Source organism: Sciurus vulgaris (assembly GCF_902686455.1).
Source record: "Sciurus vulgaris genome assembly, chromosome: X".
Classification (NCBI taxonomy): Eukaryota; Metazoa; Chordata; class Mammalia; order Rodentia; family Sciuridae; genus Sciurus; species Sciurus vulgaris.
In genome coordinates this window covers 16,591,642-16,718,897 of record NC_136471.1, presented here as the reverse complement: position 1 = coordinate 16,718,897, position 127,256 = coordinate 16,591,642, and the positions used below count along the sequence as shown (strand labels likewise).

The 127,256-nt window shown below is 37.1% G+C and overlaps 2 protein-coding genes and 1 long non-coding RNA gene across 4 annotated transcripts in view; 1 reads left to right on the top strand and 2 right to left on the bottom strand.

Moving 5' to 3' along the window:
• Positions 1–5,940: 5,940 nt before the first annotated feature.
• Positions 5,941–96,581, top strand: LOC306651794. 2 transcript variants are annotated; one of them, XR_013761209.1, is made up of 4 exons: positions 5,941–6,434; positions 16,478–16,539; positions 68,300–68,427; positions 96,494–96,574. It is a non-coding gene; the product is annotated as an uncharacterized lncRNA (long non-coding RNA). The 2 variants fall into 2 exon arrangements; XR_013761208.1 differs by lacking the exon at positions 68,300–68,427 and having other exon boundaries at positions 5,943–6,434; positions 96,494–96,581.
• On the bottom strand, positions 94,703–95,456 carry LOC306652012 (peptidyl-prolyl cis-trans isomerase A-like). Its single transcript, XM_079125080.1, has one exon. The coding sequence runs from the start codon at positions 95,415–95,417 to the stop codon at positions 94,923–94,925; it is 495 nt and encodes a 164-aa protein (XP_078981206.1). The 5' UTR covers positions 95,418–95,456; the 3' UTR covers positions 94,703–94,922.
• A 30,345-nt stretch (positions 96,582–126,926) lies between the features above and the next one.
• Positions 126,927–127,256, bottom strand: part of GPR101 (G protein-coupled receptor 101) — a gene marked incomplete at its 3' end in the record, with an annotated part of 1,542 nt that continues 1,212 nt past the window's right edge. The window contains exon 1 of the mRNA XM_079122649.1: positions 126,927–127,256. This exon is cut by the window's right edge and continues 1,212 nt beyond it. Coding sequence (XP_078978775.1) covers positions 126,927–127,256 — 330 coding nt within the window.

The window sequence follows — 127,256 nt, the reverse complement described above, 5'->3', positions numbered from 1 at the left end:
ATTTTAAAATGTGTTATTGAAAAGCTCGACCCTGGTCCCTAATACCAAGTCATGCCAATTTAATAACGAGGACATGGTTTTGAGTAAAAGGAAAAAGAAGGTTTATTGCTATGCTAGCAAAGGAGAAGCATATGAGACTCCAGACCCAGACGCTGTGATTCTCCCCATAAGGGAGAACAGAGAGCTTTTAAAGAAGCCATTCAAAAGGCTGCCTTCCAGTGTGCCCTGACAGAGGATTGTGATTCACTTGTTAATTTGGGAGATAGCCATTCCTTAGATCTTCTGGCACCATCCCCCCAAGTCTGAATTACTTGGTTCCTGTGGTGGGTGTGTGCTGAAATACAGATAACTAGGTCTAGGATGGGTAAAAGGTAATCTTGTTCTCCACTGCCAGGTTAGGGAGGGGGAGAGGGAGTAGAGGAAAAGAAAAACATGTCCTTTTTAACATAGGCCACAAAGCAGAGAAGGCTATATTCAAAAGGTCAAGTGGATTGCTGTTACAGGAGGATATAAATTTTTGTACTTCTGTCATTAAGGATTAATGAAATAAAAAAGTTATCTATATTGACTACTTCCATTTGGTCACTTCTCACTCAATTTTCACCACTCCATTCCGGTTTTTATACTTTCAATTTCTTACTTTTCTTTTGTCAACAATGACATCCATGTCACCAAATCAAAAAGATATTTTCTGCTCTTGTACTTGGCCTTTGATGCTCTTGTTTACTTCCTCCTGAAAACACTTTGTTATGGTTTGGACTTGGAATGTCATCCAAAAGTTCACGTGTTGGATACTTACTTGGTCCTCAAGGCTGCAATGTTCATTCATGTGGAGCTTTGGGGAAGTGCTTGCATCATGAGGGCTCTAAGCTCATTGGTGGATTAATCCATTTGATGAATGAATAATCTGAATGGGCTACTGGGAGGAGTTGGAAACATAGCCAAGTGGGACATGGTTGGAAGAAGTAGGAAGTGGTGTCAGGGTACACTGGGAGAGTACTCTTGGGAACTGTATCTTCTCTCTGGCACCTTTCTTTCTCTGTATATGTCTATGCCCCCCAACCCCTTCTGTCTGTCTGTCTCTCTGTCTCTCTTCTTTGCTGCCATGAGCTGAACAGTCTTCCTTCACTATGATGTTCTGTTTCATCCCAGGACCAAAGCAATGGTTGTACTTCTGTAACCATAGACTGAACCTCTGTAAACTTGAGACAAAATAAAATAAGCATTTCCTCCTTTAAATTGTTTATGTCAGGTGTTTTGGTCACAGCAACCAAAAGCTAACACACACTTCCTTCCCTTGGCTCCCAAACTCTGCTTTTATATTTGACATCACATTCTTCTGGTTTTCCACCTACTTCTCTGCCTTCTCATCCTCTGACACTCTACCACTCATCCTCTGTTAGATAATAAATTGTTAACTTTTTTTTCAAAGCTTGATCCTAGATTTTGTTCTCTTCTTATTCTGTGCTCTCATAATGATTTCTTCTATCACCCATAAATAATCAACTCCCGAATTTCTATCTGCATTCCATAGCTATCTATTTAGCTTCATGCTTAAGATCTCTGTTTGTATCTTTCAGAGTATAACACATCCCAAAACTCCTGATCTTTTTCTATCAGCCCCTAAACCTGGTCCTGTTCCAATATATCATGCTCAGTTGTGCAAGCCAGAAACCAGTGAGTCAGCAATGAAATTTTTCTCTTCCTTACTACTTGTCATCAAATCCATTGATTACTAAATCATCTCAGTTTTTATCTCCTAAATAGCTCATTATGTGCATTGTTAGCACTCTAGTCAAGTAATTCTCAGAGTTGTGTTTGAGAGTCCTTGGGGGCCTCAGGGACTCATGTAATACATCCATAAAGTCAAACCAATTTTTATAATAATACCACAATATTATTTGCTTTTTCACTATCATTCTTTCATGAGTGTACAGTGTTCTAGAAGCTACATGACATTATATCATGATGAACTGAATGCAAAAGCAAATTGAGAATGGTAAATAATTTGCAAGAATGAAAATAACACCACTCTTCTCAGTACTTCTGATTTTTAAACTATAGGTATTTTTTCATGACATGTACTACTTATGTTATAGGTTTATATTTAAATATTATAGGTTTATAATTGTTATTTTGAATGAATTAACAAAGATCTTCATAATTTTCCCAGTTTTATTTGCCAATATGGTAAATACCCATGGATCTAAACCATAGAAACAAAAGTTCTCCGGAATTCTTGACTTATTCTCCTCGTCTCTCCCTCCCTACCCCCTCTTTTATTTTTTTATTTTTTTCAGCACTAGGGATGGAAACTAATGCCTCCTTCATACTCAAGTACTCCTCCACCGAGTCATATCCCCAACCCTTTAGCCCTTTCTACTTTTTATTTCAAGCTGAGGTCTTGCTAAGTTGCTTAGGCTGGTCTCAAACTTGCAATCCTCCTGCCTCAGCCTCCTGAGTAGCGGAGGTTACAGTCATGGGCCTCAGTGCCTGCTCCTCAATCATTTCTAGTTCATAAAAAGGTCCTGAGAGGACCTGGTGGTATAGGCTATAGAAGAAGCTGCATCCAGCTGAGGCAGGAAGATTCCTTGAGATACCATGCTTCAGCCGTTCTTAACAAAGGGACACAGTCTGGGTGCTTTGAACAACAGAAACTTACTTTCTCAGCCAGGCATAGGTGGCACACATCTGTAATTCCAGCAACTCAGAGGACTGAGGCAAGATGATTCTAAGTTCCAGGCCAGCCTCAGCAACTCAGTGAGACCCTGTCTCAAAATTTAAAAATAAAAGGAACTGAGATTGTAGCTCAGTGGTAAAATGACCCTGGGTTCAATCCCCATTATCCCTCTTTCAAATGGAGAGATCAATAACTAACCTGCTTCATTGGAAGGATCATATGAAATAATGGATGAGAGAACTTTGCAAACTCTATTATTACATAAAAAGTGGGTGGGCATTATCCTTGTAGTTTACATTTAGTTCAATCTTTTTTTTTTTTTTTGGGTGCTGGGGATTGAACCCAGGGCCTTGTGCTTACAAGGCAAGCACTCTACCAACTGAGCTATATCCCCATCCCCTAGTTCAATCTTTTGATCATATCTTCCTTCGATTTTTTTCTTCTTTCTTTTTTTGGTGGTACTTGGGATTGAATGCAGGGGTGCTCTACCACTGGGCAACACTGCCAGACCTTTTATTTTATTTTGAGATAGGAATTTGATAAGTGACCAAGGTTGGCTCAGCCTCTGGAGTAGCTGGGATCATGGGCATGCAACACTCTGTCTGGTTTTCCTTTGATTTCTAAATGAGGTAAATACATGAAAATGCTTATCACGGTGTAAGTTACATGGTATTCATTCATTTGTTCATCTTTAAAAATCCATTCTGAATATATGCATTGTGTTCTCAGGGGAGCTCCTGGGTCTTACAAGGAAGAGATGGACCCAGTGCTCAAGAAGCTTATTTCCAGTGGAGGAAGGGAGACAAGTAAACGAATAAAGTTTTCTATTCAAAATACCCCTCATGGCACGGGAGGGACAACTTATGTCTCCCTGGACTTTGGGATATAGTGTATGTTAATAAATGAATTAAAAATTATGTCTTTTTGATACCACATTGTTGCTCATTTGCTTTGTTGCATATATGTGGTGCTGGGGATTAAACCCAGGGCCTTGTGCTTGTAAGGCAAGCACTCTACCAACTGAACTATATCCCCAGCCCTGTTTTATTGTTTTTTTACACAACAACCAGCCAAGTGAAGTTTATTCTGGAAATGCAAGACTGATTCAATATTTGAAAAATCAATGTAATCCATCATGTCCTGTTTTAGGGAAAAAAACATGATTATATTAACAGATGCAAAAGAAAGTGGTAAAATTCAATACCTGGTTGTGATAAAAACTCTTAGCAATCTAGGAAGAGTACAAAATGTCCTTAAGTGATAAAGGTGCAGCTACAAAAAACCCACAGTTAATATGTCACTTAATTGTGGAAGAATTTTCCTTCTAATATTGTGGTGAATAAGGGAAGGAAGTTCACTCTCACTACTTTTATTCAACACTGCATTGGAAATCCTAGCCAGTGCAACTATGCAAGAAAAAGAAACTCAAGGCACATGAATTGGAAAAGAAATGAAACTGCTCTTATTTGCATGCAACATGAGAAGGTTTACAGGGCTGCTCAGAGGAAGGGAGGCCTGTACTTGTCCTAGCAGGTCTCACAGGCTAAGTGGATGATTTGTACAAGGCTGGTCTCGGGCTAAAGCATCTTGATGTGGGTTGAAGAGGCAGAACCTGAAGATGGTTTAGACAGGCGTGATTGACAAATGCCTAGAGACCCCACTACACATAGAATATGCTGTCATGGGTCACCTTGCTTTTAGAAGGTGGTTCTTATTTTCCACATCAGCTGAGTAGCCTATGGTGGTGGACAGCATTCATATGGATGGGGCACACAGTGCCAGTTCCATTTCCTGGCTCAATTTAGTGCTTGGTGGGTGGCTAGAGTTTGTGATAATCCAATAGTGATACAGGAGTGGCACTAGGAGGGCTTCCTTTTGTAAAACTGGTTGACAGACTGTAAAATGCAGCCCCTGCAGGAACCCTGAGCAGGTGTGGAGGGGGTCACACCTCCCCGGGTGTTGTCATCTGTAGGTCTGCTCACTTGGTCCCAGCAGCGGGAGAGCCAGGGTTGTGCCCACTGCCCAGGCCTGGGAGTCTGGCAGAGCCTTCCTTTTATTTTAATATATACACTTTTTCATTCAAAAGCAGAGCAGGGAGCAGGGGTTATGCAGCAGTGAAACACAAGATTGTTATTCAAGCTCTGGTTACTTCCAACCGTCACCCATCTCAAGCTTTCTATTCTCCCTTTTCCCGGTCCTCTTCACAAAGGCCGCGCCCTTCTAATCCTGCTATTCTGACCCTGAAACTTTACACAGGATAGTCCAATTCTCTTAGTCAAGTTCAATCTTTTCACTCTCACAACTCCCCTTTTTCTGATTGTTCGTACATTTTCTTTCATTTCTCCTACAACTATTCCTGTGCGGCTAGTCCAAGAGTTAACTCGCTAAATTTCTACACGCCTCTAAGGACCCGCTCGCTGCCTTTGTTCTGTCTTGAATCGCCTCCTGCCAATCACCAGAAGAAGCAGACTTCTTGAGAAAGGAACTTGGACAGAAAGGCACTTGGCGAGGCGCACACGTCTCAGCCTAAACAAATGACCTCTTGTTCTCCAGAGCTCTTGAGGCACAAGGAGGGACAATAATTAAGTTTTTCTACTATCTTTGTCCTATGATACCTCTTGGTCCAAGTGCAAGCACTTGGACTTAAAGAACACATAAAGAGCAGAAGGTAAGGATGACAAGGATTCTTACCGAGGTGGCAAAATATGATTCCCGCCGCTGAGAAAGACATTCCAATACCCGAGAACAGACCCCATTCTCCCCTCCCTTTTACGTCTACTTTCCTTCCTTCCCCAGGTCAGCGCTGTCTAATAGAAATATAATGTAAGCCATATGTGTAATTTAAAATTTTCTAGTAGCTACATTAAAAAATAGGTGATATTATTAATAATGTCTTATTTAACTTAAAATATTATCATTCCTATGCTATCCATGTATAAATTACTGAGAAGTTTCACATTTGTTTTTTGTCTTCCAAACCCAGTGTTCATTTGAACTTGCATAACATCAAATTCAGACTAGCTGCAACTGCTTAATAGCCCCCGGAATTGGACCGCTTGACCTTGGAATTCACTCCCCCAGCCCCCCAAGTCCTGTAGCCAGAAATGAAGATGTGGGTGGGCGCGGTAACACTGCTAGTTTGAGACTGAGTGGCAACCTTGAGAAAAGGCCAGACCGTGTGATGTTGAGACCTTTTAGACAGCGTACCCTCGCAACGTCCCCAGTCCCCTGAGCCCAGCAAGGCTGTGAGACCGATCGTGAAGGATTGCTAGAACCGCGGGAAAATGTCAGGCGTGGAGTCGGGGGATGGGGAGGCGGCGTCGGGCGCAGTCGGGATCCACACGCATGCGCACTGTGTGTGCTCACAAATCCTGGCCACACACCGTGGCAACCGGGTTCTAAACCAGTGTCCACTCTGTCTACTCTGTCTATGCGTTCTTCCCAGGAGTTGTCCCACCAGCCGGTCTTGGCTCTTCCCTGTCTACGGCACTTTCATGTCTTTTCTGCTCCTCCCTTCTGACTGGTTCTGATCTGGCTCAGGTACTTGACCCTGAGCAATTTGAGCCAGCCCCTGAAATCAATACTCGTGGTTCCGCATGGGAACTCACCCCTGGTTCGCCCTCTCCAGGCTGAGGTGGCTGCTGGGGCTACGGCTGTTCCTGGGGCTTCGAGCTGCCGCTGCATAGCTTTCTGCCCTGCTGGATTGCCCCCTATCAACTTCTGCGAGACTGACCTAGAGACCGCATCCTGCAAGGTGAGGCCAAGAGGGAAGGAGTGATATGTAAGGGGAAGGTTTCGGGTAGGGGAATGGAGCAGACCAGGGCAGACCAGGGTTGGGAGCTCGTGGCCGCGGAGCCGGAATGCCAGTGCCTCTCGGTGGGTGTGTCTCAGAGTATCTCAATCTTTGATCCTCGGACTTCGCGGATCTGGATCTCTTTTTCTTTGATCTTCTTTCCCTCCCTCTTGGCATCTCTGACTCCCTTACAGCTCCTCCCTTCTTGTTTTCTCTGGGTTAGCTTCCCTTCCTTTCAGCTCCTTCCCTTCCTCCTCCCTTAGGGATCCACCCCTCTAGGCTCCTCCCCTCCCGCTGAGCTCCGCCTCTTCCCTATCTTGGCTCTTGCCCTTCCACCCCACTCCTTCCTTTCCTTCAGCCAGCTCCCTCTCAGCTCCTCCCCTTCGTCTTGACTCCTCCCGCCCCGCCCCTAGCCGCTTCCCCTTATCCTCAGCTCCTTTTCTGCCTCCTTTTTGATTCCCTGTTTTCTTTTCAGTTCCCTCTAGGGTTCATCCTCTCCCACTTCCTTTCGCTTCTTTCACCCTCCCTTCCTCTGAGTTCTGTCTTTAGTCCCTTCCTTTCTGCTTCTCCATCTCCCTCTCAATGCCTCCTCCCCGCCCCGCTTTGCCATTGGCTGCTCCTTCATCTCCTTTTGGTCTCTCTTTTCCTTCAGGTAGCTCCCCCTTGCTGGGATCTTTCTTCTGCCTCTCAGCATCTGAAACCTTTCTCCTCCCTCTACCCCCTCCTTCTTGTCCCCTTATACCATCTCCCTTTGTGGACAGCACACTCATTGTGGTCTTTCTTGGATACATCCCCACTGTGCTTCTGTCACACCTCACTCCTATAGTTTCACACTTGTGTCTCCCTGATTCTTCCTGATCCACTTTGTGGTCAGCGAACACCAAGATAGTATTGTTTAACTCTAGAGACTGATGAGAATAAAATGAGACAATGTACAAAAGAACACTTACAATGATACGCAGTAAGCTTTCAATAAACGTTAACTGTTATCATTATTAGTTGTCTTTAGCCAGAGATTTCTGGCACAATTCCTCTTCTGTGACAACTTCAACTCCCAACAATTTCTTCTTTTTTTCTTTTCTTTTTTGTTTTTCTTTTCTTTTTCTATCAAGGATTGAATACAGAGGCGCCTAACCACTGAGCCACATCCCCAGCCCTTTTTATATTTTATTTAGAGACAGGGTCTCACTGAATTGCTTAGGACCTCACTAAGTTGCTGAGCCTGGCTTTGAACTTGTGATCCTCCTGCCTCAGCCTCCCCCACTCCCCAGCTGCTGGGATTACAGGCCTCCACCACCAGTAATTTCTTGCTTTCCATCCTTGTTAGCCTTGTTCTCTTAATTGTAAGCTGACTTGAAAAGACTTTTGGGAGGAGGGTGAGTATTGAAGTCAAAAGAATTATTTTCTGACCTTTCATTACCTAATGTACTGTCTGGGAGAGTGTTCTGGAAGAAGGTACAACAAATGCAGGACCAGGTGGAGAACTGTGCCAAGTTTGAAAACAGACTTAGTTGGTGCGTGATCGCAGTTGGGAGGATTGAACTTAGGAATACTCTACCTTTGACCTACATCTCCAGCCCTTTTTGAGACAGGGGCTCACTGAAGTGCCTGGCCTTAGATTTGTGATCTTCCTGCCTCAACTTCTCCTGTGTCTGAGATTACAGGCCTGCACCACAGCCTCCATCTCAGTTCCAGGGGATTTTAAAGGTCTAGGTGTTTGCTGTTGAAACCCAGATTTTGCCTTTTTCTTTGAGCAGTGTTGCCAGTAGTGTTTTGAGGCAACATCTTGCCAAATACATGTAAGAAATGGTATTCTCTTTACCGTTTGTATCTGTCTTTTCCCTGATGTTTGGTATCTAGTCCTGGCTTTTTATTCTTTATTTCAGTATATTTCCTAGCAAAGACACATAATGTTCAACCATAACAAATATCTGGAATTTCTTTTTCTGTAAGCCCTTTTCTTTTTAGGTAGTTACTCTCATCTGAATGTGTTCCATTTTTTTTTTTTGAGATTGCACTTTTGTCCTTTAGTGAGTCTTTCATTTGTATGTTTTACACACCACACTTTCCTAATTCAGTAGTATCTTATTCCTTGATTTGTTTCCTTTTTTTAAAAAAAAATTTACTGGTACAAAAGCAGTAATATTCATGGTAGAATTTTAGAAAATGTGGATTGGCAAGACAAAAATTTCTAATATCTAGAAAAATATCACTGCTATTATCTTAACATATATTCTAGGTTTTTTCTATACATGTTCATGCACATATGCATTTTTAGTAGATACTTTTTATTTTTAAAATTCATTTATTTTTATTTTCTTTTAATTATTATTTTTTAGGGGATTGAACCCAGGGCCTTGCACATGCTAGGCAAGTGCTTTACCATTGAACTGTGCCCTCAGCCCCTTTTTACTTTTATTTTGAGACAGAGTCTTGCTAAGTTGCCCAGGTTGGCTTCAAACTTTCAATCATTCTGCCTCAGCCTTCCAAGTCACAGGGACTATAGCATTCACCACTGCACCTGGTTTAGACTTTATTTTTTAAAGGAGTTTTAGGGTCACAGCAAAATTAAGCAGAAAGTACAGGGAGTTCTCAAGTATCATCCACCCCTCCCTCAACTTTATCCACTATTGACATCCTGTACCAGAGTGGTACTTTTTTTTTTTTTTTTTTTTTTTTTTTTGCGGTGCTGGGGAATTGAACCCAGGGCCTTGTGCTTGCGAGGCAAGCACTCTACCAGCTGAGCTATCTCCCCAGCCCCAGAGTGGTACATTTGTTACAATCATTGTATGTACATTGACACATCATTGTCACCCAAAGTCCAGAGTTTACATTAACGTTCTCTTTTGGTGTTGGACATTCTATGGGTTTGGAAAAGTGTATAATGATGTGTATCTACCATTATGGTATACAGAATAGTTTCAGGGCCACCAAAACCCTCTATGCCTCTCCTGTTCATCCTTCCTTCCCCAATAACACCTGGCAACACTGATCTTTTAACTATCTCCCTGGTTTTGCCTTTTCCAGAATATCATATAGTTGGTATCATACAGTATGAAAGAAGCCTTTCAGATTGGCTTCTTTCACTTAATAATGTGCATTTAAGTTTCCTCCATGTCTTTCCATGCTTAATAGCTCATTTCTTTTTAGTACCCAAAAGTAGTCCATTGTCTGGTGGTATCACAGTTTATCTGTTCACCCGCTGCAAGGCATCTTGATTACTTCCACGTTTTGGCAAATATGACTAAAGCTGCTATAAACAATCATGTGCAGGTTTTTGCATACACATGAGTTTCCAGCTCATTTGGGTAAATACCGGTGAACCCGATTGCTGAGTTGTATGATAAAATATGTTCAGTTTTGTAAGAAATTGCCAAATTGTCCTCCAAAGTGGCTCTACCATTTTGCGTTCCCATCAGCAATGAATGAGAGTCCACATACATTTTATCAAAATAAAATAATAGTATGATGTTATTTTGTAAGCAGAAGTTTTCTTTCAACAACTCCATCTTTCCATGTCAGTACATTTTTATCTCATGTATCACCCAGTTCATAGTCAGCATTCCTCAATCTAGGTCTACAGATTGCATGTGGTTGTTATTCTTACACTTCTTTTAATCAAACATGGTCCCTCTCCTCCTAATTATTTTCATGACACTGACTTATAAAAGGGGCCAGTCTGTTTTGTTCTGTGGAATGTCTGTCTGCTTCCTTCCTTGTGATGGCACTAAACTTGGTTTACTGGTTAAACTTCAACTTATTGAAAAGTAGTTTAAGTATGTATCAATGTCTTCAAAAATATTCATCAGTCTTATGATGATTCCATTTAGAAAAATATGCAAGGACACAGGCAGATGAAAGGTTTTCTTTCATCTACCTTGATCCTTTAGATACACAGTAGTGCTCCGTGGAAAATACCAATATTGTCAGTTTTTTTGGCATCCTTCTGGGAATTTTATGAATATACAGATGAATATGTATTTATATGCTTTTCTTCCTCCTTTTTTTACACAAATGGCAACACTCTTCTCATCTTAAGGGACCTTATTGTACTCGTTTAACAATGGAGGTTGAAGATTATTTTATATCATAGAAAAAATTCCTCATTTTTTTTTGGTGCTGTTGATTGGGGCACTTTACCTCTGAGTTACATCCCCAACTATTTTTATTTTTGATTTTGAGACAAAGCCTCTCTAAGTTGATTAGGGACTTGCTATGTTGCTGAGGCTAGCCTCAAACTTGTGATCCTCCTGCCTCAGCCTCTAGAGTCACGGGGATTACAGGTGTGTGATACTACCCACCGCTCATTCTCATTCTTTTTTTTTTAAATTTATTTTTATTGTAAACAAATGGGATACATGTTGTTTCTGTTTGTACATGGAGTAACAGCATACCATTTGCATATTCATAAATTTACATAGAGTAATGATGTTTGATTCAATCCATTATTTTTTTCCTTCCCCCCAACCCTCCCACCTCTCTTTTCCCTCTATACAGTCCCTCCTTCCTCCATTCTTGTCCCACTCCCACCCCCCATTAAGTGTTATCATCCGCTTATCAGTGAGATCATTTCTCTTTTGGATTTTTGAGATTGGCTTATCTCACTTACCATGATATTTTCCAATTTCATCCATTTGCCTGCAAATGCCATAATTTTATTATTCTTTATAGCTGAGTAATATTCCATTGTATATATATACCACAGTTTCTTTATCCACTCATCAATTGAAGGGCATCTAGGTTGGTTCCACAGTCTGGCTATTGTGAATTGAGCAGCTATGAACATTGATGTGGCTGTATCTCTGTAGTATGCTGATTTTAAGTCCTTTGGGTATAGGCCAAGGAGTGGGATAGCTGGGTCAAATGGTGGGTCCATTCCAAGTTTTCTAAGGAATCTCCACACTGCTTTCCAGAGTGGCTGCACTAATTTACAACCCCACCAGCAATGTATGAGTGTACCTTTTTCCCCACATCCTCACCAACACCTATTGTTGCTTATGTTCTTGATAATTGCCATTCTAATTGGGGTGAGATGGAATCTTAGGGTAGTTTTGATTTGCATTTCTCTTATTACTAGAGATGTTGAACATTTTTTCATATATCTGTTGATTGCTTGTACATCTTCTGTGAAGTGTCTGTTCATTTCCTTAGCCCATTTGTTGATTGGGTTATTTGTATTCTTGGTGTAGAGTTTTTTGAGTTCTTTATATATTCTGGAAATTAGTGCTCTATCTGAAGTATGAGAGGCAAAGAAATTCTCCCATTCTGTAGGCTCTCTCTTCGCATTGCTGATAGTTTCCTTTGCTGAGAGAAAGCTATTTCGTTTGAATCTATCCCAGTTGTTGATTCTTGCTTTTATTTCTTCTGCTATGGGAGTCCTGTTAAGGAAGTCTGATCCTAAGCCAACAAGGTGAAGATTTGGACCTACTTTTTCTTCTATAAGATGCAGGGTCTCTGGTCTGATTTCAAGGTCCTTGATCCATTGTGAGTTGAGTTTTGTGCAGGGTGAGAGATAGGGGTTTAGTTTCATTCTGTTGCATATGGATTTCCAGTTTTCCCAGCACCATTTGTTGAAGAGGCTATCTTTTCTCCATTGCATACTTTTGGCACCTTTGTCTAGTATTAGAAAATTGTTTTTATTTGGATTTGTGTCCATGTCCTCTATTCTGTACCATTGATCTACCTGTCTACTTTGGTGCCAATACCATGCTTTTTTTGTTACTATTGCTTTGTAGTAGAGTTGAAGATCTGGTATTGCAATACCCCCTGTTTCATTCTTCCTGCTAAGGATTGCTTTAGCTATTCTGGGTTTCTTATTCTTCTAGATGAATTTCATGATTGCTTGCTCTATTTCTGTGAGGTACGTCATTGGGATTTTAATTGGAATTGCATTGAATCTGTATAGCACTTTTGCCATCTTGACAATATTAATTCTGCCTATCCAAGAACATGGGAGATCTTTCCATCTTCTAAGGTCTTCCTTAATTTCTTTCTTCAGTGTTTTGTAGTTTTCATTGTAGAGATCTTTTACCTCTTTGGTTAGATTGATACCCAAGTATTTTATTTTTTTTGAGGCTATTGCAAATGGAGTTGATTTCCTCATTTCCCTTTCAGCTGTTTCATCACTTGCATATAAAAATGCTGTAGATTGATGCGTGTTCTCATTCTTTTTAATGGCTGCTTAGCACTATATTATATAGATGCACTATAATTAATTTACTGAAATCTATTATTTCATTATTTCTGATAATTTGATCTTATCAAACATTGCTGCATGTGAAATTATTTCTGTAGAATAAGTTCCTGGGAATGGAATTGCTGGGTCAAAGAATACATACATTTAACAATCTCAATGCCAAGTTGCTATCTAAGTACCTTGTACTAATTTATACTCCCACCAACAATGTGTGAGAGCACCTATTTCTCCACAGCTTGACAACAAAGGTTTATGAAACTTTTAGATCTTTGACAATTTAAGTGGTGAATAATTGTGCACTGTGGTTTTAATTTGCATTGCTTTATTAGGAATAAGTTTGAAAACCTTTTCATATGAAAAGATTGTAGGAACTCATAAGTCAGGAAATCAGGCCCTCATCTGTGACATGTGACAAATGCTTTTTTCAAGTTTGTCAGTTGTCTTTTGCTTTTGCATTTTTTTACCACTTAGAAAATCTGATTTTTATTTTTATCTATCAAGTTTCCTACAGCTTCTGAGTATTGTGTTCTATTGTTAAAACCTATCCCATGCTCTAAAGTAATTCTCATGTGGTATTTTCTAGTTTGAGTTTTTACTATTTAAGTAAGATTAATATTTCTTTGTGTAATGTATAAAGTAAGAATCAAACTTAACCTTTTTCAGAATGCCGACCAATCGTCATAACATCATTTATTGAATAATACATCTTTTGTGATTTGAGAAATCATCAAGGTTCTTTTAAGTATAGTAAGCACTGAATGCATGTTAAAATATCATTTAAATGATATGTTATTTTCTAGTAGTACTTTGTCAATTTTGGTACTCTAGATGAGAATTGCTATCCTTCTTAACTATCTACTCTTGTTTTTGAAACTATTTTTGTGGTACTGAAGATTGAATCCAGGTGTGTACTCTACCACTGAGCTACATCCCCAGTCTTTTTATTTATTTATTTATTTAATTTATTTATTTTTATTTTTTAAATTTATTTTTATTGTAAACAAATGGGATACATGTTGTTTCTCTGTTTGTACATGAAATGGAGGCATACCATTTGTGTAATCATACATTTACCTAGGGTGATAGTTTTGATTCATTCTGTTATTTTTTCCTTCCTCCCACCCCTCCCACCCCTCTTTTCCCTCTATACAGTCCCTCCTCCCTCCCTTCTTGCCCCCCTCCCACCCCCCATTATGTGTCATAATCCGCTTATCAGCGTGATCATTCATCCTTTGTTTTTTTGAGATTGGCTTATCTCACTTAGCATGATATTCTCCAATTTCATCCACTTGCCTGCAAATGCCATAATTTTATTATTCTTTATGGCTGACTAATATTCCATTGTATATATATACCACAGTTTCATTATCCATTCATCAATTGAAGGACATCTAGGTTGGTTCCACAATCTGGCTATTGTGAATTGAGCAGTTATGAACATTGATGTGGCTGTATCTCTGTAGTATGCTGATTTTAAGTCCTTTGGGTAAGGAGTGGGATAGCTGGGTCAAATGGTGGTTCCATTCCAAGTTTTCTAAGGAATCTCCACACTGCTTTCCATAGTGGCTGCACTAATTTGCAGTCCCACCAGCAATGTATGAGTGTACCTTTTTTCCCACATCCTCTCCAACACCTATTGTTGCTTGTATTCTTGATAACCACCATTCTAATTGGGATGAGATGGAATCTTAGGGTGGTTTTGATTTGCATTTCTCTTATTACTAGAGATGTTGAACATTTTTTCATATGTCTGTTGATAGCTTATAGATCTTCTTCTGTGAAGTGTCCCTTCATTTCCTTAGCCCATTTGTTGATTGGGTTATTTGTATTCTTGGTTATTTATTTTTTTTATGTGGAGACAAGGTCTTGCTATATTGATCCTGTCTGGCCTTGAACCTGCTACCCTTCTATCTCAGCTTCCCGAGTAGCTGGGATAACAGGTGTAAGCCATCATTCCTCGCTCCTTTAAAAACTTTTCCTTGTTCACATTTATAACACTATAACTGATTTTTGTGGGGGAAGGGATGACAGGGATTAACCACTGAGCCACATCCCCAGTCATTTATATATTTTTGTTTTGAGAGAGGGCCTTGCTAAGTTGCTGACACTGGCTTTAAACTTGCAATCCTCCTGCCTCAGCCTCGGGAATCACTGGGATTACAGGTGTGTGCCACCACATCTGTAATTGATCAGTGCTGTAACTGACTTATGTTGCTGTTGCAAATTTCTGATTAGATTACACTAAATGTAGAAAAAAATATCTTATTTTAGAGTCATAGTGACGCTATTTATATTTGTTCCCAAACTTGATATTTTTCTATACCCTCTTCTTTTAAAAAATCTAACCATTCATGTACAACCAGAGAAACAACAGTTGTACCCTATTTGTGTACAACGACTGAAAATAAATAAAGAAAGAAAGAAAGAAACTAGGTTGGACCTAAAAAGAAAAATAAATAAATAAAATAAAATAAAAACAAAAATCTAACCATATTGTAAATCTTATAGCAGATGCTTATTTTTTTAAGTTGCATAGGAAATTTTGAAAAAGGATAATGCATTTATCTAAGTTATGCTGTTTTAGTGGTTTAAAATTACTGATCTGGTAAATTATCAGGAATATAGTTGAGATCTACAGAAGAAATAAGCTAAAATATCCCATGAAGAGCCAGAATAGATGTCATAATGTTCATGCACTAAATCTCTTGGTATCAGATACTTTTTTAGGTTAGTAACAAATTTGGCTATTTATTCTACAAATGGAAGGCCTGTCTCAAACAGATTAGGGGTGGGGAAAGAGTGAGGAGAATGAGGAGGAGGAGAGAGTGATAACTTACAAACCAAAATGAAATAGACATAAGAAATTTACAAAGAGGTTTAAGCTCTTTGATGGGGATGAAGGAATGTGGGAAGTCATCTATGGTCATTTAATTTGGGGGCAAATAGCTCTTCTAACCTTATTTGATCCCAAGAATATCAAAGCAGGTGCAATGATTGATGTCCAAAATGACTCAAAGTCATCAAGGAAAGTCAAATTGTGATCATTACTCTTTGTTGAGGATGGGAAAGAATAAAGTATATTTTAGAAGGAATCTTAGGAAAATAGTTGAAGTGATACAAGGAAAGCACTTCATATGGATAGCTTTATTTATCTCAAGTCCTTAACGTGGGTTCCATGCACCTCAGGGACCCTATGGAGCCTCTTAAAAGTGAATAGAGCTGGGTGTGGTGGCACACGCCTGTAATCCCAGAAGCTCGGAGGCTGAGTCAGGAGGATCTTGAGTTCAAAGCCAGCCTCAGCAAAAGGGAGGCCCTAAGCAACTCAGTGAGACCCTGTCTCTAAATAAAATAGAAAACAGGGCTGGGGATGTGGTTCAGTGGCCAAGTGCCCCTGAGTTCAATACCCAGTACACCCCCCCAAAAAAAAGTGAACAGAGAATTTGTTCAATATGTGTATGTTTCTGGGGAGAGAAGGCCATAGCTTTTCATCATATTCTAAAAGGGTTTTATAATTTTAAAAAAAGGTTAAGAATGGCTGAGGTATCTGAAAAATTTATGTAGCCAGAGAACACAAAGATTTAATTTCATAAATGAAATGTTATGAATTTATAGCTATACTATTACAAATTTATAACTGTACCAAGTTATAACTTAAAAATTTATAACTACACTAAATTATAAAATTCATGTTAGTTATAAATTATTGTAGCCATAGGCTAATTACTTTTCAGTTGCTTCATTATATATTTTGCAATGCTACCTCATTTTACTTTGTGTTATTAATAAATGTTCTTTTTCCTTCTTGTAGTCATCAGTGGAACTATTTGTAAACAGACTGGGTTCAGTGAAATCTGCCTAAGAATATAATGGGTAAGTGTATCATGACAACTGTTCTAAAATATGCCTTAAGTTTTTAAAGATAATGAATGCAAGGCCTGGATATAAGAAGTGTAATTTATAATAAAAGAAGAAAAATGATGAAAAAAGTGCTTTCAAAATGAAACCAATGTTTAAGAATTAGAAAGTTGCTATACTTGATTATTATTAATAAGCAAAGCAACTTAGGGATTTACTGCACTTTAGACTTTTTAAAATCTTGGGGCTGGGGATATAGCTCAGTTGGTAGGGTGCTTGCTTAGGATGCACAGGGCCCTGGGTTCAATCCCCAACACCACCACCAAAAAGAAGATATATATATATCTTATTGGAATGATAACCTATTTTCTAACATGGAAAAGATAGGTTTATATAAAAGTTTTCAAAGAATGAAACCACTTTCTTTAGCACTGATCAGTTACTATATGATCAAGTATGCTCTATCATTTGAGAATAACAATATTATATACTTTTTAGACAAAAAAAGATTGTTGTTCCTTTGTCTTTATTTCTTCTAATAAAGCACAAATTTTGATCAGGTTTGATTTTCATTAAAATGCCAGATACATATGTGTTAGTATGACTATTTAAGTTAATGAACAAGACTACCATTTACTTTGTTTCTACTTAAGTCATTTTATATTTGAATTTATTAAAAAGTGATTATAATTTTTCACCTAGTTACCTTTTGTATGTGAGTAATACGTTTGGGGAGGACTCTGTTCTTAGTTTCCCTTTGATCAGAACTTATACTTCTAACTGTAAATTAGTTACATAAAATGTCTCATGTTACAAGTAGCACAGATTTTAAACTATTCTTTGCTGATTTTTATGTAAATTTGAAATTTAATTCATTAAAATATTGATTACATTTGAAGATTGTGATTACTTTTAAAAAGTCACAGCAGTAGCATGAGCATTTAAATAATGCATTTGGAGGTTAAACAATCTAAAGAGAACTATATAATGAGGTCTATAAATCATAGTTAGACATATTCTGTCATATTTTATAGAGCAATACCATTAACAACAGAGAAGCTGGATGAATTACTAAGATCCATTTTGTTACTGATGTTTTATCTTTCTTGAACCTCTTTTAGCTTTGATTTCTATTAAGACTGAAAAGACATTCTGAAAACCTTGGACATGTACTGTTTGGAGAATGAGTTACATCATTTGCTTATAAGTTTATTCAACTGATCCTATTATTAAATCTTATTTTAAAATGAATCTTCTTTAAGCTGACTACTTATAGCTCTAGTTATAGTGGAGTCAGTTTTTCAAAAGAGGGAGAAAAGAGAAAAGGAGGTAGAGTATGGTGTTGCCAGAAGAATGCATTAAAATACACATTCTCAGTTCTCTGCAGTAGTTAGTAGCTCTGTATAAAGATTTTATTTCAAGTTTTATTTTTGCTTTATAAAGAAAAAAGTTATTTTAATGTTCTGTGCATATTTTGGGTGGGTGATATAAGCAGATGTAATGGGACCTGGAGTGTCTATTGATTTTTGCCTTCAATAAATTCATATGTATGGGGACAAAGATGTTTACATAAGCAGTTATGATGTGAAGCATCTTCTTTATTCCAAACTTTATTGAAGTATAAGTGAAGTATACTAAACTGCACATATTTAAAGTGCATAATCTGTCTTAGTACATATACACACACACACACATACTTGAGGAATTGTAAGGCACTATCTTTTTAAAGAAAACTATTTATTTTGAAATAAATATAGATTGAAGTTGCAAAATCAAAATGAACAGGAAGGTCCAGTGTACCTTTCACCAGGTTTGCCCAGTGGTAACATCTTACATGACTATGGTACAGTATCAAAACCAGAAAACTGACATTGGTACAATTTGCAGAGCTTATTGAGATTTCACTTCCATGGAACTTGGATATGTGTGTGTGAGAAAGCAAAAGAGACAAAAAACAAAAAAACAAAAACAAGCAAAAAAAAAATGAGAGAGTTTCTTTGCAATTTTATCACCTGTGCAGATTTTGTGCAACCACCACCACAATCAAGATAATCGAGATAAAGAATAGTTACATTCCCATGAGACTTGCTTGTGATTTCCTTCTATAGCTGCCTCCACCTCTCTCCCACATTCCTTAACCCTGACAAACACTAATCCCTTCCTTTTTTACAATGTTGTTATTTTAAGACTGTTACATAAATGGATTCATACAGTATGTAACCTTTTGAGATTGGCTTTTTTTACTCAGCATAATCCCTTGAGACTCATCCAGGTTGTGGTGTTATGTCAACAGTTTGTTCCTGGGTTGGGGTCATAGCTCAGTGATAGAGCACTTGCCTAGGTTGCATGAGGCTCTGGGTTCTAGCCCTAGCACTGAAATAAAAATTTTGTTCCTTCTTATTGCTGAGTAGAATTCTATGGTGTGGATGTACCAGTTTGTTTAATTGTTCACTCCATTGAAGGACATTTGAATCTTTTTTACCTCTTGGCTATTATGAATAAAGCTGGTATGAACACTTTTATGTAGCTTTTCTCTGTGTGTGTAATGATTTTCATTTTTCTGGAATAAACACCCAAGAGAGCAATGGCTAGATCATATGACAGTTGCATGTTTAGTTTTGTAAGAAGTTGCCAAATTGTTTCCAGAGTGACTGTGTCATTTTTCATTCCCTCCAGCAATGTATGAGTGATCGGTTTCTCTACATCCTTGTCAGTTCTTAATGTTGTCACTATTTATTATTTTAACCATTCTGATACATGTGTATTTATATATCATTGAACATATTTTCATGTGCTTATTTGCAATCTGTATATCTTTTACCCATTTCTTAAATGGATTGTTTGGTCTTTTACTGTTGAGTTTACAGACTTTTGAATATATCCTAGATATGAATCTTTTGTTGCAACAGTGGTTTTGAATACTTCCTCCCATTCTGCGGGTTATGTTTTCATTCTCTTAACAGGGTCTTCACAAACAAAAGTTTTAATTTTTTTTCCTGTACTGAGGATTGAACCCAGGGGTGCTCTACCATACAGCTACATCCCCAGCACTTCTTATTTTTTATTTTGAGACAGGGTCTTACTAAGTTGACCAGGTTGACCTCAAACTTGTGATCCTCCTGCCTCAGCCTCCCATGCTGCTGGGATTACCAAGTATGTGCCACTACACCTGGATGAAGTTTTAAATTTTGACATGGTCCAGTTATAAAGTTTTCCTTTTATTTATTGCATTTTTGATGTCAAGACCAAGAGGATTTCATATGGCCTTAGGTCCATACTGGCCTTAGGTTACATACTATATGAATCCATTACGTTCTTCTATGCTTTAGTCTAAGTTTTATAATTTTTCTCTATACATGTCAATCTGCAATCTGTTTTGAGGTTTTCTGAATAAGATATGAAATTTAGGTTGAAAATAATTTCTCTCTTTTTGCCTATAGATATCTAATTGCTTCAGCACCATTTATTGAGATTCCCTTCCCTCATCAAAGTACTTTTGCACCTTTGTAAAAAAATTATGTAGGCATAGTTGCACGGTCTATTTCCGAGTTCTCTATTGATCTGTTACATTGATTTGTGTGTCAAACATTACCTTTTCGATGATTAAATTGCACACAATCCCCAGCACCCCCCCCCAAAAAAAATTGCACACAATACCCTTGTGGAGTGCTAAACAAAAAAAAAGTGTCCTTATCAAGAAATGTCCCACAGAAGAACAAAAAGCAAAAACAAAACAAGACAAAACAAAAAAGCAAAAAGGGAAAAAAGGAAATTCTCTCTCTTGGACTGAAAAAACTAGGCAGTATTCAACTTAACTGCCTGTAAGGAATTTTTTGGTTAATATTTGTATGATTTCAGGACATAAGGTGCTAAATATGACTTTTTCATTGTTTATTCTTGTTATTATTTTCTAATTAGTAACACTGGCATTTTACCTTAATAATACTCTATAGCTAGACTTTGTAAACAAGAGCTTTCATATTAAAGGTGCATCATATTTTATTGGTTTTCTCGATAGCAGCTTTACTGAGAAATAAATCAACATACTGTACCATTCTCCTACTTAAAGTGTCTATTCCATGGTTTTTAGTATATTTACGGAGTAGTACAACCATCATTATATTCAATTTTATTATCACTTTTTTTTTTTTTTTTTTTTTGGTACCAGAAATTGAACTCAGGGTCACTGAACCACTGAGCACTTTTTCGTATTTTATTTAGAGACAGGGTCTCACTGAGTTGCTTAGCACCTTGCTAAATTACTGAGGCTGGCTTTGAACTTAACGATCCTCATGCTTCAGCCTCTCAAGCTGCTGGGATTACAGGCATGCACCAGCACGCCGGGCTTTATTAGCACTTTTAAGGAAGGGTTTTATATCAGGGTAGTTTTTAGTAAGCTACAGTGGATTTTATATCCCACCTTGCATATTATAATCAATCAGCTGTACTATAATGGAATTCCTGATGTGGGCTATCTTATGAAGAAAAGAGGTTTATTTTGGCTCAAGTTCTGTAGTTACAGGGTCCAGACAACACTTGTGCTTCTTTGTGTGATGGCTCTTTGGTCCATATTGCATCATGGTAGGAGTGCATGTGTATCTCACTGGTCTTTCCTCCCTTCCTTGTAAAGCTACCAGAATTCAGTCATGAGGGCCCCAACCTAATGATCTAATATGATCACTTTCCAAATGTCTCATATCTGAACTACATAATTGGATTAAGTTTTCATTCTCTTAATGCCATTAACATATGACTTTGGGGAATGAAAAAATCATCTTTGCATGAGTTTGGGGGCACAAATCATATTCAAACCATAGCATGTATTATGGAAGAAGGAATTTTTTTGTTCAATGATGAAAGCATTTTGTGTGTGTTTCTAGTGTAATAATTTCAGTTAAAAATTAAGCTTAGAGAGTGTTGAAAATGATGGCGTACTGAAGTCTTCAAATGAAAGTTTTACCTGTAAAATAAATTGCTTATTTTGTAACATTTTACTCATAAAATTTAGCCAACTCTCTTAATATTTAAGATTCTTAACAGTTTTCTTTTAACAAGACAGACATGTATAAAAGTTTGTGTAAAATCTTATGATCCAGAAAATAAAGCACAAATGAGCAAGTGGCTTTTTTGAAGAGAAGAATAAAGTTGAATTGTTAACATCACTGATAGGTTTAGCATCTGACTTAATTTTTCTTTATTTTTTGATGGGTATGTTATATTTATTTATTGAAAAGCTCAATATTATTAAGATGTTAGTTTCCCCAAACTGGTTATCAATTAATTTCCAAATATACCAGAAGGATTTTTGCAGATATCACCAAAGCAAATTCAGAAACTCTTTAAGAAAAGCAAATCACTGACTTAATTTTTCAATTTCTTTCAAAAGTACTTTTAATAGATATGTAAAATTATATACTGCTTTTGACTTGAATTTGATTACTTTGAACTGAAACATGTAAGATGATATTTGTATTGTTTGATTTGAAATGCTTATTAAATTTTTTTATTCTTAAAATATTCATACCACAGGTTACTGATAGTATGCCAGTATGATGGTTTCATAACATAACAGCTCGAAAAATTACAGCATAGCAAGATTCCCAAAAGGATGTTTTATTACCAAAAATGGAATATTGAAAGCTGATTTATTTATTTATTTATTTATGGTAATGGGGATTGAACCCAGGAATGATTAACCACTGAGTCATATCCCTAGCTCTTTTATTTTTATTTTTTTCAATTTTGAGACAGGGTCTTTCTAAAGGATGCTTCTGTTATTAGTGTAAGTATTGAGAACTTACTATAGAAGTTCAAGGGTGTTGCTTTCCTACAATTCATTCTATTATAGTCATTTAGCAAATGTTAATAGTACATCTACCATCTTCTAGGCTTTGGGGTACGTTTTGGGGATACAAAGACAATATAAATATACATTATCTCTGTCCAATACAAGTTCACAGTCCTAAGTAGGTTAGATGGACATGTAAACAAATCAATGCAATAAAATATGAGACTAAGAGGCAAGGTGGATACAGTGGAGGAAGTGAAAAACTATTTATCAGGCAAAGGGGTGAGTGAACATTTCTTGAAGGGAAATTACTGTTATTATTAACTTGAAGAGTGAAACAGCATACCATGGGAGACAATGAGTGTCAAGCATGTCTGAGGCATAACTCTTGGGATTTAAGGGGTGTAGCTAGAGATGAAGCTGAAAGGGGTTAGGCAGAAGCCAGGTGCTAAAGAAAATGGCCCTGAATGCCTACTATGTGCCAGCAGCAACACTAAATGATGATATATACATTGACTGATTTAATCTTCTGAACAGCTGTGTTGCTAGAATGTACTACTGCTATTTTACAGATGAAGAAGATGAATCTCAGAGAGGGTTAGTGAATTGATTAGGGTAATACAGTTTCAACGTGGCAGAGGTCAAACTTTAATTAAGACCTTTTTATCTTGGAGGTTCCAATCACATTGTTTGAAATCTGCTTTGTTCTCAAACTGTCTTCTGATGGGTTCTAGGGTAATGGAAGTGTCTTGTGTCCACCACGGAGGCTAAAGGACAGGCTGAATGGTGTAGAAGAGGTGAACCATGGCAGCTCTGCTTTAAATCTGTTGTATATGTGGAAACTTTTGATCAATGATGGTAGTGAAGGGGAAGGACAAAAAAGTGTATAAGATGACACCCAGGTTTCTGGCTTGGTTGTCTGGCTGCTGGTAGTCTATTTCTTTTTTCTTTATTTTTTATTTTTTATTATTTTTTTTTTATATGGGAGATTGAACTCAGGGGGACTTAACCACTGAGCCACATCACCAGCCCCTGCCATGTATGTGTGCGTGTACATATTTAATTTAGAGATAGGGACTCACTGACTTGCTTAGGGCCTTGGTAGTTGCTGAGGGTGACTTTAAGCTTGTGATCTTCCTGCCTCAGCCTCCCAAGTCACTGGGATTACAAATGTGTGCCATTGCACCAGACTTGGTGGTACTCATAATTGTTTTTTTCCAGAATAAAAGGACAGTGTTTCTTAAATTTCAGATATTTGTGGATGACCATATATTTGAGGCACTTGCTGCATCATTATCATCATTATTATTATTATCGTCATTATTATTAGGTACTGGAGGCCTAACCCAGGGGACCTTTACCACTGAGCTGCATTCCCAGTGCTTTTTTATTTCTTATTTTGAGATAGGGTTTCGCTAAGTTGCCAAGGGCCTTGCTAAACTGCTGAGGTTGGTCTCAAACTGGTGATACTTCTGTCTCAGCTTCCAGAGTTGCTGGAATTGCAGACATATGCTACCATACCTAGTTCCATTATTTGTTTTTTAAAAAATCCCAATACTTAATTTAGATTTATTTGGAAAAATAGCCCAGAAATTACAGAATTAATGTACTAATATTTTTATTCATTTAATTTCAAGTAAATCTATAAAAAGTAATATACAAATTGTTTTTCTATCTGCTCACTAAAAATAACTCATATATCCCCGTGGTTTGTGTGGTTCACAATGGGATATAGCAATTTAGAGAATATGGGAGGGGAAGAACAACTTAATTGTTAGTGTTATGGTTTAAATATGAGGTATTCCCCAAAAGCTCATGTGTGAGACAATGCAAAAATATTTGGAGGAGAAATGATTGGGTTAGAGCCTTAACCTAATCAGTGACTTATTTCCCTGATAGGATTAACTGAGTGGTAACTGGAGGCAGGTGGGCTGTGGCTGGAGGAAGTGGGTCATTAGGGTGTGGCTATGGGTGTATATTTGTATCTGGAGAGTGGCGTCCCTCTGCTTCCTGATCATCATGTGAGCTGCTTCCTGTGCCACACTCTTCCACCATGATGTTCTGCCTCACCTCGAGCCCTGAGGAATGGAGCCAACCTTGTATGGACTAAGACCTCTGAAACTGTGAGCCCTCAAATAAACCTTTCCTCCTTTAAAATTATTCTGGTCCAATCTTTTAGTCACAGCAGCAAAAAAGCTGACTGAAACAGTTATTTTAAAGTGAGTATAAACTGGCAGAAGAGAGAAGTTAATGAACAGGAGAAATTTTCATAACTGTAATCTGTTTGAGACTATATATGAAAGGGGGTTCGTTGGGAACATTTAAAGACTAAGTTTTTTAGGTCAGATCTGGGAACAATAAAGGCACCAATAGGGTGAAAAAGCACCAGTTGGCAAGAGTAGCCACCTAAAATTACCAAGGTGAAGCAAAAGGCTAAGTAAAATCAACAGTAATCTTATTCCTTTTATACATAGAGGAACTTTTTCTTGTAAATTGTATTTATTTTATTTTAAACATTTTTAGGATAGATACTGATGTCCACTCCCTCCATGCCACTGCCCCCCATACACATAGATTCCATTTCAATGCAAAATTAAAGCCTCAGGCAAGAATTTCAAAAGTTAATTTTATGAGAATAATTCGAACAGCCATTCTCAAAGTGAGGTCTGGGGGGTCTCTGAGCTTTTCAGAGAGTTCTTAAGTTCAAATCTATTTTCATAATGACATTAAGCTGTTATTCAACTTCTTCATTCTCTTTCCTTTATGAGTGTACAGTGGAATTTTCCAGAGGCAACATGAAGTGTGATGATGTCATGACTCTGAGGGCTAATGGAATGTGTGCTTCTGTATTCTTGTTTTTCAAAAATATCACATTTTAAGTAGATTTAAATCATATAAACGAAAGTTCCTTAGGGTCCTTAATACTTTTTTAATACTTTTTTAAAGGTAAAGTTTCTGAGACAAAAACATTTGAGAACTGATGAATTAGATATTTAGAATCAAAGTGGTTAATATGGTTGTCTAAGAAAAAGGTTTTTTCACGGGGCATGGTGGTGCACACCTATAATCCCAATGACCTGGAAGGCTGAGGTAAGAGTATTGCAAACTTGAGACCAACCTCACTGACTTAGCAAGACCTTATCCCAAAATAAAATAACAAGGCTTGGCTGGGCGTGGTGGTGCATACCTATAATCCCAGCAGTATGGGAGGCTGAGGTGGGAGGATCACAAATTCCAGGTCATCCTCAGCAATTCAGCAAGGCCCTCAGCTACTTAGTGAGACCGTGTCTCAAAATTAAAAAATGAAAGGGCTGGAGATGGGGCTCAGTGATATAGCACCCTAGGGTTCAATCCCCAGTACTGTCTTCACCCCCTCCCAATAAAGAAAAAGGAAAAATAGTTTTTTCTCTGTTTTAAGTTTCATCTAATTTCTTTGAAGAATTACTAGAAAAAAGAATAGTAGAACAGAGCAGTGGCCTAGAATAGAGTCTAGAAAAAGTCCTATAAATATTCATGAGGATTTTATCAAGTCAGCAAAGATGGTTCAATAAATGATTTTGATACAAACCACTGAAAAGAATGAGCAGGTTCACTACCCAAATCCTTGTATTCAAATGAACTTCAATTGAATTAAAACTTGAAATGTTAAAAATGAGGAGAAAACAGAATGAAGAAGCAAGATACAAGCTTCAGAAATGATATATGATTGAGAATCTGACTCTGTCAAAGTAAATAGTAAAGTCAAATTCAACTGAAATGCCAAGAAAAACTATTTGCAAATGTAGTGATGAAGGGTTAGTTATTTCATTACTTTCATCCATATAACTGGTACCTGTCCAGTGGAGATTGGGTCTGTGTTCTCTGAAGTTGAAGAATGAACACCGAGAAAATGGCCAAGGTAAGTGTAGCAAGCACATTTTATTTAAGAAAGTGATAGATACAGACTTCTTCAAAGAGAAGGGGCCCCAGAGCTGGATTTGCACGGAAGGAAGTGCAACTTGCTTTCTTCTAACCCCCAGAACTTCTTTCTTTCATTAATTGTTGTCTTTCATTATCTTTCATCCCTTCCCCATATATACATGACTAGGGGCATGAGTTCAGAGCTTAATTGTTAGACACCCTTTGTTTTCCCTTTGATAACTAGTTGTCATTCTCTCTACCTCACTGTCTGCCTGACCTTTACCTCTCAAAGCCCTCATGTAAATCAATCACAAAAGGCACCCTTGCAATAGAAAAATGGACAAAACTGCTGTCTGTTTACAGAAAAATATGCAAATAGCTATGAAACGTGATACTACATTCATAATTAAAGAGATGCAAATGAAGACAATACTGAAAAGTGGTATTGTTCATCTGTCAGATCTACAAACATGTTAAAGGTGGGGGAAGCACACACTGTGTTACAGTAAACTAATACAGTTCTTACTGAATGATATTTGCCTTAGCTGGTAAAATAAAATTGACATGTAATATATATAGTAATATGCAAAATTTGCAAAATAACATACAACAATATACATAACAATCATAAAAAGATACATATCTTATGGCCTAATAATCCTACTGCTAGGAATTCATACTCCAGATAAAACTGTGGAAGGATTGTGAATATGCATGTTCCATGACTGTGTTCAGATTTGAAGGCTTGCGATGCAGTGTACTTAGCGGAGACTTCACTGTGAACCACAGTGGGTTATATTGTGCTAGTAGAATGGTGTGTTTATAAAAATAACTGTCATTAACTGAAATCTTTATTTGTTTATTTTGATCATTTATCACCTTAGTTTACAGAGTTGTGGAAACAAGGTCATTTTGCATATTTACTTTGACTTACTATTGTTCTTTTAGCAGAGTATTGGAGGTAGTTTTTGGTTTGGATGAGAGGTGTCCCACCCTAAAGCTCACATTAGACAATGCAGGAATGTTCAGAGGTGAAACAATTAGATTATGAGAGCTGTAACCTAATGAGTTAATAATTTGAAAGGATTACTGTATTGGGTGATAACTGTAGGCAGATAGGGTGTGACTGAATTAAATGGGTCACCAGAAAGTGTGCCTTTGGGGATTATGTATCTTTTTCTTGGGTCCTCTTTCTGCTTCCTGACTTCCATAATCTGCCTTGCTTTTCTTTGCCATGTCCTTCCACCATGATGTTCTGCCTCACCTCAGGCCCAGACCAATGGAACTGTTTGACCACAGATTGAATTTCTGAAGCTGTGAGCCCAAAATGAACTTTCTCTTCTAAGTTGTTTCTGTCAGGCATTTTGTTCACAGTGACACAAAGATGGCTAACACAGTAGGCTCTTTTTTTCAAAATTCAAAACGACATATATAGTTTCATCTTCAAGAGATGATCAATGCAAAATTTTGCATTAATTCTTGTCACGTGTGTGTTTGTGTGTGTGTGTGTGTGTGCTGGGGATTGAGCCCAGAGGTGCTTAACTACTGGGCTACTTTTTATTTTTTGAGACATGGTTTCACTAAGTTGCTTTAGGGCCTCTTTAAATTGCTGAGGCTGGTCTTTTTTTTTTTTATAAAGAGATTTAAATTTTAATTTACTTTGATAACTTTTTCAAAATTATGCTAAAACCAATGAGATAATTAAGACCATTCCAGGAGACGTTACACCATGATCTGGAATTCTTTTTTTTTTTGTTGTTGTTGTTTGATTCATTTTGTTATTTTTTTCCCTCCCCCCTCCCCTCCCACCCCTCTTTTCCCTCTATACATTCCTTTCTTCCTCCATTCTCACCACCCTCCTTATCCCTAACCCTAACCCTAACATTAACCCCTCCTACCCCCCCCCATATGTCCTCATCCGCTTATCAGCGAGATCATTCGTCCTTTAGTTTTTTGAGATTGGCTTATGTCACTTAGCATGATATCCTCCAATTTCATCCATTTGCCTGCAAATGCCATAATTTTGTCATTCCTCATGGTGGAGTAATATTCCATTGTATATATATGCAACAGTTTCTTTATCCATTCATCAACTGAAGGGCATCTGGGTTGGTTCCACAATCTGGCTATAGTGAATTGAGCAGCTATGAACATTGATGTGGCTGTATCTCTGTAGTATGCTGATTTTAAGTCCTTTGGGTATAGGCCAAGGAGTGGGATAGCTGGGTCAAATGGTGGTTCCATTCCAAGCTTTCTGAGGAATCTCCACACTGCTTTCCAGAGTGGCTGCACTAATTTGCAGTCCCACCAGCAATGTATGAGTGTACCTTTTTCCCCACATCCTCGCCAACACCTATTGTTGCTTATGATCTTGATAATCGCCATTCTAATTGGGGTGAGATGAAATCTTAGGGTAGTTTTGATTTGCATTTCTCTTATTACTAGAGATGTTGAACATTTTTTCATATATCTGTTGATTGCTTGTACATCTTCTTCTGTGAAGTGTCTATTCATTTCCTTAGCCCATTTGTTGATTGGGTTATTTGTATTCTTGGTGTAGAGTTTTTTGAGTTCTTTATAGATTCGGGATATTAGCGCTCTATCTGAAGTATGAGTGGCAAAGATATTCTCCCACTCTGTAGGCTCTCTCTTCACATTACTGATAGTTTCCTTTGCTGAGAGAAAGCTTTTTATTTTGAATCTATCCCAGTTGTTGATTCTTGCTTTTATTTCTTGTGCTATGGGAGTCCTGTTAAAGAAGTCTGCTCCTAAGCCAACAAGTTGAAGGTTTGGATACTTTTTCTTCTATAAGATGCAGGGTCTCTGGTCTGATTCCGAGGTGCTGAGGCTGATCTTGAACTTGCAATCCTCCTGCCTCAGCCTCCTCAGTCACTGGGATTAGAGGCATGTGCCACTGTGCTCAGTATCATTCCTGTCACTTGTTAAAATGTTACTTCTCATATCTCTCAGATAAGGACATGGAAGTGTTTCTGTGGATTTGAGATGCTAAAATGAGGATTTTTTGGCCTGTGACCATGAGACCTGCTTTTGTTCTATCATGACCTTCCACCCCACATTCCCTTACCATGGAAACATTATGGCTTTCATAATTCCAAAAGCAATGCATGTTTATGAAAATCCTGCACAATACAGAGGTATAAAAAGCATAAAAAGTATAAAGTGAGAGTCTTCTTGTAACATTTCCCTATTTTGGTAGATTGGTTTTATGTATATACAACACCCCCACTCCAGTACTGGGGTTTGAACCTAGAGGCCCTCTACCACTGAGATACACCTCCAGCCTTTTAAATTTTATTTTGAAACTGGGTCTTGCTAAGTCACCAAGGTTGGTCTCAAAGTTGAGATGCTCCTGCTTCAACCTTCAGAGTCACTGAGATTATGGGTGTGTACCATCATGTATAGTTAGACACGTAACTTTTAAATCTAAGTGATTTTGCACATGCGTATATACTTTTTGATATCTTACTTTTTTGTCTTTACTGAGAGGTTTATAATGGACTTTCCATGCTCATTATACATGTACTATGTAATAATACATGCACATATACTCTCTGTATCCATATTGAGAGAGAGAGAGAAACAGAACTGGAGTGAGAGAATGCTTATCCTTTTTAATAGTTTATTGCTTTCCATTGTATGGATGGATCATAATTTTTAACCATCCAATCATGATCAGGTGTTTTTAATTTTTGTTAGTAATAATGCTCAGTGAACATTGTTTTTGCCTCTCTGCATCTCATCTGTAAAATGGAGATAAGAATAGTGTATACTATATAGGGTTGTTATGATGATAAGTAGGGTAATTCTTGTAAAGTGCTAGGAACATCATCTAATACATAGTACAACTCAATAAATGATAACAGTTATTGCACAACTATGAGCTGTTTTGTCTATTACCTTAGATTGATTCATATAAGTGTAATTTCTAGGAAAGGGATATAGATTTTTTAAAGCAATCATTTTGTTGTAAAATACAAGGACAGAAAACCACACAGAACAGATATTATGCAGTGTTTAATGAACCATTACAAGGGGGACATCTTTGTACATGCGACCAGGTCAAGAAGTAGAATGTAGTCAGCTACATCAGAAAGTTTCTACCTATCCTTGCCCATTTACAACATTCTTCTTTCTCCCAAGGTAACTAAGAGCCTAATTTTTGTTTTGTTTTGTTTTTTACTATAGGAATTGAACCAAGGGATGCTTTATCACTGAACTACATCTCCATCTTTTTCTTTTTCTAGTTTATTTTGAGACAGGGGAGTCTTGCTTAGTTGTTGAGGCTGACCTCAAATTTGCCACCCTCCTGCCTTAGCCTCTTAAACTGCTGGGATTACAGGCATGTGCCATTGTGCCCCGCTATCCTAATTTTTATGCTACAGTCATGCTGGAGGATTTGTTTCAGTATTTTCTCTGCTCATGGGTACCCAAATCCACTGATGCTCAAATCCCTTACATAAAAATTTGCTGTATTTGCATTGAACCCTTGCACATTCTCCCAAATACTTTAAATTATCTCCAGATTACTTATAATACCTAATACAATATAAATTCTATGCAAATAGTTGTTATACTGCATTATTTAGAGACTAATCAATAGAAAAATATATGTACATGTTTAATACAGAAGAAATATATATATATATATATATATATATTTTTTTTTTTTTTGCTGTGCTGAGGATTGAACCCAGGGCCTTGTGCTTGCGAGGTGAGCACTCTACCAACTGAGCTATATCCCCAGCCCAAGAAAAAATATTTTAAAAAAATATTTTTCATTTGTGATATGATTCATTGATTCCATGGATATGGAGCATGCAGATAAGGAGGGTCAACTATAATCACTTCTTTCAATTTCTTTTATAGTTTTATCACCCAAGTATAGTTCCTTAGAACTATAGTTTAGACTTTACCATTTTATGTCTTTTTTATTGGTTCTTTTTAGTTACATGTGACAGTAGAATCCATTTTGACATAATTATATAAGCCTGGAATATATCTTATTCTAATTAGGACCTGGGAAGGGAAGAACAGAAGTTCAGTAGATTTTTTTGTCTTTTGACACCATTTTATCCTAAGCATTTTCAAACACAGAAAAGTTGAAAGAATTATATATAGTAGACACCCATATACCCAGCACCTAAATTCTAAAATTAGCATTTTGCTACATTTGATTTGTTACATATTTATCCATCTGTCCATCCCTGTGTCATTCAGTCTGATCCTTTGTAAATGTTTCTCTGCCCTTTTATTTCCTATAAATTGGCAGCTGGTTCTGGCAGCTTGATCTGATTTCAGATTTGGTTTCTTTGACAAGATAAGGTGGTGGTGTGTTCTTTCATCAAGAGGTACATGCTGTCTTTTCTTCTCCCTCTCTTTGTCGTTTCGATACCAGGATCCATTACTTTATTATGGGTTGCAGCATGCTGGGAAAACAAGCCTGTGGAGTGAAGCTTATCAACCAAGAAACAAAACCCTTTGGCTTTGCAAGTCTGTCCAGCGCCCTCTACTGACAAAGTGTGGTTCAGTACTAGTTTGTAGAAGAAAACTTAAGGGCCCAGCTTATTTTTGCCTAGGGCAAAAGCCATTAATTTGGAGAAGCAGTTTGTCAATAATGGGCACACTTTATATGTGCATGTACTGATCAGATAAAAGAGAACCCTATACTATCTCCAAAAATCTCTCTGGGTGAGGCACTCTTCGTTCTGATACTCTGCCTCATAAATTCTAGCTTCTTGGCCTCTCTGGACTTTGAACTTTGTTTTCTCAAGTCAGGGGGACCACAGGGCTCTACTTGGGTATCCATTCCCTACACCACAGCCTGGAAATTTTCTCTGCAAACTAAGCACTGGTAGGGGAGGATAGTAGGACTCTATTTGTTCCCTTTCTCTCTTGTACTCTTTGTTATCCCATATCTGAAAAATCATTGTTTTATTTATTTTACCCATTTTTTTTTGGTGGTACTGGGGATCGAACTCAGGGCCTTGTGCTCGCGAGGCAAGCACTCTACCAGCTGAGCTATCTCCCCAGCCCTATTTTTGCCCATTTTTAAGTTGTTTAAGGTGGGAGGGTAAATCTGGTCTTGTGTTATTTCATCAAGTTCAGTTTCCTTGCCTCCTCTTTGTATGCATTTGCGTGATATAGGTTTGCCTATCCTTCCATTTTTTTCATGTATTGTTATAGTTATGTTGCCTTTAATTCTTTTGTTTGGTTATTCTTGACACTTTTTTATTGGCACATTACTGTTATACATAATAGTGGTATGTATTTTTTTGGTATCAGGCATTGAACCCAGGGTTGCTTTACCACTGAGCCACATCCCCTGTCCTTTTTCATTTTTTATTTTTGAAAGCAAAAATAACTGAAATAGGGACAGATCTTGATGGATCAGTGACGCTTTATTAAACAATGGAGGGGCACATTTTCACGGGAGATAATGGTAGTGGGCTACAACAGGGATCTGAATTTTATAGGGTTCAGCAGAGCCAGATTATGGGATAAGTTGGTTTGACTGGCTCATTTAGGGTGGGACAGGAGGGCAGGTAGGGAAGTTCCTGGGGCCTATTGTACTGTGGTCAGCACATTCAGTCAGGTGGGGGTCAGGTGGAAGTTCCTTTTGTGTTCTCCTGGCTTTCCCTTTTTGACAAAAGCTCCAATTTACCACACACATCTCCCTGCAAAACATGACAGGAAGGTCAGTGGGGGAACAGATGCAGGTAGGGGAAATGCCCTGGGGCTTATTATCCATGTCCTTCAATTTTGAGATATGGTTTTGCTAAGTTACTTGGTACCTTGCTAAATTGCTGAAGCCGGCCTTGAAAATCAATGTGAGGGCTGGCCTAGGCACACCTTTTGAAGGGCAGCATTCTTTTCTCTTCTCCCCTTGTTCTGCATAGCATCATGGCCGTCTTCCTGTGGTCCTTTGGATGCATGGAGCAGATTTACTTCTGTCTTACCTTTATCCTGAGGGTGTTGCCTTTTGGTAGGGGTGGGTGGTCTCAGTTGCAAACCCTTCTCATCTGGGAAGGCCCTGGGTGAGGGTTAAATAGGATAATGTAGGTAAAGTACTTTAATAAATGCTGGCTAATATGCAACCCAGGCTTTTTAATCCATAGAAAATGAGTACAAATGTGTATGTTTCCTTATTCCATGAGGCCACCCAAACTGAAGCCTAAATTTGTCCCATCAGCAGGTGTCCTCAGGGCAGTGGGAATATCAGTGCTCCTTACTCAGCTGTTCTCTACGGCTTCTTGCTTTTCCTTAGAAATTGGCATGGTAATTACATAGTTTCTTGACAGCTCATGCTGCTTTTAAGGAGATGTGTGTTATGTTTTATTTAGCATTTGTAGTTTTTAGTAGTAGATTTGGTCTAAATAAGATTGGAATTGGAAATTTATTAAAGATTTTTTTGAGGTACTGAGTACTGACCTCAGAGTCTCATGAATGTTAGGCAAGTGCTGGACCACTGAGCTACGTTCCCAGCTCTTTTAAAAATTTCATTTTGAAGGAGTGGACAAATAGCTCATCTCCAGAGCGCTTGCCTAGCGTGAACATGGACCCAGATTTGAATCCCCAGCCCCTCAGAAAATAATGTGATGGCTTAAAAATTTTATTTTGAGACAGGATCTCACTAAATTGCTGAGGCTGGCCTTGAACTTGTGATTGAACTTGTGATCCTCCTGCCTCAGCCTCCTGAATCCCTGAGATTCCAGGCTTGTGCCATCACACCTGACTTGAAAATTTATTAGTCTTAAAATATAATTTTAACACCTAGTAGGAAGGAAATTCACATTTAATGGCCTATTTGTTCAGTGCCAGGTTATCTGTTACATATTTCCATTTCATACAGCTAAAAAAGTAAGTCCAAAAAGATTGACATTCAAAAGGTTGTGTATGATGCCAGCTGTGGTAGCACACACATGTAATCCCAGCAGCTTGGGAGGCCAAGGCAGGAGGATCTTGAGTTGGAACCCAGCCTCAGCAAAATTGAGGTGCTAAGCAACTCAGTGAGACTCTGTCTCTAAATAAAATACAAAATAGGGCTGGGAAAAAAAAAATAGGGCTGGGGATGTGGCTCAGTGGTTGAGTGTCCCTGAATTCAATCCCAGTATCAAAAAAAAAAAAAAAGAAAAGAAAAGAAAAAAGTTTGTGTATGACAAAAATCTCAATTCTAGCCTAGCATTTTTCAATCCAAATTCTGTTCTATATCAAACTATTGTAGAGCTGGGCCCATGGACAGGAAGTGACTGTGGGGGTCTGCAGTGACAGAGCCTTGAAATCCTGCAGGAAGAATTTCAAGCAAGTTGAACAGAATAACAGGCATTTTAGGCAGAAGATAGGATAGAAACACAGTGTGGAGACCGACTGGATAAAGAATGGCATATCTCTTACAGAATCTGGATTTTTAAGGGTTTTGGGTCCCTTTGTTCTTGTCTTATTCTCTCATATTCCCCTTTGTGATCCATATTCGAGGGTCGTGATGACCTGGTCACAAGACATAGCTGTGCCAATATGAGGGTTGTGATGAAATGGTCAAGAGATCCTTAAGGGGTGGTAATTAACTGCTTGGGAGAGGTTCAGCATGCCAATTCCTGCTTTGCAGATGTTTGCCTGCTTTGTTAATGTTTCCAGTGATTCCCAGTCCCGTGACTGTGGACTCCGTTTGATGTGTATATTTGCTATCCTCCCTGTAAGATATCTCCTGTTATGTCCTCCTTCAACCCACCTGCTCAGGGCTGACTACCTAACAAAACTATGTCTTGTGTTTTCGAGCATCTACAGGATCTCTACTCTGGAGATAAAGCTAAGAAGTGCCTGGCACATACAAGATGTTCAAAAATATTTGTTCAGTGAGTCAGTGAGTAAATGACTAAATGGGCTGAAGTTCCTAGCCTCATGATCTACTGGGAACACAATTTAGTAATTTAGGAGGCTAAAAGTAGAGGCTGTGGTGGGAGATAGGTCTGAAGAGATAGGTGGGATCCAGATCCTGAAGGGTCTTGTTAATTCTACCTATTATTTCAAGTACTTACTTTATGTCAAACACTGGTTGAAATACTTTTCACCAATTGATTTAATGATGTCTATATTATACATAAGAAAAGTGAGACACTAAGAGGTTATAACATGGCCAAGGTCTCATGTACTAGTATAGGATATAGCTGAGCTGAACTTTGAATCTAGTAGGTTTAACTGGGAAGTCCATACCCTTAACCACTATGCTATGCTGTGTTTATTTTGTTTTGTTTTGTTTTCGATACTGGGGATAGAACCCAGGGACACTCTTCTACTAAAATATATCCCAGGACCTTTTAATTTTTTGTTTTGAAACTGGAATATCACTAACTTGTTGAGGCTGGTCTCAAACTTGTGATCCTCCTGCCTCAGCCTCCCAAGTTGCTAGAAATATTGGTACATACCACCAATGATGTGCTTCTAAAACCTCTCTGATATATATCATGGACCTGTTTCTATACAAGTGCATGCAAATGTACTAGTTGTGTTTTACTTCGGTTTGGTAATACCATAATTAATTTTACTCAATTGATAGGTATTTTTGGCTGTTTCTATGTTTTTGCCATTACAGACAGTGCTTCAGTGAGCAGTATTTACTACAAACCCTAAGCTGATTCTGATACAGCCCCATAAGATTGCTCTTACCCCCTTCTTTACCATTGCTGTACTAAATGATCTCAAAAATTCTTTCAGAGTCACTACCCTCAATTCTTTTTTTTTGTATTTTATTGTAAACATATGGGATACATGTTGTTTCTCTGTACATGGCGTAAAGGCATACCATTTGTGTAATCATAAATTTACATAGAGTAATGTTGTTTGATTCATTCTGTTATTTTTCCCTTCCCCCCACCCCTCCAACCACTCTTTTCCCTCTATACAGTGCTTCCTTCCTCCATACTTGCCCCCCTCCCTAACCCTACCTCTAACCCTAACACTAACCCTTCCCTCCCCCCATTATGTGTCATCATCCACTTATTAGCGATATCATTCGTCCTTTGGCTTTTTGAGATTGGCTTATCTCACTTAGCATGATATCCTCCAATTTCATCCATTTGCCTGCAAATGCCATAATTTTATCATTCTTTATGGCTGAGTAATATTCCATTGTATATATATACCACAGTTTCTTTATCCACTCATCAATTGAAGGACATCTAGGTTGGTTCCACAGTCTGGCTATTGTGAATTGAGCAGCTATGAACATTGATGTGGCTGTATCTCTGTAGTATGCTGATTTTAAGTCCTTTGGGTATAGGCCAAGGAGTGGGAGAGCTGGGTCAAATGGAGGGTCCATTCCAAGTTTTCTAAGGAATCTCCACACTGCTTTCCAGAGTGGCTGCACTAATTTGCAGTCCCACCAGCAATGTATGAGTGTACCTTTCTCCCCACATCCTCGCCAACACCTGTTGTTGCTCGTATTCTTTATAATCGCCATTCTAATTGGGGTGAGATGGAATCTTAGGGTGGTTTTGATTTGCATTTCTCTTATTACTAGAGATGTTGAACATTTTTCCATATGTTTGTTGATTGCTTGTAGATCTTCCTCTGTGAAGTGTCTATTCATTTCCTTAGCCCATTTGCAGACTGGATTATTTGAATTCTTGGAGTAAAGTTTTTTGAGTTCTTTATAGATTCTGGAGATTAGTGCTCTATCTGAAGTATGATTGGAAAAGATATTCTCCCACTCTGTAGGCTCTTTCTTCGCATTGCTGATAGTTTCCTTTGCTGAGAGAAAGCTTTTTAGTTTGGATCTATCCGAGTTATTGATTCTTGCTTTTATTTCTTGTGCTATGGGAGTCCTGTTAAGGAATTCTGGTCCTAAGCCGACATGTTGAAGATCGGGACCTACTTTTTCTTCTATAATCTGCAGGGTCTCTGGTCTGATTCCGAGGTCCTTAATCCATTTTGAGTTTAGTTTCGTGCATGGTGAGAGATTTGGATTTAGTTTCATTCTGTTGCATATGGATTTCCAATTCTCCCAGTACCATTTGTTGAAGAGGCTATCTTTTCTCCATTGGATATTTTTGGCCCCTTTGTCTAGTATGAGAAAATTGTATTTATTTGGGTTTGTGTCCATGTCCTCTATTCTGTACCATTGATCTACCTTTCTATTTTGGTACCAATACCATGCCGTTTTGATTACTATTGCTTTGAAGTAGAGTTGAAGATCTGGTATTGCAGTACCCCCTGTTTCACTCTTCCTGCTAAGGATTGCTTTAGCTATTCTGGGATTCTTATTCTTCCAGATGAATTTCATAATTGCTTGCTCTATTTCTGTAAGGTACGTCATTGGGATTTTAATTGGAATTGCATTGAATTTGTATAGCACTTTAGGTAGTATGGCCATTTTGACAATATTAATTCTTCATATCCAAGAACATGGAAGATCTTTCCATCTTCTAAGGTTTTCTTTAATTTCTTTCTTTAGTGTTCTGTAGTTCTCATTGTAGAGGTCTTTCACCTCTTTTGTGAGATTGATTCCCAAGTATTTTATTTTTTTCGAGGCTATTGTGAATGGGGTAGTTTTCCTAATTTCTCTTTCTGAAGATTCATCACTTATGTATAAAAATGCATTGGATTTATGAGCATTGATCTTGTAACCTGCTACTTTACTGAATTCACTTATGAGTTCTAAGAGTTTTCTGGTGGCATTTCCAGGTTCCTCTAAATATATAATCATGTCATCAGCGAACAGGGATAGTTTGAGTTCTTCTTTTCCAATTCATATCCCTTTAACTTCTTTGGTTTGTCTAACTGCTCTGGCTAGAGTCTCAAGAACGATGTTGAATAGAAGTGGTGAAAGAGGGCATCCCTGCCTTGTTCCAGTTTTTAGGGGGAATGCTTTCAGTTTTTCACCATTTAGAATGATATTAGCCATGGGCTTAGCATAAATGGCCTTTACAATGTTAAGGAATGTTCCCACTATCCCTATTTTTTCTAGTGTTTTGAGCATGAAGGGGTGCTGTATTTTATCAAATGCTTTTTCTGCATCTATTGAAATAATCATGTGATTCTTGACTTTAAGTCTATTTATATGGTGAATTACATTTATTGGTTTCCTGATGTTGAACCAACCTTGCATCCCTGGGATGAAACCCACTTGATCATGGTGCACTATCTTTTTAATATGTTTTTGTATGCGATTTGCTAAAATTTTGTTGAGAATTTTTGCGTCGATGTTCATTAAGGATATTGGTCTGAAATTTTCTTTCCTTGATGAATCTCTGTCTGGTTTAGGTATCAGTGTGATATTGGCTTCATAGAATGAGTTTGGGAGGGTTCCCTCCTCTTCTATTTTATGGAATACTTTGAGGAGTATCGGAATGAGCTCTTCTTTAAAGGTTTTGTAGAACTCGACTGAGAACCCATCTGGTCCCGGACTTTTCTTTTTTGGTAGACTTTTGATGACTTCTTCTATTTCATTACTTGAAATTGGTCTATTTAAATTGTGTATGTCCTCCTCGTTCAGTTTAGGCAATTCATATGTCTCTAGAAACCTGTTGATGTCTTCGAAATTTTCTATTTTGTTGGAGTATAGGTTTTCAAAATAGCTTCTAATTATGTTTTGTATTTCACTCGTGTCTGTTGTGATATTTCCTTGTTCATTCCGAATTTTAGTGATTTGGGTTTTCTCTCGTCTTCTCTTTGTTAGTGTGGCTAAAGGTTTATCAATTTTGTTTATTTTTTCGAAGAACCAACTATTTATTTTGTCAATTTTTTGTATTGTTTCTTTTGTTTCAATTTCATTGATTTCAGCTCTGAGTTTAACTATTTCCTGTCTTCTTCTACTTTTGGTGCTGGTCTGTTCTTTTTCTAGGGCTTTGAGCTGTAGTGTTAGGTCGTTTATTTGTTGAGTTTTACTTCTTTTATTAAATGCGCTCCATGAAATAAATTTCCCTCTAAGAACTGCTTTCATAGTGTCCCAGAGATTTTGATATGATGTTTCTTTGTTCTCATTTACCTCTAAGAATTTTTAAATTTCCTTCCTAATATCTTCTGTTATCCATTCATCATATAATAGCATATTGTTTAATCTCCAGATGTTGGAATAGTTTCTGTGTTTTACTCTTTCGTTTATTTCTAACGTAAATCCATTATGATCTGATAGAATACAAGGTAGTGTCTCCATCTTCTTGTATTTGCTAACATTAGCTTTGTGGCATAATATATGGTCTATTTTAGAGAAGGATCCATGTGCTGCTGAGAAGAAAGTATATTCGCTCTTGGTTGGATGGTATATTCTATAAATGTCCGTTAAGTCTAAATTATTGATTGTGTTATTGAGATCTATGGTTTCTTTGTTCAATTTTTGTCTGGATGATCTGTCCAGTGGTGAGAGAGGCGTGTTAAAATCACCTAGTATTATTGTGTTATGGTCTATTTGGTTTCTGCAATTGAGAAGGATTTGTTTGACATACATGGATGAGCCACTGTTTGGGGCATAGATGTTTATGATTGTTATATCTTGCTGATTTATGCTTCCCTTAAGCAGTATGAAATGACCTTCTTTATCCCTTCTGACTAACTTTGGCTTGAAGTCCACATTATCTGAAATGAGAATGGATACTCCAGCTTTTTTGCTGAGTCCATGTGCATGGTATGTTTTTCCCCATCCTTTCACCTTTAGTCTATGGGTATCTTTTTCTATGAGGTGAGTCTCTTGCAGGCAACATATTGTTGGATCTTTCTTTTTAATCCAATCTGCCAGTCTATGTCTTTTGATTGATGAATTCAGGCCATTAACATTCAGGGTTATTATTGAGATATGATTTGGTTTCCCGGTCATTTGGTTCATTTTTTTAAATTTTATTTATTTATTTGTTTGACACAACTTGTTTCCTCCTTTATTTGACAATTCCTTTAGGATAATTCCTCCCTTTGTTGATTTGCTTCTTTGTTTTTCATCTCTTCCTCATGGTATATTTGCTGAGAATGTTCTGTAATGCTGGCATTCTTTTTGTAAATTCTTTTAGCTTTTGTTTATCATGGAAGGATTTTATTTCATCGTCAAATTTGAAGGTAAGTTTTGTTGGGTATAAGATTCTTGGTTGGCATCCATTTTCTTTCAGAGCTTGAAAAATGTTCTTCCAGACCCTTCTAGCTTTTAGGGTCTGGATTAAAAAATCTGCTGATATTCTTATTGGTGTTCCCCTGAATGTAATTTGGTTCTTTTCTCTCACAGCCTTTAAAATTCTGTCTTTATTTTGTATGTTAGGTATTTTCATTATCATGTGCCTTGTTGTGGGTCTGTTGTAATTTTGTGTATTTGGAGTCCTATAAGCCTCTTGAACTTGATTTTCCATTTCATTCTTCAGATTTGGGAAATTTTCTGATATTATTTCATTGAATAGATTGCTCATTCTATTGGTTTGTTTCTCTAGGCCTTCTTCAATCCCAATAATTCTTAAATTTGGCCTTTTCATGATATCCCATAGTTCTTGTAGATTCTGTTCATGATTTCTTACTATCTTCTCTGTTTGTTCAACTTTGGTTTCAAGGTTAAATATTTTGTCTTCAATGTCTGAGGCTCTGTCTTCCAGGTGTTCTATCCTACTTGATATGCTTTCTATGGAGTTCTTAATTTGGTTTATTGTTTCCTTCATGTCAAGGATTTCTGTTTGTTTTTTTTTTCAATATCTCTAACTCTTTATTGAAATGATCTTTTGCTTCCTGTATTTGCTCTTTTAACTGTCGATTGGTGCGATCATTCAATGTCTGCATTTGCTCTTTCATCTCATCATTCAGTGTGTGCATTTGCTCTTTCATCTCATCGTTTGCTTCCCTGATCATTTCAATTATATACAATCTGAACTCCTTTTCTGTCATTTCTTCTGCCATGCTGTCATTCGGTTTTATTGATGTAACATCGAGATTTGTTTGCAGCATTTTCTTTCCTTGTTTTCTCATATTGTTCAGGTATCAGTGGACCGCTGAGATATTGCAGATTTCCTCTACTGACTTACAATGTCCCTGAAGATTTCTGTATATATCCCCTCTTAGCCTTCAGTAGGCTGAAGTCTTGGAGGAAGTTGATAATGCGGTGCTCCACAAGGAAGCTGCCTCTCTAGGAGTGGTGGCCTTCAGGTGAGGTATATTCCCTGCTAGTGGGCAGAGGTGCCTCCACTTGTTGACCAATGGTCATCCATAGGGGAACTAGGCTGCGGGCTGAGGCAAGGCCTGTTTGGACCTGTGTCTCTGGTTTTACCGTCTTTGTGGGAAAACCTCACCTGGCCGGGAAGACTCACCCAGTGGGGAGGTCTCGCTGGTCAGTTCCCTCCTAGAGGTTCCCCTCAATTACAGCTACCTCCTGGGCTGGGCTGCCTTCCTCTGCAACGTTCCCAGGGGCCCAGCCCTACCTCCTGGACCTGGGAGCCTCACCCTTCGCAGATGAATCTCCTTAGGCTGCCCCTCCTCAGAGAATCTGCCCGCAGTCCTGGAACCTTCGCTGTGCCCTTAAGCGTGTCTCTGTGCGGCTCTTCCACCAAGAAGCCTTCTAGATCCTGGGACCCTGCTCTGCACCTAATCGCCTGGCTATACGGCCCCTCCTCTGAGCAGCCACCTCCGGCCCCGCACAATCGCTCTGAGTCCCAGAGACCCGCCACACGCCTGTTCCTCCAGACAGCTGCCCAGTATTCTGGTGCGGTCACTAGGTGTCCAAGCAACTCACTGCGTGCCTCCTCCTCCCACCAACCACCCGTAGCCCTGGGCAATCAATCACTCCGAGTCGATGTGACCCTCCCCGTTCCTCCTCCTCCTCCAGGTAATCCCCCGGGTGTTCAGGAGTGGTCGCTCTGAGTGGCTCTGAATCCATGTGACCTGCTGCACGCGTCCTCTGGGCAACCGCCCGGAGCTCTGGTGCGGCCACTTGGGACCAAGCGACCCACTGCGCTTCTCCTCCAGGCAGCCTCCCTGTGTTCAGGAGCGGTCGCTTTAAGTCCACACAACTCACCAATCGCCTCCTCCTCTGAGCAGCCGCCTGGAGCTCTAATGCAGTCACTGTGAGTCCAAATGACCCGCTGCACTCCTCCTCCTCCTCCTCCTCCTCCTCCTCCTCCTTAGGGCAGGCCCCGGTGTTCAGAGGTGGTCTGAGTCCAAACAGCTCGCCACGCAGCTCCTCCTCTGGCAACCGCCTGTAGCTCTGGTACAGTCACTCTGAATCCAAGCGGCTGCGCTCCTCCTCCTCCTCGTCCTCAGGGCAGGCCCCGGTGTTCAGAAGCAGTCGCTCTGAGTCCAAACAGCTCGCCGCACGGCTTCTCCTCTGGCAACCGTCCATAGCTCTGGTATAGTCACTCCAAATCCAAGCGGCCACGCTCCTCCTCCTCCTCCTCAGGGCAGGCCCCGGTGTTCTGAGTCCACACTGCTCTCCTCGCCGCTCCTCCCCTGGGCAGCTACCGGGGCCCCAGTGGTTGCTCCGAGTCCCTGCGCTGTGCTGAGCGGCCTCCTCTATGACGCTCCCCGTTGTCCGAGTTCACTGCTCCAGCGGGGAGAGGGGTGTCTCGCTGGTAGCTCTTCTTCACAAAGTTCCCTGCGTTCCGGGACTACCGTCCCATCCGGGACGCCTCCCCAACGGGAGAGACTCACCCGGCTGCTTTGAGTTGGTCCCAAGTCTCTCAATATCTCCTCTTTTGAATCCTGAGTCCTGGAGCAACATGAAATGCCGCCACCCTCTAGGCCGCCATCTTGAAACCCTCCACTACCCTCAATTCTGAGATTTGTATAGACAAAATTCTTAATCTTGTACAGAGTTCCATATGTAGTTTACTTTTAACATAATAATTGACAAGGCTCATTTGTACTCATTTCCTGAGGATTAAAGGCTTCAGTGACATATTAGTAACATTTATGAAGGCTCCCTATGCCAAGCACTTTACATACATTACGCTATTTAATCCTTTCAGCAATTCTCTGAGCAATACAATTATTGTCTACCTATTAATTTATTTATTTAGGGGCACTCTACCACTGAGCCTCATCATCAACCCTTTTCTTTTTTATTTTGAGACAGGGTCTCACTAAATTGCCCAGGCTGGCCTCGAACTTGCAATCCTCCTGCCTCAGAACCCCTTGTCTCTGGGATTACAGGTGTTCACCACCATGCCCAGCTGTCTCCCTTTTTCAAAAATGAAGAAGCTGAAGCTTAAAGTTGCTATACGACTTGTTTGTAGTCTTACAGCTATCAAAGGGCTGTCTGTTGCAAAGTTTATATTCTTAACCTTTGTATTAGTTTGCAAGGGCTCCCATAACAAAGTACCACAGATTGCATAGCTTTAAAACAACAAAAATTTAGTCTTTCATAGTTCTACAAGTTAACATTCTAAAATCAAGGTGTCAGCAGGGTTAGTTTCTACTGAGGGTTCTGAGGAAGATTCTGTAGCATGCTTCTCTAACCTAGCTTCTGTCACCTAGTAGTGACACCTAGTAGTCCTTTTGGTTTGTAGCTATATTACTTCAGCCTCCACCTTTGTGACCATCAAGCATTCTCCCTGTTCATCTTTTCTTTCTTTCATAAATTCACCAGTCATATGAGATTAGGGCTCACCCTAATAGTCCAATCTTTATATCTGCAGACACTCTTTTCCAAAATAGGGTCACATTCACAGATATGGGGAGGTTTGGACTTTGGTGTATGTTTTTAGGGGGCACAATCCCACCCAGGACAACTCTTATTTCAAAACTGCCTTCAAATCACTATGGAAAATAGTGGTTCAGTCTTCCCCAACCACTCCCATCAAAAAAGAGCCATCAAGAGTGTTCTTTCTTGTGGACTAGAGCAGTGGTTTCCAAAGTGTGGTGTGGCATCAGGAGTATTGGCATCACCTTGGAGCTTTCCAGACATTCAGAATCTCAGGTCAGACCTGACTGCATTTATTAAGATCCCTGGGTGATTTGTATGAACTTTCAAGTTTAAGAAGCACTGATTTAGGAACTTCTGAGTATTATCTTCAGAGTTGTGACTACTAGGGTGTGAACGGATGAACATTTGGCTAGTAGGGAGAATTAGATTCACTTTTTGTCTGTTGATACTTCTAATTATAAAGGTACATATATCCTCATCATAGAAAATTTGGGGTGTATTGGAAAATACAGAGAAAAAGCAAAAAAATTATTTATTATAATCTCACCACCTAGAAGCACCACTGTTAAAACTCTGAAACATGTCCTCTTTTTTCTTGTATTATTACTTATACTCTTTTTTTAACTGTATTTTTTACTGTATATGTGATGTTTTGATACACAAAGTGAAATGATTATTAGAGTCAAATTTACATTTTCATCACTTTCCAAAATTACCCTTTGTGTATGTATATATGTGTGGGAGGAGGGGGCAAGAGCATCTAAAATCTACTATTTTAGCATATTTTCAGTTTATACAATATTATTAACTATGATCCACATGCTGTACATTAGACATGTAGAAAGTTGAACTCTTGAAAAGTTTTAACCTTGTGTACTGATAGCATTTTAATTTACATTATTTCACAGTTTGATGTGGAAAAAACACAGAAAAAAACATGCAATACAATGCAATACAGTTTTGCAATATGATTCTTTTGTAACAACTGTTTAAGACTCTAGAGTTTTTGGGTGTGGTAGTGCATGCCTGTAATTCCAGTGACTCAGGAGGCTGAGGCAGGATGATTGCAGGTTTGACCAGTAACACTTTGTCTCAAACTAAAAAGAGTTGGGGATGTAACTCAGTGGTAGAGTGCTTGTCTAGCATATGTCAAGCCCTGAGTTTAATCCCCAGCACAAAAAAAAAAAAGAAGAAGAAGAAGAAGAAGGAGGAGGAGGAAACTATACAGTTAACTAGCACCTTAATTTTTATTTATTTATTTATTTATTTATTTATTTATTTATTTATTTATTTATTTATTTATTTTTTGGTACTGGGAATTGAACTCAGGGGCACTCAAACACTGAGCCACATCCCCAGCTCTATTTTGTATTTTGTTTAGAGACAGGGTCTCACTGAATTGCTTACTGCCTTGCTTTTGCTGAGGCTGGCTTTGAACTTGCAATCCTCCTGCCTCAGCCTCCTGAACTGCTGGGATTACAGGCATGCACTGCCATGCCTGGCTTAATTTCTTTTTCAAAATTGGTTCTTTTTAGGCATACATGAAAGTAGAATCCATTCCGATATGATTATATAAGCATGGAGTATATCTTATTCTAATTAGGACCCCATTCTTGTGGATGTACAAGATATTGAGATTCACTGTGGTGTATTCATATATGAACATAGGAAAGTTATGTCAGATCCATTCCACTATCTTTCCTTTTCTTATCCCCCCTCTCCTCCCTTCACTCCTATTTGTCTAATCTACTGAACTTCCCACCCCCCTTTTATTGTGGGTTAGCTTCTACATACCAACAAAAACATTCAATGTTTGTTTTTTTGGGATCGACTTATTTCACTTAGCATGATAGTCTCCAGATCATCCATTTTACTGGCAAATGTCATAAAGTCATTCTTCTTAATGGCTGAGTAATACTCCATTGTGTATATATACCACATTTTCTTTATCCATTCATCTGTTGAAGGATATCTAGGTTGACTACATAGTTAGCTATTATGAATTCTAGCACCTTAAGTCTTAATTTTAGGTCAAATGCTCATAGCTTCAGTATTTTTTGCTTTCCTTCCTTCCTTCCTTCCTTCCTTCCTTCCTTCCTTCCTTCCTTCCTTCCTTCCTTCCTTCCTTCCTTCCTTCTTATACTGTGGATTGAACCCAGGGCTGCTTTACCACTTAGCTACATCTCCAATTCTTTTTTATTTTTTATTTTGAGTCAGTCTCTCCCTAAGTTCCTTAGGGTCTTGCTAAATTGCTGGGCTAGACTCGATCCTCCTGCCTCAGCCTCCAAAGTTTCTGGGATTGCAGCTGTGTGCCATTTTAATCTTATAAAAACTCATTAACTCTTCTGTATGCTTAATTTATAGCTCAATTTTCTTATAGTTAGTGTGTTTAATTTTATTAAATAATCAGATTTTATTTTTTTAGCTTCTAGGAAAAGCTCAAGTTAAAAGATTTCTTTATCTTTTTGTAGTCTGAACTTAACTAAAAGAATAAACCTTTTTAACCATGTTGACATTACTATTACATATCATAGGAAAAGTGATACAAATTGGGATATTGCAGCACTGGTTACTGCTAGATTTGACCCCAAATGTCAAATCTAAAAATTTAAAAGATTCGTTTTAAATTATCTCCAATGATTTAAAATTAATTTAGAATGTAAAAATTTTAGTTGAGAATTTTTACTTGTTCCTACAGGTTATATCACAAGGTTATATTACAACAGTGATATATATTTTGGAATACCAAATACTCACAGGGTGCGGTCGGGCACACGTGTAAGCCCTGTGACTTGGGAGCCTGAGGCAGGAGGATCATGAGTTCAAAAGCAGCCTCAGCAACTTAGTGAGGCCTTAAGCAACTCAGTGAGACTCTGTCTCTAAATAAAATACAAAATAGGGCTGGGGATGTAGCTCAGTGGGTAAGCCCCCTCTGGATTCAGTCCCCAGTATCAAAAAAAGAAACCAAATAGTCAATTCTGTTCCCTTCTATCTATACTAAGTATGTTTTTTTTTTTTTTTTTTTATACTAAGTATGTTGATACCAGGTAATGTGAAAAAGAATTGAGAGGTCTAGAAAGAAATGGGTTTATTGAGAGTATCCTAACTCATTTCATTTAGTTGCTGCTATTTGACAAAAGAATTAAAATCAGATTTGTTTCTAGATTTGTACCAGTAGAATCTGTCAGTAAAATATTGATTGAGAATAAGGAGAAATCTGCTAATGACTAGAGCCCTCCAATAGGTGAATAAGCAAACTTAAGAATTAGAGTTCCTTATCCCTGGACATATGTATGAAGAGCTTGGGTGACCCAATGTTTTAGTCAGCTTATTCACTGCTGTGACTGAAAGACCTAACAAGAATAATTTTAGAGGAGGAAAAGTTTATTTGAGGGCTCATCGTTTCAGAGGTCTCAGTCCATGAACAGTCAGCTCTATTCCTCTGGGCTCAAGGTGAGGCAGAACATCATGGTGGAAGAGTGTGACTGAGGGAAGTGGCTCAGGACATGATGATCAAGAAACAGAGAGACTCTCTGATATGTGGATGCTAACACACAAAAGGTGTGTGAGAGAGGAAGAACTTCATTGAATTAGACAAAAGGTAGTAAAGGGAAGGGAGAAAGATGGGAATAGGAAAGACAGTGGGATGATTCAGACATAACTTCCTGTGTTCATATATGAGTACATGATCAGTGAAACTCCACATCATGTACAACCACAAGAATGGGAATTATACTCCATGTGTGTATGATATGTCAAAATACACTCTACTGTCATGTAGAAAGAACAATAACAATAAGAGAGAGAGAGAGAGAGAGAGAGAGAGAGAGAGAGAGAGAGAGAGAGAGAGAGAGAGACTTTACTCACCAGATACAAATATAAACGTAAAAGGCAGGCCCACAGGGACCCACCTCCTCCAGCAACATCCTACATGCCGTAAGTTACCACTTGGTTAATCCCCATCAGGGAAAGAAATCACTGATTGGGTTAAGGATCTCATAATCCAATCATTTCTCCTCTAAACCTTGCATTGTCTCACGCATGAGCTTTTGGGGTGACACCTCACATCCAAACCATATCACCCAGGTTCTGTTTTTCTTTTTTCTTTTTGGTACTGGGAATTGAGGATTGAACCCAGACGTGCCTTACCACTGAATCATATCCACAACCCTGTTTATTTTTATTTTTAAACAAATTCTCACTAAGTTGCTTAGGGCTTTGCTTGGTTGCTGGTGCTGGCCTCAAACTTGTGATCCTCTTATGTCCGCCTCCTGAGTCACTGGGATTACAGGTGTTTGACTGAGCTTTTAAGAGATTGAACAATTAAGCATCCAGCATAGTACCTTGTCTCTCGAAAATAAGTGCCCCTTGAATTGTAAATTGAAGTTCTGCATTGGGTAGGAGATTGGACAGGTGGTCTTTAAAGTTCCAACTCTAGGGTTTTTTAAACTGTAGGATAAAAGTAGTCCTGTGGCCAGGCGTGATGATGCACCCCTGTAATCTCAGAGACTTGCAAGTTTGAGGCAGGAGGATCATGAGTTCAAAGCCAGCCTCAGCAATTTACAGGCTCTAAGCAATTTAGTCAGGCCCTGTCTCTAAATAAAACATAAAAATGGCCAGAGATGTGGCTCAGTGGTAAAGTGCCCCTGGGTTCAATCCCTGGTACTTAAAAAAAAAAAAAGGACTTCTCTGCATTTAGAAAGTAAGGGGGGAATATATCACACAATATATAAAATCATGATCCATTGTTGGCAAAGTATTTTAAAACCTGAAATATCAGGATGGAGGAAGTTGTTCCTTGACATTTAAGTGGAATATGCTAAAGGAGGAAGTCAACTCTGAGTACACAGAAATGAACCAGATTTTATTGTTTTTAATTTTACTACCAATTTTACTTTGGCCAAGGTTGTTCCATTTGTAACAGCTGATTAACCAAGGAAAAGACTAGTTAGTGAATGTATTGTGCCAAGTTTTTAACCATGGATAGGTTAACTTGATCTCTTGTAGTCCTAATTTCATCACTTGTAAAATTAGAAGGCAGAATTAGGCATTTAAAAGTGTGGAGTCTAATGCATGAACCCCTGGAAATGTTTATTTCTGTGTATTTTTATGGGGAAATCCAGGGATTGAACCCAGAGGCACTTAACTACTGAGCCACATCCCCAGCATTATTTTGTATTTTATTTAGAGACAGGGTCTCACTGTGTTGCTTAGCACCTCACTAAATTACTGAGGCTGGCTTTGAACTTGTGATCCTCCTGCCTCAGCTTCCCAAGTCACTGGGATTACAGGTGTGTGCCATTGCACCCAGCCTTGTGTGTATTTTTCTGTAGAAAAGATATCCATAGATTTCACTAGATAAATAGACCCCAAATGGTTAATGAAACTAGTTCTTTACATTTTCTTTTAATGGTATAACTTGGGTCCTTTTTTTCCCAGTAAAACTTTAAAAATTATATATATATATATTTTTTCTTTTTTTTATTGTAAACAAAATAAAAAATACATGTTGTTTCTCTGTTTGTACATGGGTTAAAGGCATACCATTTGTGTAATCATAAATTTACATAGGGCAATGTTGTTTGATTCATTCTGTTATTTTTCCCTTCCCCCCACCCCTCCCACCCCTCTTTTCCCTCTGTACAGTCCTTTCTTCCTCCATTCTTGCCCCCCTCCCTAACCCTTATATTTAAGGGGAATGACATTGCTTTTTGTGGTTGTTTGATGCTGAGGATTACGCCCAGTGCCTTGCGTATGCAAAGCATGATATCCACCACTAAGCTATACCGGCAGCCTTCAAAAATGATGTTTTGATAAACTTATATATAATGAAATGATTCCTACAGTCAAGCAAATTAACCTACCCATAACTTCACATGGTTACCTTTACTTTTGTAGTAATAGCACCTAAAATGTACTATTCCAGCAAATTTTCAGTACACAATACCATATTATTAACTAATCATTCTGTACATTAAATTTCTCAACTTATTCATCCTATGTAATTTTAACATTGTGCCCTTTGAGTAACATCTCCCTATTTCCTCCCTTTCCCCGTCCCTAGTCTACCTGTTCTGTTTTTATGTATTCAGCTCTTTTTAGATTTCACACGAGTGAGTCCATACAGTACTTTTCTTTCTCTATATGACTTATTTAATTTAGAACAGTGTCTTCCTTGTTTATTCATGCTATTGCTAAAGGTGGTATCTTTTTTTAAAGGGTGAATTACATGTTATGGTGCATATATACCATTTGTCTATCAATGGACACCTGGAGCTGAAGAAATAGCTCCTTTTGGAGAGTGTTCGCCTAGCATGCGGAAGGACCGCGGTTCGAATCCCAGGCCGCTCAAATGAGAAGAAAAAAAAAACCCACAAAACTATCAATGGACACCTAAGGTGTTCCCATATCTTTGTCATTATGAATATGCCACAGCAAATGTATGAGGGCTGATATCTTTTTGACATACTGATTTGATCATTTCCTTGAGATAAATATTCAGAAGTGGTATAGCTGCACCATATGGTATTTCTATTTTTAGCTTTTCGAGAAACCTTGATACTGTTTTCCATAATGGGTATATTGATTTATGTTCCCACCAATAGTGTATGAGTGTTCCCTTTTTTTCCTTACTTTTTTTTGTCTTTATGGTAAATAACATCCTAGCAAGTATGAGTTGATTTTTACCCAAGTTTCCCTGATTTATAGTGATTTCTAAATTTGTTATCCCTTATTTTTTCATGTCATTGTTCCTTTTTAGAGTCTGCTTTACCTTAATAAAAGGATATTCTTTTAAAATTAGTAGCTGTATTAGTGAGTTTTTCATTATTATAATGAAATACCTGAAACAGGCTAAATATGAAGAAAAGACGTTTATTTAGTTTACATCTTTGCTTCTTTAAAGTTCAAGTTTGGGCATCCCCATTGGGTGATGGATGGCATCATATCATGGTGGGAGTTTGTATGAGAGCAAGCAGTTACATTTTGAGCCAGGAAGTAGGGAGAACTGGATGAGGCCAGGCTTATCCTTTTATGACAACCCTCTTACAAGAGCTCAGGACATGCTCCAATGACCTAATGAAGTCCCATTGGGACCTACCTCTTAAAGGTTCCACAGCAACTCCCAATACTGTTACCCTTGGAATCAAGCCTTCAATTACATGAACCTTTTGGGGAACACAATTAAACCATACACAATGCATAGTAGAGGCTAATATTAAAAGTTTTGAAGCTCATTAATATCTCCAAGGCATTATCAATAGGAAATAAAAGAGGAACCAAAAGGATAAGGGCATAGTTATGAATAACAGGAATAAGCATAGCTGCTAAGAGAAGTCAGAAAGGCCTTACCATTGCCAAGGGTAATTACACAGGCATTTTGGGAAATGTCAGTTCTGATAACTGGAAAAAGACTTTTAGGATGATGAACCATGAGGTCTGACTCAGATGGTCATTCTCCTGTGAAGTGATTTTGATTAGAAAGGTCATAGTCGTACAAAATGTGATCATATAGGAAGCTAATCGCACCAGCTACATAAAAATTGCACTTCATGCTTTATGGTCACATCTCATATTCTTAGACCCAGAGAGAGAAAATGCCAAGAAAATAATTTTTTAGAGTTGTTTTTCTACACTGCTCATTGTAATAGCTTATGTGTTCATAGAGTCAGATTTTTATCTAATCACAATAAAGGTAATTTTATGTAGGCCCCCTGAGGACAAGGACTATTATAATTCAATTTTGAGAAAGTTAAATACTCTATGCAAGATTGTAGAAGGGAGTTACACCTATTTTTTCTTTGGTACTGGAATTTCAACCTAGAGTGCTCTACCACTGATCGATATCCTCAGCCGTATATCTCACTGGTCAATTCTCGGTGTCTTCTTCCTTTCCCAACCTCTTCATGTTGAATGGAACCCTGGACTTAGTTTTTGAATTTTTTTCCATTAATGTAATCATACATGTACATAGGGAAATGATGTCAGTCTCATTCTGCCACCTTTCCTACTCCCTGCACCCTCCCATCTCCTCATTTCCCTCTACACAATCCAATGTTCCTCCATTCTTCCCTTGCCCCCATCCCCACATTATGAATCAGCATCCACTTAACAGAGAAAACATTCAGCCTTTAGTTTTTTGGGTTTGGCTTATTTCACTTACCATGATATTCTTCAACTCCATCCATTTACCTGCAAATGCCATAATTTTATTCTTCTTTATGACTGAGTAATATTCCATGGTGTATATGTACTACAGTTTCTTTATCCATTCATCTATTTAATGGCATCTAGGTTGGTTCCACAATCTAACTATCGTGAATTGAACTTCTATGAACATTGATGTGGTTGTGTCACTGTAGTATGCTGATTTTAAGTCCTTTGGGTATAAACCAATGAGTAGGATATCTGGGTCAAATGGTGGGTCCATTCCAAGTTTTCTGAGGAATCTCCATACTGCTTTCCAAACTGGTTGCACCAATCTACAGTCCCACCAACAGTGTATGAGTGTATCTTTTCCCCTACACCCTCGCCAACACTTACTATTGCTAGTATTCTTGATAATTGCCATTCTGACTGGAGTGAGATGAAATTTTACGATGGTTTTGATTTGCATTTCTCTAATTGAAAGAGATGTTGAACTTTTTTTATATGTTTATTGATTGATTGCATTTCTTCTGTGAAGTGTCTTTTTGTTCCTTAACCCATTTATTGACTGGGTTATTTGTTTTTTTGGTATTAAGTTTTTTGAGTTCTTTATATATCCTGGAGATTAGTGCTCTCTCTGCTGTAAATGTGGTAAAGATTTTTTTCCCAATCTGTAGGCTCTTTCTTCACATTATCGATTGTTTCCTTTGCTGAGAAGAAGCTTTTTAGTTTTGAATCCATCCCATTTATTGATTTTTAACTTTACTTCTTGTGCTTTAGGAGTCATGTTAAGGAAGTCTGGTCCTAAGCCAACATGATGAAGATTCGGACCTACTTTTTCTTCCATTAGGCACAGGGTCTCTGTTCTAGTGCATAAGTCTTTGAGCTACTTTGAGTTGATTTTTGTGCAGGGTGAGAAATAGAGTTTTAATTGCATTATGTTACATATGGATTTCCAATTTTCCCAGCACCATTTGTTGAAGAGGCTATCTTTTCTCCATTCTATGTTCTTGGCACCTTTGTCTAGTATGAGATAACCATATTTATGTGGGTTTTATCTCTGTGTCTTCTATTTTGTACCATTGGTCTATATGTCTATTTTGGTCCCAATACCATGTTGTTTTTGTTACTATTGTTCTGTAGTATAGTAGTGTTAAGTTTTGATCTGGAGTCTTAACAATTATTACTTGACAGCTGTTTAAAAATGTGTTCTGGTTAGGTGTCATGGTTCATGCCTGTAATCCCAATGGCTCTGGAGGCTGAGGCAGGAGGATTGCAGGACTGAAGCCAGTCTCAGCAACTTAGTGAGACCCTAAGCAACTTAGCAAGACCCTGTCTCAAAGTCAAAAATATAAAAGGGCTGGGGATGGGGCTTAGTGCTTAAGCACCCCGGGTTCAATCCCTGGCACTCCCTCAAATGTGTTCTGGCTCTAAATACGAACTTGTACATGGGTATACTATGTACAGGGGTTACAAAACAAAGAAGGGCAGGTCACTAATGTTCACTATTGTGAATGAATAGCTTCAGTGTGCATATACATATAAAGACCATAATCCCACAAGGATTGCCTATTATTCTTTAGACAGATAGCAGGGGATAAATTGTATGTTGAATGAAGAAATAAAACAGGGAGTTTCACTATTTCTGCTTTTTTCCCCTTTATTTTATTAAAATATTTTTTATTTTTTCAGACTGCATTTTGATTCATTGTACACAAATGGGGTACATCTTTTCATTTCTATGGTTGTACACAATGTAGATTCACACCATTCATGTAATCATACATGTACATAGGGTAATACTGTCTGTCCCATTCTACTACCTTTCTGTCCCCCACCCCTCCTACCCCATTTTCCTCTACACCATCCAAAGTTCCTTCATTCTTCTCTCCCCCCCCCACCCCCCTCATTATATATCATCAACCACTTAGAGAAAACATTTGGCCTTCAGTTTTTTGGGCTTGGCCTATTTTACTTAGCATGATATTTTCCAACTTCATCCATTTTCCAGCAAATGCCATAATTTTACTCTTCTTTATGACTGAATAATATTCCATTGTGTATATATACCACAGTTTCTTTATCCATTTATCAATTGGAGGGCATCTAGGTTGGTTCCACAGTCTGGCTATATTGAGCAGCTATGAACATTGATGTGGCTGTATCTCTGTAGTATGCTGATTTTAAGTCCTTTGGGTATAGGCCAAGGAGTGGGATAGCTGGGTCAAATGGTGGTTCCATTCCAAGTTTTCAGATGTCTCTTTGATATGATGATTTGATATGCTGATATATCCTTTGGGTATATACCCAGGAGTGGGATGCTGGGTCACATGGTAGTTCTATTTTTAAAGTTTTGAGGAACCTCCCTCCTCTTCTCCATAAAGACTGTACTGATTTACATTTCACCAAGGGTGCATATGAGTCTTTCATTGCTAAGCATAGTGCTTTGCGTACATTAGGCCCTCACATCTCTAGGTGCGTATAAATATTATCTCTACTATTTAATTCTCTAGCCTTACGGTTAAGGTTAGAAGATAGTATATTGAAGAGGGATGAGAGGAAAGTTGAAAAATAAAACCATTTGCTGGTGGAAGTTATTTTTTTATTTCTATCCACAGACAAAAGAAATAATTTTAAACATTGAGATTTTTATAGTATATTGAGTCTCATTTGAGTATTGGGGCCACTTAGAAACAAAAGTATTTTAAATTCTAAAGACTTTTAAATGCAAAGTAATGGAAAGCCTATTTTTTTCAGCCTGATATGAATAACCATGAATTGGGAATTTTATAATGTCACTTTATGTGAAAATTCCCTTCTTTCCCATCCCTTCTCTCTCCATTCCTTCTTTTTCCTTTTTCTCTCTCTGTTTGGTATTAGAGATTGAACCCAGGGGTGCTTAACCACTGAGCCTTTTTTTTTTTTTTTAAATTTTGAGACAGGGTCTCACTAATTTTCTTAGGGCCTCTCTTAGTTGTTGAGGCTTGCCTCACACTTGAGATCCTCCTGCCTGAGCCTCCCAAATCACTGGGATTACAGGTGCGTGTCACCATGCCAGCCTTTTCTCTTTAGTTATCTATAAACATTCAGATGAAAACCACTAATTTGTAATGGACCCCCCATAGAAATTCCTGGAAAATAGACATGTTAGTTAAATGTGACATACTCTTTCTCTATGAAATTTGAGTTAAATATTCCATACCATAATCTTATATTTTCCTTTTCTTTTTTTTTTTTAATATTTCAGTACTAGGGATTGAACTCAGGGGCACTCAACCACTGAGTCACATCCCCAGCCCTATTTTGTATTTTATTTAGAGACAGGGTCTCACTGAGTTGCTTAGGGCCGCACTTTTGCTGAGGCTGGCTTTGAACTTGGCATCCTCCTGCCCAGCCTTCTGGGCTGCTGGGATTACAGGCATGTACCCCCACGCCTAACCATAATCTTATATTTTCTAAACCAAGTATATAAATATATACTTCATATTAATGCTTAAATTTTCATCAATTTAAAATTGTAGGGCTAGGTATATAGCTCAGTGGTAGAGCATTTGCTCAGCATGTGAGAGACTCTGGGTTCAATCCCCAGTACCATACACACACACACACACACACACACAGCATTGTATAACACAGATAAGAGTCCAGAAACCATGTAAATTGTTTATGTTGAAATAGTTCACTCAACAATCATTAAAGGAATACTGTATTAAATATGCTACATTTCAGATACTGTGCCACGTTTTTTACTTTTTCTTACTTCCTATTGAGGTTTGAATGAGGTTATGTGTGAAATCAGAAGGCATCTCCTGGGATTGGCAGACTGGCCGGCTGTCAAGTGCGACCTTAAAGGAGGAATAACTTGTGGAAGAGACAAAGTGTTGTGAAAAGAGTACAAATGTTGGAGTAATAGTGACCTGCTAGTTAAATTGAGGCTTTGCCATGTATTAGCTGTGTGATTTAGACCTAAATCACATGATCCATGAGTCTTAGTTTCTTCTCATGTCATTGACCCTCTCCCCCACTTTTTTTTGTTACTGGGGATTGAACCCAGGGATGTGTAGCCCCTAAGCCACATCCCCAGTCCTTTTTTATGTTTTATTTAGGGATAGGTGCTCACTGAGTTGCTTAGGGGCTCACTAAGTTGCTGAGGCTGCTTTGAACTCATGATTCTCCTGCCTCAGCCTCCAGAGTCGCAGGGATTACAGGCGTGAGCCCAACTGAATTCCATTTTCAGAATATATAAAGCCCTTAGCATAGTGCCTGACATGGAACGAGCTCTAAATGTATGGCATTCTTCATTGTTTGTTTGCCTGGGATTTTTCTTTCATAAATAGATATTTTTATAAACACAGCATGTGTTTTGATAAAAATATATAGATAGGTGGATATAGATGTAGATACAGAGAGACATAATATAAACATCTAGTAAATAATCCACTAACTCTCGGATGTCCATGTTTTCCGAAGGGTTTCTCTTTACTGGTTGCTTCGTATTTTGTTATTTATTTTTGTTTGGTATTTTGAAAGGTATATATATATATATTTTTTTTTTTAAAAAGAACCCTATGATAAGGTTACTTTGTGTAATGTTAGGTTAAACAAGATCATAACAATGGCTAAAAAAGTATTCACTATGTTAGATCATTGTCATCTTTCCAGAGAAGATTATAACATGCAGCATTTCAGAGACCATGGAAGAACCCATGGGAATATTCTAGTCTGTAGAATATGTTGGGAAAATAATGCATGTAGTGCTAAGAGGTATATAGCTTTGTATAAACAGTATCCTACTACATGTGCTATTTTTACTTAATGTATGTTATTGATATCTTTCTATATAAATAAATATAAACTCACATTCTTCTTTATATGATTTACATAGTACATTTTTGTTTACTTATAAATTAGGCTATAATTAGTTAATTTGATGCTCTATTGATGAAAACAACCTGCCTTAATTTTTATGATTATAAACAATTTATAATTGAATGGATTGCTTGAATGGATTTTATTACTTTTTTACTTATGTAATTATCTTCAATGGCTAAATTCCTAGACACATTGTTATTTACACCAAAGAGTGCATATGTTTTGATATAACCACCAAGTTCTTTCTAGAAAAGTTGCCAGGCATAAGGATCTGATGTTGCCTCATGTACTCAGCAATACTAGATTTTTGTCAATTTTTAAAAATCTTGCTTCAGAATTTTAATTCTGTGAGTATACCTAAGAGACAGAGTCATAACTGCCAAGTTCCTAAGGGTCCAATATATAAACCAGAATATTAATTTATTTATATGGAGAAATATATATGCCTACTGTACCACATCATTCATGTTAGTTGGATAGCACATCTGTCCATAATGAAGGGATATCAGAAAGCAAGTATAAATATAATAGAATAAAAGAAAATTTTTTTGTGAGCATAGGACCCCAGAGCAAAAGAAAGCAAGGTATTTTTTTTCATCTATAGGAAAGCAAGATATTAAAGGATGATATTCACGACACTGGTGCTATACTTGCCCATGGACCAGATATTTGTGTTTATGAGTCTGGTGCTCTGGATAGATTAGAGGTACTTCACCAAAAGATTGACTCTGAGGCTTTTTTTTGTAGGGAAAGCTTTTTATGATTAGGTAGATCTCTTTTTTATTTTGTTTTAGACTATGTGTCATTTTAATTTTATTTCAAATTGATGCAATACTTGTACATATTAATGGTGTATAGTGTGACATTTCCATACATGTACACAATATGTAATAATTAGATCAGGAAGAACTAACATATTCACTACCTAAGCATTTATCATTTCTTTGCATTGGAAACATTCAAGATCCTCTTTACTATTTTGAAATAGTCAATTAATTGATATCAACCATGGCTATGTTATTATGCTGTAGAATTAGAAGTTAATCTTCAACTGCATCCCTGTACCTGCATATTATTTTTAATTTGGCTTTGTCTGCACTTAATTTCATATAAGTCTTATTTTTTTGTTATATTAAAAAGACTATTTATTTATTTATATGTGGTGCTGAGGATGGAACCCAGTGCCTCACTCACACTAGGCAAGTGCTGTACCACTGAGCTACAACCCCAGCCCCATAAGGTTTATTTTTATAGCTTCAAATATAGTTTCCTGAGACCAAACCCTCATTACCTTATTTGGAACTAGGCCTCAAATCTTTTCAAATAATTACAAATTATTCTTGGTTTGTGTCGTTTCTGTGGATGGCCTGATAGCCATTATAACATGATTTTCTTAATCTCATTCTGAAAGCAGTTCTAGACAGGGGTCATGCTTTTGTCCCAGTGTATTACCTATAGAAGTTATCTCCATTTTATAAATGATAGTGAAACCTAAAGAGCTGAAGTAACTTTCTCAGGATCATGGCTAGCAAGTGGTGGAAGTGGCATTCAAATCCAGGTCTGACTGACCTTCAGACTCATAGTTTTCTTACTATGCTATTCTGGATTTCTATATTGTATCTGTTTTATTTTCTGCTCACAGAGTTACTGTAAAGAAAATGAGAACTGCTTACATTAGAAATATGTAAATATATACCTTGAGTCATGTAACTGGAAGTCAGGATTATTTGATCCTACATTCTGCAGTTTACCTAAACTATAATCAGTAAATACAGGCAATTTAGTAGTCCAATAAATATAATCTAGTCTTCTAATGTTTGGATGAAATTTAAAAGTGTAATGTGGAATGAAATATACCCTGAAGAAATTTTATAAACTTCTTTCCTCAATGATTAAGAATATTACTGTCTCAGCTATTTTCAGAGGTTAATCAAACAACTGACTCCCTTACTCATTTTCATCAGTTATCAACTATTAAAATGAAAATGTAAGAATACCTACGTTTACAGTAAAAGTCAAGGGAAAACTCCTCTAAACTGAGGTTCAACTTGATACCTGAAGCCTACATGGTGTATCGTTCTGTCTGTGTGTGATCTGTCTTATCATCAAGAAGCAATTGACACAAGAGCTGAAGTGGGACAGGGGTTGGGGAAATCATTCTGTTTGGGGTCAGGTCTCAATGCCTTGTTCCTCAACAATCATGGCTAATCCTGGAAGCAGAATTTTCTTTTCCAATTGAGATTTACTTAGGCACTTAACTTCCAGAGGATTTATACTGACAAGAGCCAGTAATACCTGAGTTTGAATTCTAGTTGTACCCTATACTTGCTACATGAACTTGAGCAAATTACTTTGAGCCTCTATTTCTCAATCAGCAAAATGGGGATAAAATATCCATCTCATGTGGTTGCTGTCAGAATTAAATGAGCTAACATAAGATGCTTAGCTCAGTGCCTAGCCAAGTGTGTGCCTAAGATGTTTCTTATTCCTTCTTACAGATACAGGTTCTTCTAGACCTAGGAGTACTTGATTTAAAAATGTCTTATATAACACTATCTTGTGCATGCATGCAGTTGATTATGCAGTGAGAATATACCAAGACACAATATTCTTTATCCAAACACCAGTAAGTTGCTGTTATATTTGGAGGGGGTGATGCAAAGTAGAGTGACAATATATGTCTCTGGTGATGCTCTTTTAAAATTTTCTTCTCTTGGGTTAAAAATGCTTCTTGGACCAAGTGATACTGGAGCACATTGATATTTTCCAAAGTGTATTTCCTAGCACAATAGTCAAATAAATTTGGAAAATGCTACTTTCTACTGCCCTCTTTTTCAGCTTCACAAACTACATTAACAAAATGTTTAAGTGTCCTAATAAAGAAACTGGGTCTAACTTGCCATTTTACAAATGTATTTAATGATGGAGTACTCTTTTGGAGTAGTATCTGTATTCCACTATGGATCCTACCTTGGTTGTCCTGGGTACAAATGGTTGTTGTATCTTAGAGTAGCTCACAAAATCCTACTGAACCCATAACAGCTCACACTTTCAGTGGACAAATGAGAAGCAAAGCTCCATACATTGGTAACCATGACTGTAAAAATGTATTCACTCCATTATGTGTTATGAAGGATTTCATCAATGATATAGGTAACTAAACATCATTTACTGAATTGTTTCAGTGATGGTGATAGAATTTGAAAGGCACTAGTTTGTCAATCTCTAATTAAATAATTGATTCAGGTAAATATGATCAATGGATGTTTAAAATGTAGGTGAAAGAGTGTTGGGGAAACTGGTTAGTCTCACAGAGGTAAAATATTACCACACAGATTCCTTGCTAATTGCTAATAAAAAACCCAAAATATGTAAGTGTATAAGTAAATAAACATATTTCTTGACTATAGCACTTAGCATTCATTCTGGCCCTATCCCCTTGCTTAGTTGTAACATCTTTCTCTGAAAGTGAGAAAACTGGATCATCAAATATGATATATTGACTTATTTGTTCAACCCTAGTATACACGTAGTTTCAGAACTGCTAACCCATATCCCTGTGAGAAATAAATTTATTAACTAGAAGTACAGTGTGTATATACTGCTCTTTTTGCTACAGAAATATATTTTTCCCATACAAGAAAACTTGGTGTTTATTTTACACTTAGAGTTCATCTCACAGAACTACCCAGATTTCATATGCTGAATAGCCATGTGTGGGTAGTGGCTGCCATATTGGCACAGATCTAGACCTCCATATATGCAGTGCCAGATCCTGCACATGAATTGATTTCTAGGTCTTTGACTGGGCAAATACACTGTTTCATTCTCCTTTAGACTATGGAAGCCCTCCATATGCATCTTGGTGCACAAGGACATTCATGAGGTGAGGTGGGAGAATCCTGACACAAGGATGATGTGAGGTCATGGACTGGAAGCCAAATTCTGTGCATACATTGAATCACTTGCAGATATTGGTGCCATTTAGCAACTTTAGGTCCTCAGCCACCCTGATCACAGCTTCCATTCTTGGTGCTTGCCTCCCCTACCACCTTAGTGCAGCCACCTGCAAATTGCTGTTTGAACTCAGTCTGTGATCATTGACTGAGACTGGTCTGACCCCTGATCAGGTAGATAGTGACCACAGAGGATTTCAGAGGTAGTATAATACTTTTTTGGTTTTAAAAGCTTTATTTTCCCTTTTAATTAAGCATATTGAGAATGCATGTTAATGTTTTCAGAAAATGATGCATTTTTTCACATGGGTGTAAAATATGGAATTTATAATACATTTGTTTAGAAGGAGGGATGAGTCAAGGAGATTTACATTTGAGTGGGCTTTTTGCTTATCCATTTTTATGATGAATATTTATCCAAGTGTCTGTTATGAATTGTCTATTATGAATTTACTGAGTAGCTAGTATGAATTATGAATATTATTTATTATGAATTATTGAATGCCAATTTATGAAGTTTTTATTCATAATACTTTTATTTGAAAAACTTACTGTTTTTATACCTCCAACCAAAGACTTTGGATTTCATTTTAATGATGTTATTATTATTAATTTTTTGGTACCAGGGATTGAAACCAGGGGCACTTAAACACTGAGCCACATCTGCAGCTCTTTTTAAATATTTTATTTAGAGATGGGGTCTCACTGAGTTGCTTAGGTCCTTGCTAAGTTGCTGAGGCTAGCTTTGAACTCACAATCCTCCTGTCTTAACCTCCCAAGTCACTGGGATTACAGGCATGTGCCATTGCACCTGGCTAATGACATTAATTTTGTTTACACATTTAAGTTATATAAGCTGTATTTGTGAGTTGGCCTGGGACTCTACCTATATTTGTAACATTGTGGGGCTTTTTTTTTTTTTTGTGGTGTTAAGGATTAAACCCAGGGCTTTGTGCATGTTAGGCAAGTTCTTTACCACTGAGGTACACTCCCAGCCCCATAGCATTGCTTTTACTGGAAAAAATGCATTTCTAATTCTCAGACAGCATGGACCAATAACTGAATTAGGAATCAGAAAATTTGGCAGCTGACTTGCCTCAAACTCATACTGTGACCATGAGCACATTCATTTACCTTCTGGACTTCAGTTTCCCTATAATAAATCCGTAGTTCTCAAGTCTACCATTATTGATGTCCCTTTTAATAGAAAATATTTTATGACTGTCCTTTTGCAATTCTACAATGGTACTAATAGTTAATAGATTATGAAACCTTATATACACATAGTTTCACTAAGTATCAATATAAAACCCTAACTAAAATACAAACAAGAAGTAAAACTTTTAACAGAATAATGTGCACTTAAGCATGTATTTCTTTTGTGCTTACATCTATGTTATAATCATTGTAAATACAACAACAGACAGATAAGCATATTGCACAATGGTGGATAAAATACTGCATCTTTCTGAATAATACCATACTTTCCTGAAATATTAATCAATGTTGATGAAGTTCCAAGACAAATGTAGCACCATTTTCTCTCAATTTACATGATAGTTACTTCCTGGGGGAAAAATATCAATGTACATTGAAACCATGCAAAAATGCTTTATAAAATGAAGTTGGAGCCTAGGGGTGGTCATCATAAGCAATTTTCACATGCATAAATCTTGGGTGGAGTATTTGAAAGAGGTGTGGGACATTGTACAGGTCTTCTCTATTCTCCATTGTGTGGGTCTTCCTGGGCACCACAAGACATCTACTCTGCCCCTAAATACCAGTAGCATGGCTGCACATTCTTATTATGCCCCCTAGGGGGTGCTGCTCTCCCTCTTGAGAAAAACTGGACTAGAAGATTGAGTTGACTACCAGTTTGATTCTGTGAGTCCCTGAAGGCATGTTTATTGAAAGAGACCCATCATGGGGTACTGTGCCATGAATCAAGAAGTCTTTTCTTTGTTTCTGCCTTTACTGCTATGCCTTCATTATTTCCGACATTAGAGACCTCTTTACCTCGTATAATTTTATGAAAATTGCTCTTATAAAAGATTTTGAAACTCTGAGATGTAAAGACCAGGAATAATTCATTAATTTTGAACACATTAAAAATAGGTTCCACCACTCAGTTGTCTTTCTTGCATTTGTCATTTTGTTTTCAAATGTGCTTTAGGATTTTTAAATAATTTTGCTTTCTTAGGGATGAGTAATATGTGTTATGACTTATTATTTCCAGCAGATGGCAATGTTTGGTGTAAAAATGACTTGATTTAACAACTACAGATTGTCTAGGTGCTCTGTATTTAAAATACAAACTTCATAGGGCATACTGAAAGTATCTTCTTTTACTTTTTTTTTTTTTTTTGTGGTGCTGAGGATAGAACCCACAGCCTTATATGTTCAAGGTAGGCACTCTACCAACTGAGCTATATGCGCAGCCCAAGTATCTCCTTTTAAAGGTTTGATATGAACTAACTTACTTAAGTAGCTAGGCTGGGGAAGAGATGCATGTAATTCAAATTTTGATAAACCAACTCAAATTTTACTATGGGAACAATATTTTTGTGAAAGGTTAAGATAAATCATATCATGAAGTGATAATTTATCAGTTTTGTAAATTCTGAATTTAAGTTTTTAAAAATAGTTCATTTTGAAACAGTTTTAGACTCACAAAAGAATGGCTAGGACAGTATAAACAACTCCTGTAGTCCCTGTAACCAGATGCCCCAGTTATTAACATTTTTTTTTAGTTAGTTATTAACATTTTACCTCATTCTCTCCATGGTTCACTCTTCTGTGTGTGTCCATTATCATTAGTCTTTCTCTGAATTTTTTGAGAACTAGATGTTGTCCAGTCACCGCCAAACACTTCAGAGTTTTTCCCCCCAAACACGGTCACTCTTATCAATAACTAGTATATAATCCTCCTAATCAGGAATCAGTCTTGGTACATTACCACCCTAGCCACATGTGTCCATTCAAATATCACTAGTTGATCAACAATGTCACTTTTTCCTTTCTGGTTTACAGCCTTATCTAGGATTATGTGTTGCATTTAGGTTTTGGTCTCCTCCAATTGGGACAATTTCATTAATTTTTTATATCCTTGCTAATTTTGCAGGGTACAGAGTTTATGTTCTGTAGTATGACTGTCAACTTGGGTATGCCTAATGTTTCTTCATGACCAGATTGAGGCCATACTTTCTTGGGAGGAATATCACAGAAGTGATACCTCACATCAGGGGACACATGATGTCTATCTGTCTTATCACTGGTAATGATAACTATAATCATGTGGTTGTCAGGTTTTAACCAAAATTCATTGTTGAATTAAAGTCCATTTTAATTAAGAAGTGTTGTGGTTTTCTTTTTAAAAAAGCAATGTATGTTGACTTTTTTATCTCCAACTTTCAGAAAAGATATTTTAAATAATAAGTAATGTCAAATAATAAGCCAATCTTAGTCAGTGTTTTTCTTTTGTTAAAAGCCTGTCATTTGTTTAAGATGTGTAACATTGTATAAATCATTTAAATGTTTACCAAGGATTAGCATTTAAGATCACATGATTCTTTTTTTTTTTTTTTTTTTTTTTTTTTTTTTTTTTTTTTTTTTTTTGCAGTGCTGTGGATTGAAACCAGGGCCTTGTGCTTGCAAGGCAGGTACTCTACCAACTGAGCTATATCCCCAGCCCCAGCATTTAAGATCTTTATCTACTGGGGACACTTTAAAAGAAAGCTATTGAAGCTCTTCATAGACCTGGAAAAAACAACCCTAAAATTCATAGGGAACAACAAAAGACCTTAAATTGCCAAAATAATCCTAAAAAAAAACATGCTGGTGGCTTTACAATACTATACTTGATTTCAAAAACATATTACAGAGCCATAGTAACAAAACAGCATGATGTTGGCATAAAAATAGACACATGTACCAATGGAACAGAATGGAGGACCCAAAATAAATGCATGCATCTTTAGCCAACTGATTCTCAATAAAGATCCCAAAAAATACACATTGGAGAAAGCATAGCCTCTTCAACAAATGGTTCTGGGAAAATTGGATATCCACATTTAGAAGATTGAAACTAGACTCTTATTACTCAGCCTGTACAAAAAATCAACTCAATATGGATCCAAGACCTTAATATAAGACCTGAAACTTTGAAAGTGCTAGGAGAAAACAAGAGAAACACTTCAAGATATTGGCATGAGCAGTGATTTCCTGGAAAGGACTTGAATAGCTCAGGAAATAAAATGAAGAATTGACAAATGGGATATGTCAAATTAAAAAGCTTCTGTACAGCTAAGGAAACAATTGACAGAGTGAAAAGACAGCCTACAGAATGGGAGAAAATCTTTGCCAGATATTCATGTGACAAAAGATTACTATCCATGATATTTAAATAACTCAAAAAATGTAACAACAAAAAAGTAGTCCAGTCCAAAAAAAAAAAAAAGGGCAAATGTCCTGAATAAACACTTCTCAAAGTTTAAGTACAAATGGCCAATAAATGTAAGAAAAAAATGCTGAACATCATCAGTCATCAAGGAATTTCAAATCAAAATCAACCACACTGAGATTCAACTTCATCCCAGTTAGAATGGCTATTATTAAAAAAAAGAGCAAATGCTTGTGAGGATATGGAAAAAAGGAACTTATACCCTGTTAGTGGGAATGTGTATTAGTTCAGTCACTGTTAAAAACAATATGGGGTTTTCTCAAAAAAAAAAAAAAAAAAAAAAAAAAACCAAGAAATTGAATTACTCTATTATCTAGCTATCCCACTCCTGGGTATATACCTGAAGAAAATGAAGTCAGCATTTCAAAGAGATGCCTGCATGCCCATGTTTATTGTGGCATTATTCACAATAGCTAAGATATTAAATCAGTCTAGGTGTTTGTTAACAGAAAGAAAATAAGGTATAATATACAAGGGGATATTATTAAGTCATAAAGAGGAAGGAAATCCTATCATTTGCAAGAAAATGGATGGAATTACAGGACATGTTGAGTGAAATAAGTCAGATACAGAAAGACAAGTGTCACACATTTTATCTCGCATGTAGATATTTTAAAAGATGACCTGAAAGTAGGAGAGGGGCCATTAGAGACTGGGGGAGGGGGAAGAGATGAGTGTGAGAGAGGATAGAAGGGAGGTTGGATAGGATTGATGCATGATATATTCATGCACAGAAATGTCACAAAGACATGATTAATTTGTATAATTGATGTGTTAATAAAAATAGTAAAAAATAAGAAAGGCATTGACTAGTTGAGGTTCTTTTCTTTTTTCCCCAGTTCCACAGATCAAACCCAGGACTTTCTACATGCTAGTCAAGTGCTCTACTGTTGAACTATACTCCCTACCCTCAAAGAGTTGAGTTTGATCATACACTGGCAGAAAGAGCTTGATTCATAATTGTCTTTCCTCTTGTTTTATTTAGTACTGAAAACTGCAATATTAAAAAAATTTATGAACTGTATCTGCAATACTCCAAAATACTTAACATAGAAAACATACAAAATCTCAGAGTGATAAAAAATAATGGTTTAAATCAAACAAGTTTCTATAGCCAAACAACATACTCTGATAATAAGTCTATTTCCAGAGGACAGAGCTCTTGGTTTGTATTGAATCAAGGTATCTTTTAAGTAATATTATTGATGATAATTGTATATTTGTATGTGGTGAAGACTTCAAACCATATAGTAAATGTGTAAGTAAATTTCTCCCTTCCTTTAATTTCCAATTCCTATTCTCTACTTATGAAAATATAACCATTGTTTTTTCTTAATTATCTTTCCAGAAAAATATTTGCATCTACCAGATATATACACCACTTTCTAGAAGGAAAATGGAATTCTGCTATATGTATTTTTCATTTTTGTTTTTTCACTTAATACAGTTTCATAGACATATCATAGACATAGATGCTCTGCATTCTTCTTAATGGTTACATAGTATTTGCTAGCATGGATCACCATGGTTTGCTTAGTATCATTCTGGTTAGCATTTTTGGATGTATGTTTTTTAAATTTACAAAGCTTCAGTGGCTCTTATTATGTACTCATATCTTTGTGTACCTTTTAAAGTATGGTATGATGTTACAATGAAATATGAAATATATCAGGACAAAGGGGACATATTTTAGGTTACAGAAAGCTAGTTGCAAAAAGATGCTATTTCTGATGAATTGTAGTAAGCTAAAATTATTTGCTATAGTCCCTTTTTGAAATAAGATAGAATAGTAGTACATAAAAATGATAAAAATGTTAAAAGAGGTCTCATGATTTCATGGTGTTAAGTAGGGAAATCGAAGAAATTTTTGTCTGTGCAGAATAGCTTTTTCTGTTTTTAGGCTATTAATCAACGAAAGATCAAGGTTTGATCATATAATTTTACATATAGTATATATATTTGCATATGTAATTCTATATTTTTATCAAGAACTATGGAATCAAGCGGAATTCTAGAAGAGATTATATTTTGGAATCTATGCCTCTTACCAATGTTAAGTGGTTTAGGTAAGCAAATCATGACAAAAAATATAAGTAGCTTCAGGGTGAGAAATGTAAATATTTTAAAATTAGGGTATTTTGTCACCACAGATGATCTTGATTCTTCTCTATGACTAACTTCCCTTCTTCTTTCCCTCTCCCACCTTCCCCTATACACAGTGAAAAGAAAAAAAGAAAATGCGTTTTACATATATTAATGTTTATGACAAAGGGCTGAAGAGAAACCTGTGATGTCATGAAGATGCTATGTCTGTACAGAGAATATTGGGGTGGCCAGTAGGCAGAATATGTGGAAGTGGGTACTACATGAGAGAGGTCAAAGAAACCTAATGGAAGCTTCTGTCTGTGGGTTCAGAAGGTCTGAACAAACCCAAGAGTAAGAAGAAATAGTAATCAGCTGAGATAGAAGATACAGTCTCATGAAAAACTGGGAAAAGGACAACAGAAAAGGGAAAGGGTTATATATTACAAACCAACAACTTTCTTTTTTTTTTTTTTCCCATACAAGGAACCCTTTATTTGCGCAGACGAATTCACGTCTGCACGGGGGAAGGGGAAAAGGCAAGAAGAAAGATGGCACAAGGTTCGTCTCAGACATAGGAATTTCGTGGGCTGAGAGGAACCAATCGCGGAGGAGAATTCTTACAGACTGACTGACGGATCAATGACATATTAGGACGTAATGCTGGAAGCAGGAAGCAATGTAAGCCGGAAATTCCTGTAAGGTGAGAGGCGGGTTAACACAGATTGACAGGTGGTGGGGGAAACAACTTTCTTTTTTACATAAAATTTTTATTTGTTCTTTTTAGTTATACATGACAGTAGATTACATTTTGATGTATTTATACAAACATGTAGTATATCTTATTCTAATTAGGATCCCAGTCTTCTGGCTGTACATTAAGTGGAGATTCATTTGCTGTTTTCATACATGTATATAGGAAAGTAAAGTCATATGCAACCAACAACTTTGTCATATAGGTCATAATAGAAGACAGGACTGTGGAAAGAATGTCTGCCAGTGAAGGACCATACATTTCACAAGGATTCTTTTTAGTCCCTCTTATGATGCTGAGCACCATGAGAAGCTCTGAGATACAGTGACTAAGGTAGGTGAAGCTTCTGTTTGCATGTAACTTCTATTCTAATGGACTCAGAGTGAAAGGTCTTGATTTTTCAGAAATCTTCAACAGAAGCAAACCAGAGGTAGCAGTCTGTGACTGTGGAAGGAGTAGTTTCTACATGGAACCGAAAGATGGACTAACTGAGAACACAATAATTGGAGTTATGAGAGAATACTCAGAGGGGAAGTAAGATGTTAGGTTAGTAACTGAAGGGACCAAGCAGAGAAGCTGATCAAAAAGAAATGACTGTGTATATGTAGTATTTTCTTCATATTTTCCTCATTTTCAGTAATAAAGCAATTTTGGTGGAAGGATGCTATAAAAATAAAAATGAAAATAAGGAAAGATGTGATACGGAGTTTGGTCTTCTGAGATAATGATTCTTCTCATACTCCCATTGCCTTTTACATGAGAATAGCCTCCTCTTTCTCTTCTATTCCTATTCTTATTAATCCTCCTTCTCATATTCTTCCTTTTCTTTCAGCTTATGGTCAATTTTCATTTCTTTTCTTTTTTTCTTTTGGTACTGGGGATTGAGCCTAGGGGTGCTTAACCACTAAGCGACACCCCAGCCCTATTTTGTATTTTATTTAGAGACAGGGTCTCACTGAGTTGCTCAGGGCCTCCTAAGTTGCTGAGGCTGGCTTTGTACTTGTGATCCTCCTGCCTCAACCTCCTGAGCCCCTGGGATTAAATGCATGCATCACCATGTCTGGCATTCATGGTCAATTTTCTAGAGAAGTCTTTGGTTTGGGTAGCAGTTGAGGTCCCAATTTACCAAATTCCTCAGAAGTCTCCTAAGATGAAATATTTTTTCTTAAAAAATAATCTTGTATTTTTATATATTTTTATTTTTAATCGACACATAGTAATTGTACATATTTTGTGGTACAGTGTGACATTTCATTATATGTAGTCAATGTGTAATGGTTAGTTTGGGATAATTGACATGTCTATCACCTCTTATATTTATCATTTCTCAGTGTTGGGAGCATTCAAAATCTTCTCCACTGGCTATTGTGAAGTATTTAATTGTTGTCCACCAATTATCCTACTGTGCTGGAGAACATTAGGAACTTTATTCCTCCTATCCAACTACACCCCTTTACTAGATAGTCATCTTCTCTCCCTTCTTCCCTCCCACCCCCAAACCCTTCTCAGGCACTGGTGGCCACTTTTTGATTCTTGACTTCTTTGAGATCAAATTTTTAACTTTCACATGTAACTGAGAATGTGTAGTATTTGTCTTTCTGTGCCTGATTTATTTCACTTAATGTCTTCCAGTTCCATCCACGTTTCTGCAAATGGCAGAATTTCATTCTAATTGCTGAATAATGTACCACCGTGTATATATTACACAATTTCTTTCTTTTCTTTTTTTTTTGGGGGGGGGGGAATGTACCAGGAATTGAACTCAGGGGCACTCAACCACTAAGCCACATCCCCAGCCCTATTTTGTATTTTATTTAGAGACAGGGTCTCACTGAGTTGCTTCGGGTCTTGCTAAGTTGCTGAGCCTGGCTTTGAACTTGCCATCCTCCTGCCTCAGCCTCTTGAGCCACTGGGATTACAGGAGTGGGCCATTGTGTCCAGCCACAATTTCTTTATTCATCTATGTCCCTCATCTTTTTTCTCTCCTCTTCCTCCTCCTCCTCCTTGCTGGGGATAGAACGCAGTGCCTTGCCTTCTATCTATTTGGATATACCCAGGGGTGGGATAGCTGGATTATATGGTGGTTCAATTTCTAGTTTTCTGAAGAACTACCATACTGTTTTCCATAATGACTGTACTAACTTACTTTCCCCCTAACAACGTATGAAAATTCCCCTTTCTCTACATCTTGACAAGCATTTGTTATGCTTTGTCTTTTTGATAAAAGCCATTATTTCTGGGAAGAAATAATATCTCATTTTATTTTGATTTGCATCTTCCTGATGATTAGTGATTATTAGCATTTTTTCATGTACATTTTCTATATCCTTTTTTGAGAAATGTTCATTCAGGTCATTCGCCAGTTTTTTAATTGAATTATTTGTTTCTGTTTGAATTTCTTACATATTATGTAAATTAATCACTTGTTAGATGAATTGTTTGCAAATATTTTCTCCCAATCTCCCATTTTATTTATTTTTTCTTCTTTTTTTTTTATTTTATTGTAAACAAATGTTGCCTCTCTGTTTGTACATGGCGCAAAGGCATACCATTTGTGTAATCATAAATCCACAAACAGTAATGTTGTTTGATTCATTCTGTTATTTTTCCCTTCCCCCCACCCCTCGCACCCCTCTTTACCCTCTATACAGTACTTTCTTCCTCCATACTTGCCCCCCTCCCTAACCCTAACTCTAACCCTAACATTAACCCTTCCCTCCCCCCTTTATGTGTCATCCTCCACTTATTAGCGATATCATTCGTCCCTTGGCTTTTTGAGATTGGCTTATCTCACTTAGCATGATATTCTCCAATTTCATCCATTTGCCTGCAAATGCCATAATTTTGTCATTCTTTATGGCTGAGTAATATTCCATTGTGTATATATACCACAGTTTCTTTATCCACTCATCAATTGAAGGGCATCTAGGTTGGTTCCATAGTCTGGCTATTGTGAATTGAGCAGCTATGAACATTGATGTGGCTGTATCTCTGTAGTATGCTGATTTTAGATCCTTTGGGTATAGGCCAAGGAGTGGGATAGCTGGGTCAAATGGAGGGTCCATTCCAAGTTTTCTAAGGAATCTCCACACTGCTTTCCAGAGTGGCTGCACTAATTTGCAGCCCCACCAGCAATGTATGAGTGTACCTTTCTCCCCACATCCTCGCCAACACCTGTTGCTTGTATTTTTGATAATCGCCATTCTAATTGGGGTGAGATGGAATCTTAGGGTGGTTTTGATTTGCATTTCTCTTATTACTAGAGATGTTGAACATTTTTTCATATGTTTATTGATTGCTTGTACATCTTCTTCTGTGAAGTGTCTGTTCATTTCCTTAGCCCATTTGTCGATTGGATTATTTGTATTCTTGGTGTAGAGTTTTTTGAGTTCTTTATAGATTCTGGAGATTAGTGCTCTATCTGAAGTATGATTGGCAAAGATATTCTCCCACTCTGTAGGCTCTTTCTTCACATTACTGATAGTTTCCTTTGCTGAGAGAAAGCTTTTTAGTTTGAATCTATCCCAGTTATTGATTCTTGCTTTTATTTCTTGTGCTATGGGAGTCCTGTTGAGGAAGTCTGGTTCTAGGCCGACATGTTGAAGATCGGGACCTACTTTTTTTTCTATAATCTGCAGAGTCTCTGGTCTGCCAATCTCCCATTTTATATGCTAACTCTTTGTTCTGTTCATTTTTGTTTGTTTGCTTTTTTTTTTTTCACTTTTGCAATGCCAAAGCATTTTAGTCTGATGTAATCCCATATTTCTATTTTTGCTTTCTTGTTCTTGGCCTGCACTTTCAGTGTCATATACAAAATATTCTTTTCCCAGAACAATGTCCTGAAGTGCTCCCCTTTTATTTTCTTTTCATACTTTCATGTCTTACATTTAAGGTTTTGATTCATTTTGAGTTGATCTTTCTGTGGAGTGAGAGATGGGGTCAAGTATTTTTTGTTCTGTATGTGAATATCCACAATTTCTAGCACCATTTATTTATTCTCCAATATATATTCTTGCTGTCTGTTAAAAACCAGTTGGCTGTAAATATGTAGATTTATTTTCAGATTCTCTATTCATGCCATTGGTCTATATGTTTTTTTTTTTTTTTTTTTTTTGTGGCAGTACCATGCTGTTTCAGTTGCTATATTTTGTAGTGTGTGTTGAAATCAGGTACTGTAATGCCTCTAGCTTTTTTTTTACCCTCAGCATTGCTTTCACTATTCAGGGTCTTTTGTGCTTCCATATGAATTTTAGTGTTTTCTTCTATTTCTGTAAAGAATGCCATGGGTATTTTGACAGAGATTACATTGAATGTATAGATTGCTTTGATTAGTGTGGATAACTAAACAACATTAATTCTTCCAATCCATGAATGCATATATCTATCCATTTTTGTGTCCTTTCCAATTTATTTTATAGTTTTGTAGTTTTTAAAAATATTGTTTTTAGTTGTAGATGGACACAATAACTTCATTTTATTTATTTTTATGTGGTGCTGAGTATCAAACCCATTTTCTTACATATACTAGGCCAGTGCTCTACCACTGAGCTATAACCCCAGTCCCTGTTTTGTAGTTTTTATTTTACTGATCATTCACTTTCTTGGTTAAATTTATTCCTAGGTACTTTTTTGTAGTTATTGTGAATGGGATGGCTTTCTTTCCTAGCGGTTTTGTTATTGCTATATTAAAAAACTACCATTGTTGTGGCTGCATCACTGTAGTATGCTGATCTTAAGTCCTTTGAGTATGTATATTCCGAGGAGTGGAATAACTGGGTCAAATGATGGTTCCATTCCTTGTTTTCTCAGGAATCTCCATACTACTTTCCGGAGTGGCTGCACCAATTTGCAACTCCACCAGCAATGTATGAGTATGCCTTTTTCCCCACATTCATGCCAACACTTATTATTGCTTGTGTTCTTGATAATAGCCATTCTAATTGGAGTAAGATGAAATCTTAGGGTGGTTTTGATTTGTGTTTCTGTTATTACTAGAGATGTTGCACATTTTTTCATATATCTGTTGATTGCTTGTAGATCTTCTGTGAAGTGTCTTCTCATTTCCTTAGCCCATTTTTTAATTGGGTTATTTGTGTTCTTGGTGTAAAATTTTTTGAGTTTTTTATGAATTCTGGAGATTACTATCTGAAGTGCATATGGTAAAGATTTTCTCCCACTCTGTAGGCTCTCTTTTCACATTACTGATTGTTTTCTTTTCTGAAAAAAAGCTTTTTAATTTGAATCTATCCCATTTATTGATTCTTGCTTTCATTTCTTGTGCTTTGGGAATCTTGTTAAGGAAGTCTGGTCCTAAGCTAACATGATGAAGATTTGGGCCTCCTTTTTCTTCTATTTGGTGCAGGGTCTCTGGTCTAATTCTTAGGTCCATGATCCATTTCGAGTTGAGTTTTTGCAGGGTGAGAGATAGGAGTTTAATTTCATTTTGCTGTATATGGATTTCCAGTTTTCCCAGCACCATTTGTTTGGAGAGCCTATGTTTTCTCCATTGTATGTTTTTGGCACCTTTGTCTAGCATGAGATAACTGTATTGATGTGGGTTTGTCTCTGTGTCTTTTATTCTGTACCATTAGTCTACCTGTCTATTTTGGTGCCCATACCATGCCATTTTTGTTACTATTACTCTGTAGTATAGTTTAAGATCTGGTATTGTGATACCTCCTGCATCACCCTTCCTGCTAAGGATTGCTTTGTCTATTCTGGATCTCTTATTCTTCCAAATGAATTTCATGATTGCTTTCTCTATTTCTATGAGGTATGTCTTGGAATTTTAATTGGAATTGCTTTGAATCTGTATAGCAGTTTTGATAGTATGGCCAATTTGACAATATTAATTCTGCCTATCCAAGAAAATGGGAGATCTGTCCGTCTTCTAAGGTTTTTTAAATTTATTTCTTTAGTGTTCTGTAGTTTTCATTGTAAAGGACTTAAAATCACCATACTACGGTAACGTAACCACATCAATGTTCATAAGCAGCTCAATTCACCATAGCTAGATTGTGGAACTAACCTAGATGCCCTTCAGTACATGAATGGATAAAGAAACTCTGGTATATATACACAATGGAATATTATTCAGCCATAAAGAAAAATAAAATTATGGCATTTGCAGGCAAATGGATGGAGTTGGAGAATATCATACTAAGTGAAATAAGTCAATCTCAAAAAACCAAAGGGCGAATGTTTTCTCTGTTAAGTGGCTGCTGATACATAACGGAGTGGGGAGGGGATAAGGAAAGAATGGAGGAACATTGGATTGGGTAGAGAGAAGTGAGGGGAGCGGAGGGGGTGGGGGAAGGAAAGCTAGTGGGATGAGACAAATATATTTACCCTATGTTCATGTATGAGTACACAAGTGGTGTTAATCTATAGCATGTACAGCCATACAAATGAAAATTTGTACCCCATTTGTGTACAATGAATCAAAATGCATTCTGTAAAAATAAAAAAAACTACCAATTTTAGTATGCAGATTTTATCTCCTTTAACTTTACTGAATTTATCAGTTCTGACAGTTTTATGGTGGTATCTTTAGGTTTTATTATACATAAAATCATGTTTTCTGCAAACAGATAATTTGACTTCTTCCTTTCCTATTTGGATGCCCTTTATTTCTTTTTCCTGTCTTATTGCTCTGGTTAAGACTTCTAATATTACATTGAATAAAAGTGGTGAAAGTGGGTACACTTGCCTTATTTCTCACCTTACTAGAGATAGTTTCAACTTTCACTCATTCAGTATGAGGTAAGCTGTGGGGTTTGTCAGTTTTGTTTTCTTCTTTTCTTTGTATTGCAGGGCCTCATGTATGCTAAGCAGATACTCTCCCTGCACTACATTCACAATCCTGTGGGTCTGCATTATATAATTTTCATTTTGTGGACTTACATTCCTTTTATACCTATCTTTTTGAGGGTTTTTTATCATGAAAGGATGTTGAGTTTTATTGAATACTTTTTGTGTCTATTGAGCTGATCATATAGTTTTTATCTTTCATTTTGCTAATTTAATTTATTAGAGTCAGCAATATGCATTTTTATGTGCTGTTGTATACAATTTGAAAGTATTTTGTTGAGAATTTTTGCACCTATATTCACCAGAGATATTGCTCTGTAGTTTTCTTTTTTATTGCATCCTTATTTGGTTTTGATGTCAGGGTGATTTTGACCTTAAGAATGAGTTTGTAAGTATTCCTCCCATTTTAATATGTTAGAATAGTTTCAGAAGGATTTTTTTTTTTCTTCTTGATATGGGGGATTGAATCCAGAGGTGCTTGACCACTGAGCTGCATCCTGGGCCCTTTTTTAAAACATATTTTATTTAGGGACAGGGTCTCACTGAGGTGCTTAGGGCCTCGCTAAGTTGCTAAGGCTGGTTTTGAACTCACAATTCTCCTGCCTTAGCCTCCTAAGCCACTGTGATTACAGGTGTGTGCTATTGTGCCTGGCTGAAAAGAAATTTTTAATTTTTTAAATTTTCTTCATTGATACATTGGTTGTTTCAGAGCATGTTGTTCAATTTCCATGAATTTGTACAATTTTTAAAGCCACTCTTACTGTTGATTTCTAGTTTTATTTCGTTGTAGTCAGTAAGATGCATGCTATGATTTCAATTTTTGGAGAGTTGTTTTTCTTCTGTCCTGGAGAGTGTTCCCTGTCCTGATGAGAAAAATATGTAGTCTATAGCTGTTGGATAAAATGTTCTAAACGTCTGTTAGACCCATATTCTCTATTGTATAGTTTAACTTTTATGTTTCTTTGTTGTTTTTACTAGTATATTATGATTATACATAGTCATGGGAATTATGCCTTTGCTTAGTTTTTGTCTGAATGACCTGTCCATTGATGGAAGTGAAGTTGAAATCCCCAGCTATCACTGTATTGGAATCTATCTCTCCTTTTAGATCTAATAATGTTTACTTTTTTGCTTTGATGTACTGGGAAATGAATCCGGGATGCTCGATTACTGAAATACACCTATCTCTTTTTCACTTTTTATTTTGAGACAGGGTCTTGCAAATTGCCAATGCTAGCTTCAAACTTGTGATTCTCCAGCCTCAGCTTCCCCAGTCATTGGGATTACTGGGCAGAGTAATGCTATCATACCAGGCATGATGTTTGCTTTATATAATTTGGTGCTCTAGTGTTGGGTAACTTTTTGTATCTTTTTAGTTTTTGATTTAAGGTCTTTCTTTTTATATGTATACATTTTCTTTTCAGTGTTCAACTAGGGGGTTTGAAATTTAACTTCTCTTTTTCTTAAATGTCCTAGTATCATGAATTCCTTTGTTATTGTTCTTTTCTTTTCTGGACTGATGGCTGTGATCATATCAAATCTCTCCATGGAAATATTGAACATAATCAGATGAATTCTTCTGTAAGTAAAAATGTACACATTTGATTCAACAAATACTTGAATGTGTACTCTGCCAAGTTCTCAGTTACATTTCTACTTAGAGTGTATTTGACTATAACATATTTTCAATTCCTAGAAATTGTGTTTATTTTACCAAATGAGAAAGTATATAGTTGTGTAGATTTTTTAAAAAGGACAGGAAAGTTTATTAGAAGATCGTTTGTTATCAACTCTGGTTGTATGTTTAATGTGCTTCTGAACTGAAACAATATCATTATTAAAAAATCTTGGACACGGGGTGGCACCCGCCTGTAATTCCAGCAGCTTGGGAGGCTGAGACAGGAGGATCTTGAGTTCAAAGTTCAAAGCTAACCTCAGCAACTTAGCAAAGCACTAAGCAACTTAGTGAGACCCTGTCTCTAAATAAAATATGAAATAGGGCTGGGAATGTAGCACAGTGGTCAAGTGCCCCTGAGTTCAATCCCCAGTACCAAAACAAACAAACAAACAAACAAACAAACAAAAAAAAAAAACAAAAAAAAAAAACTCATTGACCAGGCACAGTGGCATATGCCTATAATCCTAGCAGCTTGGGAGGCTGAGGCAGGAGGATCATGAGTTCAAAGCCAGCCTCAGCAATTTAGCAAGGTCCTAAGCAATTCAGTGAGACTATGTCTCTAAATAAAATACAAAAAAAGGGCTGGGGATGTGGCTCAGTAATTAAGTACCCTTGGGTTCAATTCCTAGTACCAAAAATCAAACACAAAATATCTCAAAATATCTCACTGGCTGGGCATAGTGGTGCACACCTGTAATTCCAGCAGCTTGGGAGGCTGTGGCAGGTGGATCATTAGTTCAGTTAGTCTCAGTAGCATAGAGAGACTCTAAGCAATTCAGTGAGCCCCTGTATCAAAATAAAACATGTAAAGGGCTGGAGATATGGCTCAGTGGGTAAGTGACCCTGGGTTCAATACCTAGTACCATAAAAAACCACCACCACCACCACCCTCAACAACAACAACAATGAAAACAACCAGAAAACAAACCCAAAACAAAAACGTCCCCCAAAAAACATCAAAAAACAAAACAAGAAAACCTCATTGATTTGAAGCATGAGATAAATGTGCCAAACATTGAAACTACTATAATTTAGGTTAGACTGTATACTATTTTGACTCTTGTAATCATTTGTGTATTGGTGAATTTAAAATTCTATTAAATTGGTCGTGTTCTTTGTGTGAGTTAAATCATTTTGCTTTTTTTTGAGAAACTAGCCAGCTTTGTACTTTCCATAATTAATGCACGCTCTTCAATTAAAAAATTAGAGTAAGGGAGTGAGTCATTTATGTGGCAGGATTACTTACCTTCCAGAAACCTGCCAAATTCATAATAAACCATTGGCTTTCAGTTAGTCCATCTTGAGAGGAAAATTCCATTTTGTGTAACTTTCTGAGTTTTTATTTTATAGTAGCTCATATGCTTATTAAAGAATTTCTCATGTTCAGGAAGAGATCCTGGAGAAATTTGGTTGGAAACTGCTTCATAGTATTCAGGTATCAAGGAGTAGAATGTTGCTGTCAGTCTTCCTGGATCAAGGAATGCCAGTTGTTATGATGACATTTATTACTGTGTGTGAGTAGGTCAGATATACTGCAAATGCTTGTTGTGAACTGCTTATGTGTTAAACTTTGATTCATGTGTGCAAAAGGACTTTGAATATGATGTCCTAAGTGCCTGTAATCCTAGCAGCTCGGGAGGCTGAGGCAAGGGGTTTGTGAGTTCAAAGCCAGCCCCAGCAAATCCAAGGTGCTAAGCAACTCAGTGAGACCCTGTCTCTAAATAAAATACAAAATAGGGCTGGAGATGTGGCTCGGTGGTTAAGTGCCCCTGAGTTCAATTCCCAGTACTAAAGTTTAAAGAAATTTGCATTTCTCTCTCTCTCTCTTTTTAGGAGGGGAGTACCAGCACTTGAACTCACGGGGACTCTACCACTGAGCCACATCCCCAGCCCTATTTTGTATTTTTTTTAAAGATAGGGCCTCACTCAGTTGCTGAGGCTAGCTTTGAACTCTCAATCCTCCTGCCTCAGCCTTCACTGCTGGGATTGTAGGCATGTGCCATGGGTGGCACCTGGCTGGAAATTTGCTTCTTATATTTCTGTCTTGTCAAAATTAATGATATAAGTCTGAATATGTATCTATATCAAGGACCTTCCATAGCACCTTCAGTTCTGAATAATCTATTGTAAATTCCAATACACAAAGTTCTTGCTTTGCATTCTTGCTTTGCATTCTTGAAAACCAGTAAGTAAATGGAATCATATTTTAAATGGGCTAAGGGGTTAATGTACAAAATCTAGCATTTTGAAATGCTGTGGCAAACTTAAATGATGATCTATAAGTGTATAAATGGAATGACATCTTTAGTAATGTCACAATAGCTTATGAACCCTAGATGCCTTCATTTATAAACTAAAAATGGAGCTTGTCAGTTTTTGATAGCCAGAGTATTGATTTTCATAAACAAAACTACTGTAAAAAATGGCTTATTAGGTGTTTCAAATGTCAATGATATTTCAAAATTCAACTTTTAAAGCTATTTTTTCCGAACCAACATCTCGCTTTGATGTATTTTTTATTCTTCACTTGGAATACAGAGAAACAGAAGGAAAATTTCATGGGAAAAATGATTGGCTGTTTTTGGAGTGACTTCTGGAGAAGGGAAAGGGGAGATATTTTATTTAATTTTGCCTTAGTAAAAATTAAAGACTAATTCAACTTGACAACTTACTTCTATTTGCCTTGAATTGAAAATCAAAGGTTTTCACTTGAGAAAAAATTGTCAAAGAAGTAGTTAAGTGAAGTCAGGCATGATGGCTCATGTCTGTAATCTCCGCAACTCAAGAAGCTGAGGCAGGAGAATGGCAAGTTGAAGGTCAGCCTCAGAAACTTAGAGAGACCCTGTCTCAAAATAAAAAATTAAAAGGACTGAGAATGTAGCTCAGTGGTAGAGTACCTTTGGATTCTATTCCTAGTACAAAAAATGTAATTAAATGAATAACATTTGTTTGTATCATGATTTATGTATTCCCATTAGAAAATTCCTTGTGTGAGGTTGTTCTTAAATTCTTATAAAGTCCTATGTACTCTAGAGACTCTTATTGTTACTGGTTTTCTATTTCTTATATTTACCTTAGTTCTCATTTTCTTTCCCCTGCCAATTGAAGTGCTTTAATGACCTGTGCTGTTGTGCTATGGGTCCTTCTGGGAACCCCTGCCAGATATGTGTCTTCTAAAATGTATAAGAGTAAGCATTACTACTATTGTTATTCCAGTAAGCTGTAGACATTAAAAGGTTCTAAAGTAAAAAAACAATTGCATGTGGAATTTTAGCCGACATATCAAAATGTAATTATGCCTCGGTTACTTTAAAGTATTTGTAAAGTGGACCATCAAGTTGCTGCAGTAACTATTCTGTTTTTTACTTCCTCAGCATTTAAAGGTGTAAAGTAGAAAACAGATTTTTTTGCTGACAGCACTAATATGCCCTGGGTATCTCACGTTCTCTTTCCCTATGCAATTATATTCTTCTTTCAACTTCATTTAGGAAAAACATCTTTGTACACTGTGGGAAGAGTAGGAAGGAGATGAATGACCACTGCTTTCTGTAGCTGCAGTATGCCCTTACTGTGTGCCTGCATTCTTTTCTGATTTTTGTATATTGGAATCTCTAGTACAAAGAGATGGCAGAGGTACTGTGAGATCTGATTTTGATCTTTGTTTTTGAAGCAGATTTCATAAATGCTCTTCTCATTTATGCCTCTTGTGTTACATATCACGCTACAGTGGCAATTTATGCATGATATTTTGTTATTCTTCTTGTTGCTGCCTTCAGTGACTGTTTCTTCCTGTTTTCTCCTCATTATTGCAGCATCAGTAGTGACTGCAGTTGCAAGGTACAGTCATGGTCAATGTGGAGATGGGGGTGGTGCTGTGCAGTGGCTGTGAGAATACCTCATCCAATCCCTTATTTAGATAGATGCAGAAATTGTGGTCAAGTCAGGGAGCAACTTCAAGGTCACATGTGAAATCAGTGACAAGGCTATATATAACTGAATGCCTCCCTCTGTGACCTGCCCAGTCCTCTTCTCACAATATTTCACTGATCAAGGACTGAATTGCTTATGGTATACTTCCATTTTCTTGATATACTTTAGTCCTAGTTTGGACTACCATAACAAAATATCATAAACTGGGCGACTTTAACAACAGAAAGTTTTGTACAATTATGGAGGCTGGGAGGTCTGATCAGGGTGTCAGCATGGTTGTGTTCTAGTCAGGGCTTTCTTTCTGGCTTGCAAATAGTTGCCTTCTCCCAGTGTCCTCACATGGCACATGCATCACGTGTGTGCGCACACATGCACACACACACACACACACATACAGGTTGTTTTTTTCTTAGAAAGCCATTAATCCCATGGGTGTTCTACCCTCATGACCTCATCTAAATTTAATTTGGTCCAAAAGGGTCCATCTCCAAATATGATCACATTGGAGGTTAGGGCTTTAACAAATGGATTTGGGTAAAGCACAATTCAGTCCATAGCATGTTTCATTCATTCATAGAAAGGAAAAATTCTCCTCTGGATATGTTCTGAAAGAGTCTTTTGTTTAATTTTATTTTCAAGGAAATAGTAATCAACTATAACTTAATTGTTATGGTATCTTAATTTTTATAAAATCCCTATGTCTTTAATGTTAAAAGTGTTTCACAATAGGGGAGGAAGTTCTATACTGAGAGTACAACAGAGAAGGTTCAGTGACATGGACATTAAATACCAGTTAGTGACAAAATGAGAGAAAATGCTTTAATAACGCTCTGTGACTGAGTATAATGCCATAAATGATGAGTTCAGTGACATGTTCAGTAGACTCATAATCTTTTATCTATATAAGGCTCATTTCCCCCTAAACTCCAGGGAAAAAGATAAAATCATTGAAAGGATTGAACATTACAGGATTGCACATCAAATCTATGTACCTCAGAATTTTTGACTGATTTTAAATAAGCCTAATGCACTCCTTCCTCTCACTTCTTTGAATAGAGCCTTCAGTTTTTTTCTATAACTCTTTTTCAAAGGAAGTTGAATAGGTGGTCTTTCCTGGATGTTTTCATATATTTATGTTACAGAGAGATGTCCTTGACAATTTTTCAGATATGTTGCTTCAAGTTCAAGACTCAGATGAATGCAAACTGAATATATTTGGCAACAAAGTACCATTGTGCAAAATTCATTACATTGAATTGTAATACAAGGGATATCACATGCAAGAACCAGTCAATAAACCATCTACCATTCTCTCTCTGCATTGTTTAGTTACTCATTCGTCATCCTTACTGTGGGATTTTGGGTTTTGTTTATTGTTTTTACTATATTTAGGCATTATACTAGACACTACATGAGAAATAAATATAAAGTTCTTCTGAAACTCTGCTTTCAAATAATGTATAAACTAGTGGGTTGTTGGAATAGGAGGAGGGGATGGTAAGACATGTAAACCAGTGACAGTTCTATCTGGTAGTTAGAATTAGGAGTTGTAAGAGGGGTATGTATAAAGTGATGTGGGGTAGCGGAGAAGGAAAAGGGTATTTCCCTCTTGGGGCACTTAGGAAGGCTTGACAGTCTATGATTTGAAAGATACTTAGAACTTGGTCACTTTTGTACTTGGCTCTCTTCTCTTTCATTTCTTTCACAGCCTTGCTCAATCAGTTATCTGTCCTCTCTTGTGTATTTTACCTCTTCAACAAGGCCTTTTTTTCCTTCCTGCTAGTAGATATACACAGATCTTCCCTTTCTGGTATCTGGCTCACCACTGATGCTTTTTCCTTAAAGTTTTATAAATTTAAAAATACTTATTTATTTTGTTTCTGTGATAGTGTTGCAATTATCACATAATGCAAAAAATACTGATATGGGTTTTTAAAACTTATGTATTATAAAATTCATTTCTTTTGGTGTATACTGCTTTGAGTCATGACAAATGCATAGAGTCATGTAACCACTACCACAATCAAGATGCAGAAAGGGCTGGGTGTGGTGGTGCACATTTATAATCCCAGCAACTTGGGAGGCTGAGGCAGGATTATAAATTGGAAGCCAGCCTTAGCAACTTAGACCCTGTTTCAGAATTAAAAATAAAAAGGACTGGAGAGGTAGCTCAGTGGCAGAGTACCATTGGGTTCAATTCCCAACTGAAAAATAAAAACTAAAAAAGATTCAGAAAGGTTTCGTCACTCTACAACTTCCTTTATGCTACCCTTTTGTCGTCAACCCTTTAATTCACTCTGAACACTGGTAGCTATTAATCTGTTTTCTATCCATATAGGTTTGCCTTTTCCAGAATGCCATAATTAAGTCATACAGTAAATCATATTAAGTTTTTTGAATCTAGTTTATTTTATTCCTTACTTTTTATTGCCAAATAATTTATCATTGTATGGATGTGCCACAGTTTCTATATTTACCACTTAATGAATGTTTAGTTTTTTTCCCCCAGATTTTAGTGGTCATGAATAAGCATTGCCATAACTGCTGCAAACATTCATAAAACAGGTTTTTGGTTATGAAATTTTCTTGATTCTCTTCAGTTATACATAACATTAGAATTCATTTTGACATAATTATAAACACATGGAATATAATTTGGTTAATTCAGTCCTGGTACTGCCCCTTTCCCTCTCTCCTCCCTCCCCTTAATGTCCTTCTTTCAATCCACTGGTCTTACTTCTACTTATTTATCTATTTATTTTCAACTGGTACTTTATAGATACACATAAACATGGAATTTCTTGTGGTATATTTATATATGCACATAGCATGATTTAAAAAAGTTCATTCTGCATTTCCTCCTTTGCCCCATGCTTCCTCTCTCCCCATCATTCTCCTTCTACTCTTGATCTCCCTGATATCCAATCTTCTCCTCCTTCTTTTCCTTATTTTGCTCTAGCTTCCACATATGACAGAGTACATTCAACCTGTGATTTTCTGAGTCTCTTATTTCACTTAGCACAGTGTACTCCAGTTCCAGCATTCACCAGCAAATGTCATAATTTCATTCTCCTTTATGGCTGAGTAAAACTCCATTGTGTATGTAGACCACATTTTTTTTATCTCCATTTATCTGTCAACGGGCATTTGGGCTGGTTCCAAAACTTGGTTATTGTGAATTGTGCTGCTATAAACATTGATGTGGTATATCATTATAGTGTGCTGATTTTAGTTTTTTTTTTGTTTGTTTGTTTGTTTTACGATAAATACCAAGGAGTAGGACAGCTGGATCATATAGTGGTTCCATTCCTAATCTTTTTTTTTGGGGGGGTGTTACTGGGGATTGAACTCAGGGGCACTCGACCCCTGAGCCACATCCCCAGCCCTATTTTTTGTATTTTATTTAGAGACAGGTTCTCCCTGAGTTGCTTAGCACCTTGGTTTTGCTGAGGCTGACTGAATTCATGATCCTCCTGCCTCAGCCTCCTGAGCTGCTCCCATGTCTAGCCATTCCTAATTGTTTGGGGAATCTCTATACTGCTTTCAAAAGTGGTTTTACTAGCTGAGCTAGGTGGCACACACCTGTAATTCCAGAGACTCAGGAGTCTGAGGCAGGAGGGATTACAAGTTCAAAGCCAACCTCAGCAATTTAGCAAGACCATAAGAAACTCAGTCTGTCTCAAAATAAAAATAAAAAAGGACTGGGGATGTGGCTCAGTGGTTAAGTTCTCCGAGTTCAATCTCCAGTACCAAAACAAAAACAAATGGTTTCACTAATTTGCAGTCTCACTAACAATATGTAAGTATACCCTTTTCCTCACATCCTTGCCAGCATTTATGCTTATTTGTATTCTTGATCATTGCCACTCTAACTGGAGTGAGATGAAATCACAGTGTAGTTTTGATTTGCATTTCCTTAATTGATAGGGATGTTGAGCATTTCTTCATATATTTGTTGGTCTTTTGTATTTCTTCTTTTGAGAAGTGTCTGTTTAGTACTTTTGCCCACTTATTGCTTGGATTTTTTTCTTTGGTGTTAAGTTTTCTGAGTTCTTCACATAGTGTGGAAATTAATCCTCTGTTGGAGGTTCAGGTGGAAAAGATTTTTCTCCCATTCTGTAGGCTTTCTTTTCACATTATTGTTTCCTTTGATGTGTGGAAGCTTTTAAATTTGATGTTGTCCCACTTGATGATTCTTGGATAAAACAGATTTCTTATGTGAACATAAGTTTTCATTTTTAAAGTTTGTTTTTATTAGTTATACATGACAGTAGAATGTATTTTGACTTATACAAATATAGAGTATAACTTCTCATTCTTCTGCTTGTACATGATATAGAATTACACTGGTTGTGTATTCATATACACACATAGGAAAGTTATGTCTGATCCATTCCACTGTCTTTCCTATTCCCATTCCTCCTCCTTTCCCTTCATTCCCCTTTGTCTAATCCAAAGTACTTCTGTTTTTCTCTACCCACGACCTCATTGTGAGTTAACATCTGCACATCAGAGAGAACATTCAGCTTTTGTTTTTTCAGGATTGGCTTATTTCACTTATCATGATAGTCTCCAGTTCCATCCATTTACCAGCAAATGAAGTAATTTTTCATTTCTCTTTATGACTGAGTAGTATTCCATTGTGTATATGTACCACATTTTCTTTATCCATTCATCTGTTGAAGGGCATATAGGTTGGTTCCATAGTTTAGCTATTGTGAATTGAGCTTCTATAAACATTGATGTGGCTGTGTCATTATAGTATGCTGATTTTAAGTCCTTTTAGTATAAACCAAGGAGTGGGATAACTGAGTCAAAAGGTGATGCCATTCCAAGTTTTCTGAGGAATCTCCATACTGCTTTCCAGAGTGGCCAAAGTAATACTTAGCAAGAAAAGTAAAGCTGGAGGTATCACAATACCAGACCTGAAATGACAGTACAGAACTACAGTAACAAAACAGCATAGTATTGGTACCAAAACAGGTAGACCAATGGTACAGAATAGAAGACACAGAGACAAACCCACTTCAGTGCAGTTATCTCATGCTAGACAAAGGTGCCAAAAACATACAATGGAGAAAATATCGCCTCTCCAACAAATGGTGCCGGGAAAACTGGAAATCCATATGTAGCAAAATGAAATTAAATCCCTATCTCTTGCCCTGCAAAAAACTCAACTGTAAGTGGATCAAGGATTAGCAATTAGACCAGAGACCCTTTGCCTACTAGAAGAAAAAGCAAGCCCAAATCTCCATCAGGTTGACTTAGGAACCAACTTCCTTAACAAGACTCCTAAAGCATAAGAAGTAAAATCAAGAATCAACAAATGGGGTGATCTGAAACTAAAAAGCTTCTTCACAGCAAAGGAAATAATCAAGAATTGAAGAAAGAGCCTACAGAATGGAAAAAAAATCTTTGCCACCTGCACCTCAGATAAAGCATTAATGTACAGGATATATAAAGAACTCAACAAAAACTTAACACCCCCCAAACAAATAGCCCAATTAATAAATGGGCAAAGGAACTGAACAGGCACTTCATAGAAGAAGAAATACAATTTATCAACAAATATATGAAAAAAGGTCTAACATCACTAGCAATTAAAGAAATGCAAATTAAAACTACACTGAGAATTCATCTCACTTAAGTCAGAATGGCAATTAGCAAGAATACAAATAACAATAAATGTTGGTGAGGATGCGGGGAAAAGATACACTCATACATTGCTGGTGGGACTACAAATAAGTTTGCATTTCTAACTGGGTAAGTACGTAGGAGTGAAATTGCTGGATCATAAGTGATTATATGTTTAGCTTTAGAAATAAGTGTCCAGTTGTTTTTCAAAGTATACTGATAATTTCTATCAATGATATATTAGCATTCTAGTTTCTCTACATCCTTGCCACCACTTGCTATTTTCAGTTTTTATTTTATTCATTCTAGTACATATGGTATATTGTTGTGGTTTAAATGTGTATTTCTGCAATGACTATTAATGCTGAGCATCTTTGTATGTTATTTGCCATCAATCTCTTCTTTGGTTAAATGTCTGTTTAAATCTTTTGCTTGCTCTTTAGTTGGGTAGTTTGTTTTCTTATTGTTGAATTTTGAGAGTTCTTTATGTAGTTCTTTGTCACAAGTCCTTTGTCAAACATATGATTTGTAAATATTTTCTCTCAGTGCTTGCCTTCTTAAAAATATTATTTTGAGACTGGGTCTGATTAAGTTTCTCAGGCTGGCCTCAAATTTGTGAATCTCCTGCCTCAGTCTCCCTAGTGCTGGAACTATACTTGTTTGCTACCACATCCCACTGGTGCCTGTCTTTTTAATCTCTTAGAATTGTCTTTTTCTGAACAAAATATTTTAACATGGATGATTCCTATTTATCAATGTTTTCTTTTATACATGTGTTTATTGTATTGTATGAATTACATTGATTTGATTTTTATTTTTGATCAGCCTTACATTCCCAAGACTACTATCAATGCTTTTTATTACTAAGTTTTCAATAAAACCCTAAAATTTATTCTACATGAGTTGGTACTTGAGGGTATGTAATATAATGTAAATACAAATAAAATGTTTTATCTGAACAACTTGGTTATGATTTTTATTCAATGATGTATTGCTAGATTCAATTTACTAATGTTTTATTGAGGACTCCTGATTTTTCTCCTGTGATTTTTTTTATCTCTTTGTCTTTCTTCTCTACTTTCTAAATTTTGAAATTTTCAAATTTTTTTCATTATTGCTATTGAGAATTTGGCTTCCTAGAGCTCTTTTGTTCTGAATGTTCCTTTCAAAAAGCATTTTTCTGGGAAGCTGAGGCAGGAGGATCACAAATTCAAAGCCAGTCTCAGACACTTAGAAAGGTTCTAATCAATCTAGTAAGACCCTGTCTCAATATAAAAAATAAAAAGGGCTGGAAATGTGACTTGGTGGTTAAGTACCCCTAGGTTTAATCCCTGGTACCAAAAAAAAAAAAATGCATCTTGTGGCTGTGGTTGTAGCTCAGTTGTAGAGCACTTGTCTAGCATGCACGAGGCCCTGGGTTTCATAACCAACACACACACACACACATACACACACACACACTATCTTGTCATTGTTCCATGTGTACTGTGTCATACTTCTCTTAGTATATTAATGATATATATATATTTTTCTCAGTGGATAGTGTCTTTTCCTTCAAGTTGACTTTGCTTTTTGTTTTGGTCTCTATCTTCCATGCTTTCCTCAAAGGTCTTGGAATTGTTGGTTATATGTATTCATATGATTGAAAGTGTGGCTATAAAATATTGAATGAATTCTATAAGCATGTAGGAAAGCTTAGAGACTTGGAGCTTCGCTATAGGTTGATTTGAGTGTATTGTGTTTTGGAGACTCATTGGGTCAATATCTTTAGGATTTAAGCCTTGGGTAAGGTCATTTTTCCCAGAGAAGTGTTTTTCAATCTCCTGTCTGGAGAGTTAATGTTTGGGAGGGTTCAAGGGGGAAAAGGGATCAAGTGTCTTCATATAAGGAATTTAGTATACATACGGCCACTTAAATCTCTCTGTTGTGGCTACAGTACCCACAACTGTAGCCATACCTGATATCCTTCAACCCAGATAATAAGTCTGGACATCTTCTGTAGTTTGGATGGAAGGAGGTGATAGAGGTATTTATTTTCAAAAAACTTTCACAAAATTCTTTTCTGGTAGTCACTGCCTGTCCTTTCTCTTTACTCATAGAATATCTGTTGCTGCCCATTTCTGAGCCTTTTGTGGATTCTGGAGTGTAAATTGAGTTGTTTCTCAGCTTTACCTACTGCCAGCATAGTTTCCAGCTTCCTTTTTTTCCCGTTACCTGTTCTCCCTGTCTGTGTAGATTCAAAATAGAAGTGCTTTTTATAGTTTTACTGGGGTTTCAGAACAGAGTAAGATTAGAGTATTTGTATTCAGTTGTCATTTTAACATGAAATTTTCAATTTTAGTGTTGATTTTATTCCTACCTATAATAATAACTTGTTGTGGAAGAATATTTAAAGATATAGAAAACGATAAATATGAAAATAATAAGCATCTGCAGTCCTATCTTTTTGAGACAGGTCTTGCTGATTTTCTATAGTGTTTCAAAGTTTTGTTTTCTATGGATGTAAATTGTGATCACATAATATATACCATTTTGTTCCAATTTTATTCATTCAAGAGTGTGTTGTAAAATACTGAGTCTTAACATTTTACGCAATCCTGGAAATTCCATATCATTTTTAACAACTATAAAATATTCCATTCCATGGATCATAATAACAGTACTTTCTATGTGTCATACATTATTGTAAATGCTTCACAAATATCAACTCATTCAATTTTCCCATCGACATTATAAAGTAGATATTTTATTATCCCATTTTATAGATGAGGAAAAAAGGCACAAAGTAATATAGTGACTTTCCAAGGTTACTCAACTGGTAAGTGGAAGAGTCAGAATTCAAATTCAAGCAGTCTGGTTCTAGGGTCTATGCTCTTAATCACTATACCAGATAATGCCATTATACTCATATAATCATTTAATTTAATTTTTACATATTATTAGATACTTTAGATTGTCTCTGTTTTATGTTACATATGAATTTTGCTTTGATACATATCTTTTGTGTTAAGTTTTGTATATTTCAGTATATTTCCTTAGAATAGATCCTTTGAACTAGTACTTGTTCTTCTTATTCTGTTCCTATCCCATTTTCTTTTCCCTTTCCCCAAATCTCTCTTTATTATTTATGACCCATTCTTCTTAATATTATCTGTTTGGCTCCTTCTTCTGGAAGACATTCCATTTTTTTGTAGTGCTGGGGATGGAACCCAGGACTTTGTTCATGCTAAGAAAGCACTCTACCTCTTGAGCTACATCCCTGTCCTTGAAAACCATGCTCGAAAGTTGACAAGTGACCTTTTTTGCCAAATTTATTGTTTCAGTTTTTATTCTTGTTGTTTGTTATGCAATGGTTGGCAGATAATTAACTATACTTTTACCTTGGAAATGTTCTTTTCTCTCAGTATTCCTTTTACTGTACTCTTCTAGTTCTTCTATCTCGTTTCCTTCTCTTTTTTTTTTCATCCATCTGACCACTGAACGTGAACCTTCCTCTTTGTTATATTCTCACCTCTTGGCTCTTCTCCTTTCTCCCCTTCTCCCTCCCCTTCTACTTCCTCTTCTTCTCCCTCTTCCTGTTCCCTTTCATTTTTTTTTGCATGTTCTCTCCTAAAGTGATGACATTCATTTACATTCAATGTAATTATTGATAAGGCAGGATTTCGGTCTATTATCTTGCTATTTTCTTGCTATAGATCGTATATATTTTCAGTTCCTCAGTTTCTCCATTGCTGCCTTCTTTTCAGTTAAATAGATATTTTCTAGTTTACCATTTTTATTCCCTTGTCATTTCTTGTAATACTTTTAAAGCTCTTTTCTTAGTGGTTGCTTTGGATCACAATTAATGTCTCCATAACAGTTTAGTTCCCATTTAATTTCAAAATTATATAAAAACTTTGTTCCTATACATCTCTTTTCCCTCTCTCCTCCTTTGTGCTATGATTGTTTTACAAATTACATCATTATACTTTGTATGTCCATAAACACAGATTTATAAATTGTTGTGTTGTAAAGTTGACTTTTAACTAATCTTCTTCTTTCATCCTCCTGACCTCCAAATATGAACCTTCCTCGTAGTTATACTCTCACCTCTTGGTTCTTGGCAAAAAAGAAAAAAAAAGAATTTCAAACAAATAATATTTACTAATCATGGGAAGTTGAGCAGTTCTTTCACCTCTCTAAGCTTAGGTTTCCTCATCTGCAATATGGAAATCTTGGTGTTATTTGCCTCATAAAAATTACTTAGAAAACTTGGAATGGAACCACCATTTGACCCAGCTCTCCCACTCCTTGGCCTATACCCAAAGGACTTAAAATCAGCATACTACAGTGACACAGCCACATCAATGTTCATAGCTGCTCAATTCACAATAGCCAGACTGTGGAACCAACCTAGATGCCCTTCAATTGATGAGTGGATAAAGAAGCTGTGGTATATATACACAATGGAATATTACTCAGCCATAAAGAATGATAAAATTATGGCATTTGCAGGCAAATGGATGAAATTGGAGAATATCATGCTAAGTGAGATAAGCCAATCTCAAAAAACCAAAGGATGAATGATCTCGCTGATAAGTGGATGATAACACATAATGGGGGTAGAGGGGGACAAGAATGGAGGAAGGAAGGACTGTATAGAGGGAAAAGAGGGGTGGGAAGGGTGGGGGGGGAGGAAAAAATAACAGAATGAATCAAAAACTATTACCCTAGGTAAATGTATGATTACACAAATGGTATGCCTCTACTTCATGTACAAACAGAGAAACAAGATGTATCCCATTTGTTTACAATAAAAATGAATTTAAAAAATTACTGGGCTGGGGATATAGCTCAGTTGGTAGAGTGCTTGCCTACCCTGGCCCTGGGTTCAATCCCCAGCACTGCAAAAAAAAATTATTGTGAGGATTATGTGGGATAATGAATGTAAATTATTTGGAATAGAGCCTAGGAGAGAATAAGTGCACACTAAATGGTATCTGTGGTTATTAGCTACTATTTTCTTCTATCAGGTTGCCTTTGCTTATGCTGTTCCATCTATTTCTAACCCCCTCTTTCCAATTTCCATATACCAAATATCTAGTTATTCTGTAATTCCAAGTTCAGGTTCTTCTCTTCCATGTCCTATACTTGTAAGCATTCATTACCATTACTACAACATTTGCCACGGTATTCCTTAGATTGCAATTATTTGTGATATGTCTTATCTCTCATTTTATGTTTAAAAACTCATAAAAATGAGTACTATGCTTATTCACTTTTGTACTTTTCATAGTGTATAACTCACTGTCTTATACATTGAGTAAGTGATCAGTAAATGCTAACTGTGTGACTAAACAAATAATTGAAAAATGAAAGATTCAGTTTCCAAGTTCTGTTAGTAGAACTGAATGTGATTTTAAAGCCATAAACCAGGTGTGGTTTGTAGGTTCTCTTACTCAGGAGAATTATACAGTACTGAGATTCTTTTCTATCAAAATATGGTAGCTCAAAGGAGAATTTCAGTGCTTCACAGTAGAGAAATGGATTTGGATTTAGATGGAGAAGCAATAAGATAGTGACCATGTACATTCCCTAAAATAATTTGAAGAAAGTACAGTGATTAAACAATGTACTTTTCCTTATATGACCCCAAAAGTGATAGATAGATATGGAAGGCAGAAGGCAGCATAGTTTGATGGGCATGGACCCAGATGTTAAAAATGAAAGAAGAAGTTTGAATTCCAGTACTCAGTAATAGGTTAATGACTTTGGGTAAGTCCTATAACCTTTCTGATTGTCCATTTCCTTGACTGTAATGCCTATGTCACAAAGTCATTTAGAGAAGTAAATGAACTAATGGATTGTGAAATTGTTTTGTGAACTATAAAGCAGGTTTGGTCACTCTTTTCTCCTGGGTTCTTACTGCTCTGTTTGTCATCTGCCGTAGAATTTCCAATGTTAAATTGTAATTTGTTTGTTCATGTCTCGTTCCCACTAGATTGAGCTTTTTCAGAGCAAAGATTTTTTTTTATTTATCTTTGAACATCAGAGCCTAACACTTTGGTACTCAATAAATGTTTGATGAATGTGTGAACAAGTGTTTTGAGTAGAAGATGGACCCAGGTGACCTCCTAAGGTTCCTTCTAGTTTTGCTGCTTAAGGTTCCATGAAAAGGTCTAGAAATAATTAGAGATTGACACAGGAAGAAATAGTTAGCATGTAAAAACATGAAGTTGAAGGACAGTTACAGATTTGTTAAGCACATATTAACATTCTAGAGTGTACTTCCAAAAAGTAAATTGTTGAGATGGGTTAATTGAGTTTCTGTATAAGAAGGGAGGTTAGGATTTGTCAAGTGAAAAGTAATTTCTCTGGCCAAGAGATGATAACAGCTGAAATGAATCTCTCAAAAGTAGGAAATTTGGCAGAGGAATATTGTGGCTAAACAAATTCATTAGAGCAGAAAGGTATTAAAAACATTTTGAGAAATGTGGTTAAATCATGGAAAACCAGGCACCCTTATTAAGATGCCAGAAACTTATGAGATGTAAGGTGGAGGTTTTGTTGTTATATGAAAGAATTTGAAGCTACATGTCCAGTAAGAGCAAAATATGAGCCTTTAAAGGGCAGAATAGATTATAACTGTTGAAGAAAGGTGTTAATAGAAGAGATCATAAACACAAAGGGGAAAGGTAAAATAGAAATAGTGTAATGTAAGAACAAATGACTGAAGTTGGTTTAGAAGAGAGCAGATGACTTCTAATGAGAGAACAGAAAGCATCCAAAATAGTGTTCCTAAATAAGAAATTGAGAAAATACGGCATACACAAAGGTAACATTAGAATCCTAGACTTGGAATGGACCTTGAGAGAACATAATAACTAAAGAACTAAATCAGACATCCCCTAAACAGTAGACCTCAAAGCTTAACCTGGTGTACCACAGAAGGACTGTTAATATTCCTTCTCTCTGGTGACTGAAAAAATGTCCAAGAAAGATAGATGTGATTTTGGGGTGGGTTCAGGAATAGTGGTCTCACCATGAAAGTGGAATGGAAAAGTCAGATACACCTGAGTTAGAACCACAGATCTGCCTTTCATCTGTTGTCTGACCTTGAGCAATGTACTTAATATCCATAAAAGACATTAAGAACTTTCTCTTCCCATCCTGTTTTCCATTTGTGTTGTTTTTTCATGCTGCTTTCTAAGACATTTTATCAGCTCTGTCTCCCAACTCTTTTATTGAGGTTTTAATTCCTCTTGTCATATTTTTAATTCCCAAGAGCTCTTTTATTTTCTCAATAGTCTTTAAAATTTCCTCTTCTTGTTTTATGGTTGCAATATCTCCTCTAATCTCTCCAAGGATGTCAATGATAGATGTTCCTTTTTAAAGTTTTCTTCTAAGTTTCAGGGATCTTCCCCAAGAGAATAGACCTGCAGTCTTCTGCTAGGGTCGGGAAAGTGGAATTATTGGACTTTGCAGAGAGGGGAGGAAATTTGCAGGTCTGTTCACTTTTTAGACTTTCAGTTAGTTCTCCTCATTTATGCCTACTTACAGACAGACCTGGCACTGCAAATTCCTGAATCTTTTTGGAGTTCTCTGGTGTAAATTCAGTTGCCTCTTTCCTTATTGATGAATTTGGATGCAGGTTTCTCAGTTGTACTTACTCAGTAACTATTTGCCCAACTGCTATCTAGTTCCTGAAATGTAGTGCTAATGTCTTCTGTACTGAATATTTTCATGCCTTTTTAGAATTCCTTTACTATATATATATGTATGTTTTGGTACTGGAGACTGAATCCAGAGACATTTAACCACTGAGTCACATCCCCCAGTTCTTTTTATTTTTTTATTTTTGAGACAGGGTCATGCTAACTTGCCGAGGCTGATCTCAAACTTGCAATCCTCCTTCCTTGGCTTCCTGAGTCACTGGGATTACAGGCATGCACCACTGTATCCTGCTCCTTTCCTATAATTTTTATCAGGGCTTTGAGGAGTGGTCAAAGCTAAATGTGTGAGTTCAATCTGCTACTGTTAACCAAAAGCACCTTAATTTTTCATGTCATTATATCCATTCATTCCTTTGTATTTTAACTATCTCCATATGAGACACTCTCACCACTTTATATCTGGACTTGTTTCTTCTCTTATCTTGTTCCATAGGTTTGTTTTCCACAATACTGTAGATTCGTCTTCCTAAAAAACTGTACTGTGTACTATTTTGTACAGCTTTGATAGTAAATTTGACAGTAAATTTCTTCAGTTGCTTCTTGATGCTGGTAGGATAGTCTATATTCCTTAACCTGACATTCCAAGCCTTCCACAATTTAGCCTCTCACCTTCTTTCAACCTCATTTTTTTTTGTTACCAGAGATTGAACCTAGACTTAACCATTGAGCCACATCCCTAGCCCTTTTTATTATTTTATTTAGAGGCAGAGTCTCACTAATTTGCTAGGGCCTCACTAAATTTCTGAGGCTGGCCTCAAACTTATGATCTTCCTGCCTCAGTCTCCTGAGCCACTGGTATTTCAGGCATGCACCACCACACCTGGCTCAATCTCATTTTTTAGGCATTCTTTTTTTTTTTTGTCATTTAGTTTTTATTCATAATCCATAAACTTAACTCTGCAATCCAGCTAGGCTTGGGAGGGAAATAAGGAAAATATGGAACCCAAAGAACTGCAGCGAGAGCACAAAGATTATGGGATACTGCGAGCAGATGGGGTGGAGGGGTGCTCTCCTGAGCTACAGAGGAATGGTTTGGTGGTTAAGATAAACACAAGTCAAATGTATTAGAGTTGTCCACAGTCGGTAATGATGATCTTCTTGCTGGTCTTGCCATTCCTGGACCCAAAGCGCTCCATGGCTTCCACGATGTTCATGCCCTCTTTCACCTTCCCAAAGACCACATGCTTGCCATCCAACCACTCAGTCTTGGCAGTGCAGATGAAAAACTGAGAACCGTTTGTGTTTGGCCCAGCATTTGCCATAGACAAGATGCCAGGACCTGTATGCTTCAGGATGAAGTTCTCATCATCAAACTTCTCCCCATAGATGGACTTGCCGCCAGTGCCATTATGGCGTGTGAAGTCACCACCCTGGCACATAAATCCTGGAATAATTCTGTGAAAGCAGGAACCCTTATAACCAAATCCTTTCTCTCCAGTACTCAGAGCACGAAAATTTTCTGCTGTCTTTGGAACTTTGTCTGCAAACAGCTCGAAGGAGACGCGGCCCAAGGGCTCGCCGTCGATGGCGATGTCGAAGAACACAGTAGGGTTGACCATGGCTGACAGAGAACGACCACAGGCGACAGCGGCATCTTGAAAGCCTTAGGCATTCTTTTAAAACACTCATCTCCATACCCCCTGTAGCTGTGGTCAAATTTGTATGGAACATGTATGGGGAGGCACAATAGCTGGGCTTACTTGGTGATGCCAGTAGATGTAGCAGTTTATTTGTTGATGTTGAGTCAATAACTTCAGACTCCTTAAGTTAATACCAGTCTGGCTAAAGGAACCTTAAGGCAAATTTCAGTCCAGGATTCAAAATCTGCCTTTCATATATACTATTTCTTGATTGCGTTCACTGTTGTTTTAGTCAGCTTTTTCACTGCTGTGACTACATGATCTGACCAGAACAATTTTAGGGAAGAATAGTCTATTTGAGGGCTCATAGTTTTAGAGGTCTTAGTTCATAGAAGACCGGTTCCATTCCATGGGGCTCAAGGTGAGGCAGAACCTCATGGTGGAAGTGCGTGGCAGAGGGAAGTAGCTCACATGGTGACCAGGAAGCAGAAAGAGAGAGACTCCACTCTCCGGATACAAATACATACCTCAAAGCCACATATATATATACCCCATAGCTGCACCCCCAATGAACCACTTCCTTCAGCTACACCCCACCTGCCTCCCGTTAACACTCAGTTAATCCCATCAGGGGATTAATTCACTAATTAGTTTAGGGCTTTCCTAACCCAATCATTTCTCCTCTGAACCTTCTTGGACTGTCTCACACATGTGCTTTTGGGGGATACCTCACATCTAAACCATAACAACTATATTGTATAATGGTTTTTTCCATAGTGTGTATTACTCTACACCTTATTTATTTTCTACTAGAGTCTGAAGGTGCAAAGATGAGTAGGATGTGTAAATTATATCCTATAATAAATTGCTATCGTATGGTGCCAAGTTCAATGGCTGTTTTACACATTGTGATTTAATATTCTTGTAGGGTTTAACCTTGTAATTTATTATATCCTTTTCACATAAAGAATGCTCTGACTTTCATATCAAATATGTTCATATCATTTTCCTGTAGTAAGTATATTATTTTCTAATGATATTTTTCTCCCCATCAGAATTGTCTTTGCTGACCTCTTCATTATGAATTTAATTCTTTGCATGGAAGGATCATCAGCTGCCATCTCCTTTGATACTCTGATAAGTATCTTTACAATGTGGTTTGGAATTTTAGTATCGCACACATTTTTTGGTACTTTGATTTCTCCTTCCTTCCTTCCTTCCTTCCTTCCTTCCTTCCTTCCTTCCTTCCTTCCTTCCTTCCTTCCTTCCTTTCTTTCTTTCTTTCTTTCTTTCTTTTTTTTTTTTTCTTTCTTTCTTTCATACCGGGGATTGAACCTAGGGGCACTTAACCACTGAGCCACATCCCCAGCCTTTTTATGTTTTATTTAGAGACAGGGTCTTGCTGAGTTGCTTAGGGCCTCGCTGAGTTGCTGAGGCTGGCTTTGAACTCATAATCCTTCTGCCTCAGCCTTCTGAGTCACTGGGATTATAGGTGTGTGCCACTGTGCCTGCCTTGGTGCATACTTTGAAGGCAAGGAAAATAGAAACTTTTAAAATACTGCTTTTGACCTTCAAGTAAAGCCTAAAACAATCTTACTGTTTCTATACTGTACATGGAATACAAAATGTACCATTAGAAAACTACAGAGAACAACCATTTTGGAATTAAAGATACAAAAATATTAAACAGAAGAAAGTACCATTTTCAAAGATACTGTTGAAATATTTCTCACATTAAAGATTATTTACATTTCCTTTTATCTTTGGTGGATGAAATTAAAAGTACATGTTGTAGGAACAACTTAGAAAAGTAATATAGTTTTACAGTGGGAGAAGATAGCCAATATATAGTCAGAGAAATGGGGCTAGTCAACAGATTTGAAGTTAGTTTATTCTACATGTAGGAAAAAGGAACAGGATACCAAAAAGACTAAATGAGGTCACACTTCAAGAGGAATGGATAAAGATATAGCATGCAATTACAGTGGAGAAATCAGAAAAGACAAACATGAAGGTGGAATTTCACAAAGAACAGAAAATATTGACAACTTCTAAGAGATAAATTCTCAGACAAATACTAAGAGAACATTTTAACATTATAAATTATTTCATGTTGGAATAGTTACCAGTTAGTCTCATTCAATCTCTTCCCTTGAATTTATAAGAAAGGATAAACATTCTTATTGATTGTCAAGCTGCGTGCCATCTAGTATGGTGGCCACTAGCCACGTGTACTTATTGAGCACCTGAAATTTGGCTAGTCCTCATTGAGATGTGCTGTAAATATGAATTATACACTAATTTAGCACTTAGAACACTAAAAACAAAAAAAAATGTAAAATATCTTATTGTTTTTTGTGGTACTGTGAATTGAACCTAAGAAGTTGCGCATGTTAGACAAGGTTCTACTATTGAGCTGCCTCTCTGGCTCATGATCACTGATTTTATGTTGGGCACAGCCTTAAATTATAATATTTGGACATGTTAGATCACATCAAATATGTTCTTTGTGTGTGTGTGTATGTGTGCGTGTGTGTCTGTTGCTGGGGATTGAACCCGGGGCCTTGTGAAAGCAAGGCAAGCAACCTATCATCTGAACTATATCCCCAGCCCTCAAATATGTTCTTAAAATTGTTCTTACCTGTTTCTTTTTTATTTTTTAATGTGGTCACTAAAATTTAAAACTACATATGTTTCTTGCACATTTCTTTTGCCCAGGGCTGATTTAGCCTTTGCCCATATGACATTCCACATCTTGTTCAGATTCAAGATTCTGTGTCATTATTGTGATTGTGTCTGTATAAATTTATTTCAGTATCATTGCATTGATTATTACTTCATTTACTTTTGAACAGTTTAGATGTCTATTTCACACAAACCAGATCCTGTGGAAGATTCCTGAACAGAGCTTCTTTACAAAACCATTTCTTGGCATCTTAATTTGTGGCATTTTATCCTCTGGCTGTATTTTTATTCAACTCTTTTTCATTTTGAAGAGTATTTGGTGAGTATCATCTCTTTATAATCTCAAAAGTTTTGATTTTGAGAATTTTAATTGACATAATAATTTTACATATTTATGGGGTACAATGTGATCATTTAATATTTGTATATTATGTTTAATGATCAAATCGAAGAGATTAGACAACGGATACCCAAATATTGTTAAGTTAGGAATAAATTCTGATGTTTTACAGCACAGTAAGATGGCTACAGTTTACAACAGTTTATTATATATTTCATGAAGAACTAGAAGAGAGGAGTTCAAGTTTTAAATTATTTTTGTGGTACTGGAGATGGAACCCAGGGCTTTGTGCCTGCTAAGGATGTGCCCTGTTACTGAGCTATATCCCCAACTCAAAAGTTTTAATTTTAATACATTAATTTTTCCCATATTTCCTGTATTTCAGGGGGATTAAACTGAAGTATGATAATACCTCACTTATCCACATTTTATTCAGAAAATATAAATCTGACCCAGGGAGATTTTCTAGAGAACTGAGTTTTCATTCACAACTTTCTAAAGTGATGTTTTTAGTTTAAATTTCTATAAAGACTTGCTCTTTTTTTTTTTTGTACCAGGGATTGAACTCAGGGGCAGTCAATCACTGAGCCACATCCACAGCCGTTTTTTGTATTTTATTTGGAGACTGGGTCTCACTGAGTTGCTCAGGGCCTCACTAAGTTGCTAAGGCTGACTTAGAACTCTTAATCCTCCTGCCTCAGCCTCTGGAGCCACTGGGACTATATGAATTCGCCACCACGCCTAGCAAGATTTGCTCTTTTTTTTTTTTTTTAAAGGCAATCACCTATTGTTAAGCCTTTCCAGATAACTTACAAAAAGTTGTTCTCAAACTGAGCCTTTGGGGGATTTAGGGATATCGATCCCTTGGGTGGGAGGTGGCTAAATATGGGAACAGACAGGTCTGGGGATGTAACTCAGTGGTAGAGTACTTGCCTCTCAAGATTGGGAAGGGGCAGTTCTGATTCTTATCTGTTTTTCACAGTGGACTTCCATGGGAAGTTTCGTTTAGAATTCCTCTACCAAAAACATTTTGAAGGCCATTGACTGGCTCTTCATATGTACTGAGCCGTAAGTAATGGTTTTCTCTCTTCTTCCTTTCTGTCAACTATTAGTTCTGGTGTCAAAATGCCTGTTCCTTATACCTTTCCTCTTTTTATTTGGTACTTTTAACCTCTTGTAGTTTAAGAATTCTAATAACAAGATGGTTAAAAATGCATGTAAAAGAAGAAATAGTGCTGTTTGATTAAAGTGCAATGACTTTAGTGCCCTAGCTTTGTAACGCCTCTTTCAGTTTTCTGCAATCTTTTTTTCTTATTTCCTGATTCTTGACTGCATTCTGGTTCCAAGAACTGGCCAATTGGGGTGTTACCATGGAGGGATTTTTGGAGATGGACAAAGGCATCATGAAGTAAAATGCAATAGCCAACTATGTGTTTTTATAACACTTTTGTCAGACAAAAACGTCAAGTCTTCAAAAATCAGGTTTAATCATGTACATTAAGTACTCACTTTTTAAATAGCATTGTGACAAATTTGTTTGAAAGATAAACAATAAAATCTGTTACCTTGTCAGCAACTAAATATTTAACATGCTGCAGAATATAGTAACCATATTTTCCAGATGTTTTTGATGAGAAAGTAATTTTAAAGTGAAAACTAAAAGTTTCTTTAGATGAATTTTCATTTCAGTGAAGAACACTGTGTACACCCCATATGCAAAAGGCTGTTGTGTACAACTTTGTATATGTTTACTATCTATAGTGATAACTGTCCCCAACCATATATATTGTTCTCACATCCAAGTATATTTCATGTGGTACTTTAAAATCAAATTTGCCTCATAGTCACCTCAGCTCTATAATAGTGAAATAAATTACCTCTTCTTCAATGTTTGACCTAAATGTAATCCACACAGAGATTTTTTATAAAATATGCATATTCAAAGGTCTATTTAATAGAATTATGTATACTGTGGTATGAAGACATGTTTGGAAAGGCTGCATGTCAATAGACCTTCAAAGACAACATGGCATTTGATTTTGTTGTATAATATAGCTGTTGGTGTGTTTGGCATTTACAACTTCCATTTCTAAAGAGAAATCACATTTTTAAATATGTAAGATGATATGTGGATGCTAACCCATAAAAAGGGAAGGTATGGAGGGGAAGTATAGAAGTTCATTGGGTTAGACAAAAGGGAATGATGGGAAGAGAGGGGAATGGGAAAAGGAAAGACAGTGAAATGAATCAGATATCACTTTTCTATGTTCATATATTAATTCATGACCAGTGTAACTCCACATCATGTACAACCACAAGAATGGGATTCTGATTGGAATGGGTAGCACTTCATGTATATATAATATGTCAAAATACACTCTACTGTCATGTATATCTAAAAACAACAAATAAAAAATTTAAAAATATGTATAGAGAAAATTATACAGCTATTAATGGATCTCAAGTGAGAATGTAATTATATGAGCAGAGAAACATTGGTAGTACCAGCATTGGTTCTGAGTAGAGAAGTTAGGGTCAACATCTGTAACTATATAGGTAAGGGAAAATATTTTTGGTATGAGACTGATAGATGAGGGTTGGGAACAGAGATATAAAGGTTTAGGGGGAAAAAAGGTTTGAGAAGTATGTGACCATCTATTGTAGAGATTTGAACTGGTCTATGTATATGGTTAAAGTTTGTTTTAAACCCATTGTTTTTGTTTTCAGGTCTCATCAAATGTACTACATGTTTGGTTTTCTTTTCTTAGTCTTTATGATTTTTTGGAGTAACTGTTCAGAAGCTACAGCCTACTGTATTGTTTTCATTTATGTGCTGAGGTAAAGACATAAGAAACTAGTGTATCTTAAACTTGATAAACTTATATTGTTGGAATTAGAAGTCTGAGTTTAGAAAGGATTGAACTACATGTTAACTGCATGGTTTCTGCAACTTGAGATTGGTTTTCTATTGTGTTTACCCAATGGCATTTTTTTTGACTTTGGTGCAGCTGTCAAGTTAATGCCACTAAGATGGAAAATTTAAATAGACAGCAATGTTTCTCTGACTGGGTACTATAAGTGCTGCATGATATTCAGTTAAATATCTGGTTCAATGATGTTTTCTTTTAATAATTAAAGTTTTCTTAGGAGCTTAGAACAGGATTGTGTTTTGTGGGATTGAGGTTGTTGTGGTTTTTTCTTACATTTATCACCACAAATAGTTCTTTTTATTCCACCCTCATTTTTTTTCCTCCCTGATTTCATTTTGGATAACTGAGATGGTAGTGTAGTACATTGTTTTCTTAAGTCCCCTAAATCCATTTTATTTTGGTAGTTAAATGTGACTCTCTAAAGTGATAATGAAGGGTTGAGGGAATGATTCTCGTAGACATGCTGTTTTAGAGTATTTTTTCTTGAACTATGGTTATAAGCATAAAAACTATATAATTAAGTCTACATTGTACTTACCTGCTGCTAATTCTGTGGTGCATTTTGTCATAAATAATCTGCAGCAATTTATTAATGAAACAGTAATATGTGTATAATGGGCTTGTTTTTATTTCCTAGAAAACTATTTGGGGGGAAAAGGGAAAAAATATGGTGGCAGTTCCAAACATTGGTAAAACAGTAGAAGAACTCATGAAATGATGTATATCAATGCACACATGGCTAGGTTTATTATACAGAAAGGATACACAACAGGGTCAACAAGGGAAAAAGACACAGGTGGAACCTGGAGAAATCCAGGCACAGTCTTCCCATGCTTTCTTCCTCCTGTGAAGGAATACATAGTCTGCTTCATTCTCTAGCAGTGAATAATGCAGTAATAAATGTACTATGTTTTGGCCAAAGGAAGACTGTTAGAGACTCAGCATCCAAGGTTTTTATTGGAAGCTAGTCACATAGACACCCTCTGCCTAGCAACTACAAAAATTCCAGACTCCCCAAAGGGAAGCAAGTGTTCATTATAAATCATGTTCTACAATGTAGGTATAGCAAACCAGTCTTATCAGTCCAGGGGATGATTAAATGCCAAATTCCCAAATGCAAGCCAAGGGCCAACCTTGCAAGTAAGTCCTTCTAAAGACCACAGCCTCAGACCTGCTGTGTTAACTCTTCTGCACTGTCTATCCCCAGAGCCCTTGCCACAGACTCTTTACAATATGTAGTCATCAGTAAGAGTCCACGGGGCATGATCAGACCACCTTGTAGTATTGACTTCAGTTATGCTGTCCATGGGTCCTGAATTTAGCCAGTGAAAGCCAATTCCATTAACCATAAGGTCTATCTTAAATTTCTATATAAATCCTTTTTTATACTTGTCCTGAGGCATCGATAGACACAGCACAGCTCTGGTCAGTCCATTGAAGCTGAACTGAATGCCTTCTGGGCTGAGGCAGTGTTCTGAAAGCAAGCACACATTAGAAGTTCAATTCCCCCAGGGCACAGGTAGTAACCCTGGAAACAAAGAGTTTATAAATTGTTATGGCACCTCAAGCAGGACATGCATTACATATTTATTACATATCTTACAAAACTTCCCTTTTATTTCCTTTAATCCATAATCTTATGGAGTTTATTTTGTGTTCACTGTCATTACAATAATTACTAACCCATTTATAATTAGAACTTCATCTTAAAATTCATATTTTCTACTTCTTTTTGCAGGATTAACATTGATGATATAGAGCCTCTTTACCAGCAGTTTTACAGCTATTTATCTTTTCATGTATGAAGTTTCTTTCTTTTAGCAAACTTCAAATCATAAGCATTGCAAGCACCATTTTGTACTCTGGGTACACAATGATCATAATGCTGATTTTCTTCTTTTTCACAGGTAACTGCAGAATTACCTAATATATTTCAGATTCTCTAAAGAGCCTTGGAGACAGCCATAATGTAATAAGCATCAATTAACAATTAGTGGAAGGAATAGGGAACAAAGTCATCGTGTTCATTTTTAAGCTTTGGGCACCAAAGATTACAAATCCTGGGGAACTGGAGGGACCTCATGTACTTAGCTGTGAGATGTCCCTTGTGAATATTTTTAAGCAGTAGGGATGTGTTCCAAAGCACAGAAAGGGTTATGTGCAATCACCTTTGAACAGCCTCCAAACATAAAAATTAACCAACTTGAATAACTTTCAAATTATAAAATTAGATTAATTAAATCTGTGGTCATGTAAGTAATTATATGTGAAGGACAAGATGTATACTTGTCAAGATTATTCATTTGAGGGTATTATTTGGGTTCAAATGTGGTAGAAACTTTTGTTCAGATTAGTGCTTGAAGCAGGTGAAAAATGGAATATTTTATAAGGTCCAGTTGGAGAAATAATGAAGTTGGAGAGCTTTAAGACCTTCTGAACACAGTGAAGCAGTTTCTTCCTGCCTCACTTTAAGTTCTGGTTTTAGCTCAACTTATACCACTTGCATAGATCACACTTGAGAATGTTTAAGTATTTTCTTTAAGTGTAAGTTTCAACAAATAACATAAAAATTAACAATGAATATTTGTTAGAAATCCAAGCTGTAAGACAAATGTCAACATTGAGAAGCTAGGCATCTACCAGTGCTTCTTTTTAAAAGATAACACATGGACGATGGATTACCTTTTATGTACTGCTGGTCTCAACTCCTTAGAAAAGAGTATACAGGCCTCCAGTCATCTCTTGGTTAACCAAAGTTCTATTTATGACCTAAGGCCAGAGAGCTTCTCACTGTTCTAGTCTAACTAGGTTTCTTGTGTTTATTTTTAGCCTTTTATTGAAATATGCTTAAAGAAAAGCACATGCATCCTAACCGTACAGCTTGATGAGTAATCACAAAGTGAACCACATTTGTGATTCAATAAACAGTATATGATCATGAACCCTGAAGCTACTGTTGGGTGCCTTCCAATCACCTTCCAAAAGGCAAGCACTACACTGTTGATAGAATGGACTAATTTGGCCTGTATTTTATTGTATATAAATAGACTTACATATATTATATGCATACATATGTATAGACAGAGAGACTTGGTCTTTTATATCTGGTTTCTTTAGCAGCTGGTTTCTTTCTCTCAATATTACTTGTGAGATTCATTCATATCACCATATGCAGATGTAGTCTGTGTCTCTCAGGTCTTTTGTTTTGGATCCCCTCCATCTACATGGTGGGTTATTGGCTTTTATATTTATGTAGTGTGAAATTAGATAGACAGTAGTTCCCCCTTGTCCACTGGGGCATTCATTCAAAAACCCCCAGGGAATACCTGAAACTAGGTAGTATTGAACACTATATGTATGCTATTTTTTCCATTCATCTACATACTTATGATAAAGTTTAGTTTATAAATCAGGCATAATAATAAAATTGTTTCAAATTGTTTATTTCTGAAATTTTCCACTTAGTATTTTCAGAACATGGTTGATCACAGTTCACTGAGACTACAGAAAGTGAAATCATGGATAAGAGACAACTATTGTATGAAGCACAATCATTTCAGGCCAATATTTCATTACATAATACTTCAGGTCAGATTGCCTTTTTCTGGTAGTCTTAGAAGAGTTTTTTTTTTTTTTTCAAACTAGACATAATCTTGAGTGGTCACATTGCCAACAACAATCTTTTCCCATTGGTTGGCTCCATTATAGCATTCTAGTTGATCATTACACTATGCTGAATACTGACTCTCAAAGATCAATAGTGATCTCTTGACAAAGGTAATGACCTTTCACTATTCCTCACCTTCCTTGTCTTCTTTGATTAAGACAATTCAACTCTTTCATTATTATTTGCATAGTCTCCATGTTCTACTCTGTGCCTTCTCCTGTTTTTCTTCCTCTTCCTGTCCCCTAACTCTAGATTTTATTATCATTTCAGTCCTACCTTTGTATATTCTCCATCTTAGTGCTCATTCAGTACCATGACTTCACTTGTCTCATCAATGGTAACTGCTCCCAAATTTGTATCTTTAGTCATAACCTCTATCCAACTGTATTCTGAACATTTTCATGCTTCAGTGGTACTGCAAATTCTACATGACCCCCACAAATGAAGTTAGGGCTTCCTTTCCCCTAAATTGCTATTCTTTTTTTTTTAAATTTTTTAAATTTTTTATGGTCTTTTTTTTTTCTTTTTTTCATTGTTGTAATCTACTTTTATTTATTTATTTTTTTATTGTAAACAAATGGGATACATGATGTTTCTCTGTTTGTACATGGCATAAAGGCATACCATTTGTGTAATCATAAATTTACATAGAGTAATGTTGTTTGATTCATTCTGTTATTTTTCCCTTCCCCCCACCTCTCCCACCCCTCTTTTCCTTCTATACAGAGCTTCCTTCCTCCATACTTGCCCCCCTCCCTAACCCTAACTCTACCCCTAACACTAACCCTTCCCTCCCCCCATTATGTGTCATCATCCACTTATTAGCGATATCATTCGTCCTTTGGCCTTTTGAGATTGGTTTATCTCACTTAGCATGATATTCTCCAATTTCATCCATTTGCCTGCAAATGCCATAATTTTATCATTCTTTATGGCTGAGTAATATTCCATTGTATATATATATCACAGCTTCTTTATCCACTCATCAATTGAAGGGCATCTAGGTTGGTTCCACAGTCTGGCTATTGTGAATTGAGCAGCTATGAACATTGATGTGGCTGTATCTCTGTAGTATGCTGATTTTAAGTCCTTTGGGTATAGGCCAAGGAGTGGGAGAGCTGGGTCAAATGGTGGGTCCATTCCAAGTTTTCTAAGGAATCTCCACACTGCTTTCCAGAGTGGCTGCACTAATTTGCAGTCCCACCAGCAATGTATGAGTGTACCTTTCTCCCCACATCCTCGCCAACACCTGTTGTTGCTCGTATTCTTGATAATCGCCATTCTAATTGGGGTGAGATGGAATCTTACGGTGGTTTTGATTTGCATTTCTCTTATTACTAGAGAAGTTGAACATTTTTCCATATGTTTGTTGATTGCTTGTAGATCTTCTTCTGTGAAGTGTCTATTCATTTCCTTAGCCCATTTGTCGACTGGATTATTTGAATTCTTGGAGTAGAGTTTTTTGAGTTCTTTATAGATTCTGGAGATTAGTGCTCTGTCTGAAGTATGATTGGCAAAGATATTCTCCCACTCTGTAGGCTCTTTCTTTGCATTGCTGATAGTTTCCTTTGCTGAGAGAAAGCTTTTTAGTTTGAGTCTATCCCAGTTATTGATACTTGCTTTTATTTCTTGTGCTATGGGAGTCCTGTTAAGGAAGTCTGGTCCTAAGCCGACATGTTGAAGATCTGGACCTACTTTTTCTTCTATAATCTGCAGGGTCTCTGGTCTGATTCTGAGGTCCTTAATCCATTTTGAGTTTAGTTTCGTGCATGGTGAGAGATATGGGTTTAGTTTCATCCTGTTGCATATGGATTTCCAATTCTCCCAGCACCATTTGTTGAAGAGGCTATCTTTTCTCCATTGCATATTTTTGGCCCCTTTGTCTAGTATGAGAAAATTGTATTTATTTGGGTTTGTGTCCGTGTCCTCTATTCTGTACCATTGATCTACCTTTCTATTTTGGTACCAATACCATGCTATTTTTGTTACTATTGCTTTGTAATACAGTTGAAGATCTGGTATTGCAATACCCCCTGCTTCGCTCTTTCTACTGAGTATTGCTTTAGCTATTCTGGGTTTCTTATTCTTCCAGATGAATTTCATAATTGCTTGCTCTATTTCTGTAAGGTACGTCATTGGGATTTTAATTGGAATTGCGTTGAATTTGTATAGCACTTTAGGTAGTATGGCCATTTTGACAATATTAATTCTTCATATCCAAGAACATGGAAGATCTTTCCATCTTCTAAGGTGTTCTTTAATTTCTTTCTTTAGTGTTGTGTAGTTTTCTCTTTGGCCATCATTGCTAATCTCTAATATCCTTGGCTTATTTTGAAGGGTTTATTAATAAAGCCTTCCATGATTTATAGCTAATTAAGTGCAACTTCCCTAGTTAACTCTCCTTAGGAAGCTTATTGTATCCGTTCATTTCTTTTTCTGCTCCTAAAATCTTGGTCTAGGTCTTTATTACCTTTTTCTTGGATCCCTCAAATTGCCTCCTATTTGGTTGCTCTATCTCCTTTTTTGTGTGTTTGTGTATGTGGTACTGGGGATTGAAGCCAGGGGTACTCTATCACAAAGCTACATCCCCAGTTCTTTTTATTATTTATTTTGAGACAGTGTCTCACTAAGTTGCTGAGGCTGGCCTTAAACTTATGATCCTCCTGTCTCAGCCTCCTAAGTTGCTGGGGACACAGGTGTGTGCCACCCATGTCTTTCCTTTTCTAACCCACTCTATGAGCTATCTACTGCCAGATAAACTTTATTCTCTTCTTAGTATAATAGTACAATTAAGAACAAGGTTAATTTAACAGGTCATCACATATTTAAAGCATATTGACACTTTGCCAGACACATTCTAGGTTCTGGGGACATGGTGGTGAAGAAGACAGGTAAGTTCTCCTGTTTTTTTTTTTTTTTTTTTTTTTTTTTTTTAATCAATCTTATGTTCTAGTGGAAGGGAGATAAATTAAAGAAATGATTGTGGATTTGATGAGTTATTTAAAAGAAGTGATATTGATGAGGAGGTGAATGGTCAAGTATTCCAAGCAGAGATGACAGCATGTTCAAAAGCTGTGAAGTGGGAAGGATATTGACATCTTCAGAGAACACAGAAAATTCGAGGATGGCAAGAGTTGGAGAGTGGCATGGGTGTCAATAGGGATGTTAGAAGAGAAGAAGCAGATAGATCTTATGATAATCTTGTAAACTGTATTAAGGAATTTAGGTTTAATAGTAGAAGTGATGGGATGTTGAGGGAGTTTAAATAAGGTGATAATGCCATTCTTCTTATTCTAAAATTTTAATATCATACTTCTGTCTCAATAAAGGTGTGAACTCACCTTAGTGCTTGGGGTCCTCCACAGTATAGCCTTGCTCTGATACTCAATGTGTTTTCTAAGACTCTCAAAGTTGAATCATTGGGCTGGGATGTAGCTCAGTGGCAAAGAATTTGCCTTGCATTTGCCTTGCATTTGCAAAGCCCTGGTTTCCACACAGTTCCAAAAAAAGACAAGAAAAAAAAAAGAAAGAAAGAAAGAAAAAAAGAAAGAACCCTATCAAGGCTGAGTTATTCACTGAATTCAGACTTCTCTTCTCTTGACTTTTTCAGCATAAGTGTCCCAAACTAGATTGAAATCACCTTGAGAGCAGGTATTGTTGAAGCTGTTTTGTATCATTCAGAGTACTAAACACGTGGTTTTTCTTGAATTGCTTCAAGTAAGGAAAACAGGAGATACCACCAGGGTATTGTGTTTCCATATGTATTCTAAAATTAAATTATGGATATGGAAAATCTCCCAAGTAAATTCTGGCTACCATTAATATAATGAAAAAACTAGTAAAATCATGAAGTGTGTTTTTGACATCTGTTTTCCAGAACTGCTCCTTAAGAAGCCCTGTCAGCTTACAAGTCTTAACTGTCATCTCTTTACAATTTGTCATTATATTTTCACAGCAGGAAGCAATGCTTATTATGTCATTTCATTATGAGGAAGAACTCCCATTTTTGTGGTATCAGATATTGAACCCAGGGGTGCTTTACCACTGAGCTACATCCCCAGTCCTTTTTATTTTGTTAAATACTGAGGAACTGATGATATAGCTGAGTTCGTAGAGTGCTTGCCTTGCATATACAAGGCCCTGGGTTCAATTCCCAGTACCATACAAAAAAAATGAAGTAGGATCTCACTAAGTTGCTGAGACTGGCCTGGAACTTGCAATCCTCCTGTTTCAACCTCCTGAGTCACTGGAATTACAGGTGTGTGTCACTGGGATTACAGGTATGTACCACTGCACCAAGCCAAGAAGTTGTTAAATATTTAGACTTGGTAATATAGTTGTACACAAAGTACAATTAATAAGTACCAATTACTCTTTCTTACTATAGACAAATGTTTTAAGTGATTTTTTTTAAAAAATGACACCTTTAAAATTAGCAATATCTATCCATGTAAAACATGCTGAGGAGTTTCACACTTATTTACACTTATAGATTCACACTTATTTAGAATAATTATGCACTCATCTAACACTCTTCCTTGTGGTCACCACACTCCTCTTTAGTGCCTGAGTTCATCCATGGCATCACAGCAGAAATATAGGCCTTCAAAATTGTCACTGTGAGCACTGTGAATGTAGGAAGACACTTTAGTCATGTACTAAATTTTTTCCATATTACTACATATCCTTCATATTTATCAACTTGTAGCTGCTTAATCCATTGAGAAGATTTTCTAACCACTTCTTCACTTTTGAATGGGTTTTTATCACCAATTTTGAACTATTTCCTTAAGATAGTCTGTGAAGTGGGATGGCCATCAAATAACATGAATACTTCTATGGCTCTTTATGCTTTCCAGCTATCAGTAGTGTATATACTGGTTTCACTGTGGTCTTAACTGGTATTGGGTATTATTTTAAAAAATAAACAGAGCAGTTTTCTTTTTCTTTTTATCCATACAGTGTGTCTAAAATGGCACCCCATTGTTTTCTTCCTCTCATTTTTGGAGCCAAGGGAAGTGATGTGCACTGTGGCCCCTCTATCCAATTTTTATGATAGCACACTTACAGATGTGTAATGACAAGTTGAAATAGGACTCAAGTGACAGGGAGAGGCAGCATAAACCACAGCCTACCAAGAAAGGGTACTAGAAGAGAAACCTTGTACTTATAGAGGTAAATGAATTCCAGTTAAGGTTGGAGGACTTACCCAAAATCCCAGCTGGTTTTAATTGAACTAGTTTGACAGCTGCTCTTTTATTTGCATCATTGTTTTGTTTTAGATATTAACAAATGAGCTAAGGTTTTAAGAAAATTAATTGAAATAATGTATTTCTATTTTGATATGAGACATAAAATCACAATAAACAATTGGGCTTCCTTTGTCTTAAAGCCTAATGCTGTCTTGTATTATAATGATGCAGTTTATAGCAGTATAAACTTAGAGGTAAATGAATTCCAGTTAAACTTTTTCTGACATTGCTATTGTGTGGTAAATTAAATATCTTATTATTATGATATGTATTTTAGGCAAATAATTTGAAATGTTTATGTTTAGCTGTAGTCTATTATTCTAGAGCAGTTGTTCTTGACCAGGGATGGTTTTGCCCTCCAGGGAACATTTAGAAATGTCTGGAGATATTTTGAATGTCATGACTTGGAGGATGTAATGACATATAGTAGAGGTCAGGGACACTGTTAAACATCCTACAGTGTACTGGACAGCTTCCATACAAAGAATGATATGTCCCAATCTTCAGTAGTGCCACTGTTAAGAAACCCTGGTCTACAGTGTACTATTTTTGAACCTCACATTTACTTTGGAGGTAATGCTATTTTCAAAATATGGTTTTGATCATTTTGAGATATTGTGTTTCTAAACTGAGACTCTGAACCACCAATCACTGGGCAGTGATTAAAGTCAATGTGATATAAAGAGCTTTTAATGCCCAGAAAAAGTATTGGGCAAGTGGAGAGCACTTTTCTGTTGGTTTTCTGTCTGTGCTTTGAATATATTTTTATTCATTAAAAGAAGCTAATGAAGTTCAATATATTTTGAGAGAGTCTGCTGCATAATATTTTATCACTAAATTAAAGCAAAGAATCCATGTTCTCACACAGAGCAAGATGAAATATAGTACACTGAAGGAAATGTCCAATTATCTTAACACAAATGTTAGCAATAATGGGCCTTTTGTGTTTTATTATACCAAGTTGTTGCTAGCTCTACCTTATTAAAATTTTCAGTTCGAAAGATTGAAAGATCAAAAAGAGATAAAGATATATTAATATTAATCATTAGCCAACCAACAAGTATTTATTAAGATTCTATTATGAGCCTGGCAATGTACTAATTGGGAATATGGAATCATTAAAATATATTATTTGGGTTTTATTGAGTTGACTATATGTGAGCTATTTGCATATATTTATCTGATTTAATTATCACAATTACTATGAGGGGTAGGTCACATTACTTTCATTACATGGATGAGGAAACTGAGGCCCAGAGAGATGACATTCAAGATCACTCAGCTAGTAAGTGATGGAACCATGACTCATGCAAACTCAGGTTACTTTGACTCCAGAGTTCATTCTCTCAAATACAACTCTACATCCTCCTCAAGAAAGGCATTTTCTTTGAGCTGGAGCCAAACCAAAGGATGCCTATGGGATATGTTCTGTGGTCCTCTGTTTGACCAGGTAGACTACTCTCCTCCTTTTCCTCCTCCTCCTTTTATAGTACTGGGAATTGAATTCAGAGGCACTCTACCACTGAGCTAAATCCCCAGCCCTTTTAATATTTTTTTGAGACAGGGTCTCACTAAGTTGCAGGCTAGCCTCAAACTTGCCATTCTTTTGCCTCAACCTCTCAAGTAGCTGGGATTACAGGTGTGTACCACCATGCCTGGCCAGGTGGTCTGTTTTTAATTAGAGGAATTAAGACTGGAGCATGTGAAGCAATACAATATCATCTTCAGGAATATATGATGATAATAGAATATCTCAAGTCTTTGACCTCTCAACACGTCTTTTAAAAAATAGAGGGAGTTTTCCCATTTTTCTACATTTTCTAGAATCAAGGTGGTCAAACTAGTATAACCTCTGGAATAATTCCATTACCTCTTCAGATCATTTTTATGTTGTCTTACATTTATGAACCAAAAAAGTGCTGAATTCTGTAGGAAAATAAAACACAGTTGTCTCTATTCTAAAGGATATGGAAAATGTCTGGGTCCTATTATGTTTCTCAGGGCAAGTACTTACAGACCTACTCTGATTCTGGGCCTTATGTTGGTTAGTACTCTTCTGGTTTTGAGTATCATACCAAAAAATTTTCAAAGGAAAAGAAGAGTTCTGTTTCCCTAGAGGTAAGCAGAAACTGCATTCCCTGACATTCTTGTACTGTGCATTTCACATTTTCTAGCATCTCATTCCTGGGTTGGTTTCTGCCACCTCTACTCCTAGCTTTTCCTGTCCAACTGCTATTTATTCTTTGAGTTTTCTGCACAAAGTGGTTCCTGGTTATCTCAGTTCCATCCTAGAACAATCAAGGGAAGAACTGCCTTTGAGTTCCAGCTGTACTACTTATTGGCCACATGGTCTAAGACAAGTCACTTTACTTCTTTGAGCCTCTTGTTTCCTTATAGAATAAGAAAAAATAATAGCACCTACTTTATAAAATCCAACTCAATGTCCTCACACACACAAGCACTTAGCCCAGAGTCAGACATACAGAAAGTATGTAGCAAATGACATAACAACTTTCTCCTCCTCCTCCTCCTCCTTCTCCTTCTTCTCTCCTCCTCCTTCTCCTCCTCCTCTTCCTCCTTCATTGAATACAGATTTGCTCACCTTATTCTCTGGATTATGTATTTTCATGGGCTTCTGGTTGTCTCCATGATCAAATCCAATCTTCTTAACTTGCCCCCAGCTATTGTGGCAATCTTTTCTTCTATATGTTCTCTTTAATGTTCCTTCAATTCTCTGTTATAGCCTTAATACTTCAACCCATCTGCCATGGTTCACAGTTTTTTACAACTGTCAGGTTGTTTTATTATTATTTAAGTCCAATGGGTACTTTTCCCTCTGTCTGAAGTAGCTATCTTCCATCCTAAAATGCTTCTGAACCTAGATTTATAGCATATTCTCTATGATGCCCTCTATAAATTTCTGCCAATAATTCATTAATTCAATAAATCTATATTGAATGTCTTCTAGGTGTCAGGCACTGTCCTAGGGACTGGGACTCTGGAAGTAAACAAAATTATAAAGGGATAAAAGTCTTAATTCTTATGAAGTTTGTGTCACAATTTAAACAGTTCAATTTAACAAATATATGTTGTCCACCTATGATATGTCTGACACTTACATTAAACACTGAGATACAAAACTGAATCCCTTAATCCCTTGCCTCAGGGCTGTACTGCAGTTTGGAGAAAGAAGACCCCCTAAACAAATCCTTTTCATACATTGCAGTGTGGAGTCTGATAAAGGTAAGCCCAGGATTTTGTGAATGCACCTAGCCCAATCATGAGGAGGAAAGGGGCAAGGGAAGGCTTTTCTGGAGAAAGTGATGAATTAAGTCTTGTGTACAGAAGACTGTCTTTTTTGTGGATGGTGTTGGGAATGGAACACCACCCACAAAAAAGGACCTTTCACATGCTAGGCAAATGCTTTACCACTGAGCTACACCCAAGCCCTGAGAGGAGACTGAGTCTTAAAAGTAAAAGGCAGAGCAGATTACTGAACAAGACAATATTATATGGAGATCTGCAGAATATTTGGGGTTGTTAAGAGTTTAAATTTTAAGCTGTAGAAGGGGAGGAACAAGTCCTAAGAAAACAGGTAAGGACCAGATCCTGCAGGGTCTTGTAGTTTGAATTCTTATCAATTATAATTGTTGTTTTTGAATTTAGGTCTGCATCAGATTCACTTGTGGAAATTACTTAAAGTCAATAAATCTGGTGCCCAGGGCCCTCTCTGAGCCCCTGAATCAGAATCCCTGCTGATTTGTATTTTTAACAGCTTAAGAAGTTTCTAATACTCCACAGCTTGAGCAGTTTTGCTATAAGGAACTATTAAAGGATTTTAAGTAAGGGTATAACAACCAAATTTTGTGTTTCAGAAATATCACCATCATTCTGAAAGAATGGAGGATGGACTTGAGAGGAAGGCTGGAGGTAGAGAGATAAGCTTGAAGACAGTTATTCAGATTAGAGATGAAGAGTGGCTTAAGATACAGTAACTATGGAGATGGACAGACAGATGGAGGAGATGAATTCAAAAGGAATTGGAATTTGCAGGATTTTGTGACTGACAAGGTGTGGGTGCTAAAGAGAGAGGATTTAAGGTACCTTCTGAGTCTCTGGTTGTGACCTCCATATAAATAGTGTTATGTAGTAGTATAGCCACCAACTGAGATTGTTCCCTATCAGAGCCTCTTTTTGATCTCTTACATTACCTGGCAAGTGCCAGGCCCAGAGAAGGTACTTTATGAATGCTGAATCAAATATGGTTGTGGGAACTTAGGGCCTCAAAGCTCTTTTCTGAACAAACTTTCTGTTTATTACTTTGTGCAATGATTGAAGTCCCAACTTTAGGAAAGTCCTTCCTCTGCCATATTCACTGACATAAATTTCTGTAATTATCAGGTCTTGGAATTTATTGCCCACTGTGGTTATGGAAGGACATTAAAGGTTTGTTTATATTGAATACAAAGTTGTAGACTTGCAAAATGGTTTATTTAGCTTGTTTCTTTTCATTATTTTTAAGCGTACATGTATGACCATATTGGGATACCTTAGAAGAAATGTGTATTGGATGCTAGTCCTAGGATCAGACTGTGAATTCTTTTAATTTTAAAATTACAGACAGGAAAGGGAAGATGTAGATTGGAATGAGCTTCTCTTTTGGACTTGTACTGCCTCATTCCATCCTGTGGTTGAGTTGTGTTTTGGATGTGTATCACTTGAGCTAATGATAAAAGGTTATGAGCTGAAAAAGCATCTGGGGCATTTCCAGCATTAGTTTAAAGATTTTTCTGACATGAAGCAAAAGCAAAGACATCAGGGTGATAATTCTCTCTTTTGACCCATCTTCTTTAATCTACTCTTGAGTTGTAATAATATCAATTGGGCTGTGGAAAAATATTTAATTTTTCCAAATTCTTTAATTTGGTTTTAACTTGTGTGGTTCGATTGGTCTTAGAAAGAAAATTTTCCCCACCTCTCTTCATACTTATTTATGTTCATTTACAGGGAAAGGAAGGGAAGAAAGAAATAGAAAGAAAAAAAGAAAGAAGGGGCATATTAGTCCAGATGGTCTGACTCCTGGATGCATGTTGGGACTCTCTGGGGAACTTTTCAAAATCTTGATGCTAAAGTAAATAAGAATTTCTGGGCTTGTGACCCAGGCAGTTGTATTGGTTAAATATTTCCAGTTGATTCCAACGTGCAGTCAATGTTGAGGACTACTACACAAGTTGGATACACCCCATGTAATTATGTATTTCAAGCCCCAGATCAGAATATATATGATAGCTATCATATTTTGAGTGTATATTCTGACAGACATTCTAATATATCTTATCCTTCTCTTAGGAGAAACCTTAATTGGGTGAGGGTACAATTACTTTTCACATATGAGCAGCAGAGGAGGTAGGTAGCTCACTCTATATCCTATAGCAATAGGATATAGCTGACTCCAAAGTCCAGATTCTTTAACTCAGTTGACTATCAGAACAATGTGAGATTGATGAGGTTTGTGCTTTAGATGGGAGACAATTGTGTATTGTAGGTAGAGCATCAAAATGTTGAGAATTCATAGACTTTTCAATGACTTATAGGAAATCTAGGCAGTGAATTCAAAACCAGAGACACGTTAGCTATACACCTGATATTTCCTAAACTGGATTTGGAAAAAAGAAACCTAGATTTTTTTTCCCACTGAGCAAATGGGGAAACAAAAACTGTTTTGGTTCAGACCAATCAACCTAGTGTTGAACCTGTTTGAGGAGAGAGTTGTCAATGGTTACTTCTTTCATAGTATTTTTAAGGGTGGGGCTGAAAATCTGAAGCAATCTGCTTGTACCTCCACTGAAAATTCTATAGAATATAGTGATCATGAGTTCTAGTTTCCTGCTGTATGACCTCAGGTAAGTTATGTATTTCTCCACACCTCAGTTGTTCTTATCTGCCAAATGGGTTAGTAATAGCCCTTACCTCACTGGGGTTTTGTGTAGATTCCACGTGATAATGCATCCAATGCCCTTACACAGGGCTTGGCATATGTAATATTCAAAAAGTGTTAGGGCTTAATACTGCTAACATTTTCATCTGACATATCTCCATTGTTTAAAAAACATGTCTGTTTAATAAAAATGGCTAACCTTAAAAAAAAAGAGAGAGAAAAAGAAGCCTGGAGTATAAGCACATACTATCATCCCGATTTTTCAACTGAGGAAATAGAGGCTTGGCAAGATAGTCACTTTCCCAATGTCAGACATTTAGTAACCAACAGAGTAGTACTTTGTCACTCTATGTCTATCATCTTAATCACTATACTATACTGATTTTTTTGAGGGGGTACCAGGGATTGTACTCAGGGGCACTCAACCACTGAGCCACGCTTCCAGCTCTATTTTGTATTTTATTTAGAGACAGGGTCTCACTGAGTTGCTTAGCACCTCATCATTGCTGAAGCTGACGTTGAACTCACGATCCTCTTGCCTCAGCCTCCAGAGCCTCTAGGATTACAGATAGCAACTGGCCTTTTACTGACTCTTGATAAGGAGTCTTGAAGGGTAGAAGCAGGTAGTATAATTATATATTGGATGGAAATTTATTTTAAGTTTGTCAACAGGCAAAGAAAAATGTATCAAACCCTGCCTCAAACTTCCTATGATCTTGTTATTGAGGAAGATGTTTTCCTAGAGGACTTGTCTTGGAATACCACATTAGACTATGGAATCTGGGAATGCTATTAGAGTTTTCCTCAATTAAGTCATTAAATCTTAATACCAGTTGAAATTTTTCTTGGAATGTAAGCATCAATGAAATAATATATTAAAGAAAAAATTTCTCATAATTATTCTTAAATATAAGGTATCTTCTTTTGTCCATGCTGTGCTCTATCTATCCCATATGTTTATGCTTATGTAATATTTACATTGGCATGATGCTTGGGAGTTGTTTAAGGTCTGGCTTTCTTTACCTAACACCACATTATAAAGATTGCCCCACACCGCTAAACAGTTTTTACATTTGTCATTTTTATGACTATTATTTTGTTGAGCACTTAGGCCAGAATGTAGATATTCATCTATTTTTGGAGCATATGGTTTGTTCGTAATTAATTATTCAGTGATGTAAACCATAGTAATATGATTGCAGTTTTGTAGGCAAGGTTTTCTTCTGTGGGGTCATTTCTTTATGATAAATTCCCATGGCATATTTTTCAAGCTTAATAATACAAAAATTTGATTTAGAATGCGAATATATGCTCTGGGTATATAAGTAGATTATTTTCCTCTTTGCCACATGTAATGATAATTGTTTCTTATATTTTCTAAATTGAAGCAAGTTGTAAGAAGTTTGTTGTATCAGAAATTGGTTTTGGATATCTTTGAAATGGAGAACTTAAACTGCTCATTTTTATTTTTTTGACTTTGGTTAGAGACCTGAAAAATTCAATCAGATGGATTCTCACACCCATTAGCAGGTGACTGCTCAGGCCCTGCTGCTCATCCTATTTGCTCAGTAAGAGAGCCTGGTGATTTTCATTTGATGATGTACAGGTCTTGAGATTTGGAGATTCTGTATCCCACCTCAACACTCACATGCTTTGTGTTCTTGAGAAAGCTACTTTGATTTGCTATGATGTCTGGATAACAAAGATCTTTTTCATTTTATTTCAGGGACAGTTGGATTTTACCCCTGCTTCTTGTTTATGACTACAATCTTCAGTGTGGTGAAAGTGAATTAAAGAGTTTCCCCAAAGGCTTCTAGGCATATCATCTTTGTTTTTGAATGTCTGGATATCTATATGAACATCAATAAAGACATGTATGCTTCTAATTATATAAACTTTAAGTATATATAAATGTAAAATCTCATTGTCTGGTTTCATTTTGCATGACACACAATACTGATGATATGGAAGAAAATGGGTTGGCAAATATTTATTCTAAGTCACAGTACCCTGAAAAGATAAACGGATTTAATTTAAGGTAATTAGAGCAAGGGAGGCACATTTCTTTTTACAATATTAAAGTCGACTACACTGGTTTTCCACATGAAAAAAAATTTCCTTTTCCTTTTTATTCATCATATTGTTCAGAGCATCTAATTGCTCCATCAGAATAGTTTTGGAGCTATTGTCCACTGTCAAATAGATCTTATGTAAAATGTGCATTTTTCTTTCTATTTTTTTGATACCAGGGATTGAACCCAGGGGTGCTTAGCCACTGAGCCACATCCCCAACTTTTTATATTTTATTTAGAGACAGGGTCTTGCTGAGTTGCTAAGGCTGGCTTTGAACTCCCAATCCTCCTGCCTCAGGCTCCGGAGACATTGGGATTACAGGTGTGTGCCACTGCGCCTGGAAAACATGCATTTTTCTAACTGAAGGTGCTTATAAAAGCTATTTTACACTTTTGTATCAGAGTGATCATTGAAAAAAAATGTATGTTGGCTTACCATATAGAGTTTTGTTTGTTTTTGGTGCTGGGGATAGAACCTAACTAAGTACATCTGCAGCCCCCATATAGAGTTTTTGAAATAGCAGATACTATTGTCTTATTCCTCCATTAAGTGCACATTTCTGATTATTGGTGGTCTATTTCTGCCTATTGTCCTTTGGAGGCTGAGAATGTTCAAGTTTTACTTAATTGTAGATAGCAAATCCTTGGAGTCAAGTTTCTTAGATGTATTTGCCTCAAACAATAGTCAGGTGTCACAACTCCCCAAATGTTGGATATTTGTATTGAAAATATCCTTAGGTTTGCAGTTCTGGGGAGCAGTCAAGAAAATCGTAAATGTTCTGTTATAAAGTTTATTGAAAAATGTCAGTCTTAGGAAAACATTTGAAAAAATGTCTACACATATCAATTCATGAACATTCTCAAAGGCATCCTAAAAATGAGGGGTACTCATTTCTGTGTTCAGGACTCAAAGAGGTCATGTTGCCCTTGGAAGGGAAATTGGAATGAGGAGGAACAGGGTCAGAGAGTTATGTTCTGAAAGACAGTGTGAGGGGAAGTAGGGGTTGACTAGCTACCTCATGGAAGATGAAAATAATTTACTAGTCGGTAGTACACCTTTGCCTATATTGCAAGGGTCGGGGCTTTGGCTGATGGAAATTGGGCCTGAGGTTTAGAACAAAGTGGTGGGATAAAGAGCAGCCACAGAAGGTCACGGAAGTTCTCCTGACAGTGGAAGTTGTGGATTCAACAGTCTCCTGTTCAGTCTCATAATTGAGGGCTGGACCCTTAGCCTTGCCTGAGAGGAGAAACTGCTATTTTGAGGCTCACTGGAACCCATTCCATTCTCTTCTAAATACTCTGAACTAAGTAGTGGGATACTGAGTTTCAGGGAACTCTTTTGCACCAGGTTGACTGCCTGATGATAGTTTTATTTGAGCTTTCAAGTCCATTTATTTGCATTGACAGTAGCAGTTTGCTAGAAAGGCAAATTCGTTTCTGCAGCAGAAAAAAAAGCCATCACCTGGATGTCATTCACAGATTAAGGTGAAGGCAGCCACATGTACATCTCATGGTGGCCATCTTTGAACATCTTGAAAGTGTATAAGTCAGTATTTAGCTTGATTTTGGAGTGCAAAGTAGAGAAAGAGCACTATACTTTGATTTAAATAAATAGCTCCCTGAGTCTCCTAGTGTAGACCCATGAATACCACTTCGGAAGCATGAGACATGCAGTTCCTCACACCACTACTGGTAAGGCTATTAGAAGAGGAGCTGCTAGCAGGTCAAGAACTTTGACTGAAGAGGGACTAGGGCCTGATAAGTTTTAGACGTATTTGCCCATCTCATTTGTGTGCTGTGTACATGTAATAGCTATTACATGTACATTACATTAGAGATATAGCTTTTATATGAAACTGGGGCTTAAGAGAACATGCTTTTGTTCTATTCTGTAAACTCTGGTAAGTTGGGAATAAACTGTGGTGGGTGTTGGGGAACTAGGCCAGGCTGAGCTGTGCTGAGGGAAGTGTTCTGGGCTGGAGTAGTAGGGAAACAGGGGCTGAAGCCCAGTGGAGGTGACCCAGGTGTTGAGTAAGTACTGTTTCCTAAAAGCAATGGCCCCCTCCTGCTTAAACACCATTGCCTTTGAAATGAAGTTCAGAATTTGAGAGCCCCACAAGCCATCTGGCTCCATGTTCCTCTTTGCCCAACCCCACATTTTGAAATCCTTGTTGTTTATAGAGGACCAGGCTAATGCTCCTCTTCCAGCAAGCCTTTTCTGATGACAACCCCTTCATCCCACTACATATTCTTTATATTGGAATATTGAAATGTGAAATATGGGAGTTCATCTATTTCATTCTACTTTGTGGTATAGCAAGTTATTTATTTTCTGCCTCCTTCCTTCCAGCAAAGGAGAAGATATGGAAATCTAGTCCTGGGTGGTGGTCACTGTGTTCTCAAGGAGCTCAGCATAGGAACCAGATACACACATAAAATTGGACTTTATTTAGCATATTTCAGAAGGATATACCAAGGACAGATTAACAGCACCTATTTAAGAAACACAAACATTATTTAATAATACTTAGTTAAATCACAAACCTCAACCTCTCTGCATTCCCCAAGCAGGAGTCTGTTATTCTTGTCCAGTAAAAACTGCATTGTAACCATTTTAGAAAGGATCCAATTAAAGCCAACCAATATATGAAACCTTGCCCTGGGACAGAGTCTCTGGGACTACTGGCCCATGTAACAGTATGGATTCATGAATTTGATTAGGGTGTGAGGGGATTTCTCTTCTTGCTGAGGGGAGGAGGATAAAGTCCACCCCTTTTGTGCACCTGAAGGTAAGTTGTGCCAATGGGAACTTGGCCCCCGGATTGTAGTGTGACAATCCTTTGAAAAGGCACTTTTAAATTACAAATCTCTGTTTTAAAAGGAAAAAGAAATGTTTAAATTTAAAATGTGAAGTATTAAAGAAAACTGTTTCACTGACTGAGTGCATTTTTTTCTGTTCTCAGTCTCAGAGTAGCACATAAAATTTGATATTAAAGGCAGTTTTAGAAATAATTTAATTAGGGTACATATATGTAGATTTTATGTATATAATATAGTTTTCTCATTGTAATATTTTTGTTCTGAAAATATAATAAAATTATTTCATAGTTCTCTTTTTCATTCATTACAAATAACATTGATTTACAATTATAATTCTCAAACACCATAGATATGACCCCAGAGGAGTCCCAATGTCTCTTGGTTTACCCATCCATGCTCCATCTTGTCTCTCAGACAACCAACCAAAGGAAAAACAACCAGAGCAGCCTTTTTCCGGGTTTTAGTGCTGCTCCAGGAGGACAGGGATGGTCACGATGTATCTGCTATATGCAAGTCCCTGTCATTTCACCGTCAGGTACTTGTTACTCGTTAGGACTTGAAAGTGCAGTATTCTTTTCATCCTGCTAACAGGACTCCAGTCTCCTATCCCAGGGTCCTTTGGAATGGGGAAGGATTGTCTTCTTTGATTCTGCATTCTACACATTCGGTTAATGGAAAACAGGCATACTAGTGCCAAGTGTGTTGTGGAGAACTGCCAGTGAGAACTTCAGCTAAGATGATCAGTTCGCATTAATGACCAGTTGTACCAGAATAAGTCCTTGCCTGCCATATTCTGTACCAGGGATTTAAGGAATGAAAGGCACCATTTCCCGCCACCCCACCTTGAAGCCATCTTACATATCCTGTAGTATACACTTTTAAAATAAAATTAAAAAAACAAATGTACTATGTTCTACTTCAAAAACTGACCAAGTTGTGGTCACACATAGAATTCTGCATGCATTTTATTAAGTAACTTTACATGTACATACTACCCATTTTTGAGAATAACACTATCTACGAACATAAACAATCTAATATCTAGCACCTTATCTTCAAGAACACTTATATTTTATATACAGTTATAGCTTACATTTAGGAGATTTACTACAAAAGAGAATACACCACTGAAACAGGACGAAAATACCAAACTTTTAACATTAAAGTTGTAACACAGATGAAGCGGGGGAGAATCCACTCAAGTTTGAAGCACCAAACTAAAACCAATCTTATTTTTTGTCTATTTTAGAACAAGAGATATACAGTAATTAATCCTCAGGCATAGCAAACCTTCTGTAAATGTACAAGTTCATGTGGCTTCCCCTTGGTGTGTATACTCTGAGATATGGAGGCTTTGGGAGGCAATGATGGAAACACCTAACTCCTATTGGCAACCTTCATTTACCTTGAGGATTCTTATCCTACTTAACAAGGAGCAGTGAACTTGCCAGTGACCCAGCAGTCAGTGGCCAAGTTCAGTGGGTTTTAGCTTTCCTTCGTCTTCCTCCTGCCATTTTTATTTATTCATTATTTTTTTGCTTATAGTAGAAGACCGGTGTTAAGCAAGCTGGGCATTTGTCATAGAGGAAGAGACTGTACATAATTGTGGCAACGGTTTCTCTTCTTTGGGGGTCTTAGGCTATAGTCTGCCATTTCCATCTCATGCTTCTGTCTCGTCATGCCTAAGTTTGGAGGGGCTTTGAGGGGCCAAGAGCACCAGTCCAGCCCACAGAAAATAAGACAGAGATAAGGAGGAAGAGGGTTAGAAACTGTGATTCGCCAGATTTTCTCTCCTTATCTTGGCACCTGGCTAGCAGCCAACTGTTCCTTTAATCTTTTGTCTGCTCTAGAAGGAAAAGACTGTTTCACTCAGAGAAAGCTCTCCTGAAAACATAGGGTTTGACTTAAAGAGGAATACAACAGAAAATACATTGAGGTTGATTTTTTTCTCAAAATATGGGGGAGGGAAGTTATGAGAGAAAAATACAACCCAGTAGGTCAAATTGTTACTTTCTGTTTCATCCTAATGACCCCTGAGGGTTTTATCTTAGGGAGTTCAAATTACTAGAGGATGCATAATCTTTTCTCCTTCAAATGGTATGTTTCAGACACTTAAAAAGTTTTTGGCAAAATCTAAGAAAGCAAGCCTAGTTCAATCATGTAAATTATTTTTCAGGTAGTATGAAAAATTCTTCTGAAAACTTAACCTAACTTAATTGGCTAGTTATGTATAAAATAAGGCAATGTTAGGCACCTTATAATTTTCTAGGAAAAAGTTTTTAGTGCTTTTTTTTGCTGAAATAATTGGACAGTATCTGCAGGATTGAATGTGCTCCCAAACTGTTTTGTATCTGATGCCTTTTTTGGTAAGAAATGAGGTGCCTACCTCCTCCTAAATCATAAAATGGCACTTTTCCTTACCTGTTGAGTTTGAAGTAAGTATCCCATCATCTCTAAATTGGATTGGAGTTGGGGAGGAGACAGAAAAATACCTTTAATTCCTGGTCAATCTCTGGTTCACTTCTCTCCTTCACTGCTGCCGTGGTCCACCAGGACCCTGTGAATCTCACAGCTTTGGGTTTATAAGGGATGGGTGGGGAGTGGGTCAGCACACAGAGCTTCGAGCATGGGGTATTCCTGCAGGGCTGGCACAGCAGGGGGAAGCGGAATGAAGCAGCAGAAGGCAGTGGACATGGTGGCAAGAGGTAGGCAGGGAGCTGGAAGCGCTGAGGACTTGCCAGCAGCTGGTATTTGTGATGTCTTAGAGAAGAAGGACACTCGCATCATAGAAATCACAAAAGCCCAGGGCTTGGTCCTTATTTCTGCCTTCCCAAGCTTGTTGAAATTGGTGTGTTAGTCAAAGCACCTGCGACTCCTTGGCAAACTAGATGCTCTATTATTCTTAAATAAGGAAATCATTAAATTTAAAATCACATCATTTCAAAGTCTGGCTTGTCTGGCCCCTGCACTTTAATGGGATTTTTTTACTGCACATATGAAGTGGCCTTGGCAAAAGAATACATCCTTTAAAAACATTTAGGGAAAGCTATTGCACATGAGGATCTGTGAGGCTAATGATGACATTTTTTTGTGTGCTTTCAGATTTTCAAATGGCAAAACAGTATGTGCAGTAAAACCTCATTAAATTGATCGTGCTTTATTCAAAATAGCACAAAATTTGAAGCAGTTGCTATCTCCAAGCTAACCAGAGGCCCTATTGTTCATTAAGAAGAAAATGTCATCAAAGCAGAATATCCTTAATTCAAAGGTACTCTTTTCCAGCCTCCTATTTTCAAAAGGTCTTCACCCTTTGAAGAATCCAATTTGCCAAAAGAAGGGTTGATGACCAGAATAGGGAACTTTAAAAGGAATCGGGGAGTCTCGGCACCCTGGAGAATGTTATGTGTGCTGTTAAATGGACTTACCACACTTGTACAGGCTCTGGTTCCATTTTGGTTTGGGATTTTGGCAAACAATTTTCTCTGATACACTTTGAAGGGGTTGAGCTTTAAAAATAAAACAAGAAGTTCAGTTTCAACAAAATGTTGGACACACTTAATGTTTGAAATTCTGTTTCTTACCCAGATAAACAAGCATGTCTACCCAAAAGACAGGCTATAGCGATATTGAATTCCTTTGATCATTATAGTCCTGGAATACCCCTCCCTCCACGAGAGCCATTCCTTCACCCAGATGTCCTTTAAGGACAGGTCAATACAAGAGTTGGGCAATAAATCAGTATAATAAATTTATGACTATTCATTTGCTTTATAAATTTGGGTAGGAAAATAAATGATAGTGTGAGGGTTAACGTCAGCCCCAGTGCATTGTCTGAATCACAAGTTCTAAGTTAATGGAGTTGGAATTAATATGATTTTCATGAATATATTGATTTGACAGGTCAGATCAATTTTATTCAATTCTATCCCTTCTCATTTTCTACATTCTGATCATGGCAGTCCCAAGTTTCCAGGCAGATTTAGTCACAGCCCAAATACATTGCTGTTTACCTCTCCCCCTTGAGAAGTGCATGTTGAAATCTGTGAGGAGGAAGAGATAAAAGAAAATATAAATGAGCTGGGCATTTATATCAATGAAAAGTTGAATTCTAAAACATGGTTATTACACAAGATGAGGCTAAAATCTGAACATGATCATCTTTACATACAATCACCTGTTTAACCATTTTGCAACCAAATACGCCCTCCTCTTCATCCACCCATATTAACACTGAATTTCTTCATGACCAGCTAGTTGGCTGTAGAGCTGTTTAATTTTGTTTTCAAGTCACTACCCATTTTCTTTTGGTTCCATGTTATTTGGTCTTTAGGTTGGTCCTGTGCCCTCTAAAATGCACAGGTATACCCTTGCCCAAAGTGATTTCAGACTTTGGAATTTGAAAAATCTCACTCTGTATTCACCCTAGGGATACTTTAGTTATTCTGGAGGTTTCCCCAAAGTGATATATTTTAATATCAGTAATTAGGACAGGTCTAACTAGAATGCTTTGATTTCAGATTTTTTGGAATAGACCAGGTATTGTAAAACCTTTCTCTCTGTCATTTATGACTCTCTTATATTTCTCTCCTGCATCTGCAGAGAGCTTAAAAGTCTTGGAGAGAGCCACAGGTTGAAAAGACATGGGTGTGTATGGAAAAAGTTTATCCTGCCTTACTTGTCCCCGCGTGGACATCCTATTTCTTCAGTATGAGCTCACAGACACAAAAGACATTTCTGATGGGTATATCACCTTACTAGGTACTGTGAGATTTTTTAAAGAATTTTGGATACTCCTAGTTTAAATTATTCTGGAAATACTTTTTGACCAAAAAAGCTTATTTGAAATGAAACAAAGCACAAGTGATGGACAGAGATCTGGAGGATTTTCATGAGCATCCCAATTCAGTCACGAGAGGGAAATTATAAACTAATGGCATGATTTCTGTCTCACTATTATTCAAACAAGAGAAAACATTTTAGTGTCAATTGACAATTTTCCATTTGCATGGAGAGAATTCAGTCCCAGACCATGTATAAAACCAGCATTTGAGAGAGAGAGAGAGAGAAAACACCATTTGTTTAACCCCATGGATGTGTGTTATTTCTCCATCCATTCCCTTGGACCAGCTTCCCACTTCATATATGCCCTTCAACTTCTCTGGATCCCTTTAGGGGATCCAAAAACTTTCTTGGTATTTTTAACTACAGGATGCCCTTAGTCTTCATTTGCACAATAGTCTGCACCAGATCGTGGGTCTCTCCATTTCAGAATTTGACTCATACTTTGATCGGTCCATAAGACTCTATTTCTTGGGCTCCATGAATGATTGGGTCCATTGCTTTTCTTTCATTTGAACATAAACTGTAGCCCTGGTCCATGGGCTCCTGAGGGCTACATAGTCTTAAGTCCACAGGCATCATTTTTCTTTCCTTTCCCCTCAGAGCCAAAGCTGGCACGTTGCAGCTCTGGGGAGACAAGCAGAATACCAAGTACAGTTACAATATGGATAGCCCTTGTTGCTTTTAGAAATTTAGAGCCTAATAATTTTGGTGGGGGGAATTTCAGTCAGAATCCTCAAGTCCATGCTTTGAGGGGCACACTGACCCAAGTTCCCACCTCTTCCACATATTTATCTACCTTGTAGTGAAAAGGAATGTGTGTGCAACAGCTTTGCCTGAAATGGGATGGGTTGGCATTAATGGGAGTGTGAGTGGTCCATTGAAAAGAAAGCTGCTCTTGTTTACTGTCTTGTGGACAGTTCAAGATTTGCCTTAGAACCAACTTCAAGGTGAAGTAGCAGAATCATGGGAAGGGACAATCTTGCCTTCTGTCCCGCCCTCTGTGCCAGCTTCGGTTGCAGGTAGGTCTGGGTGGCTGTCTTCTTTGGGGGGCTTTTCCTTGCAGAAGAACTTCTTCAGCATATCCTGGATTTCCTTCTTGATGGTCTTGTGCATGTAGCCATAGATGTAGGGGTGGATACAGCACTGCAGGAAGAAAAGCCAGATTATTATGGTGATCACCCACTGTGGCACCTTGGTTTGGACATCCACCCACACAGCCAGGACTGCTAGAAAGCAGTAAGGCCCCAGAGATAGCACGTAGGAGAAAATGAT

Coding starts and splice junctions, on each gene's coding strand:
- LOC306652012 (XM_079125080.1), bottom strand. CDS start 95,417: ATGGTCAACCCTACTGTGTTCTTCGACATCGCCATCGACGGCGAGCCC.